General features: G+C 50.8%; 1 protein-coding gene across 1 annotated transcript; it reads right to left on the bottom strand.

Annotated features, from left to right (window-relative positions):
• Window positions 1-40,397: 40,397 nt before the first annotated feature.
• Window positions 40,398-130,843, bottom strand: PRDM2 (PR/SET domain 2; the record flags this gene model as incomplete). The annotated part of the gene is given in 11 exon segments (XM_084244079.1): window positions 40,398-40,518; window positions 62,507-66,878; window positions 70,981-71,091; window positions 90,809-90,935; window positions 95,770-95,922; window positions 105,656-105,759; window positions 107,269-107,386; window positions 117,673-117,726; window positions 117,728-117,756; window positions 123,996-124,059; window positions 130,766-130,843. Coding segments are annotated over 11 exon segments (5,331 nt in total).
• Window positions 130,844-144,179: the final 13,336 nt, after the last annotated feature.

The raw sequence follows: 144,179 nt of genomic DNA, 5'->3' as shown, positions 1-144,179 counted from the left end.
CAGCGATTCTCAGAGAATTGACTCTAGCTGAGGGCGAGCACATTCTCTTGTTCTCTGTGAACTATGCAATTGGATAACCTCACCCAGCTTGGGCCCTCGAAGTTTTGTCCGAGTCCCAAAATGGTGATGGTTGGAGAAATGGTTCCCACACCCCACTTAGAAACTTTTCACTGAGAGATCACGCTTTCGCCTGAACCCTGCCTGCAGGTTGCTGGTCTCATGCCCTGCTCCCCAGAAAACATTTGGAAAATGGTTAGGATGGCAAGCTTGTCTTGGTTGTGGAAGGGGTGAGGAGAGGACATCAATTGATCCAGGGCCTGTTGACCTGACTTGGTGGCCAGGACATAGGTGATACCAGTTGATGTCACTCCAGGTCCCCACCCTCACCTCCCCCCTAGACATACACACTGACACACACCCCTCAGCAGCCCTGCCCTTAGTCCTGCCCCTGCTTCTTCAAGGTCTGGTCCCTGATCCCCGGGCAGGGGTCTTCTATGCCAGCCCCCCTGAATTTAGGGCCTAGACCCCACCTGCCAACCCCCTGGCACAGACCTGGGGTGCCTTCCCAAGGGGCACGGCCAGTTGATGCCTGATACTGGCGAGAGAGACACAGAACACTTGCAGCATCCAATGGAACCCTTGGCCTGGAGGGGGGATGCCCTGTGGTTCTAGAAAGTTCCATTTCATGATGGAGATGACCTCAGTGGGGAATTCCAATTGTAAAGACACCAAGGTTTCAACCACTGAGGCAGAGGCATGACTTCAAGAGAGATGGGAATAAAACCCACCCATGTAGCTACTTCTCCTCTCTGAGTAATGAGGACAGGAGGCCCACCATTAACGACTCCCCACAATACCTGCAGGCCCAGGTGTTTACCACACATGCAGGTAAGTCTGCATTTCCAAAGGGCCACAAGAAACACCCATAATCTCTCGTTCTGCTTGCCCAGCTGCCCCTGCGGATGAAGATTTGTCCCAGGAGAGCGATCCAGGAAGGTGCTCATCTCTCTCCTGTAGGTGGGATAATGATGGCTGCAGAGGAGGAGACTCTGCAGGGATGGCTGGGGACCAGACTGCCCTGTGTGACTTGGGTGATGCTCAATTGGCATGGAGGGCGTCCCCAGGATCCTGCCAGGGGAGCATCTGGTCCAGTCCCTGCAGCAAAGGAATAATGAGGAACCAACTCAAGACCTGTTTCTGGCTACCACAATGGAAGACTCCAGGGGTCAAGTGGGGGCAGAAACCAGGACAAGTTACACGCATACAAAAGCCAGGACACAAAATCAGGAGTGGACCAAGCACACCGAACGTGGGGCAGCAGCGGCCCCGCGGGAGGTGGGCCGTGAGGCTGTGCAGGGTGCTGTGCCTCTGAGGAGCAGCCAACTGCAGGCTGTGTATTGCCCCTCCGGCCCTGAGAGTCTTTGGTATATTTCTCATGCAGAAAAATGCTGCAGAACATTTGGGAATACAATTGGCATTTGATTAAATATTAAATGCAAAGCAGAGCTTTCAAAGTAAGGGGAATCCACTTTGGTGGGCTGAAAAAACACCCCCCACCCTCCACCCCCACCCCCACACACAAAGATCTCTTGAATTTGTAAATGTTATGTCATTTGGAGAGAGCCTCTGCAGATGTGAAGTTAAGGATCTTGACATGAGATTATTTGGGGTTATCCTGCTGTACACTACAAGTGTCTTCGTAAAAGAAACAGGGAAATCACACACAGAGAGCATCGAGGTGGCCGGGGGTGGGGGAAGCAGGGCTTGGGGGGTGCAGCTCTGAATTAGGGGTGCTGGCCGCTGCAGGAGGCTGGGAGAGGGAGGAGCAGAGCCTGCCCTTGACTCAGAGCAAGCGCAGCCCTATTCCTTGACCTCAGTCCAGCAGTGCTGACTTCAGATTTCAGGCCTCCAGAACGGCGAGAGAATACATTCTGATGTTCTAAGCCACCAAGTTTCTGATTCTTTCTTACAGCAGCCACAGGAAAGTAATAGACCCACAAAACAAAATCAGCCAAGAAATACAAGGTTGACGATGAGAGTGACAATACAGAGGCATTTGCTGATCTTGTAGGATGGACGCCAGAGCAGAACTGCCACTTGGGGAAGGTGCAAAGCCTTAGGGTATGCTGTGATTGGGGAGTTAGAACTACAGCACACCTACACACACTCACACACACTCACATGCTCATGAGCCAGCTGCCATAGGGCCTCACCCTCAGGGGAAAGGGAGACTTGGAAGAGGATGACCTAGTCCCCCAAGTCTGCCTTCCAATGGATGTGAGCTCAAATGCATGCCATCCACACCTAACACACAGTCACATCACCTGTGCAGATGAGAGCTCACAGATAAACCCCAGCCACGAACTCAAAATCTAAACTTACAAAATACTTGAAATGATAAACGATCCAGGTGACACCCCGAACTGTCCCCACAAATGCCAGGAATGGATTATAAATCCCTTCATCAGATAAATATGAATTTATTTTTATTTATTTTTAAAAGATTTACCTTTATTTATGTGTGTGTATATATATATATATATTTATATATATATATATATATAGGAACTGGGGTGCAGGCCAGAGGTGTGGAGGGTGAGAGGATCCACCAGAGACAGAGTGGGGAGCAGAACGGCAGATCGACTCAAACACACTGCTGAGGGGAGCAGCGGGGAGACAGGAGGGGTCTGCTGCGCCATGTGGGTCAGCTCCCTGGCCGGGGATCGAACTCAGGCCGCAGCGGCTTCATGGAGCTGAGACTTTAACTCCTGTGCCACCAGGGAGACCCCTGATTTTAAATGATCAAAGAAATTAAAATAAAATCAAGAGAAAGAGAAAGAGAAATAAGATACATTTTTAAAAACACACGTGGAAGACCTGAAAACAACTCAAATAGAACTTCTAAAGGTTAAAAAAAAAAAAGGCATTAAATGAAAAATGGGCTTCCTGAGCGAGGCTAAAGATTGGAAACAGGTAGATAAAAATTAATGAACCAGAATATAGTTTTTATGTCATTATCTGGAATGCAGCAGAGAAACAAAGACGGAATGTTGGATGGAGAAGTCGGAAGCGGGTTGCAGAGGAGGTAAGAGGACAGGCGAGTCCGTGCTCAGAGGGACACGTGGCTACACCGCCTTCACCTGTGTCTAGAGCCTTCACCTGTGCCTAGCTGGACACTCACCTCATCTGAAGCGCTTTCTATTTTCCCTGGGAGAGCTATAGGCCTCGCCTATCTCTGAGGCCAAGTGTCAGATTACCTCAGGCCAGGACTCAGAGGCCCCAGCGCCTGGCACTGGTCTCAGCCACAGCAGACCACGTTGGTTGTTTAAGGGAGTGTGGACAAGTCCAAGGGTTGGGGTCTCAAGCTAAAGTTTTGTTTTTTGTGTTTTTTTTTTTTTTTTTTAATTCCAGCAAAGGCTGGGGGACGGGGGAGCAAAGAGCAGGAAGACCACCAGCCTCAAACCAGTGGTTGCAACTGGGGGCCCACAGGCCGGACCCGGCTGCTGGAGGGTGACCCTTGGACTCTGTAGCCCTTCAGTTAGTAACACGCCTTCCAACACTGGGAGGCAGGGTAGGAGGGTCGGAACTCGAGGTTTCTGCGGGAGAATAAGATCTGGCAACATTGGCAGCCCCCATGAGATGCTGAGAAGTAGCACCTGTTCACCTGCCCGTCTGGCCCCTGGTCCAAACCAAATATTCCCTTTTTCCACTGTCTTTAGGCTTAAGCTAATTCTTCCAGCAGAGACTCCACATTTTGCTCTAGTAGCATTTGAATCTTATTTATTCAGCTGCCCCTGATTAAGATTGACCATCTCAATTGTCATGCAAATGAGGACGTGCTTGAGAATTAATGCAGGTGATTTTAATAATTAGATCCAGCAGAGAGACACAAAGTCGCCCCATCCCGGGCAAGCTGGGTCCAGGTCTTCTTTAAACACCCTTTGGTGATTGGTGGAAATTCTCCTACAACATTTGATTTCTGGCCTTGGGAGTCAAAGAAAGAACAAAAAAGAAGTGGTGTTGTTGTTGTTTTAAATAAAACTGCAATGATTAACCAAGACAAAAAGCAGTAGCTTTGTCCTAGAGAGACAGACATGACCACAGGAATGTTTTAATTCCTGGTGTTACTAAACTTCATCTCAGTAAGCGAGGCAGAGCAGATCACCAATAAGAAATGCTAATGATGACAGTTGTGAACTGAATGTCTGAGTCCTCCCAAAATTCACATGTTGGCATTAAGAAGTCAGGTCTTGGGGAGGTGATTAGGTGGTGAGGGTGGGGCCCTCAGGAATGTGAATTAGTGCCCTTAGAGGAAGAGACGGGAGAGCTGCCCTCTCTCTCTGCTCCCCACATTCTGAGAAGATGGCTATTGGCAGGCCAGGAAGAGGTTTGCAAACCAGCCCTCACCAGTAGCCATGTCTGCTGGGGCCCCGATCTCAGACTTTGCTGCCACCAGAACTGTGAAAACTAAACGTCTCAATGGCATCTGGTCAGAGCAGCCCAAACTGACTGACACAGTTTCTACATCTTATGCCAGATGCCAGAATTAACACTTTACACATATGAACACATTGTCAGGCCCAATGAAGTAGGAGAACTATGATCCTCATTTTACAGACAAGGAAACTGACACAGGCAAGCTAAGGTACTCGCCTGAGGTCACCCGGCAGCTAAGGGCAGAACTACGATGGGAACCGCAGCGGCGGAGCTTGCAAGTCCAGAGTAACAACTACCTGCCCTTCCTGTAATGAGTCATAAGTAATCAGTCCTCTCTGGAGTAAGAGTCAACCAGGCACCAGCCACCGCTTCTGACTGAGGACCCGTAGGGAGGCGGCAGCTGCTCAAGGCCCTGGCTCCTGCACAGGCCGCTCACACCAGTGCCCCAAGGCCCCAGCTTGCCCCTGTTGCTTTTCCAACAATCACCACTGGTAGGAACCTCTCAAAGTCCAGTGGGCATCGCTGACAGTAACTGCATCCCAGTCACTCTCCCAGAGCCCAAGAACACTCAGAAAACTCTGCTTGGAGCTGAGGGAAGGAGACTGAACTAGGGGATGTGGCAGGAGGACCAGGAGTGGCTGATGCCCCCACTTCATCCACCATACCCGACCAGGGACCTTCCCTGTGAGAGCCTGGAGTTAGGGGTGCTCAGCCCAAGGCACTATGGGGACGAATCACTCTCTGGCCGCCCTTGAACTGCGCACTAACTCGGGGGCTAGGAAGAATTGAGAGAGTGGATGTAACACAATTTTACCCCTTAGGAACCACAATTTTCACTTTGCCAGATTCTGCTAATGCCATTTTGTTATGCTCGAAGCTTCTTTTGAGGACACCAGTCAGCCTGTCAAAGAACAGATGATTTGGTTTAGAACAGACATGTCAGCACTTCACTGAGGACCACCGTGTATTGCCAACACCGAGTGGGGGTTGGAGGCCCCAGCAGTGCCTGACCTTAAGGAGCTCAGAATCTGATAAAGAAGCATCGATGAACAGGAATCTCCACACAACATGTTATGGGCAGAATTGCAGAAACACAAGAGCCCCAGGTCACACCCCCTGAAGCCACAAACTACTGGGGAGTCCTGGGGAGACCAGATGCCACATTCACTCAACAAACTTTTGTTTGCTGCATTGATGTTCCACAGGCATTTCTAGAGATGCGTTCCTGGGAAATTTGAAAGAGCCTGGAGGGATGAGTAGGGGTAAGTAAAGGCTTTGGGTCCAGATGGCTGGAATTTGAAGCCTGGCTAGATCATTAATCAGTTAAGGCAAATCATTTCCTTTATGGCCCTCAGTTTTCTCATCTGTAAAATGGGGATGATTTTATTTGCCTTGCAGGCATGTGGCAAGGATGAATAAGAAAAGTGATGGGGCGGGGGGCACTTAGCTTTATGACTACCCCAGGATAAGCCCTCGGGATGCTGATGTCAGTTGCCAGCAATCCCAGGAAATAATTCCTTATCAAGAATATCAAAATATATCACCCCCACGGAAGAGACGGCCCAGCAAGAAACAGGCCCTGGACTGCCACTTGGGAAGCGGAGGGGAAACCTCAAAACCACGTTCCCAGGCCTAGAGATTTTGGAAACAGGGCTCTTCCCTCTTTGCTCATCTTCATCAGTTTAACTTTTGCACCCACGGTCTCAGCTCACACCATAAATCTTAGTTTTCTCCTCTCTTGCTTGTAAATGTGGCCTCCACCACAGACTGTCCATCCAGAAGGCACACAACTTGCTCAAAAGGCAGGAGAGGGCTCTGCTGGCAGCCTTTGAGAGGAGTAAGGAAATAAAGTCAAAAGGTAGACCCTGACATATGAGGCAGACAGACAGACAGACACATGCGGCTCACGAACGCTTGAGGGTGTCCGTGGCCTGGGCTGGGGCTGGTCCACAGCTGGCGGTGCACACAGGAACCCCGTGGGCAGCTTCGGGGCTCAGCCAGGAGCAGCGCCAAGCAGCAGCAGTCCAGGTGCTGAAGTCTTGTCACCTCCTGTCACCTCCTGTCCTCTCCTCTCCTCCTCCCTCCCCCAGAACTGGGCCGGGATTCATGCAGCATCAGCAGGACGGATTGGACAGAACAATATTAGTCATTTTGATCCAGAAAATTAACCCTGCGGAAATGCTTTTGACCCAAAAGAGATGGGCTGGCAAGCACCTGGAAGGAGCCAAGGGCAGCCTCACAAGCCAGAGCCTCACACGAGAGACAAGGTCCCCAGGAGCCAGGGCCTACGAGCTGTGGTCCCCCAACCAACAGATTGTCAGACAAGGGGTGAGTCGAGAACCCTCTGCAGGGACGTAGCCAGGGCCAGGACACAGGGACACTCTGGTGGAACATTTTGAGGCCAAGGAGGAGATGGGCCAAGGGACTTACTCAGTCTCGCTGAGACCAACACACCAGCTTGAGTCTACACTGCCCACGGCCTTGGAGCTCCTTCCAGCAGCCTCAGTAAGATGCCGGAAATAGCCAGAAATCAGAACGATGTGGATATCGTGAGCTTCACAAAAGGCCTACCTGGATGTGTAGCCTTAAGCCCCCACCCAGAGGACTGGAAGACAACATGGCGGCCTCCATTGACCACACGTCCCCAGCCAGGTGAATGTCTCGCCTACCATTTCAGGCTAGAGCAGGGGCCAGAGGAAAGCAGGAGATGTTTGAGTTGGGGTTTGGAAATCAGAGAGAACTAACTTCATAGGACTAACCATTCAGAAGTGGGGTGAAGGGCCCGGGAGGGCTCGGGGGTGGGTAGCAGCATCAAAGCTGACGAAAAGAGCCAAACACAGCTTTCTCCTCCAAGCCCTGGAAAAAGACAAGACTTGTGGCTTAAAACCCTTTGCGGAAGACACAGAATTGCCTGTTTTGAGAACAGCCTTTGGGATGGGACTGGCTGAGGTTTGCGGCCTAACCTGGCCACATCTCACCCTCAATGTTAAATCCAAAAAGTACCCTCTACCTGCAAGGTGGCGGGGAAGCAGCAGCAGACGCAGTCTTGCCCAGCTGCGGACCAGGGCACTGCGGACCAGGGCACACCGCGGGGACTCTATTTACTATGACTTGCAGGGCTACTCTAAATGCTGCCTGAGAAAATAGATGACTGGATCAAGAAGATGTGGTCCATATATACCATGGAATATTACTCAGCATTCAAAAAAGATAAACACATGCAATTTGCTGCAACATGGATGGCGCTGGAAGGGATCATGCTCAGCGAAATAAGCCAAAAAGAAAAAGAAAAATACCGGATGGTCTCACTCATAGCAGGAATCTAGAAAACTTAAATAAGAGACCAGGAAAATGAATAACTATAAGAAAGTGAAAATCAAAATCAACAAAAAACTATGAACCAGAGACACTTTTAGGGGGGCGGGGGCGGGAGGGGAGGGATTGGGGTCAGAATGGGGGGCTGCAATTGTATGGGGAATATAACAATAAAATTTATAAAAAAAAAAAAAAAAAAAAAAAATGCTGCCTGAAGCAGCTCCTCCTGCAGGCGGTGCGGTGGGGGAGGATACGAGAAAACCACAGTGCCATGTCGCATCAAAGGTGCCGGCAAGGAACGGGGAGTCAGAGACAAAGTCTCAGGCTTGAACCCATCCCGTGGTGCGCATGTCAGTCGAGGGTGGGGGGTCAGCATGTTTTTTCTGTGTAGAGCAAGATAGGAGAGAGTTTCAGCCTTGTGGGCCACATGGTCTACTCCTTTGCTGTAGCACCACCAAAGCAGCCACAAACCAATGTACATCCACTAGACGAGACTGTGTAGCAATAAAACTTTATTTACAAAAGCAAGTGGTGAGTCAGAGCTGGCCCCAGCACCATCCTTTGCCAACCCCTGGTCTAAGGCTTTGGGGCTTACCAAATCCACACAGCCAGCGAACAGCTGACTTGAGACCAATGGCCAAGAACTCCATACACTTTCCATGAATCCACACAGCTTTAAAATTCCACAGTGAGAGGGCCTCCCTGGTGGCTCAGGGGTTAAAGTGTCAGTGCTATCAAGCTACCGCCAGCCACCGTGGCATGAGTTCGATCCCAGCCAGGGAGCTGACCCACATGGCGCAGCAGACCCCTCCTGTCTCGCCCGCTGCTCCCCTCAGCAGTGTATCTCAGTAGATGCTCCTGTTCTTCCCCCACTCTGTCTCTGGTGAATCCTCTCACCCACCCCCCCACCTCTGGCCTACACCCCAGTTCTTGTATGCATAAATAAAAAATAAGTTAAAAAAATAAAATCCCATAGTGATAATTAGATCAGAGTTTTCATGGGCCCCACCCATGCCCAACTATGCCCCTACTGCCAGGGGTCCATCCCTAGCCCCTAAATTCAGTGGGCCCTTTTATGCTCATGCGCTCATCTCCTTCCCACTAAGATTCTTTGACTGCTCCATCTCTCAGGAATCAACTTCTAAAACATGACACTTAACAGATATAAAAGATTTACCCAAGTCACCAGCAGGAACCGCACACTTGAGGCCTTGAAGACACCTGCTTGGACATCCTACCAGCATTCACCCTCCTTTTCCCTGCTTCCCAGCTGCATGCACCTGCGCCCGCAGGAGACCCCCCCATGTTTCCTCCGCCTGTGGATCTTGGTCAGCCTTTCTGAAAATTAAGTTTATCTATGTCACTTGGGAGCTGCTATAATGGACATGGCCGTGAGCCCTGAGTGGTTTCTCCTACACCGAAGACTCACTCGCGGGACAGCTCAGCTGCAAATGTCTGTCCCGTGAAGCATCGGTGTTTGCTCTCAATCCCTTCACCCAACAGAGAGAGCTCTTTGGACGGTTAATTATTCCTCTTTGCATTTCTTCGGGGAGAGGCTTGTCCCTTGAGATGACTGCTCATTAGTATTTCGTGTCGCCAAGCTCTCTTGACATAAGGGATTTTCTTTAAGAAGACAGAGGATCCCACGGCCTGATTTAGGCCCAGGAGCATCCAGAGGCGTGAGGAGGAAGCCACAGGGTGCCCAGACAGAGGCGCACCAGAAATCCCACCTGCCTTCCCACGAAGGCTGCAGCGAGCGGACAGGCGAAGGGAAGGTGGTCCAGGAAAGCTCCCGGCCCTGCGCCCGTGGGCAGAGGAGAGAGCCAGGCGCTCGCGGACCCGAGCACCCACAGACACACAGATGGGGGGCGGCAAGATTCCAGAGCAGCCGGAGTCAAGTTGCAGGTGGAAAGCAGGGTGATCGGCACGTCAGTGCTCTAGAACCCAGGCAGCTGCACTGCTTTCTACGAGCGGAGCTGCCTGGGGTGGCCCAGGAGGGGTGCTCTCCCGGCCCCACCTTCCCTGGACACACAACACCTGCTGGCTAGGGGCCAGGCTCTGCTCGAGGACTGTCCACAGATTGATTTAGCTCATCTTTGCAATGGCTCTAGGACCCTGTCTGAGCACTTTATGGACGGATAACTGTTGGCAAAAGGAAAAGGCTCCAGACGGCAAGTTCAAAGCCACGGGGCCACCCCACGAAAGCATCCCTGGCCTCGGCCCCAGACTCCTCCGACAGCGCGCAGTTAACACCTTCCCGCCCCAGCAACCCCTGGAGACGCCTGTGGGGCTTTCCCCAACCACACCAAAGAACTCGGAGGAAGCCAGAAACACGCATCAGCATCAGGCCTCGAGAGCGAAGCCCCCGTGACCGTAGGCACAGGCCGAGGCCCGCGTGTGGGCTCCACCAGTGACCACTGGCGACAGGCCATTTGCCCCCTGCTGGTTTGCTTTGTGACCAAATGCACCCCCAGCAAGGTGGCTGGCAAGGGGAGGCTGCAGCCCACAGCGAGTTTCCCTTCTGTAAAAAACGTGGGGGGCAAAGTCACAGACTAGCGAGGACTCCCCACAGCAAGCCAAGGGCTGGGCCGCCTCTCAGCAGACACTATGCACTATGACCAGCACCTACGTCGCCAGGAGGTGTGGCTTCAGCCTCACTCGTAGCAGCAGAGAGGCCAGCTGGCAGCAAGACAAGTGGCCGGGGGTTTGCACAAGCCCCCCAAAAGATGACCACAGCCACCACATCATCAGAGCCCCCCAGACTCACCTCCCTCATCCTCCAGGGAGCCCCAGAGAGCAAGATGATGACAACCAGCTGGGGAGCCCTCGCTTACAGAGCCCCCTGCCAGAGTCACTCCCGCGGCTCGCCCTCGAAACTTGAAAGTGACTATGCCAAGCCAGCACGTCCCTGGCAGGTCGAAGCTACGGTGCAAATTACATCCAGGGAGAGACAGACGCACAGACACGCTGGAGCTCTGCCGCCAGGGGCCCCGGACAACCGCCTCCCCGCTTCCCGCAGGGCATGCATCCTACCTGCTTCCATAAGTTGGCACTGCTGCCCGAAGACGTGGGAGAAGGTGACCCGGCTCGGGGCCGAGCCAGGGGGCGCCAGCGTGGACTCCATAGCTGCTCGCGGGTCCTGCTGCTGATCTTCAGGGAGCCCCCGCCAAGGACAGCATCCCTGGCCCGAGGCTACTTGTCACTTCCAAGAAAATGTCCCTGCCCCGAAGCTGGTAGCGCCTCTGAAGCTGGTAGCGCCTCTTCCTCGGACGCCCGCTCCTGGGGAATTTTCTCAAGCATCAATCAAGTGAAACATGGAACCTTGTAGGCTCAGCAGAGCTTGCGGCGCGACAGGAGTGAAATACAAAAGGAAAAGCGAAGTTTTATCCCCCCGGAGTTGTCTCCTCTCATCCGGGAGGGGTGGCTGGGACTTGGTCCCCCCACTCTGAGCTCCCTGGGGTTGCCTGGGCAGGGCAGGGCCCTCCGATGTCTCAGCCCCAGTGGCCGGAGAGAGCTGAGGCCGGCAGAGTCCCGGAGCAGCTGCAGGGATCGCGCTGCCCAGCGGCTCCTTCCAGGGACGGTGGCGGGGAGCAGGCTGCCTCTGCTCCCCAGGGAGCTGTTCTCGCCGCGCAGCACTGCCGCCGGTCCAGGTCCTCCTCCTTCCAGAGCCTGAGCGCAGCTGCCCAGGTCCTCACGCCCTGGGCGGGCAGACGCGGACGGGGACAGTGAGGGAGCAGCTCTGGAGCCAGGTGGCTCTGGTGCATCCTTCGCTCCAGACGCGGTGGGAGGGGAATGAGACGCAGTTAAAGAGGCCCTGCCCCGACCTGCTGCAGCTGCTCCCCTAACCCACACAGTCACCCCTTTTCCATGATGCAAGGGGCTGGCTGTTCCTTGGAGACATTCAGGATGCAGAGGGAAGTGCTAGCTCAGCCTGGCAGGCTCCCCCTGCCGTAACCTCTTCGTGCCCACTGCCGGAGAGGGGTGTGCCAGCAGCAAACGCAAAGATCAAAAAGAGGAAAATGCCAGACGTGCCCCAGGGTACCCCAGTGACAGGGTGCGCTACCCCCGGTTCTTGTCTGCACGGAGAGACAGCAGCCCCCTGCCCTACCCCCAAAGGGGCAGTTTTTCTGCAAAGAGGGGACGGAGGAAGAAGCAGCTTTCACATGAGCCCAGCAGCTGTTCCAGTAGCTGCTGCGTCTTTATTTTGCTTCCCCAGCTGCTGATCATTAAGGTGCTAACCTTAGAGACAGAGGCTGTCAAGCCAACATTTTTAGGGGCTTTCTTTGGGGGCTGGGCTGCAACATTGGAGGACACTGGCGACCACCTCTTTGGACAACACCTCATCCACCAGGAGAGTGAGAAGGTGACACCATTAAGGCAGCAGCAGCAACCAAGCCCCCTTGCCTGCTCCCCAGAAGAACCAGATCGAAAACCATTTACTGGTCCACGTTTAGCCCACAGGAGCTAAACCTCCAGCTGATTTGTGGGCCAGAAAAGCTCTTAAACAGAAGCGTGTTCCATGAGAGCTCTTGGCCAGCCCGGTGATATTTGGGGGGCTCCCAGGGACGCTAAGACAAGACAGAGGGGGTCTTGAAGTACTTGCAAAAGGCAAGCAGTCTACTTCACCTTCGCGGTTCAAGGGAACTTACACTATTGAGCCTCCTTATTCTTACACGACTTTCTCTCCAAGTCATGAAGCTGTGGGACATCAGAGACCATTCTCTCGGACATCTGGGGTATGAGTTGATCAAGGATTTAGGCTGGGAAAAGACCAGATCTCTCACTAATTGCACAGACCCCACACAGGGTGGCAACGAATTGGCCCTCAAGGTCTGGGTGGCTATGTAAGTTTTAATAGGTCCTAGCAGTGGACTACTATGCTGCCATTAAGAAGGTCCTAGCTGGGATGGTTGTAGGGAAGGGAGAGATGAATAAGAGAGTTGTTAGGGCAGTGAAAATACTCTGTATGATACTGCAATGATGGATACATGTCATCATTACACATTAACCCCACGCAATGTACACACACCAAGAGTGAACCCAATGAGCTTAGGGTGATAATCACAGGTCAATGTCGGTTCATCAATGGTAACAAATGTATTAAGTTGGTGCAAGCTGTTGATTATAGGGGGAAGTTATGCATGGGGGTGGGACGTATTTGTAGCTTCCTCTTAATTATGCTATGAACCTAAAATACAATTTTTTTTTTCAATCCAAGGTAAACCTTTGTGCATTAATTCACCCTCCGTAAAAGAATCTACTGTTTACTGTCTGCTCCTTAGCCCCAAACAACTAAGTTGCCTCCTGCAAACAGCACACTGATGACGCCACCTAATGGTGAGTCCCCAGTATAGCATCCAAGGCAGGACAGGAGCGGGAAGCGGGGGGGGGGGGGGGGGGGGGGGGGGGAGCATTATTAACAATTCCACCTGGACAAGTGGCAGAACCTGGGAGGTAGGGATCTGTGCAAGACCTTCCCTGGCTACACACCCAGTTGACTTCCTAACTGCTGCCAGGCGCTGCTACAGGGTCTGAGGTGCCCCCCACCCCCAACTAGCACATCTCACGACGCTCTCTCTCCCCAATCTCTGCTGACCACAGCTGTTGGCAAAAACTAGAAAGCATTGCTTTGATTTGCCTTTCCTTAATTATGGGTACTTGAGCCCTCCTTGAAGGGCCTGTTCACCATGAAGATTTCCTCCTGGGGAATTTGTTGGCCACCTTTACCCGATTCCCAGTCCCCTCTCTGTTCTGATTTTCTTGCTGATTTGCATAAGTTCATTGATTTGTCTAGATACCATCCGATGACTCATTTACCCCTGGCTAATAAAGATCACCTTTAAAAATATCTATTTGATGCCCACACTATGCTAACCACAGGTAGATGGGACAGCAATGGGGCGTGAAGGGTGGCAGAGGGGAGACGTGAGGAGATGGTGGGAGAAATGATACATTTCTGTATGTTCATGATAAGCACAACGTGTGTGTGTGTGTGTGTGTGTGTGTGTGTGATTAACCAGCTGGGGGGAGACGCTCCACGCTGTGAATTATGGGCCATGAAAGGGCTGGCATTCCAGTACAGTTGAGAGTGATAAGCTTGAGGGAAACCATTAAGGCAGGGCATGAGGGTGGGGTCTAGGATGAACAGCTGGGTTTGCATTAGTAGCAGGAAGAGATTGGCTTGGGGGAGGGGGCTTTGGCACAAGCACATCATTTGGGCAAGGCTAGTTTACATTTATCCTGTGTTATTCTGAAAAGATTTTAAAATCCACTTGGGGCTCTTTAGATTACAAAGGCTATAAATTTGCTCTACTTCAAATCAATGAGCCTATCTTTACCTTTAAGATCTCCCTGGGTACATTTTCAATCCTATAGACATTGACATACCCCCAAAGAGCTCCCCAGACTCATGCTCCCAGGGGAGTTAAGAGCTCACTCTACACATATCAAGGTCATCACTAGTTAGCACCCAGAGATCCTAAATGGTGCCAAGCATAGGGGCAGAGTGAAGGTGTAATGGCAGGAAGGGACAGTGCAGGATCTCCATGACCCGAGTATACTGGGTAAAGGAGGAGGAGTCCTGGAGCCCTCAGTGGCTTTTCAGGCTTTTATTGGGATTTGCCAGGTACACAGCAGGCAGGGGTGCTGGGGGCCCGGGAGGCTGCCAGGCCTCCCGGGCCCCCAGCAAGTCTTCACTCTATCTGGGCTCTTCCGCCTTCTCTGGTGGTCTCTGCTGCTCTTGTGGTTCTTCTCGTGGTTCTGCTTCTGCTGGCATCCCCGTGACACCGCCCTCATAAGCCCAGTCTTAGCCCAGGTGAATCCACTTATGCATGCCCACACCCTACTCCAGGTGCCCGCCATCAGGCATGCATTCAGGACCGCAGGGATCTGTCATCCATCCTAATGGCGGGAGGGCAGAAAACCTGGTATCATTTTTTACCTTACCCTACAGAAGGGCAATTGGAGAAGTATGAATCTGAGCTCAGAGCAGTGTCTCAGCAAAAGGCCACTAAGTCAAGACCACTGCGCACCTGAGCCATACCAATAGCTCCAGACTTTCTCACGGACTAATAGACACTTACAGACATGCCCACTTCCCAGATCAGGGAATGGGAGCCTGGGGAAATGCAAGTACTTTGCTCAAGATCACACAGCCAAAAAGTTGTACAGCCGTTAGTGGGTAATCTACAAGATGAACGATTCTATTGGTTTCTGCTTTCCAACTGGTTACTCTCTATTTCATTGGAAAGTCGTGCTGTTGGGCCATACCACATACAGGGTTTCATAATGACTCAAACAAAGTTCCCAGAAAGTCATCTGTGTCTTCATTTTTACAAAATTTTTAAACTACTTTAGTAAGATATAATTCACACGTCATAAAACTCACCCATTTAAAGTGCACAACTCAATGGCTTTTAGTGTATGTACAAATATATCATCAACACAGTCAGTATTGGAATATTTTCATAACAAAACTTAAGTATTTAAGCCATAGGCCTACCATTGTCAGTCTAAGCATGTGCTCATCTTTCTGTCTCTATAAATTTCCCTATTCTGGACTTGCAGGAGAATGGAATCATGGAGCATTATACCATCATGTCGTAATGCAGGACATCTGAGTAATCTTAAACGTGGCAAGGGCTACATTAGTAATTGTCTCCAAAGGGCTTACCTCAATTTCTAAACAGACTCATTTTGAAAAGTAAAAATCCCTTCTTTTGCCACAGAAGTCACTGGTCAGTAGATCCAGGCTAGAAAGAGATAATAATTTGATTCTGTCACAAGAGAATCTGGAGATGTCAGCCTAATTCTCTGGAGAAACGCTATCAACGTCATCAATCCTAGGTCTAAAATGATTTTGTCTATTTTTTCATGTATAATTTCCTATATACTTTGTACCACCTAGTCAGAAGTCAGCAGTGTCTTCTTCCTTTCCTTCTGAATAAGGTGATTCAATCCAAAATATGGGAAAAGATACACAGAAAAACATGCCCATGTTGTGGATGGTCACCCAGGGCTTACAGAGAACCCAAGAGAGTTGAGAGGCTGTTGTAAGTCAAGGGGGCAGTGCAGGGGGCCAGAGGACAGCAAGGCACAGCCCCACAGCACAACTCCAGCCGGAGGATACTGGTTAAACAAACAAGTAAAGAGGTAAAGATAGAGAAAATAGTGGGGGTGAGATTTCCCGCTGCTAAACAGGAAAAGCTAGAATGAAATTTATGGTGTTAAAGTAGAATTGAAAGTATTGGCGTGAACTCATGGTTTTTGAGCTGTATACACAGTAATAGAACTTAGTCCAGATGCAGACGTGTGCATGTAGTGAGTCAGTATATTGCTATATCCCCTAGTCTGTCCACTTGGAGGGCCTGGGAGCAGTGACACCCCAACAGCAGTGAGATCTCACAGAAATCAAGAGCCAAACTCTAACTACCATTCTTCCCTAGAAGAAACCAGAACTGCTTAATTCCAGGGCAGAGGCAAGGAAAACACAGGAAAGTCTGATATTGCGTTCAACCAGAAAGTAAGGAAACGCTCAAAGTGGGATGGAGACATTCCCAGAAGCTATAAAAGCCAGTTAAAAGGGGTTTACCAAACCATGCCTAATTTGAGTATTACAAATAGTAATAATGGATTATAACCCATGGAATGGAAATCTACAAGTGTGGATGGATGGATGGCTGGATAAATAAATATAAAAATGCATGGACAAATATACATATTAAGAGCGAAAACACTTTTTTGTAACTAAACCAGGCAAGGCTTTATTAGAGACTCATGCATGAGGGAACAAGTCCCAGAAGGGAGAATTTAGCCTGAGTCCTCCCAAGGAGTTAGCCAGAGATACTCCAGGGGTAGGCCTCTGAGCTGAGGAGGAGGAGACTACAGCAGGGCTTGTTCTGGGCATGAGCAGACGGGTTAATTCCAGTGCCTATGTGGGCTGCTGACCTTCTCTTTCCAGGACATTGCGAGATGATCATTAGGCAGGACCTAACTCTTTGTGTCCAGCATGGCGCGTTGGGGTTAGTGTGGTCATCTAAATTATTTGGCCAGGGTTTGCCAGGCTGTGATTTAATCCAGTAGTTTAAACAGAACCAAAGGCAATTTATCCTACTAGGCTGCAATTTGTTTGACCCAGGCTGTCTCATCCCCTAGTGAAAGATTTTAATCCCTTAATCTTAAGGGAATTTGGGGCTGAAGGGCGCTTCTTCTGTACTGCAGCCCACTAGTTAGGGCTCTTGGCCCCGAGTGCTGGAGCAGCGCGGTCTCTCACAGCCTGTTTCAGAGAACAGTGGCAGTGGCCGCCACCCTGGGGCATGGATGGAGTCACTGGGTCATCACCAACTTGACAGGGAACTGTTGCAACCTGAAGGATGCAAACTTTATCAACACATTAAACACACAGAACTCAAACCCTGGTGTGGAACAACAAGGCCCACACTCCATTGGCCTGAGGCTCAAGCCAGTTCAGATGCTGGCAGGCCAGGCTTTAGAGCCATCTCGACGATAGCTTTGAAGTTGACAAAGTTCTCCATCTTTTAGAAAAAGAATGTTCACTTTTTAATTAATCCAAGTCAAAAGATTAGAAAAGAAACCTTACTTTGAAACATCATGGCCAGACATTCAAAAATTGGGATCCAATTCATTTTACAGGGCAAAGAAAAAAAAATTAAAAATTAAGAGGACTGGAAACCGATATCCACTAAAAAATGTTACTAAAACTTGACTTCTCTCCACCCTCACACTGGCTCTACCAAACAATACAGCAAAACCCTTTTGCATGTAAAGTCTGGTTTTAGTAAACTTGGCCAGTTATTTCTCAGGAACGCAAGAACAAAATAAAACTATCATTTTAATTAAAATCTATTTTGCTGGAAGTTTCACAAGGAAGCTCAGATTGAGCTGTTACTAACCAGCCTCTCGGGGCTGGGAGCAGTGCCAAGGCCTCACTACTTGACTTGGCCCGTTGTACCTGTGTCATTGGGGAAGTCCCTCTCCTGACAGTCCCAAAATGTCCTGGTTTCTCCTGGTCTGCCAAAGGTGACCTTCCTCACCCTTTTCCTGACAGATCTGGAACCTGGAAAGCAAAGTATCAGGCTGTCTTCTTCTTGAAAGCCCCCAGATCTCTGCATTCCTGAAAGCAGTCTGCTCTCAGAATCATTTCCAAAGTCTGCCTTCCAATATTCTACTGCAGAGGAAAAAGTCTTGCTGGAATTATGCAAAAATAAATAAATGAAAGCACTAGCATGAGAATTGTGAACAATAAAAGTTCGCATTTGGGGGAGGGAGAGAGAGAAAAGTAAATATTTCACTTTGCTGTCTTCTGGAAGTAAAAAGCAAAACATTAAAAACTATTTTTTTAAAAAGTTATATCAGTTCTTCTTAGCTTATTAAGTAGCAGCTAGCAAATCTCAGTCTCCTGCTAGCAATTTTCATAGTTCCAGTTTTTCTATAAGCTCCGCTGTTTTCCTCAGTTCCACAACAAACCTGTATTTCCAGAGTATTGTCAGTCCCTTTCCTGTGATTTTTCTGAATACAAAGTTCAGTAACCTCTGCCAATAGCAAAAGACTTTAAAATAACCATAATTAAAACCTAGCTATCACCATAATTAAAACCTAGCTATAAAGCAGTCGGCAAGGATGTTTGTTCAATTTTGTGACATACATGTTTTAGAATAATCAGAATTGACCAATAATATTTACCAGAACGTATTAGTTTTCAGGCAGTTTTACATATTTTAGGGCACGCCCATTCATTTACATACATGCTGAAAAGGTGCAGCAATTTCACCCTATGACCACCTTCCCATGAAGTTTCGATTTACCCAAATTGACCTGATTTGTTTTAACATTTCTTTCCATGAGGAGAACAATTTTATGGCGTGTCTTGGGTATCCTTCCAAGATCTCCCATAATTTTCTTTAATTAATCAGAGATTATAGTATTTTAGAAGTTTGAGATCAGGAAAGTTTCGTCACAGGGTTAAAAAATTGTACGCAGATTTTTATCAAATAAAACTAAACTATCCAGAGTGACGAAAATGTTTAAGGTTCAGCAGCAGTGACAGGATTAGATTTCTCTCAGTTAACCAGGTCTGAGGAGAAAAGGGACCAAGATATTCAGACTATCTATAAACAGTCCTCAATTTGTTATTAAAAGTTGGTAAAAGCAGTTTAAAAGGACTTTTGTCCTTTTAGCAAATGAAAAAAGTAAAATCTGGCTTCCCATAAGTACCCTAATGATCTTACGACAAGTCATGTTATAAGAAATTTCTTTGTCTAAGATATCTCCCTCAGACTTTCAATCTTTTCTTTTGATTTCTCATTTTTATATCATCCCATTCCAAAAATAATCAGTTTCATTTTAACACTAAATCCTCCCCAGGCCCTCAAAATACCCATTCCCAATACATTCCCTTTTTCCCCCAAACTTACCTCCTAGTTTCTAATTTCTAGACTGCACAATGTTGTAATAATTGTTACACCATCATCCCTCCAGATTGCTTGAGATAGATACACACACACACACACACACACCCTGCCACTATTTCTAAAACACCTGCTTTAATCATCTTCTTTTAGGTGACATAGGACATATTTTACTCACAGATATCAAAATTTTAGTTTCTTTGAAACAAAGAGCCAAAAATAAACCAAGAAACCAGTAATTTTAGATAAAATGATCTATATAGTTAATGAAAAGTCCATGATTAAACATAATAAATAATAAAATCTTCACTTTTTAAAAGAAATTTGGGGAAAATTAATTATGGGGTGCAAAGGAAATCATCACGTACACCTCAGTGTTCTATGCTGGCCACTAACCAGACAAGCACTAGACAGATTGACAAAAGCCAGAAAAGACCACAGAAAGGTTTAATATGATACACACGAGATACTGAATATCCACGACTCCACTTACAGTTTGTCGTGGAATTTCATGTAATCATCAGGATAAGGGGTCAGCTGCCTTAGATAGGAGAGGGGGGTGATTGGAAGGTTGCCAGTGGGGTCCTTTGGGACGTCCCATGTTCTTCCAAACCAAGACCATGCTTTTTTGAGGTGTCAGACCTCAAAAAGGCATTTTTTGGAAGGCTGGGTACACACCAAACTTAACTCACCCTAAAGCCCTGGAGGGACTATTACTTTCCCTTCAAAGATGCCTGTAGAAAAGTTGTACAGTTGTCATTTTTTAAATAATTAAACACTGTGTTGGGGGTTCATGCATTAACTTTCTCCAAGAAGGTTTTCTGTTCCCCAACCACTGCTACTAGAAAAAACTTAGCATTTGAGAAGTGAGCTATTGAACAAAAGTGAACCCTACTTTACCTCAGCGATGTCTCTTTCCCCTTGTTCTACTTAAGCTTTTCCCCAAGTACAATATGTCAGTTCCAGAGACATCTTCTTGTCTCGTTTGTAGAGCGGTATCTGGTGTGGACAGCCTTCAAACATCCATGGGTGAGGGCCTCCCTGGTGGCGCAGGGGTTAAAGACAGCACTGTCAAGCTATTGCCAGCCACTGGGGCATGAGTTCGATCCCCAACCAGGATGCTGACCCACATGGCGCCCGCTGCTCCCCTCAGCCGTGTGTTTCAGTCGACCTGCCTGTCCTGCTCCCCACTCTGTCTCTGGTGAATCCTCTCACCCCCCCCCCCTGCCTTGCACCTCTGGCCTGCACCCCAGTTCTTGTATGCATAAATAAATAAATATTTTTTAAAAATCCATGGGTGAAAAGCACAGGCTGGAATTTGGTGGGTTTTTTCCTATGTCTATGTATTTTGTTATCTATGAGGTATTTATTTTATACACATATATTTCATTTCTCTAAGGGGAACCTGCCCTCAAATCTGGACTCCGCATCTCCACAGTCATCATGTCTTTGTTGCCCAGACCAGGCCCTGGAAGGCAAAGGGGCGTGTCATTCATAGTTATTGGCATATCAGGCATAAAAGAGGAACATTCTAGGCAAACTGAGATGCAAGCCTTGGCACAAAGGACTCAGAGAAACCTCAAAATGTGGGGCGAGTCTCCTCTGAGATCAGAACTATGCTGTCAGCCTTGTTATTAAGATGGTAATTGTGTTCTCTGCATTTCTGCACAGCTGCTAATGCTCTTAGCTCTGAAATAGAAACTTGTGCTAAATGCATCTTTTATGAGACTTGTGGCCTTTTGTACCTTCCCTCCCCTTATTTGCTAGGTGCCAAATACCATTTCTGGGAGGGAGACCACATGCTGCACCTACATGGCACCCCCACACAAGTCCTAACTTTGTTCTAACTGCCACTCTCAGGCTCTTCCAAGCCAATATGTGGGTTGAAATTCTGGCCTGGTGAACACCCCAGCTTGCTGTGGGAGCTACGTGGAGTCACAGACTCAGGGGTCTTTCCAGCGTGGGCTTGCCAGAAGCTGAGTTTCCCACACCTGCTGTTCTCCAGGCTGAAATGCCCCTATTGCTCTTCACCGTGTTAACACCTTCTGACCCTCAGCTCTGAATTCTGACATTATTCCGATTGCCCCTGCAGGTGTCTCTGTACACAGCACCTAGACCTCCTTGTACAAGAATCTTGAACCTACGTCTCGAGATTTTTTTTTTAATGTTTATTGAAGCAGCATCGGTTTATCACATTATACGTTTCAGTGTACAGCGTTATCCCTTGACATCTGCATCCCCTACATTTTGATCCCCAGCAAAGGCTCGATTCCACCCACCCTCATATAATTCACCCCTTTAACCTGGATTTTTTTGGTGGTGGTTTTATATTCAGTGGGTCTAAGAGTGGGATCGCCAGGTCATACAGTATTTTCGTTTTTTATTTTTAAGGTAAATCCAAGTTGCTTTCCATAATGGTTGTCCCAGCTCACATTCCCACCAACAGTGTACGAGGGGTCGTGTTTCTCCACATCCTCTCCAGCACTTGTCAGTATTTTTTTAATACGTGCCATATTGTAATTTTGTCTCTTATTAGAAGTGACAATAAACATTTGTTCATATGTCCTTTGGCCTTCTGGATGTCCTCCTTGATGGATACCACCCATTTGATAATTGGGTTATTTGTTTTTTTTATTGTTGAATTGTATGAGGTTTTTACATATCTTGGATACTAATCCCTTATCAGCTGTATATTGTGTAAATACTTCCTCCCATTCAGTAGGGTGTCTATTTAATCGTCTTGTATTTTCTTTCACTGTACAGAAATTTTTTAACTTGAGGTAATTCCAATGTTTGTTTTTGTTTTTAATTCCCTTGCCATGGGGGTTGAGTCACCAAAAATACCTTTATTGTTAAAATGATGGAATCTATCACCAACGCTTTCTTCCACGCACTGTCTCATATGTTTAGGCCCACACATGAGCTTCTCCAACAGCAAGTAAATGCGCTAGTACCATTCCTTAGGACATCTGACTGTGGAGGGGGGAACCCACTGAGATCTCTTTCGGCAACTGGGGTTCATTACAGTTAACCATTCTCCAGTTCGGGGGGCTTGAACAATAAGGAAACTTCTACCACATCACTAGTGCCAAAGAAGGTGTTATGGGTAAAAAAAATGTCTATCAGGAGACATCCGTAGTTGAAGTCCTGACCCTCACCACCCAGAATGGGATATATTTGGTGGGAGGATCTTAACAGAGGTCATCGCACTTCAGAGAGATCGTTAAGGGGAACCCTAATCCAATATAACTGAAGTTCAGATATAAAGAGACATATGGACATAGGCATGGCCCCAGGGAGAAAGTCAGGTGAAGCTGAAGGCAGAGATGGTGGCAGTTCTGCAGGCCCAGGGAGGCCAAGGATTCCAGCACTTAGGTTGGATTCTCCCTCACAGCCCTCAGGAGGAACTAACCCCACTGACACCTTGACCTTGGACTTCTAACCTTCAGAACCATGAGACTTGAGAGAAGAAATTTCTTTTGTTTAAAACACCCATGTTGTACTTTGTTATGATAACCTAGAAAACTAATCCAATAGGGTAACTCCAGAGACAGCTAATCCCATGGCTCCTCAGTATTATCTGGGACTTGAGGCTCTTCCCCTCACTGTTTTGACCCCTCAGTGAGTTAGCTTTGCTTCATGAGCACAGAGTGACTGCCAGAGATTGGCCTCAGAAGGTCCATAACAACCAGGGCTGTTTCCTCTCACAATTACCATTAAGAAAAATAAACCTTTTAAGGAGCACCTGGGAAACTTTCCCTCACGCCTCGTGGGCCAGCAGCCCATGGCTAAGACCACCAGCAACAGGAATGGCGTCCCTCACTCCAGATGTCTCCACAGAGCTGGGTGGAAGGTCCTCTTCCCCTAAAGGAGGTAGAGAAGGGTGGACACGGGGCCAACTTGTCCATTAAGCAGAGTAAACACATGGCCCAGTGCCAACTACACTTCTAAAGGTCCACAAGAATGTTTTATTTCTCACAATAAAGATATATATATACTCAACTATCATATGTATCAATATAATTTTTAAATATTTTTTATAGAAGAAGGATCCCCAAGGGCAAAAGTGCCTCGGACCCACAAAAGTCAAATTGTGGCCATGGTGGCCACCCCTGCCAGCAAGGAGAAGAGTGACAGCTTCTTGGTGGGCAGCCAGTGGAGTTCGCTGTGGCTCACCCCGTACATGGGGAGATGCTGGACATCAGAGATAGCACCTCCTCGTGCATGACGTGGGTTTTTTCCAGGTGGGGCAGGGTCGAGGATGCTCCTAGAGCAGGGGAAGAAGTCTTCTTGGTGTCCAGTAACAGATAGCCCCTGTGGAGGCACCCACGATGCCTTGTGGATTACTTTTCAGTTTCTCATGGCCATGGGTTAGCTCATGTCCTCCCCAAAGTCTCGTGTTGTCCACCTAACCCTGCGGGGCTACTTGAAGACAGGACCTTTAAGGAGGTGCAGGATTGATGAGGTCATAAGAGCAGGGTCCTCATTGGATAGCACCAGTGTCCTTATCTGAAGACACCGAGACACCAGCAAAGGCCCTGTGAGGCCACGGTGAGCAGTGGCCACCCACAGCCAGGAAGAAAGGCCTCCCCAGTGACCAACCAGCCAGCACCTTGATCTTGGACTTCTGGCCTCCAGAACAGTGAGAAGACTAATCACTGCTGCTTTGGCCCCCCAGCCCACCTCCTCCCCTGGCATGTAGCATCCCGCTCTGGCTGCCACAGCACCCCAACACACTCATTAGTCCCTTCCTCCACTCAGCTGGGGGCAACCGGGTTGGAGCATGCGAGGCGCTTGCCCAGGTCTTAGTAGACCCCACTGGAATCCTAACAAAGCTGGGGTGTCCACCTCCCCCACACCAGTGAGGGGTGAAGCCACTGTCCGTCATGGCGACATTTAGCCTTTAGCATCCTGGGCCTCTCCCCATCTGGAGCTGGTGCAACCGCAGATCTTGGTTTTCACTCTGGGTTCACTCCATCTGGATTGTTTAGATTTGTATTGAGGTAACATCAATTTGCAACATTATATATGTTTTAGGGGTTCACTCCTCTATACACAGCATCTATCATCTCAGCAACCCCGCCCCCTCTAGCCCAGACTCAATGCTGCAGTCGGATTTCTAGGGTTTGTTTGTTAGGTTTAACCTTGTCTGTTCTTTGCTTGTTTTTTATAGTCACAAGTGAGTGAAATCATCCGGCTCCCTTTCCTTGGGAGCATCATTCCATCCATGTTGTCACAAATGGCAAGGTTTCATCTTTTTCACAGCTGAATAGTATTCCATCATTACACAGACCACATCTTTACCCACTCATCTGCCACTGGGCACTTAGATTATTTCCATGACTTGGCTGTTACAGTGTTGCCATGATCTCAGGAATACCTCCTTACCAGTTAGGCGTGGCATCATATGGTAGATCTATTTTTTAATGTTTTCCAGAGGGTCTGGACCTGTCTACACTCCCACCGCCAGTGGACCAGCGCCATCCGAACTTGGACTGTAGGGAGCGGGCCCAGTGTTCTTTGAATGGGAAGGAGGCCCGAATCCTCCCCTCTGCTCCTTCCGTGATGAGCAAGGAAGCCTCATAATGAGGGGGGGTGGAGGAAACAAACTCCTCGGCTTAATCAGAGAAATAGCTTGCAGGCCAAGGGCTCATGCATCCACGCACAGTCAACAGAGACGCCGGCTCAGCGTTCAGTCGCCCCATGAACACAGCCCAGACGCAACTGCACGTAAGAAGCAGTGAACAATAATTCCTTCCAGGAGCCCCTGGGTGCGGGTGGATCTTTCCCATGAAGGGAGACGAGCTGATTAATGGAAGATGGTGAGTAAAAGCTGTTCCCCTCTTCCGCGCCCAGGCTAGATCTAAACCCGGGGGTCTGTTCTCCTCTTTCCAAGCTGGAGCCCGTGTCTGGTCAGGATGAAATGTGACAGGAGCAGATTTTCAGAGCAGCTGCTCAGCCATCTCGGCTTCACTCCTGTTCCTAAATAATCGATATGCGTGGCTCCCAGCTGCTATAAACGTCAACCACCCTGTGTGACTAACGCCAGCACGAATCATTCTGGGCAGCTCGTGACCGAGACCTCCCCCACTGAAAACAGAGTGGAAGAATCAAACCTCCCCGGCTGCGTTTTATTTCCTGTCAGCTCTCAATGCAGGAGGCTCAAGGGTTGATTCTATCCCCCAGGCTCCCTCCAAAGGACGGATTCGTGACCTGAGGCTTTGGGTGATGTTTGCTCCATCTCAGGAAGCTCAAGGACTCAGATGGATGGAGAGTGTGGACACGGATCTTAAAAAGCACAAATCTGTTCAAAGCAAAATGACCTGTCACTCCTTAGCACAACCAGGGGGCGCCATGACTCCTGAGATAAGATAATTGCCCCTGCCCCTGGGCCTTTGCACCTGCATATCCCGGGAGATTGCAGCTGCACGTGGTTTCAGATCAGTCGCTTCTTCTCCAGGGAGTCCTCCTTGACCTCTGGGGCAGGTTTGGGCATTTTCCTGTATGCTCCTTTATCTCATGGCACAGAGGGGCCCTGGTTTTACCTGCCCATAGCACTAACCCTTCTTCCAGTAACAGAAACTTGATGTACTTTGGGGGGACCCCTCCACCACTGCACCTGGCCTTGGTGAGCTGTCAGTCCAGAGTCCTGCCCAGCTCTAGTCAGAGAGGATAGAGAACCAAGATCAAGTCAGAGTCTCCTGCCAACATAGCCTGATGTTGGTCAAGGTGGGTGGTAAGAAGCACTTTGTACCAAGGGTGTTGTTCTCCCGCGGAAAGACCATCTGCATCCCCTGCTCAGCCCTGCACTCCCTAAGCCCCATCGAGCAGCATCCCCCTCAGTCTCATGAACCAAGCTTGACTTCCCAGGGCATGACCTTGGCTGAGGTTAGCCACAGTCAGCTTCCACTGCAGCTAATCCCAACCCCCAGATCCCCTAAGGCCCCACCCATCACTCTGCAGTGGCTCCGAGGAACAGTGGCTGTCCCCACCATCACACCACAGCACCTGACACTGGCTTATAGGTACAAACTCTTTGTGCTGGTCCCTGGTCATGCGGCCTGGCTCACCCCACGAAGGGCTGTCAGCCTGACAGCCGCACACACTGAATCAGCGGCTCAGGGACGTGAGCACCTGGAGGCCAACATGACCTGTCCGGCTTCAGGCACGGAGCTCTGACTGTGAACGGCAAGTCTGAATTTGTTCGGTGTAACCCGAGGGCATGGTGCCCGCCTTTCTGTGTTGATGGCATTGAATCCAGCCCCTGGGCAGGCGCTCTAGTGCTCTGCCTGCAAGTTACCTGATGTCAGCCTGGCTTTCAGCATCTTTGGAGGAAAATGACATCATTTCCCCTCCACATTCTTGGCTCTTAAACACCAGGTCAGACTTGTAACATGGTCAGTGGGTGGCGCTTCCCTGTCCTGTCTCAGAGTTTCCAACCTTCTCCTTTTGCCCTGGAGCAGGGCTGTGATCATCCAGGAGAACCTGAGCTTAAACCTGCTGCCCCACCCCCTCCACCTAAGTTATCTGGTCTCATATCTAGTGTGGAAGAGAAATTTTACTCTCCCCTGACCCTCCAAGGCCCTCCAACCTGGGCCCTACAAATCAGACTGACAAAAGACAAATTAACAGAAGAAAATAAAATTTATTATTTAAAAAAAAAAAAGAAAAAGAAAAAAAAAACAAATGAAGTTTCTGAACACATGGGCATGCGTGCACGTGGGGAACAGAGTCATTCTAGGGGGTGCGGAGAACTTGGGGTTTATATCTATGCAGCATCTCAACAAATACATTTGCAAGAGAAAGTGACAAGACAAAGGGAAAGGGATTAGGCTTTTAGGGAGGCAACTGTGGGGAGCTAAATCTGTTGCTTAAGTTGGGGCTGCTCTGTAGAGGCCTTGGGGGCCACCTCTGGACCAAAAGAAACAAGAGTCAGAGCAGAGTCTATTCCTATGTCTGCTGTTCAATTGCCCTCAATCAAAATAATCTTCATATCTAGCTTCCTTGTGGGGCAGGGGTTAAGTCTCAGCATGATCAAGCTATCGCCAGACTCTGCAACATGAGTTCTATCCCCGGCCAGGGAGCTACCCACAGGGCACACCAGACCTCTCCTGTCTCCCCGCTGCTCCCCTCAGCAGTGGATTTCAGTAGATCTGCCTGTTCTGCTCCCCACTCTGTCTCTGGTGAATCTTCTCACCCCCCCCCACACACCTCTGGCCCACACCCCAGTACTTGTATGCATGAACAAAAAATAAATCTTAAAAAAAATAATAATCCTCATGTCAAAGTGGAAAAAAAGGAACTCTTCTACGCTGCAGGTGGGAATGCAAACTGGTCCAGCCACCATGGAGAGCTGTCTGGACGTTCCTCAAATGACTAAAAATGGAGTTACCATATGGCCAAGCAATTCCACTCCTAAGAATCTATCCAAAGAACACAAAAACACTAATTCAGAAGGAAACCCACACTCTGATGTTTATGGCAGCACTTTTTACAACAGGTAAGCTATGGCAACCACCTACATGCCCAAAAACAGATGACTGGATCAAGAAGGTGTGGTCTATACACACAGTGGGAAACTACTCAGCCATCAAAAAAGATAAACGTAGGCCATTTGCAGTAACACGAATGGAGCTGGAAGAGATTATACTCAGTGAAATAAGTCAGAAGGAAAAAGAAAAATATCAGATGGTTTCACTTAGAAGAGAAATAGAGGGAAACCAAATAAGGGATCGGGCGGGGGTGGGAAACAAAACAAAACAAAAGTAGCATGCAACTATAAATTGGAGACATTCAGCAGGGGAGGGAGAGGGATTAAAACAGGGGCAGGAAGAGCACAAGGGACATGGTGATGTTCACGGGTGACCTGGTGGTGGGAGCTACATGTGAGAGGGAAAATCAAATGTTGTACAAAAATACAGTGATGCAATATATATATATTTTTTAAATATATATATTTATTTATATATATTATATATATTTATTTATATATATATATATTTAAAAAATAATAATCCTCATGTCAATGTGGCAATATTTGGGGGCTCCGTGCTCTGACCCCCTTCATTCATACACAGGATTCCAGGCACCCAGCCACCTCTGTCCGGGCATGACCAGTGCACTGAGTCACCAGGACCCATGGCTGCACGGAATGTTCCAGGCTGATGCAGATAAGCGCGGGTATCATTTCACCGATCTGGTTTTGTATCTACCTGCCCGCTTGCTCTTCTCCCTGAACACTGTCCCATCTTCTGCCAGAAATGCCTAGGAAGCCGCTCTTATCTCTGAGAACAAACACTGTTCATCTAGTCCAAGGGTCAGCCAAGTTCTTCTGCAAAGGGGCAGAAGGTAAATGTGTCAGGCTCTGCGGGCCACAGTCTCCATCCCAGCCAGCACCTCTGCCCTGCAGCGAGCCGCAGCCACGGACGGCACCAACCCCGTGGCCGTGGCCCGATGTGACTTTATTTACGGAACTTGAATTTACCATCAATTCCAGGTGTCACAGAGTCCTATTCTTTTTTTTTTTTCCCCCTTAAGAATTCTGAGTTTGTTTTTAATAATTTGTATTTTACATCGTACTTTCTTTTTGTATAAAGCAGTGCTGTCTCCTTTCAGGTATTGTCCCCACAGAATTCCCATCACCAATTCACCTGTGCCAAAGCATTACGCATAAATAGGCAATTCTACAACAAATCCAACAATGCCCAGCACTGAAGAAGGACCCAGGAACCCTCAGTCTGGGCAGTCCCCAGCTTAAGCTCGGCTAAGTACTTAAAGGTTCATCCTAACAGCTTTTATTGGGATATAATTCAATGGCCACACAGCTCACCCATTTAAAGCGTGCAGTTGAATGGTTTTTCACAGAATTATTGCCCATCACACCTATTTAAAAGATCATTTTTAAAAGGCTTAGAATTCAGGAAACAAGTCAATGACTTGATGTTTTGGGCAACGGTGGAGCCCCATGAATCCCGAAAGCCAGGGGTTCTTGTAAACAAGAACACTTCATACCCAGTTTTGGGGGGTTCTGGTCCCCCAGATATCACTAAGTGTCCTTCACTGAGTCAAAGGAGCAGGCAAAGTGGTTTCCTGGTCACGTCCACGTGACATTGCCTCCCTGGCCCGCAGTCACAAACTCCTTAAGGAAAAGGACTCCAGCTTGAATGTGGCCCAGTAGAACGGGCGCCCCATGGACTCATTCCCCATCCGCGCCCAACAGGGCACTTTTGCTCAATGCTGACGCTTTGAAGCAAACAGCTAGCTCCTGGGTCTAGAACCTTCACACCAGGTCTCACTATACTGCAGAAGACATGAGGGGACAAGACCAGATGTGGGATCTAGACTTCAAGATTCTCAGACAGCCGAGCTGGGCCACTAACCAGAGTTCCCAAAGGGGCGACAAGATCCACTCCCCTCCAGTCTAGCCAGACTGAACATTCTGGCTAGAAAAACAAAGACAATTTATTGGAAAGAAATTGGGAGTTTGCATATAAGTGTGGGGAAGCTGGGAATGGAAATCAGTGGCAGGTGGACTTGACTTTTTGCTTGTCTAGAATCTAACTGCCTTTGTTATCCTTGGGCAGTGCCCTCGTGAATAGCATCAGTTGCAATACCTTTAGGTGTGGAAGTCAAAAAGTGGGGATTTTGCCCTTTTTTCCCGCAGCTCCTAGGAGTCAGTAGGAAGGCATCTGACCTAGTCTTGGCAAACCCCCCAAATCAGGCTCTGAATGTGGGGAGGAGTATTAACAAAGCGATAGTTCGGGACAATTCCAGGGCAGCTAAGGAAGGGGTGGGAGTTGCAGGGGGCTAATGACGTAGCAGCCTGCCTCAGCAGCTGCAAATTTGTTCTGGTGAACTGTTTCTAATAAAATATGATTTCCATGGTTCCCATTTCTGCACCCTCAATGGGGAACACCCTTCTTTTTGTTCCACCTCTGGTCTTGCAGCCTCCCATCAATTTCAACTTTCCATATCTTTCCAGTAGATTCCCTGCTCTTCCTTAGGAAGCCACAGGCAATACTGCAGCTTGCAACCAAACTCCTAGGTGCTACAAGAATAGCTCAGACATCTCCAGGGACTTGGAAGCGGGAATTGCAGGCACCATGTCAAAACACAAGCATCCGGTCAGGCGACAGCAGCTGAGACGCGTGACTGCCAACCATTTCTTCTGGGGATTTGTCACTTTCACAGAACTCAAACGCTCAGGCTAGGGAATGGGATGTGTAGACCTTGGGGCCCTCGCTCCCCCCGAGGCTGTGCTAGGATGAGAGGAAGGACACGCCCCCCACTCCTTCCCTCTGCTGTGTCTCAGCCCTGGCAGCAGCACCTCATGGGGTAACATGGGGCCACTTTGGAGCCCCCAGAATGACCCTGGGGAAGGGCAGGGGTCCCTCAACTGCAGGGGCCCTTCCTCCTACCAGTCAGTGACAAAGCAGGCCCATGAGTCTGCTCCCAAGTCAAGGAATCTTCCACATTCGATAGCAAGGCAATAGGGCTTATTATTTTTTTCCAGCTTATGTATCAGGCTAAGATTAGAGCCACAACCCCAAGATGCAGGCAGGTGTCAAGAGCCACTTGAACACTCTCCAGTCCCCAGGGCCCACTTGACATTTGCCGACCTTCCTCTCCAAGGCCTGCCTGTGATGACGAGCCGGGAGCCGCTGCCCAGCTGCCGGGCCGAGGGCCAGGGCTCACCCACAGCGTGCCGTCCTGCCAGTGTCACCCCAGAAGGGCGTTGCTGGCGGCTCAGCCCTCCCTCCGCATGGGGCCACCAGATTTAGCAGCTAAAAAACACAGGACACTCCGTTACGTTTGCATTTCAGATCAACAACAAGACCCTTTTTAGCGTAAGCGGCCCCGTGCGATATTTGGGACTTAGTGACACTTAGAAGATGTCAGTATTTACCTAAAACTCAAGGGTGCGCTCACTGGGCCACGTGACCTCAGCAGCAGCGACCTTGCAAATCAAAGTCCCTGCTTCCCCCATGGCCACCAAGGTGGTCTGTCTGCCCAGAGACCCCCACGCAGAGCAGGCCGGGGGTGAGAGCTGCACAGAACATCCCACCAGCGTGGCAGCTGCAGGCCACGCATTTCACACACCTGTGTTCTAACCCCAGCTCCCAAGGGCTCCCTGAGGCGTCACACCCACCCCATGCCTCAAAATGCACCCCTTGGTGAATCTGAGGACCTACTGGGCGTTGAGTCCTCTAGTTGACGTGGATGGAGAGATGAGTGCTCCCGTGAGGCTGGCACTCTGGAGGCTAGAAATCCACCTAGAAAATCTCAGGTCGTGGATAAAATCACCAGCCCTGGTTGATCGCTGGCCAGGAGGCTATTTTAGACTGAGAGGTCAGAGGGGCTGCTGGGGAGACACAGAAACTGAGAATCACGTGTTACTGGGGGGAAGGTCATCTGACAGGGACAGGGATTCACCTGTGCAAAGGCCCTGTGGCAGAAGAGAGCTTGCACGTCCTAGGCACACAGATAATTGCTGTGACCGGAACAGAGGGAGGGAGAGGGTGGGGGTGCACTGGCAGGCGGACCAAGGACACTGCTGAGGGGAGCAGCAGGCAAGGCAGGCGAGGTCTGCCAGGACATGTGGCAGGTGAGACTGGTCCGGAGGGGCTTCTAGACCAAAATTGGGTTTTCTTTGAAGTGCACAGGAGATCCTTGGGGGGTTTCAGTGACATGATCACCTGATAGGATTCAGAGCTGTGCACTCGACCCAGGGAAACACACAGGCTCCCAGGCTGCCAGGGCCAGGGGGAGACAAGGGAGGTGATCAGGGCGTGGAGTTTCGGGAGACCCTCATTGTTACACTCACACAAGTGCTGACTCTCAGTGGCCCCGGCCCCCCCCCACCTCAGCCGGCCATGGAAGCCAGCTGACCAGAAGTCACATGACCTGGCGAGCCCCTCCCCTGCCTCCCCCCACCAGCAAGCCCGCCCTGCATCTGCTCAGCTGCTGGACTGGGAGGCAGATCAGATGAGGAAAAAGAAACTTACCTTGTGCTCTGGTTCTGCTGGGGTGATGGGACAGGCTGCAGATTCGGGTCCAGGCTGCAGATTCGGGTTCTCGCTGGGCAGCCCCCAGACTGTTAACAAGAGACCCCAGCCCAGGCTGACCCTTTGGGGCACAGGTGTCTTCCAGCTGCGCATGGCAAGGCAGAACTCCTGGGCATTTCAAAGCGTCTAGCACCCTAGCCTTGTGGATGCCCAGCCTCAGGGCCCAGTGCATAAGCGTGCTTTGGGTACCCCGCCCAGACCCCTAATCAGGCAAGTCTCCCTCTGCCAAGCAGCTCAGATACCTGCTCCACCCTCTGCCAGGCCAGGCTCTCCAGACTCCTGACCTTATCAGCATTAACCCTGAGCACCTGCTTCACCTGCGGGCCTGGGGCTTCAGCAGGAACGAGGACCCCCACCTGCTGGCAACTGTCAGCATCACAGCCTCAGGGGAGCTGTGGGTCCCACCAAGGAGGCCAGGGAGATGCACAACCTCCCCAGCAGCCTGATCCCCTGTTTGGTCAGCCTGCAGAGGCTGCGGACAGCTTCACGGTGCGGCACTCAACCCGCTGCACCACCGGGGAGGCCCCACACCCCACCCATGCCCTACAGCCCTGACTTGTCCTGGGAAATAGAGACAGTCCTCATTCCAAATGCTGCTGCCCAGGAGTCTGAGGGGGCCTTCTGATCCCTGTCCCTGGACACAGCAGCCAGGTTTATTGGGACAGTGGGGTTTCTGGAAAGTGTGCATTTCTGGAGCCCGTGCCGCCTCTCCCAGGCAGCGCCTGGTGCTCGGGAACATCACCAGAGGGGCTGGTTACCCAAGCTGCAGGTGCCCGGCCGCCCTGACTTGGTGTCTGTGTAGGCCGGGGATACTTCATGCCTGTGATTGCCAAGGGACAGCTTCCTCCTTAGCGGGCACCAACTGGCGATAACCTGGGCATTAACCTGCAACTTAAAATGCAAGGCTTGTTGCCGATGCAGGTGGTGCAGGCCCACCCCGAGGAGTCTGATGCAATAGGGGGTGGAGGAGGCCAGGAATCTCTCCTTTAATAATCAGCCAGGTGATCCAGAGGCCGGTAATCGCCCCCTCCTGCAAGGAGACTCTAGTAGCTAATTTTTTTTTTTTAAAGATTCACCCATTTAGGGCCTCCCCTGGTGGCGCAGCGGTGGAGCGCTGGGCTTTGAGGCTATCCACAGCCTCTGCAGCGCTGGTTCGTTCCCTGGCCACTGGTGAGGATCCCACAAAAAAAAAAAAAGATTCACCCATTTATACAAGAGCTGGGGTACAGAGGCACGGGAGGTGAGAGAAGTCACCAGAGACAGAGCAGAGCAGGCAGGCAGGCAGACCAAGGACACCTGGTGAAGGGAGCAGCGGGCGAGGCAGGAGAGGTCTGCTGCGCCATGTGGGAATCTCCCTGGCCGGTCGGGAATCGAACCCGCGCTGCAGAGGCTTCACGGTGCGGCACTCAACCCGCTGCGCCACCGGGGAGGCCCCTCTGGTAGCTAATTTATACCCTCACTAGAATAAAGAAGCTGGATGCGGCTAGCACGCCCGGCACAGCCAAGAACCCACACTGAGGTCAGAGAGCAGCCCAAGGTCACCGGGCCGGCAGGGAGCAGAGTGGGCCCCGAGCCATGTCCCTCCCTCAGCCACGCACCTCAGGTGGAGCAGGTGTCCCCAGCTGGTCGCCGCTGGGGGCTGTCCCGGGAACTGACCGCTGTGTCATGCTTCTGCCTGCAGGCAGCCTGGGACTTGGAGGAACCCCGGGGCGGCGGTGGAGGGTAGCCTGAACCCCAGCTGCCAGCCGTGTGACCTTGGACACGCTGCTTAAGGTGTTCTGAGCCTGCTTGTTCGTCTGGGGAATGGCCGTGAGGCCCCCGGGCTGCAGGGCTGTTGAGAGTTGAGGGGGAATGTGCCGGAGGCGCTGGGGCAATGAGGCCTGTGACCACAGGCAGCCCTGGCTTGGTGTCCGAGGCTGGCCCAGGTCCCCGCGGAGGTCCAGCACGGAGACTGGGGGGTGGGCCACCAGCCAGCTGAGTCACGGGGTGGAGAGACAGCAGACTGCCCCGCCCACCTGAGGCATATTAGAAAAATGGGGTGCAATTGGCATGAGGGGCTGATTCAGCAGAAACATCGCCCATGGCGGGGCCCTGTATTTTCAGTTCAGTTGCAAGTTACTTGCAAAATATGAGAAAACAGCGAGAATCTTTCCAAGGCCTGAAGTGGAGATTAGGTGAGGAGATCTGTCAGGGTTTGGGAGCCCTCTGGCGCCCCTTCTCGTGCAGGAAGCCCTGACGCCCAGGCTGGACTGGGGACCCACACGATGCTGGCGAAGTTTCCCAAAATGATCTCCTCCACGGCGTGGCCCGTCCTGCTCCCCCTCCCCCGGCTCTGTGAGAGCCGCCGTGTCCCAGAAGAGCCTGGGCCAGCGCTGATGTCCGGGTACATGAGTTCCCCTCTTTGGGGAAAGGGGGGGTCTTTCGTTTGCTTTCCAGACAAGCTTCCTCCAACGAGTGCTAATCCCACGGGAGGGCGAATCTCTGCGCCCGCCTGGGCCGAGGTGCCCAGTTCACCTCCGCATCTGGGCGTGTCCGGGGCCCCGGGAGAGCCGGGCTGCAGAGCGGGTGGGATCCAGAGCCTGCCCTCCCCTGAGGACCTGAAGGAACCCGCGGGAACAAGGGGGGGGGCTGTGCCCTTTTGCCCCCTCGCCGCCACCTCATCACATCTTCCCCAGCCCTTAGTCTGGGCTGCACTGGGCGGGTCTGGGCTGGATTGGGCTGGATTGGGCAGGACTGGGCGGGTCTGGGAGGGTCTGGGCTGGACTGGGCGGGTCTGGGCTGCACTGGGCGGGTCTGGGCTGGATTGGGCTGGATTGGGCAGGACTGGGTGGGTCTGGGCTGGACTGGGCAGGTCTGGGGAGGTCTGGGCGGGTCTGGGCTGCACTGGGCAGGTCTGGGCTGGATTGGGCAGGACTGGGCAGGTCTGGGAGGGTCTGGGCTGGACTGGGCGGGTCTGGGCTGGATTGGGCTGGATTGGGCAGGTCTGGGAGGGTCTGGGCTGGGCGGGTCTGGGCAGGTCTGGGTGGGTCTGGGCTGGACTGGGCAGGTCTGGGCAGATCTGGGCAGGTCTCTGGGCACTGCCCCTTGGGCCGCCTGGTCCCCAGGCTCAGACTGAATTCCATCCCCGGCCCTGCTGGGCCTCCAGCTAGAGCAGGTAGAACAGGGACCTTCTCAGCCTCCAAATCTCTCCCTTCCCGTATCCATAAGCCTCCCGCCCGCGCACACATAAACACACGCATATAACACCTAAGTGTGCGCGCGTGGGGGGGCACATGTGTATCTCGGCATCTCTTTATCTCTAGCTATAAACCATTGCTTTTGTCTCTCCAGGGAGGTCCAGAAAGAAAACGTTTAGTTTAAGTGAAAAGTCACACGTCGTGCTCCTCCTCCATCTCTCCGCAACACGTGGCTGGCGCGAGGACCACTTCGCACCCTCCTGCCATCTGCCCTCCCAAATTAGGGAAAACTCTGGACTCTGCTGAGTCCCCCGACATACTCCCCATCGGCTTCTCTGCCCCCTCAAGGCCCTGGCCCCTCAGTCCGCCGGGGTGAGCATCCGAGGGCCAGTCCTTGCGAAGGACCGTTGTGCCTTCGCGCCCGCCCGGGGGGCAGCAGACAGTGAGGCGGGCTGGCGAGGACGTGGCAGGATCAGCGTCCTTGCATGCTGCTGCTGGGGGTGCGAGCTCGCGCGGCCCCTTTGGAAAGCAGCCGGCGGTGTCTTGAGACCCTAAATGTAGATTTACCCTCCGGCCCGCCTGTTCTTCCTAGAGAGATCCTCAGGGAGGCCTCCGTCCGCATAAACACGTGCGCAGGAACGTTCTCAGCTGCGTGATTCCCTTCCACGAAGTGGAAACAACCCGAAAGGCCATCAAGTAAACAACTGGTAAATACAGCGGGTCCCGTTCATCCCATGAGCATGGCGAGGGTGACCCCGACACTGCTGGAGCCTGAGGAATGAATGGACTTGCAAACAGGCTGTGGGTTCCGTGGGCAACGCAGTGTCCGGGAGAGGAACCCCACCCGCATGGGGGCGGATGTGTGGGCGTTTGTGGGGCTGGGGCTGTGGGCAGAACGAGAGGGTAGGCGAACGGGTATGGGGTTTCCTCTTGAGGGGATACAAATGTTCTCAAATTGTGGTTGCACAACTTGTGACTACCCTAAAAAACAGTGATTTGCACACGCAAGTGGGTCACTGCAGGGTGGGTGAGTCGGAGCTCACTGTATGGTTTGCCATCCCAGTTAGGGTATCCCCTGCTGCCGTGGAGCCCTCGGGTCCCCCAGGGCACCCCTGCCCAGCCGAGGCAGGCGTCCCTGAAACGGGAGACAGAGAGAAACCAAAAGGATCACTCCCGCTCGCCTTACAACCACGCGCCACTCTTTTATTGTTCGTTTTCTTCACGCGGCAGGTACAGAACTGTCCTCTGCCCGCCCAGCCTGCCCTGGAAGACGCCGCCGAGCGGGACACACGCTCCTTAGAAAACAGCCCCAGCCTGGCGGCCCGTGCACCTGCCGCCGCTCTCCCGTCAGGCCGCGGGGGTGCAGGCCGGCACGTTTGCACATGCAAAAAAAAATGAGCTCCCAGCCCCGGCCCCCCCAGGGCAGCATCCGCTGTGGTCGGAAGGTGAGCTCCCCGGCACGGGGCTCGAGAGCCTCCCTTGCTGCTGGAAGGGGAGCCCCCACGATCTGAGGGGCTGGGGCACAGCTCCTGAGAGTTGGCATTTAGAGGACATCATGGCATCGTCGGGACGAGGAAAGCAGCCACAGGTGTCATGCTGGTGAGGAGGTGGTGGGGTTCGCGTTTATGAAAGAGTCCAGCAGCGGGGTCTGGCCGCGGGGGACACGGGGAGGCTGTGGGGGGGGCCCTGAGCAGCGGGGCTCTGCCCAGGAGAGGATCTCGTGAGCTTTTCTCTGGGGTCTTCGCCAGACCCCACGCTGCCGCCAGCCAACTGCACGGTTCACTCACACCGGTTACAAAACTTTAAAAACGGGGCATTTACAGTCAGGGACGGAAACGCGTGCTTGGAAAAGTGTCTACGTACATATTTACAGCGTTGCAAGATCAACCGTGGTAGCCCTGAAAAAAAGTCCCCCTTCTGCGTGGCCCCTGCTGTGGGGTTTCAGCCTCGCTGCTGAAACAGGAGCTGAGGACCCGCACCCGCGGCCTCATCTGGGGTCTGGCCCCAAGGCGGGGGCCCGAGGCCCGCACTGAGCCGGGTCCAGACTCCTGGCTCAGCGCACCCGTTTCTCCGAGGCGTGGACTGTTCCCCTCAGGCTGGAGCCGCCCCCATCGCCCCCCGCAGGTGCGCTCGGGAGCCTGGAAATCTCCTCTTCCCCGAGCTTTTCAGTCCTCCAAGTTGCCTTCAATCCCCAGCTGTTGCGTGTTTGCTTGTTTCCTTTCTCAGCGTTGCTGACCCCGCTGAGTGAGGCCCACAGAGGCCCCGCAGCCCCTGTCTCCCCCATGCGAGGAGCCCCATCTATAGAGGAGGACCAGGGCTTCCTCCCTGATGCCCAGAGTGCACTAGAATTTCACGTCTGAAGTTGGGAGCCAGCGGCTGGGCCGGCTGAGGCAAAGAATGGGGTTTTCCCCGGGCCGGGGCCCAGGAGGCCGTGCAGCGGGCTCCAGCCTGTCCGCTGCCATTGATTCCCAGAGATGCTGGGGGAGGGCGGGAGGGGGTGCAAGTGTGTGTGTGGGGGGACCTGCCTTCTCCAGAAGGCCTTCGCTACCCCCTTCCCGGGCCAGACCCAAGTCCCGCAAGACGAGGGAGAACGAGGAGCAGGATCAAGGAGCTCTTGGAGAATTGCATAGTAGGAGAGGCCCCGCCGAGAGGAGGCCCAGCCGCAGAGCCAGGTCCCCGGCGGCCGCCAAGTGTCATTCACGGTGTGGCCTCAGCTGCCCTCCCGCCTCCCGGCTCGGCCCCTCTTGGAAGACCGCGGGCTCACACGCCCTCACACACGCGGGCTCACACGCCCTCACACACGCGCGCTCCCTCTTCCTCGCCGCTCGCGCAACTAGGGTGGGTCCAGCTCGCACTCCCTGCAGGGCAGAAGGCCGGTCCCTTTGGCTTCGCTGAGTCCAGGTCACTTCCGGTGCTGCGGAGAAGACAGGAAGGAATGACAGCGGCCGCTCGTTCGGCGCCTGCCGGGGCTGCTGGAGCGCGCGCCGCCTCATTTTTATCCTGGCTTGTTGAAGTCACCCCTACGCGCACACAGCGCGCAGTGGTGGATGGAACCGCGTGGAAGCCCCAGGTGACCGGCCCCCAGGCCAAGAACCAGGCCCGGCCCATGTCCCCCGTTAGGGTCACCACTGACCCTCAGTCCCGCCCCCACTCTGCTGACCTCTATCCCCGCAGGTGGAGGTGGCCCATTTTTTCAACTCAAATTGATAGAATCATCCGGAATCCACCTTCACGTCTGGCTTCCGCTTCACATGCTTGTGAGATTGCCCTCCACCCACCCGCTTGCCACAGGGTTCCCCCCTGGACCATTCCCTGCACCTGCTGCTGTGCCCACGGGGGCGTCCAGTCTGGCACCACCATGAGGATGCTGCCAGGACTGCAGTCAGGCAGGTGTGTCAAAGACACAGACAGTGCATGCGTGTGTGCATGCGTGTTCCACTACGGGGAGGGGCTGCGGTGTGCGTCTGAGCGTGATCCTGGCCCCTGTCCTCTGTGCCCAGCTTTCCCTGAGCGCTCCCAGGCCTGCGTGGGCCCACCCCAGTCAGTGCCACGGAGGCGTTTCCCAAAGTAGTGGCCCGACCCTTAGTTTCATTCCAGCACCCACGCAGCCCCTGTGCTGGCAGGTGGCACGTACCCCCATTTTGAGGCAGAGAAAAGGCGGCTCAGAGAGGACCTGTACAAGGTCAGGCAGATGACAGTCGGCAGCGGGTAGGGGGCTGGGACCAGGTCAAGGCCGTGCCCCACACCAGTGTCCTCTGCTGGGAGGGGCTCGCCCGCACCCTCGTCCCTGGAGCCCATTCGCAGGGCGCGGCCCAGAGCTGGGCAGGCGGTGAGGGGTCAGTAGCATCTGCTACGCAGGGTTGAATCTGGAACGTGGGCCAAGGTCAGGGCTCCCGTTCTCCCAGCCGGGGGGCCTGCTCGCCACGGGCAGCACCACCGCTGGCGACTGTTGCTCCCACCACTGACAAGGTCATTCAGCGGGAACAGCAGAGCCAGCGGGTTGCCGGCGACGTTCCACATACGGGCCGTTCCCGAGTGTGTCTCGGGTCCGTGGGTCACTGAGGGCTTCCCCTCGTGCCCGCACAGGCGTTACTGTGAACCCGTTTTACTGACGACTTGAAATGCAGAGAAGTGGGTGCAGGAGCGGGGCCCGGACAGGCCTCCAGAGAGCGTGGTTTCGCCACGACCCTGTCACTCCCGGCCCGACCTGACGACCGGGCTCGGAAGAGAGCTGTTGCGGGGAGCAGGGTGCCCTTGGTTCAGGGGACCCTGCATGTGTGTGTCCTGCACGCACTAGGGAGTGTGGGGGTGACAGAGTTGGGGGAGCCTGTGATTGGTGGGGGCATACAGACCTCCAGGGCGGGGGCCTGGGCAGAGGCTGGGCCAGAGGGGAGCTTTCTCATGCAGGAGACGGGAAAGGGGAAGCCCCTCACCCACCCCACTCCTGAAGGCCGGGGAGCCTGGCCCCCACGGGCCCCCAGCCCAGGGAGCAGCAAAAGCAGAGCAGCGGGTCCTGCCCCCGAATCGCCCCAAGACCCCGGGCACAGCCCAGGTGCCGGGGGGTGGAAGGGACAGGTGAGGTGGGTGTGGACGGAAGGCTCCACTGGTCACCCCGGAAAGTGGACTGAATGCTCTGGGGTTTGCCTGGGACATCATTAAAGCCCCAAAATGGAGGTGTGGTCGAGGACTGGGGGGCAGGCACTGGGAAACAGCCCCCATCCCCCATCCCATGTTGGTCCCTACTCTGCTCAGACCACCTGGGGACCAGGTCGGCACACCTGACCCCACAGCCCCGCCCCCGTGGGAAGGCCCGTGCCCACGTGACGTGTCGACACGACCCCACCAGAGGTCACGCCCCCCACTTCTCTCCCTCCCAGTCCACCCCAAGACCTCCACACAGGCCCTCAGCACCAAGCCCCCAAGATGGCGCCAGGAGCTGCCCCATCCCCCTCGTACCTGTCAGGGAGCAGGCAAAGCATCTACTCTTTGAAGAGGGGTCCCTGGAACTGGGCTGCCGCTGTGGCCTTGACGCTCCTGCACTGCCTGGTGATGTAGGGGGCGGCTGGCGGGGGGCATCGGGTCGCCAGGCGGAGGCTGTAACTGCAGGGAGAGGAACCACACATCCGTGAGCAGACGGCCCGGGGGACCAGAAGACCCTCCCCAGCACCTCGAGTCCACGCGATGGGAGCTTTAAAGCCGGCCGCCCCCCTCCCTTCCCTCCTGCCACCCTCCCCCCCCCCACTCTGTGACACTGCCCGGAGCAAGGCCGCCCTGAGGAGGGGCCTGCAGCTCCGTCCCTCCCGGGCACAGCTCTCCACCCCAGCCCAGGAGGCTTCTGGTAGCAGCACATCCCGCCTGCGGGGCGGACAGGAGGGAGCCCCTCCAGGCCCTCGACTGCGTCTGGGTCTCACGTGCCAAGCCCTCCATGTTGGGGACTGTAAGGGCAGGACAGGACACGGAGCAGGTTTTCTAGGATCCAGCAGACAGACCGGGTAAAGGAGAAGCTAGATTCCTCAGTGGCTTTTGCAGGTTTTTATTGAGGTTTACCCGGTACACGGCAGGCAGGGGTGCTGGGGGGCCGGGGGGCTGGCAGGCCTCCCAGCCCCCAGCAAGTCTTCACTCTGTCTGGGCTCTCCGGCCTTCTCTGCTTCTCTTTCAGCTTCTACTGCTGCTTTCTCGGCTTCTCTTTCGGCTTCTGCTGGCGTCCCCGTGACGCCGCCCTTAAAAGCCCAGTCTCAGCCCAGGTGAATCCATCTACCTGTGCCCACACCCTGCTCCAGGTGCCGCCACCAGGCATGCACTCAGGACCGCAGGGATCCGTCATCCATCCTGCTGGCGGGAGGGCAGAGAAGCCTGATGCTTTTCCTGACCCTGCAGGGACCTTAGGGGGTGTGAACCCACATTCTGAGACACGACACAGTTTGGCTCTCTTTGCTACGACAGCTGTGACACGGAACCTGCTTTTCAGAAAAGCCTTTCGCAATTTTTTCAAGCCAGGCAGCCCAGACCGTGACGCCCCTGCTCCCGTCGCGCGGCAGCGCACGTCCCTCTCTCGGTCCCGCCCCGCCTTCGCGAAGTCTCCCTCTCTCACCCCTGAATGACGTGTCCCTGCTGCCGGCTCCCACCGCCCCCGCCGGCCTCCCCATCTGTGACACTGAGCGGCTGATGCCTCGGCCCCCCCTCAGGAGCTGCGTGACCCCAGGCTCAGGCCTGTGTCCCCTTCACTGCGGCATCTCCAACTTCGCACGACACAGAGAAGTATTTGTTCAACAGGGATGACCCACAGGTGCCGGCTCCACGGCCGGAGCTGGGCCAGGTGTTTTACCGAAACACTGTCCTACTCTGCATGCGACCTGCCGAGGCAGCTGCTGGGTCACCCCCTCATTTGCAGGTCAGGGAACCGTGGGCCAAAGGCCCAGGGACTTAGCCCTGGTCACAGATCCGCTGAGCAGGTGGAAGGAAGGAAGTGAGCAGGGCTCAGGGGCGGGGGTGGGGTGGGGAGGGTGGGAGGTGAAACCCAGAGGGAGGGCACGTGCCCTCACCCGCTCCAGGTGCTGGCCTGGAGTCAGCTGTGCCCCAGGCAGTGAGAGTGGGCAGCAGCCTCCGAGCCAAGCCGACAGGGTTCACATGCCTGGTTCCCAGCCACGAGCATTAGAGGGGAGGGCGCTACCTGCCTCTGCTGGGTGGGGCTGGGGAACACCCTCCAAGGCAGAGACTGGCCCCCAGGACACAGCCGGTCCAGCACAAACTGTCAGCAGCTGAGAGGCTGACAAGGGCATTCTCATGACACACCCATTAAAATAAATTAGCGAATGTGCAGACAGACAGACGAAGGCAGCCGCTCTCCGCCAAGGCTCCGTCCAAGTCTGATCTCCCCAGGGCTGTGAGATCAGGCCTGTGTTCACTCGTGCCCTGGAAGGCCCCAGGGATGACAAGGCCCACGAGGCGGCTGTTGGGGGGAACCCCACCGTGAGCTCGGCTCCTCCTCCAGCCGACCCAGCTAGGAGGCTCCCCTCGTGCTGCAGGGAGGAAGAGGTGGTCCTTGCACGCCGTAGGTGCCTCAATGCTGTTGCCCCTCTGGGGACATGTCCCCAGTTGACAAGCTACGACTTTGGGAAAGACCAGGTCCAGCATCATCATCCCCAGCTTCTCCCTTGTCAGCCTCATTCTACTATTAAACAAGCAGAGACCCAGTCATCAGAGCCAGCAGCCTTGCCCTCCAGCCCTCTAACCAAAGGCAGGCAGCGGAACCCATCTGGCACCCCCAGGCCCCGTGGTCAGGTGAGTGTGGCAGTATCCGCAAGGTACATGGTCTCTCCCCGGCCCCAGGGGTCCACCTGGGCAGAGCCCCAGAGACAGGTCCCTTCTGCCGCTGGCCTGCAGGCTGCGGCAGGTGGAGGACACCGCCAGGGGACACTTGCACGCTTGTGAGCCCCCAGCACTGCTCGCTGCTGTCTCCCCCTCTACCAGCCTCCCGGGAGGAAGAGCAAGCCTTTTACACCCATTACAGAAGGGGAAACTGAGGCCCAGATAGAGTCAGGTTAGGCTTCCGAGTGTTTTTATGCTGACAAAGCACTTATGTGTAAAATGGATTTTTTTTTTTAAGTCTCCTACATCTCGGTAATAAGACAAATCACTGAAAAAGTTCAGATGGTCGCTTCGCTAAAGATGTATGAAGGGCTCCAGAAGCGCATGAGAAGATGGCCATTAGCCATTGGGCAAATACAATTTAAGCCACATGAAATACGCCTGCCCGTTGGCTAGAGCGGTCACAATGCAAGGACCTGACAACATAAGTGTTGACGAGAACCTGGAGCAACTAGAATTCTCCTGCGCTGTCGGTGGGGACGGGCACCGGGATGGCCGCTTTGGGAAGTAGCTGGGCAGTTGATTGTAAAGTTACATGTTCAGTCACCAAATCGTCTAGATCTTTACCCAAGAGAAATGAAAACCTATGTCTAGACTTCACCACAGCTTGATTCCCACCAGTCTGCCTGGACTGAAGTTTCCCCAGATTCACAGGTCAGAACCCTCATCCCTGCATGCACTTGGCGAGGCCTTTGTAGAGATAATTAGGGTTAAACAAGCTCAAAGGGCAGGGGCCTGACCCAACAGGACTGAGGAAGGGTTGCCAGGGCTGTTTACAGGGACAAGGGGAGTGGGTACCTGAGCCGGGGAGGCTCCAGCGGAACCCATCTGTGGACCCCCGCTCTTGGGATTCCCACCTCCAGAACTACTAGAAGCTTCTAAGTCCCCAGCCTGCAGGGTTACGCAGAGGCGGCCTGAACAAACTCGGACTCTGGTGCCTAAGCGGGGTGCTAAGGGAACGGCGACCCCCAGATGGGGCAGTGGCGCTGCAGCCGGGCGGTGGGTGGAGGCTGGGAGGGTTTTGGGTGCAAACTAGGAAAGCTCCAGATCGCCTTGAAGACAATGTTGTGAGAACATGGATCTTCCAGGTTATCCGGGGCCAACTCGGCAGGAAAGGCCGAACATCTTACTGGGCGCCGCACACGGTTCAGTCCCGGGTTGGGGGTGGTGGTGCGTCTCTGGTGGGGGAGATGCCCCGATGCACTGAGCCACAGGCAAGACATGGAGCTGAAGGCCAGGAGGGGCGGCCACGCCCGGGGAGGAGAGGGCTAGGGCGCGCCTGGAAGGCCCCGAGGCCCCGAGGGGAAGCTCCCGCTCTCAGCACCGTGAGGCTCGGGTGGGGACCCGGCAGGGTAGGTGGGTTGGCCTGGGGTGCCGCAGAGCTAAGGAGCCGCAGGGGATGGAGGCACCCCACTTCGAGCGGGCGGGAGCAGGGGACAAGGGGCGTCACGGGCGTGGTGACTGCCGCTGGGCTTCTCAACTGGGGGCTCCGGGGCCGGGGCCGGGGAGACGACGGAGCGCCGGCAGCACACCCTGCGGAAGGGCCTCTCCGGGCAGGGGCAGGCATGGCGGGGGGGTCCTCTGACGCACGGAAAGGCAACTGAGAGCGAGAAAGATGCTGCTGATTGAGAACCGTGCCTGGCGCCCGCGGCGGTCCAAGGCCAGCGCCCCGCGAAACACAAGGCGGCTTCGCTGGTCGGGCCGAGGACAGGGGGCGCAGGCGTGGCGGCCCAGACAGGCGGCCGGGATGGGACTGCTCCCCACGCCACGACGTTAGGGGGGCCGAGCCCGCCCCTGCCTCCTGGAGCCCCCTCCTTCCTCTCAGCCCCCTCCTATGGGCCGAGTCAGCGGCTGGGAGCCCAGGAGCAGCAGCGACAGAGGGGAGGGACGGGGCGACCGCTTGCAGAGACATGGGAGGCCAGATCTGGGCGCATGAGGTGGGGCCCGAGGGGCTGCCAGGTGGGAGAGGGGCACGCAGGGGAACGTGGGAGCCGAGGCCCCGGGCAGTGAGCGGGATTCCCGGGGACGCCTGGCCCGGGCCCAGGCCCTGCGGGGAGACCTGCCTGGACGTCAGAGAGGTGAGAAGGGGTGAGGGGAGCGGTCTCGTAGGAGGGAGGCGGGAGCCAGGCTGTCCCCGCAGACGGCAGGAGGACAAGGGGTGGGAGACCCGTCGGAGCGGCAGCCATCACCGCGGGGAGCGTGGCCCACCGGGTCCACTCGGAAGCAGTGCTGGGCTCCCGGTGGGGGTACGGGGCAGGCGGCAGGGACTGCAGCCTGGTTTGGCCTCAGAGTAGGATGGAGCCCATTTAAGGAAGACGGGGACCCCGTGGAGAAAGCGGCCTGTGAGACGGGCGCGGGGGGACTGAATCTAGTGTTCCGTGGACGTGCCGGGCCGACGGCCAGGGGTGGCTGAAGCGGGGCGGATGGACCTGGGCTGGGTCCGCACAGGGGTGGAGGGACGGCTCTCCGGGAGGGGCGGGGAGGAAGGGGTCGGGGCTGAGGACCGAGTAGGGGTACAGAGCGGGTGCTGGCGGTGGGAGAAAGCCAGGAGGGGGTGGCAGAGGGAGACGGCATTTCACGGGGCTGCGGGGATGGACAGAGTCAGTGCTGCTGGGGGCAGGGGCCGGGGCCGGCTGCAAGACCAACCGCTGCCCTTGGCGGCCCAGAGGCGGCTGGAAATCCAGGTAACGAGAGCCTGACAAATGCCGCCAGGAAGGGGCGTCCGGAGAGGCGAGGAGAGGCCTGGGGACAGAAGCCCAGAGAAGTCCCCCAAGGAGTTTTGGGGAGAGGGCTTGGGTCGAGGGGCCAGCTCAGGTCACACGGCCTCCCTGCTCCCTAGATGTGCCCAGCTGAGGCCCGGGCGCCCTCGGCCCGCCTCTCCCTGCCCAACAGGAGGGAGCTCCAAGCAGCAAGGCCCGGGCCAGCCAGGCACACAGCGCGCCGGAGCCTCACGCAGCTCTCCACGAGGGCTCGGAGGCCACTCACCCCAAGGCAGGGTCCCGGGTTGTGCCCTCTGCCGGGGGAGGGGCAGCAAGGGCCGGGGGCGGGAGCCAAGGCCAGCCGACCGCAGAGGACGCTGAAAGGCCCCGGCTGGGGCGGCCCACGCCGCTTCCTGGCACCCAACTCCTGCCACTTCCAGGAACGGCTGGCGTCCAAAGTGGGCGCCAGGAGGAGTCAGGAGGGGGAGCAGGGCCCCAGCAGCGGCTGCGGGAGTCCAGAGTCGCAGCCTCAGCCCCGCACTGCCTGGCCTGGGGCCTTGGGAAGCGCCTCCCCCTCGGGCCAGATCAGGCTCACCTGCAAAATGAGGCGGCGGCCATTTGTCCACCCACCCAGCATTCACCGCGCACCTACGATGCACTGGGGCGCCCGCGGGTGTCTCACAGGCGCTCCTTAGACCTTCCCAGCAGCCCCGTGGCGGGGACCGTGATGATCGCATGTTACAGAGGAGAGACGAGGCCTGGGAGGCGACGCCAGCGACACCCGCCTGCTCAGCCCCTCAGAGACCTTTCTTCCGGCGGGGCCTGGGGCTGGTGGGGTGCAGAGGGGGGGTGGGGGTGCCCGCGGCTGACACAGGCAGGCTTGGTGCTGTGGTCCTTTACCCTTCACTCAAGCTCGTGCGATGGGCTGAGCCCTCCTTGTGGCGGGGGGAACCGTGGCACGGAGAGGTCAAGCAACTCCTCTGCGGTCCCAGAGTCCTGAAAAGAAGGGAGGGCGGGAGGAAGCCCGGACTCAGGGGAGCTGCTGGACCTGAGGCGGCTTCTCAGCAGACTCCCTCCCTCCTCAGCCTGCAGCAAGTCCAGGGCCCCGAGCTGGCTCCTGCCTGGCCTCCAGGCGCCCACAGGACCCAGCTGCCCGCCAGGTGCCGAGGGCTTCAGAACCTGTTTGGCTTGAACTGCAAACCCCAGCATGCGGACGAGCTTGAAACACCACCTGGTCCCCTGTGCACTGGCAGGCTGCCACCCCAGCCAGAGCAGCAGCGGGTGGGGAGACCCCCGCCAGGACAGGAGGGGGCGGGACCCCGGAGCCCATGCCGAGCAGTGGGCCCGCGCGACCAGGTCGTCCGCTCAGGGTCTCCCGGCAAACTGTTCTTGGCGAGGAGTCAGGGCAGGGGCTGGTCTCTGCTTATCTGGGGACACTAATGATGGGAGGAAGTGTCCAGTGAAGCCCCAAGGGACCAGGGAAAAGGAACCTTGGGGGGGCAGGTGCCCTTCGAAGCACCCCCCCCCCCCAGCGAGAACACCTGATGCTCCACGATGGCCGCCGCCCACCGCCTTCCCAACATGAGAGCCGTCAGCCTGGAACAGGCCTCCTGGTGCAGCTCAGCCCCACACGGGCTCAGCCCCTCAACGGGCCCGTCCTCCAAGGAAGTGACTTCCCGGTGGTGTCTCACTGCCAAGACCCCACCCAAGCCATGGGGCTCCCCCCATTTTGGGCAATTCTTCACCCCGACTCCGCAGGCATCTCTGTGGGGCTCACTGGCCAGGACCGGCCCAGCTCTGCTCACCCCATGCCGGGGCCTCTCCCTCAGCGCCTGGTCCCCCAAGGCCATCCCCTCCCGTCTCCACCACTGGCCCCCAAGAGTCTGCATCCTCCGAAAGGAAACGTCTAAGAACAGAGGAAAGCCCAGAAGAAAAGACAAACGGGAACAAGCGAGCCCAGAGGGACGAGGCTCAGCAGTGCCCCACGCGGGCAGAGCGGCCCCGGGAGAGCCCAGCTGAGGAGCAGGACCCTCTAAGGACACTCAAGCCGTTACCAGCCCGCCCCGTCTCGTGGAGGTCAGCGATGTGAGAAGATCAGGTCCGCTCCGGGAGAAAGCAAAGAGCTCACCCCTTGTATCGTGTGGCATTATGGGGCTGAGCCTCCGGAAGTCCTGTGTGGCGTCTGCCTGGTTGAGGGGTTTCTGGAACGTGCTGCCTGTCCAAGGGTGCTGAGCAGAAGAGGCAGCTGCCCTGATGCAAAGGCTCAGAGGGCTCCTTTGCTCCCACCGCTGAGGCACTGAGCCAGCTCCGCTCAGGAAGACCCGGCGCGCCTGGCAGGGCATCCCCAGGCACTGCTGGCACCCTGGGGTGAACGCACGCTTGCTCTGCACCCGTGGATGGGGCGTGCCCAGGGGCAGGGGCACCACGGGCCTGAGACACATCCTCAGAGGGAGTGGGGGTGCATGCTAAGGCTCTGCTCATACCCCCTCTGCCCATCCCTGCCCTGCGCCCTGCGCCCCTCACCCTGTACCCCGGCTGGCTTCAAACACGCTATTGGGTGGCGCAGGCTGGGACAGTTCACCTGTTCACAGAAGGGGAGACAGAGGCCGGCAGCAGCTGACCAACTTGGACCCAGGCTGTCTGGCAGCTCCAGGCTCCCCGGGATCCTGGGACCTGCACACGAGGGGCCTTTCCAACAGGCTCTCTCCACTGGGGACACATTTCGGGTCCAGTCTGATATGACTGGGGAGCCCACAGGCACAGGCCGAGGCAGTGGCAGCGGCAGACACGGAACAAAGGCCCTCCTCGGGGTCCTCGTGCGTCACCAGCTTCCCCAAACCACGGACGGCGGGACTGGCCCCCCAGATGCCACGTGCATCACCATCATCTGCATAAGCTGGTTTTGGGGGCTCACTGCCTGCAGCGCTGGGCCCGATGTTTGACACAGAATCAGGACTGTGATCTTCAGGCTACACTTTACCCATGAGGCACTTAGGCTCAGCTAGGTCAGCAGCGTGCCCAAAACACACACAGCTGGCAAGAGCCAAAGCCGGGACTAGAGCCTGCGCTCCCTCCCTCCTGCGCCCGGGCATGCGAAGCAGCGGGCGTGTCCCAGCAGGAACCCCGAGTCTTCCCTGCGCTGACAGGCCGGGTCAGCTCCCAGAGGAGGACGGCTTCCCCCTGGTAACTAGTTACCGCAGGGCCGGGAGCACAGTGGAGAGCCAGGAGGGCACAAGCGCCCCGCGGAGGGCGGCTCTGGTCCGTGCGGCGCCTCGGGGGAGCCCTCTGAACACACGGAGATCGCTGAATCTAACCTCTGCATGGAAATTTCCTAACAGCAAATTTCCTAACCTGTGGCCTGCGTTGGACTGTTTTCCTCTTGGGAGGCAGGGGGCATCCGCCGGGCCTGGCGCATGGAGAGTGTGGGTCTGCTGGCCCTCGCTCTAAGCCAGGCCAGGTCTCCAGTTACTGCAGCAGTTGGCGGAGCGTGGCAGTAACCCCATCAGAGCCGGGGTCCGCCCCGCTGGGCACAGGCTCCAGAGAGGGGCGAGCCAGCACTTGCATGACACAAAGACATGACCACATACTGACGGGCATCAAGGAGGGAAAATAAAGGTTAGCAGAGCCCAGCACCAGGGTCCTGCCAGCGGCAGCACCCGGGTGTGCACGCGTATGCGTGTGAGAGCAGGTGCACATGCGCAGTTTGCAAACACCCAGTGGAACAGGGCCCGTGTCAGCATTGGGGTCCCTTTGCTTCAGTGCAGGGGGGCAGGGCCGCAGGCAAGCCTTCACCCCCAGGACCAGGAGACAAAGGGTTTCCAGAAGAGGTCATTTCTGTCCCTGAAGGCCACTCCCTGGGGACAGAGACAGGCACTGTCACTACCTCCCCCACCCCAAAGCTTTGCTGCCCTCGTGGTGTGCCGGAGTTTCAATAAGGTGTGACACAAGAGGGTTTGGGGCGTTTGCAAAATGGCGCAAGGCTGGGGTAAGAACTCGTGGGCGCTTTCCCTGGGGCCTTTTCCTGAACTGCGTGTTACAGATCTGCTTACACGGCCACTTTTGCTTTTTACAAGCAGCAGATCCGAGAGCTGGAGAGCCGCTGGGATGGGCCGTGGAATTCGGAGGGGGTCACGCCTGGCCTGCTGCAGAAAGGGATTTTCAAATGGAAAGGGGCCCCCCCCCCCGGAGAGGGGCAGAAAGTCAGGATGGTGATGGCTGAGCTGTCCCCCTGGCTGTCATTCCTGTCGGCTGGACGGGCCCCTTAAACGTTTCATGATGGCGAAGAGAAAAGCTCCGCGCTGTGGAGCGGGGTGCGCCCTGGTTGGGGCCGGAGCGGGGCCCTCAGCACGCGAAGGTCGCTCCAGCAGCTGTCACATCTGTCCACGGCCTGGGCCCAGACACACTGACCTGCCGGGCGCTGAGTCCTGCCAGGCCTCCTCCCTCGCGCGTGGCCAAAACCTCTGCGGAGAAGCCTGTGCTGGCGGCCACGCTCGCCGGGGCGTCCTTGCGTCACCCCGCAGGACCCGGTGCCCCCGGGAGGCGGAGCTGAAACATGCCATAAGTGTATCGGAGAGGCTGCTGACCAGCAAAGGAAAACAATCTAAAAGGACAACAGACACAGATTCGAGGATGAGCCAGGGAGACTCCGTCACCCGAAGCAAACGGACGCCCGAGCCAGGCCTCCTCAGGAAGGTGCTCAGAGGACGGGTCCAAGCTCCTGGGATCCTCGTCAGACCTCCCAGGGGGGTTTTGAGGGCACAGGCGGGAAACGCTGAGCTGGCACTGACAGGAGCAGGATGAGCTATCCGGGGTCTCCGCTCTGACCCCACATTCATGGCTGTGTCTGACTTTCATAAGCATTCAGACCCATCGCGGGGTCCCCCCACCAGCCACACCCACCCCAGCGGACCTGTGGGCACCGGGGAGGCGGCCGGCGCGGAGGCCCAGGGAGAGGCCGTCGTTCTCACCGGGCTCCTTCCCGAAACTCCTTCCCGGAGCTGCAGGAGGAGCAAGGTGAGAGGAACGGGCGCCGCCGCCGGCCCCTGACTGGCTCTGTGGGGCTTTCTGGAGACGCGCGCGTGGCCACAGCCCGAGCGAGAGCCAGCGCGGCCTCCCGCGGGCGCCCAGGTGTCTGCCACGAGCAGGCGGGCCCGGCTCTTCCTGGCGGGGCCGGTCCTGGCCAGCGCTGGGCGGCAAGTGGACTCTCCGGTCACAGGCCCCGGGCCCCAGGCGGAATTGGGCCACCCGCCTAGGCCGAGAGAGGGACCGCGCCCACTTTGCCCCCAACTTCCATTTCCCCCTCCCGGGCCAGGCATGTAACTCGGGTGTCAGGGGCTGGAAAGCAAAGCAGCAGCCACGGGGCGGCTCACACGCCACATGCCCGGGAGGATGGGCCGGGCCGGGCCGGGGCGGGGCTCACCTGTCCAGCAAGGTCATCCCAGCACAGCCAGGAGCCCAGACAGCTTTTGAGTCTCAAACTGGACCAGGAACCCCCACATTCTGGTATCGTGCTCTTTGCCCACAGGGAGCCCCGCGGGTGTTTGCTGCCAGCACCGCCCCCCTTCGCCTACTCCTGTGGCTGGCAGGGGCCACTGAGCTTCCCAGAGAGGGGAGAGCAGCAGAAGCAGGGGTGCAGGGAGCCGGGGCTGGACAGCAGCCTCGGCAGAGGTGAGGAGAGGGCTGGGCGCGGCAGCCTGCACCACCTCTCAGAGCGCAGTAACCCATGGCTACTTGGCACCTTCCCGGGAAGCCAAGCTCACGTCCAGGTAGGGCTTGTCAGCAGGGATGACGCAGCACAATCAGGCCCCGGGCACCAAGCACGGGGCACTGGGGAGCCTCCCCCTCCCGCACCCGGGCACCCCCCAGTCTCCCCCGAGCATACAAGCACCCACTGTGGCCCCAAGCAGCACCTGGGCACAGATGGGAACCGGCATGCCACCTGTGGCTTGGCGAGGCTTCTATAAAAACAGAAAAGGAACTCACAAGCAGGGAGCGAGGCTGAACTCTCGGGCTCACATGTGCACGGGCTCGTTCCCTCACGAGGCCAGGGCCTGGCGGGCAGAGGCGGTGCGGGGGGCCTCCCCAGGCCTGGCTGAAGCCCGTCTGGTCTCCGAAGAGTGGGAGACCAGGACGAGCAGGACACGAGTCCACCTCCGGCGCACGCCCCTCCTTCAGGGAGCTGGCGCTGCTCGTCCACTGGCGGGCAGCTGCTTCCCAGCAAGCACCGTCCCCGCCTCTTAGAGCGGCCCAGGAGGACACAGGACCAGGGGCTCCTGCGCTGACGACGCCTGCATGAGAGGCAGAGGACGGAGCTCCCGGGAAGCTTCCCAGCTCGCCTCACTAGCTGCGGCCTGGGCTGTTTAGCTTCTATGGGCCTCAGTTTACCTACCCATCTACAAAATGGGGGGGATAAACTTTTACTTTATGGGGTTGCTTAAATGATGAAATGGGGTAACATGGAAAGCTTGGAAGGTATGTTTTTTTTTTTAAGATGTATCTCTGCATAGAAGAGCTGGGGTACAGGCCAGAGGTGCGGGGGATGAGAGGACTCACCAGAGACAGAGCGGGGAGCAGAACACGCAGATCTACTGAAATACGCCAGTGGTGATTCTTACGTAACTGCTTGATTGTTTCAGCGAATCCGAGTTCCTCAGTTCCGTGTTCACGGCTCCACGGAGCTGATGAACCTGTTTTCTTCTGAACCTTTCAAAAATTGGTACTTGGCTTTGAAGTTCCAAACCGTCTCTTTTCTTACCTTGATTTGGAAAGTGACCTGCTGCTCCACAGCCTGTTCTCTTTCAAAGGGTGCAGCTCAGACCTGGCTGAGCCCTGACCCCCCGCATCGCAAAGGTCCCGGGGTGGGGGCCGCTAACAGAAGGAATTCTGGGCCCTGCGAGCATCCCTCCGAGCCGGGGATGAGGTGGTGCTGGACCCCAGCCCCCAACACCCGGGCCCTGGCCAGGGCTGCCTGTGGCACGTCAGCTCCGAGCACCGGGCGCTGCCTGGAACTGGGCCCTGAGCAGCTTCAGGGCGGGGCTCAGCAGAAGCAGTGATGGCGGGAACTGACATTTCCCAGGTGCCTCGGTGGACCCACAGGCTTACCCGTGGTCCCCATGTCACCCTCCGCTGTGGCGACACTGGTCATGATTGCCATCGTACGGAAAGGAACACTGACACTGGGGCTCAGAGAGGTGAAGGAACCTGCCCAGGTCGCCAGCACGAGAAAGGGGCAGGATGCGAATATTTTATCTGTTCAACGGTATTTACTGAGCAGCTACTACGTGCCAGGCAGTCATTCCAGATGCTGGACCTGTGGCCATGAACAAAATCAAGCTCCTGCCCCAGGAGGACACTCATTCTAGGAGGGGAGACATCCAGTAAACAGACGTAACGCAGACAAACAGAGCAGGGAGGGCGGCCTCGCAGGCGGGTGGAGAGCACGAGGCACCAGGGCCGGGAGCCAGCGTCCTCACCCACAGCGACCTGCCGGGAGGCCACAGCACGCCCCCTGACCGGGTCTGTGCCACCGCCCCGCACACCCTCGTGCACACGAGCCCGAGCCTTCACTCTGGCTCTGGTGTGAGCGCAGCAAGCCGCCTGGAGCTGCAGGGGGACGCCTGGGCCTGCTGGGGCAGCCCCCACACTCGACGGAGCCCGCGCCCCAAGGCCCCGCTCACCTGCTCTGCCCAGCTCGGGGCAGGGGGTGGGGGGCATCCTGAAAGCATTTAGCAACTCAAGTTCTACCCTCACGAGAGGTAGAAGCCACGCTCTCCAGGTAACAGAAAGGGCTGCCTGTCCACGCCCACGAGGGTCTTTTTCCCTTTCAGTCTTTGCAAAAGCGTGAGCAGCGCCTTCAGCAGACTTGCCCGAAGGCGCCTCAGTCACCGTCATCCGGGCTGTGCCCCGCCAAGGGGGCCACAGAACCCAGCCTTGCCCTCCCTGGGTCTTCTCCTGGGCACCGGGGAACACCAGCGCCGGCACCGCCGCGGCCGCGTGCACTGGCGCCGCGCAGCCACCTACACCCGGGGGGCCGGGGCCAGGCCGCAGCGCCCGCCCTCCACACACGGGCCCGGGCGTCGAGGCCGACGCTTAGCCCCGCCAGGCTTCTGACCTCTGCTACCAAGCCCCTCTGGGCAGGGACGTCAGTGTGAAACCCCAGCTCTCGTGAGGTGGAGGCTTCGACTGAATTTGAGGCTCTGGATGAGACAGAGAGGTCCGGGGCCCCCACTTAAGAGCTGTGCGACTAATGCAGGTGATGTCTCCTTCCTCAGACCGGGTGACTTATCCACAAAGAACAGCACCTCCCTCAGGTGGCGGGAGAGCGTCAGGTGAACGAAGCCCTGGCAGGCCCCAGGCAGGTAAGGTCAGGACCCCAGCCCCCAGCTCCCTCCTCCCAGCCTGCCTTGGGGGGTGGCTGCCACCCCCCAGGACAGAGCCCGGCAGCTCGAGGCCTCCGTGGTCCAGGCTGACCATTACAGACGATTTCTGAATGGCTGGCGGAAAACTGAATCCCTGCGGGAGAGTGTGCCCGCCTCACTAGTCCAGCCACAGCCTGGAGACAGACGCCGTCTGCAAGGGCTCCTGCCGGGCCGGGCTGGCAGGGATTGCGCGTGATTGTAAAAAGCAAGTGGAGAGAGGACGTTACTGCGAGGAAAACTGAATCCACGTGAGTTTTAAATAAATGTCACCCCAACCGAGAATATGACACTGTATGTTTGGAGATGATTAAAGACGAAAACAAATGCATTTATTTTATACTGAAATTCTATTTCTGAAGTCAAAAAGCGCTGAATCTGCACCCCGAGGCCTAAACCCCCTTTGGATGTGAACTTACCTGTGCAATAAATTCCAGGTCTTTTTTTTTTAAAAGGCATTTGCATTTAAAATTTCCATCTAAGTACAATTCGAGATGATCTCGTAGGCTCCTGTCTAAACACTGCAGTGGGAATCATCTCAAGTACATCTTCAGAACACAAACCTGGACCAGAAAATCCACCTGGGGCTGTGACCCAAGTGCCTCCCCATGTCTCCCCTTCACTGCGCACCTCAATAACCGATCAAATGATGTCCAAAAGATGGACTCTGGCTGGCCCTCCCTCAGCAGGACGTGGGCTCGGCCACTTTTCCCGTCAGACGCCTGTGCCCTCTGCAACATCACCTGAATTTCTATCACTTTCTGAGGCAGTGGGACAGCAACCAGGCAGGCACAAACCCTGGGACCCCAAGAGTCTAGCCAGTCTAGTTAGTAGCATCTCCCCAAGTCCCCTTTTATGACTCAACAGAATGTAATGTTTGCAACTGCAAGTCATTTAATGCAGTTGTGATGCTTTCCCCAGCTCTGATTCTTAATCCAGAGTAAATAAAACCTACACACACACCCCCCACCCCCTACCCCCACCCCCAGGTTCTAATCCTAGACTTGAGGAATTCAGTAAGGCACCAAGGGAGGCCTTTGTCTTGCACATAAAGCACTGTTGGGGGGGCGAGGCCAGGTCAACTTTCATGTTGGGCTAATGCCCCAGGTCAAGGCATGCAAGGCACACAGGACACACCAAAGCCCCCAGCCCCTCCTTTAAAATGGTTCTTTTCCATCCACCTTCACCATCAGAAGAGGCAAAAATGAGCTTGATTCCCCTGAAGCAGGATTTTGTTGAGAAACCAGAGGGACCTACAGTCTCCCCGACCCCGGGGCCTGGCTAGGCGGAACACAGCCCCTTTGACCTGGGATGAGTCTTCGAAAGGACCACTCCTCCCTAAGCAGCCGCTTGCTGTGCCAGAAGAGTCCTTAGAGAAGGAGTAAGGCCTGTGTCCTGCACGGGGAGGAAAGGAGGTTTTTATAAAAGGACCAGTAGGCTGGAGCCGCCTGGAGGGAATCAGAGCCCCACCATGACGTGGGGGTGGGGGGGGCGGGGTTTGCCCTGTGCAACACCCCCCAGGGTGTCTCCCCACTTGCAAATGATCCAGAGGCTCAACCTGAAGGTCATTCAGCACAAACCCAGCCTACAGGAAGCCCCCAGATTCACCTTACATTTTATCACATGGCTTTCCCGAGGGACAAGGGCTGAGACGGGGGTGAGAAGGGCACCAGGGTTCTCGGGCCCCAGAAATTTTATGGTTAATATGGCTCTCACGCCGGGTAGACACTCCCCTGGGAAAAGGTCAAAGCACCAGGAGGGAGGGGCTAACAGGGGTTCTGGCCTCCGGCAATAAAGGGTGAACAGGAGAAACTGCCAGGCCAGCTGTTCCTTTGTCCTCTGGGCCACTCACCTCTTCTCTCCATAAACCACAGGGTCCCCGTGCTCCTCAGCACCCAGCCTTTGGGAAGAGGGAGAAGGTAACCGCCAACCTGCAGGGCGCCTGAGGCCTGAGTGAGCACAGGCAAGCGCTAAAGTATTAAGAGCCACCCACAACCGCGATTCTCTCTGCCACATAAATTCAGATAATCTTGGGAGTGCCCCAGACCCCACCCGCAGAGCCCACTGAAAGGTTGGCGGTGGGTGGAGCTGGTAGTGTGGCCCTCAGGGCTGAAAAACCGCTTGGCCAGGACCCGGGGTGGGGCTCTCACGGGGGCCATCTGCGCCCAGCACACGCCTCACAGACAGGTGACCCCCACTCTCCCGCCTTACCCCCCTCTCTCAGGACGGCTGGCCCGTCCACACGCCCCCAGCTCACCACACCCTCGGTAGCGAGCGCTTCACCAGAATGCTCCTGAGCGCAGCGCCCGGAGGCAGCCAGGTTTGGCACCAGGGCGCAAGAGGCCCCAGCCACAGGTGGCTGGCCCTCCCCAAATGGGAGGAATGGCAGACTATTCTGTGACCGTCATCTTCGGGGGACTTTACACGTGGGCATTGCAATTACCCACTCACTTTGGGCTTTAAATTGGCCTTTAAATTTTTATGACTACAAGTTCCTCTATTCAAAGTGAGATTGATATAAAATCTCACATTAATAAAATATCAAATGTATTAAATAAGCTATAATTTTAGAAGTCACTTTAGCCCAAGTTTTGAAGTCTGCAGTCATTCAGATATTCACTCACATATGATGCATCTTCCTGACAACCCGGACTTGGCAGAGCTGTGACAGGTCTTCAACAGGAAGGAGCTAGGTGTACAGCTGGGGTTCGGCCTTGCTGCAACTTGCAACCCCACTGAAGGTCAGTCTAGAGAGGAGTCAGTCATCAGCCAGTGAGATGCAGCTAGAGGGGAGCAGGGGCCTAAGACCAGCTCATTTGCTTAACAAATGTTAAATGTTTGGTTCCACAGAGTACAAGGGACTGAAGAGGGCACGTCCTTCCTGGGGACGCGGTCATGCAAACAGGACAGACGTGTGACCAGCTGCGGTGAGAGCCAGAGGCCACCTTCTAAGAGGAAAAAGACCCTCCAACCCGTTCCCCACTTTGGGCTGACTGGGAACTAAGATCCAGAAAGTAAAATAACTCGCCCAAGACGAAGTCACCAGAGAAGGTGCTGGTTAGATGCCTGTTCCCTGAAAGCAAGGAGGAGTTGGGGGTGGGGTAGGGTGGGGGGTGAGGCTGGGTGGAGGCACCAAGGGGTAGATGGAGGGATGGAGGGGCACAGGGAGGGGTAACGGAGCGGGGTGGGGGGGCGGTTTGAGGCGTGGGGGAAAAGGCAGGCCGATGGGCCAGCACCGAAACCCACTTCTTCCCAAGCCTCCTCAGCGCGGCACTGCATGTAAAACCACCAGCTAAAAGCTACTTTGCGGCTCCACCAACCCCTCGCCGCTTCCGCCCTGGGTTTTTCTAACACGAGTGAGGAGTGTGAGGCGCGGGCCTTCGGCCGCACCGCCCGCCCGAGGACAAGGGCTACCGTGTCAGTCCCAATGAAGATGCTTATAGTCAACCGGTTTTTTCCACTTAAAAAGAAACCACCAGCAGCAAGTTCATATAAACTGAATGCAAATGTTGCCATTTCTTTCATTCTTCAAGGATCTCTCTAAGGACAAAGTCCCCAAACCAGAACAGGTGGGCAGCCAGCCTGGAGAGGCGGAGACCCCACCCGGGAAGCTTTACTTCGTGCTTTCCGAAGCACGCTCCCCCCGGGAGCTCCTGGGCCCCTGTGCTCCAGGGGGTACCAGCAGTTTGAAACAGTTGACACCAAGCAGTCCCGGGAAGAGGTGGCCCAGGCAGAGGCAGGAGGAAGAGGTGGCCCAGGCAGAGGCAGGGAGGGCGGGGGAGCTCTCTGCTCGCATGCTGTACAAAATGCAGTCCTTCCACAAGGCTTTATAAAGTGTTTTTATTGGTTACAATGATATAAAACGTATCATTTGAATTTCCCCTAGTTATTAAGTGCTTGCTAATAAAAGCATCAAAAAAATTTTGTATACATCTGACAAGCTCCAATGATTTATTTCATGCTGGAAGGGTAAGGCAGCAGACAGCACTCCCGGCTACCCATCACGAACCTCTCTCTCGCCCTCTCTCAAGGCTACGCTGGTTAAAATCAACGCACAACCCCTTTTGTGTGTCAAATTGTAAATTTTAATGTTTTCATTAGAATAGTCTTTTATATCACTCTCCAACAGGAAACAATAAAATAACTAACAGCAAACTTCAATACAAGCACACGCTCCCGATTAACAACTCAAACAAAAAAATGTAAGATGTGAATCACATACAATACAATTGAAGCGTCCAAAACAATTTAAATAATTTTAAATATTTTATTTTTAAACTGCTACAAATGCTTTATACAATATTCCAACATAAAGTCCCCATAACAGAAATGTAACAAAATGGGAATGATAGTGAAAAGGTTAAAGTGGCACAAATTCACCAAACAAGTCTTCAGCTACACATTGTAAGAGGTAGATTACTTTTAAAGTTGAGAACAAAAAAAAAAAAAAAAAAAAACCAACAAAAACAAGAAACAAACAAACAAACAAAAAAAAAAACAAACCATGAATAAACCTAGTTATTTTCCACCAACTCAGTCATTAATTCGGGGGAAGGCATGTAATGCATGGAGAAACGACACTTCTACATTCAGGAAGAGGTCAATTTGTCGCTTTTTCATCTCTGTGACACTGATGTGTGAACCCTGGGATGTGAATCCATCTATACTTACGTGTAGACACATCTCTACAGGTCTGTGATGCATCCGGGGCACTGGCGGATTGCTACATAGTCTCAATAATACGGGAGTTATAAATTAGTGCCAGATAATGACCTGAGAGGACAATGTCCATTTGGCTATTTAACGTGACACTGGAGGCAGCCTTAAAAAAACAAAGGGCCATATCCAACCTGGTTTCCTCTCCATTATGCTGGCAATCTGCTTGTGATAAAAAACAAAAACAGGCTAAGAGAGAAGCTACATGCCTCTCTCTCTCTGTCTACAATTAATTTAAAAGAAAGGCATCAAGAGCTGGTGTGTGACCAAGACATTTTTAAAACGAGTGCATCAAAATTTGTCATCCCTGAAATCTACAACAAACTACGGATAAAACAGAACTTGCTTTGCAAGGTTAAGTTCAAATCATTCCTCTCTCTGCCATTGCCAAAAACAAAGGCCACACTCGGGTCTGAGTTACCGGTGCCGTGACGACCAGCCAGTGCCCTCCTCTTTGGAGCTCGGTCCCGGGAGCCCAGCACGTGTGGCAGGCACCGGCGGGGAGCAGGTGCCTGGCTCTAACCGGGGCGAGCGGCTGTGTAAGGGTTTTGAGTCAGCTTCGACTGGTCCTGCAAGCTTGGCAGACTGCGTGTCCTTTGCCGTAGTGCTTATCCTAAGTTGCGCATGCAAGATCTGTGTTTAGTCAATTAAGGGCTGTTTTGTTTGGGGGCTTTTCTACAGGAAGTTCCTAGAAAATAAGAAAACTGAAGATAAATGACAACATAACACAACTGTACATGAACTGACCATGTGAAAGAAAAGGTGAGTCGACCAGAAGACGAACGTCACTGAGACAGCAACGGAATGACCGTGAGGCCCGTAGAACGCGGCCCCACTCCCGAGCCTGGGGCGCGCCACCCCTGGCGCTAACGGGGCGGAGGAGGAGCCAGGGCAACTAGCATCACTGTTTTTAAAATCAATTCATGGAAACGGGAAAACTCAGTCTGGAAACGCACGCTGCGTCTTCATCTTTAAGTGTCACTGACCGGCTGCGGTGGGACTGCAGCAGTGAAAAGAAAAAAAAAGAAAACCCCAAAGGAAGAGGCCCAACCCCAAAGCATGTGAAAGGAGGCACTGCAGGATGTGGAAACACCTTGGAGCTTACAAGCCAGAGAGGATAAAAGGGAGTGGAGAGCGGTCCTGTCCTCCCGCCCCGGGGGGTGAGCGCTCAGCCCCAGACCTCAGCTCAGCCCCAGACCTCAGCTCAGCCCCGCGGGCCACAAACAGGCTCCACCGTCCTGGGCCCTGGAGCAGAGCAGCACAGCCCGGGCTGGGGCTGGGAGCCAGGCCAGGTGGCTCTGGTTCCTCAGCCCTCAGAAAGGCGCTGGAGGGCCCACGCTTTCCGCTCCGCCTGGGCACCGGAGTGCGTGCTCCAGGAAATGCCTGACCAGCAAATTCTGAGCCCCGGGCGCCCCAGGGGAAACTGACGTCACCCACACAGCTGGCTGCAAGCATGTACTAGAGAAGTGTGGCGTCCTCACTGGCACCCAAATGTGTCTGGCATTCCATGTCTGAGTGTCGAGGACAAGCTCCTCATCACAGCGCGGCAGAGAGACACAGCAAAGGCGCTGCCTGGCCCGAGAATCCGCCACAAGACACGTGAGGTGACACACCGAGAGCGAGCGCATCTGCAGACTCCGCCAGAAGTCGCCCCTGGGTGAAACTGACAAGCAGCAGACAGCAAGGGCGCAGGGAGGAGAGCCCCCGCTCCCCACACGCTCCGTGGGCAGACACTGCGTGGTTTCCCTGGCTGAGGTCAGGCCTCCTGGCTTCACACCCGATTCATTACAAGGGGCTAAGAAAACCACAACGAACTCTGAAGAAATGCCTACTCTCGGGTCTAGAAACAAAATATCATGCTCCGTTTATACAAATATCGAAAGCCAAATGATATTTGGCTTTCGATGTAGATATACACACACTCCACAAGATCAGGGTCACTTGTAGGTGACCGACCCTACGTGATGCACACCTCCCTCGGGGGCGTTCCCGCCACCTCTGCCAGCCCAACACCACCAAGGCCTGCTTGCCTGATTCTTCTGTTTCCTTTGATGCCAAATTTCATTCCAGCAAAGCAACACTCTACTCACCATCACACAAAGCCAAATAATTAAAATTAACCAAAACAAAGACGAGAGAACGATTTTATTAGGCACACTGGTCCTTTGCGTCGTCAAAAAGCACTGGATGAGATGAGGAAGAGGCTAACGGACTTCGTAAACGTGTGGCCGCTGGGAGCTTCTCTCTCACAGAAGTACTTAATTTTTGATACCAACTTTACCCTCAAACTGTCTAAATGGGACCCAGACCCAAATAAGTGAGTCTCTCAGAGACTATCGGAGACGAGAGCGGACACACAAAGTCCATTCTAAAGCGTCAACCGCAGGCAGGAGTTCATGATGCGGGGAGGGGTGGGCAGAAGGCATTTAACGGCCCGTGGGCCAGTGATTCTGTAATTGAGAAGCAACTGGAAATGCCCTCCAATCTAGATTGTCCAGCCACTGTGGGCACGGACAGGCACACGGGTGCCCACTACAGGCCGCAGCCCTGACAGCTGACACCAGCTGCTACTTCTCACGGGGAGAACAGGCTTCCAGAAGCTACCTATGTAGATGCATGGCCCAGACCAGCCCCTGACAAGAGCTACAGCAACTCACTGAAGACATTTACAAATTATTCCCACAGCAGACCATTCCAGCCAGCCTTGGCTCATGATTTTTCTCTTCATTGCTCTCCGGCCCCAACTGGAGGCACCAGTACCAAGTGCTACCTTGTCCCTGTCAAGGCTAACGGTCCTCCCGGGCACGCGGACTCTGACACGCTCTTCTTCAAACACCAAAGGATTCCAGACACAGAAAGTTATTGCCAAGAGAGCCTCAGATCAGGCCGCTCCCTACGAGCAGCCCAGATCATAAATTACCTTGCAGGAATTCTAGCTGACGACTAATTCCATAGGTGAGACCAGTGGGCATCACCGAGGAAGTAGCAGGACTCCCGGGGGCGCACAGCAACTCCAACCACAGAAGCGACCTAGGAAGTCTGAGGAGTCGATGGAGGAATTTCACTACTACCCAAGGGCTGCCATCTGTCACCAAGAACAGCTCCTCCTCTAGGGAGCGCACCGACTCCAGCAGTAACAGCACCCCACACCTAAGGCGAATTCTTCTATCACTGCTGGGGAATCAAAGGCACTGGCGGGAGAGGCCGACTCGCCCTGGCCACAGCGGCCCGGCCTCCCGGGGCTCCGAGCCCTCCCTCCCGCTCCTCTGCCCCAGAAGCTGGCTGGTCCCCCTACCGCCGAGACTGGAGGGACAGGGGTAAGGCATCTGAAAGGGAATATGGCGTTTGGTTTGGTTTCAGCCAGTGAGGCGAGTGTGACAAGGAAAGCAGGCGCAATCGCGGTATGCTCAGTCACTTCTAAACTGTGCTGAGGTCACAGCGCTCAAGCAGGAGTGCAGTATGGTCTTAATGAACTCAGGGATGGTCTTAGCGGAAGAAATGATCTGTGAGCTGGAAATGACACAAGTGCCATGAGGATGAAGGAAGTCTGAGTGAATTTCATCTTTTCCTAAGTGGGTACTTTTGAGAGCTCGTCCATGGTTTCAAATTCAAGTCACACCTGGCCCTATGCAAAGAAACGGTGCCCCTTGGCGAGTCCTGGGTCTGAGACAGAAGCTGAGCGTTCATCTTTACGGCAGCCAAAGCCCGGCCCCTTCCTCAGGCCTACACCTCAAGCAACCTCCTGCCACGGCTCAGGCCGGTTACACAGGGAAAAGGGGGGAAAGCCAAGTGAAGCGGACGGCCTCCTGCCTCCACCTTCTCCCCGCTCCTCTCGTCCCCCGCCCCCGGCTCTTGAGCTCCGAACTCCTGGGCCCTGGAGGCAGCGCTTACCTGAAGTCCTTCAGCTCCTGCCTGCCACTGCTGTCTTCCCGCCTGCTCTCGCTCGGGTCGGCAGCGGCTGCCAGCTGCAGGCTGCGGGTGACGGGCCCCCCACTCCGCTCTCTAGATTTTACATTGAACCGGTCTGTTCTTTTCTTGTTGGCCAAGGCAGACTTGCTCTGTAAGACGGCTTTGCTCTTCTGCACCCTCACGTGCAGGCTCCGGGACGTCTTGCTCGAGAGCTGAGCGGAATGGTTCTTGGCCACAGCTTTGGGTTTCTTCCCCTCGACGTGCGTTATTTTGGCCATTCTGATGGGGCTCGAGTTCCTTAAGGAGGAGCTTGGTTTTTTGGCCTTTACCGAAGCGGCAAATTTAACATTCTGCTTGGACCTGAAGGCCGAGGTGGGCAGGGGGGCAGGTGCAGGCCCGGAGCTGCGGGCGCGAGTCTTGCCCAGAGGGGCCTGCGTGCTCTGCATTTTAATCTCCGCGTCCGCGGTCCGGCGGCGGCTGCTGCTGCTGTTTTTGTCACTGCTTGCAGGTGACGCATGTCCGCCTTTCTTGGACGAATGAGACACTTTTTTTTTGGAAGGAGAAAGGGGCTTCTTGGGGCAGCTGAAGGCGGCGTGCTTGTTCAGACTGCCGATGTAGGTGAACTCTCTGCTGCAGTAGGGGCAGACGTGCGAGGACGCCGAGGCCGCGGCCTTGAAATCGGCCTTCTGCCTGGCAGATTTGTTCTTCTGAAGGATCGCCTTCTGGACAAGCTGATTTTTTTTCTTCAACGCGTTTAGTTTGAGCTTGTTCGACGACATCTTGCTGAGCTCCACGCTGAAGTTCAGTCGCTTGGGCTGCCCCATGCGGCGGAAGGCGTTTTTCCCAGCGGTCTCCAAGACCACCACCCCGTTCCTGGGCTGCACGGTCTGCTTCAGCGGCACCGGGTTCTTCTTGGGGGTGTACCGCTTCTTGTCGCTGGCCGACGCGCAAGCCAGGATGTGCTTGTGCAGCTCAGGCATGTTGTCCACGCCCTTCCCACACTTGGTGCAGCGAATGGCAGTGGTGAAGGTCTGGGGAATATTGTGGGTGGTGAAATTTGTGGCCGTCACGCCGATACCCATGGGGTTTCGGTGGTGGTACTGAAATGGAGGTGGTTTAAAGCTCGGGTAATGCTGATTGAGGCCCAGCCGAACATCTGGATCTTTCGTCTTCACTCCAGAGGCCATGATTTTTATGGTGGTGTACAGCTCTTCAGAGGAGTCGTTTAACTCCTCCTCTTCCTTCGAAGTTTCCAGAGGCTCTCCGGGCAGGCTCTGCACATGCTCCGCATGGGCCTTGCTGGGGTCAGTGAAGTTCTGGGGCCGCAGGGTGCCACTTTCAAACTCATGGTGTGTGCATACCTTATCCGGGTGCAGATCTCGCTGGTGCTGCTGCAAATTGCACAGAAAAGCAAATTCTTTTTTACAAACTGAACACACAAAGATATTCCCAACTCCATGAAGTAAAAAGCGATGTTCGGATAAAGCAGTCTTAGCCTTAAAAAGCTGCACACAAAATTCACATTTGAAGGGCCATTCCTCAGCATGAACAGATAAATGTTTGGTGAGATCTTTAATGGAAAGAAAAGGTGATTCACAGACATTGCAGACAAAGTTCTTGTTGAATGTCTCCGGGCCGATGTCCTGCTCGACGACAGACTGGCCTTCTTCCCTGGGCTTCGGGCCCTCACCCTCTAAGTCCTCCTGCTTGAAAGCGATCACGGGGAGAGAAGCTTCCAGATTGTCCCCAGAGGACACCACAGAGGACACTGCGGAGAGAGGAGGGGGCGACGGGGAGGAGGAGGAGGAGGAGAAGGCGGAGGACGAGGAGGAGGAAGAGAGCGTGGGGGGCCCGGGGGACCCGGCGGAGGCGAGGGGCTCCACAGAAGGAATGGGGGACGGGGAGGGGGACACCGTGGGCGACAGGATCGGCAGTGGGGACTGCGCAGCGGCGTTGGAGAGGGGGGAGGGGCAGGGGCGGGGGGAGGTGCGGGGAGAGGGGGCCGGGAGAGGCACAGTAGGGAGGAGAGGAGGGGGGGGCGTGGCGACAGTCAACACGGGAGGGCAAGGCGGGGGCGAGGGGGGCTTCGTGGGGGTCAAGAGAGGAGGCAGCTGCCCGGAGGAGAGGGAAGATGTCTGGAGGGCGGGGGAGGACGGGGCAGCATCTGGCGGGGACTCGGCTGCAGCGGAGGCAGGTAAACTGGCGTCGGGCCCACGCTCAGGACCCGGCTGGGGGTCTGGGGATTTACAAGGACTCGGGCTGCTGGGCACATCTGGAGAATTTTCTGCAGGTAAATCGATGCCGTTGTACTCATTGAGAAGAACCTTCTGCAGCATGCAGGTGGTCGGTTTCTTTTTCTTGACGCCACTGCAGGCCGGCGGCATCACGTGGTTTTCCTTGACTTCCTTCCCTTCAGAGTCGCCACAAGGCTTTTTATGCACACTGAGATCCAGCACAGACTCCCAGTGGACCGGAGTCTTGCCTGCCCCCTCAGCCTTCTGCTTCACCCCGCTGGATAGGTCCAGGGGCTGCTGGTTGCACACATTGCTAAAAGGAGGACCACCCGCCCACTCCTTAGAGACTTTATAGTCATCAAAGCAGGGTGGACTCACAGTTTCTCTCGAGTCTTCTCTCCCAGACAAACTCCACGCTGGCGAGCTGCTATGACTTTCTAATTTGGGTTTTTTGGAGCTCAGCACTGCATCGGTCCACACTGTTTTTCCATCGCTTTGCTTTCCAAAGTCTCGCAGGGCAGGGCTGTGCTGTGGCGAGCTGGGGGGAGAGCTGGTCCGCCGTTTGAACCTACTGGAGGTGACGGGCAGCATGGAGGCGGGTGCTGACACACACACCGGGCCCAACTTGGGCACCTCTGTTGCAGAGATGCCCGCGGGAGGAGGCAGCTTGTCCTGGGTCTGCAGAAGTTGTTTGAGCTTCGATGACAAATGCACACCTTTCTCTTTGTGGGCAGACACCGCCTCCATGGTGGACAGGGTCAGAGGCAGGCTTAAGGAACACGAGGGCGCCCCTGTGGGCTCTGACTCTGCTTCAGCTTTGATTTGGGGTAACGCAGGAGGACTGGCAGTTCTCCGCTTCTTGGACTCAGGGTTTGTGCTGCCGGAAGGTTCTTTCGGAGGGTCATCTGCTGCAGGGACCTGAGGGGTCTTCAGATTCTGCGTTATCGCCACTGTGACTGGAGCAAGCAAGCAGTTGATGCCGTACAGGTCTGCTGAGCCGGACTCCATCTCAATCACGTCACAGTTACTAGTGCTGCTGCTGGTCTGAATTTTACCATCGATGTAGTAATTGAGGTTCTCGGAGATATTGCTAGAAATGTCCATGATGTACACGTCGTCGGCCTCCCCCTCCTCCTCCGGCTCCGTGCTGGGGACGTAGACGCTCTGGGCGGGCTGGGCCTGCTCCGCGGGGGGCTGCGGCTCTTCCAGGCCTCCTTTCCGCCGGACGCCCTTGGGGATCAGGTGGCGCTCGTGAACACGCCGCTGGTGCCGCCTCATGTTAGTATGAGTCCCAAACACCTTTTTGCAGTATTTGCACGGATGAAGCTCTTTCACGTCTCCATTCTCTTCCACAACAGAAGAATTTACTGTTTCTTGGGCAGCTTTCTCGGAATTCAAGATCAGACAGTCTTGCCCAAGACCGGGAGGGTTCGAGTCGGCCCTGGGGGCGGCGCTGTCGCCTGACACCTGGCCGTCCGCTGGGTCCTCCGGGGACGGCAGCGCCAGGCTGGGCTTCCGTTTCAGTCCCGCCTCGTGGCGGCGCTCGTGCCTGCGCCTGTTGATCTGCGTGCCGAAGGCCTTCCCGCAGTACTTGCACTTGAAGGCGTGGTTGACGGAGGACATGTGGATGTGCATGTGGCGCTCCAGCCCCTGCTTGGTGGTGAACTTCCTCTCGCAGTGCTGACACGGGAACATGAACGCCTCAAAGACGTCGCCATTGGCCTCTTCTTTCGTTGTGGGGGTGGTGGCAACCGGTGCTACGTCTGCGGAGTCTTCTAGAGTTTCTTCTGAAGTATCTTTTGGTTCTTCTAGTAAATCCTCCAGCTGCTCGTCGCACCGAATCTCGGGCTCCCTCTCGGAGCCGTCCCGCGGCAGCTCAGGGTCCTCCTCCCCCTCCTCCTCCAAGTCCTCGTCGTCCTCCTCGTCGTCCTCGTCCTCCTCCTCCAAGTCATTGGTCTCACAGCCTGTGGCCTCGCGCGTCTCACCTGGCTCCGTCTGAGGCTCGCAGGCGGGAGGAGAGATCACCGGTTCCGGAAGCGCATCCCGACTGACCGCCGCCTGCGGGGGAGCTGTCTGCTCGGTGGCGGCCACTGCAGGCTTCTCGTCCTCTTCTTTAGGACCTGGAAGCACAGGAAGCAGAGGCACGGCGGTGAGGCGGACACCAGCCACTGAGAGGCCGCGGCTGGTCTCTAAGGGACTTCTCCTACCAGCTACAATGTGTGAGGAGAGCAGGGGCAACAGTAACTCCACCTTCTCCCTTATAGAGTATGGGATAGGCATCCACCTCAGTCACTCAACAAATACAGGGCAGCAGCTACGTCGCAGGCGCCACGCTGACAGTGAGGATACACAGCACAAAGCCAGCCACACACTGCCCCCCTTTCCGGTGTGGAGCGGCACGCGTATGTAAGTATGTACTGTGCACAGAGGACGGGGCCTGGGACTGCGCTGGAACAGCTGACACTGAAGCTCGGGAAACTGGCTGTGAATTGCAGTATCAAGTGACTCCAACTGCAGCGAGAACACGGCTAAGTGCTCAGCCAAGTCAGAGTCAGGCAAGTCTGCTCTGAACAGAATGACTCCCTCCTTCCTGAAACTAAATATTTAGAAGCTAGAACACCTTCCAGAATCAGGTAATCAGAATTCTCTCAAGTAAAATCTGAAGTCACTTCTGAGTTTCTACACCCACCCAAGGTAAGCCCAGCCACGCTAAGCCGAGGTAGCCAGTGGCCATGTGGTCAGGGAAGCGTCACTGGTGACACTGGAGCAGAGACCTAAAGATAAGTCATGCAAATACCTAGGGTGGGAGCCATCCTGGAGGAGGGAACGGCAGGTGCACGAGCTGTGAGTAAAAACATGTGTTCGGGAGCTGAGAAGCCTGGGGGGATGCTGGGGTCACAGGGGGAGGGAGGAAGGAGATAGGAATGAGATCAGAAAGCCAGAGGCCAACTCTCATAGGACCTAAGGCGTTGGCCTTTGCTCTGAGTGAAACACGGAACTATTGGAAAATTCTAACACAGAAACTGGGTATGACCTACTTGCAGTCAAGAGAATCACAGCTGCTGTGAGGAAGACAGAAAACACTAAGTGGACAAGGTGGAGGCTGTGAGGCAAGAGAGGGGCACCCTGTGCCCTCCAAAAGGGCACAGTAGAGACGAAGGTGGTGTGGGGGAGGTGGGGAGCCTGGGCACTTTCAGAGATGAAGCTGACAGGACCCGCGTGCTGACGGGTTGTGGTCAGGGAGGCTCAGAGCAACTGCGGTGATCCTGCTGACTGAACTGCGGGGGACTGAGGGAAAGAGGGCCCAGCAGTGGGTGCTACAGGGGAGCTAAGGGTTTTCTCTGGATGTGCTGAGGTTTGAGGTATTCGCGACCGATAGCAAAGCAAAGACTCGAGTTCCAAGAAGGGCACGAGTCCTCAGACGAGAAGTGGCATTTACAGCCCGGGACCAGAGAAACTCGCCTCAAGAGCGGATGCAGACAGAAGGCGGGAGGACTGCAGACCACGCCGGTGCTCAGAGGCCAGTGAGGCCTCTGCAGAGCCCTGAGAGTGGCCACCCCAGCTTCCTAAGCAAGGACAACTTCAGCGGACACGCTTGGAAGATGGGCCCAGAACTGAACGTCCTAATACCAAGGGGGCCGATGACAGTCTGAGTGAACAGTGAGGACGAGGGCCTGAGCGCACCTAAGAGAACAGGAGGGGAGACAGGGAAACCATAAGCCACTCAAGTTTTACTATGAAGGAAAGCAGAGGAATGGGGTTGTGGCTGGAGGGAAGCACAGAGACGGCAGGGGCTCCAAGGCAAGAGCTGGCACAGGCCAGTCACCACTGTCTCCGGCGAACCAGGTCTTTTCCCTGCAGACTCCTGAAGACAGAGGAGAAGCTCTGCAGCAAAGGCAGAGCTGCTGACCTCTCCTGTCCCAACCCCCACCTCACTCCCATCCCACCGAACAAAGAGTGCTGTCAAGTTCCTTAGCCTTGTGCAAGTTCCTTGGTCTCACTGCAACACATGCAAGCAAAAAAATTATTGGTTCTTCTGTGGAAGCACAGAGGGGGCACATCTAATAGCACACAGTTCATCAGGGATGGCTTCACAGAGAAAGGACTGAGCAGGCTGAATCTGAAGGCCAGGACAGAAAGTGGAAAGGCAAACAGGGAGGAATCAAAATATGCAGCACATTCTAAACTAGTCCAGGCTCACCTGGGCAGTGTGGGGATCCACTAAGGCCTTGTCAAGCAGGAGAGAGCTATTTGGGGGAGCTGGCTGCAGTGTGGATGAAGGGGTTGGGAGGAAGACATGACAAGAGGCGAAGACCAATGTGGATGCAGAGTATTGGGAGGGAGAGGCTGGCTGCCCACAGAGATGGAAATGAAAAGCAGCAGTCGGGTCCGGGAGAAGCCGCCAGACGAAGGAGACAGCAGAGGTCTGTTAACAGGCCTGGTGACTGGGCACCAGGAGGCGGAGGAGGAGTTACAAAGGCCACCTGGCCCAAGCTCCGCAAAGGCAAGGTATCACCGCAGGCTCAAGGGCCGTGGCAGAGCCTGCTTGCTGTCTCTGAGGAAGTTGCTTTACTTTTACTCATCGCCCACATTTATCAGCAACGAAGTTTCCGTCTAGATAGAAACCAGTCTCCTTTCCCCCTAGATAAATTTCATAAATTCCAAGGCTACACTACAGACTGGGAAACCAGTTATTTGGGGGTGGTGACATCCTTCAAACTAGGAGTCAACTCTCTTTCCAAATACATCTTCAACAAAGACCCAGCACATTACTTTAAAAAAAAAAAAAAAAAAGTCAAGAGAACAGAAAATGAAAATAGCATCACTATGGATCTTAAATTTCTTTACAGATTTCATTTTTAGCAAACATCTGTGGCTTCTTTTAATGGGGGGAGGGGGGAGAGGAAAGAGTATCTTTTCCTGTGACTGGTAAACAGTTCCAGACGTCAAACTGTCCAAACAGGAACCAAAACATACCACTCTACTGAATGAGCGAACTAGAAAGACCCACATGCATGCGTGTCCCCCACTTGGTGAGTTCTACATAAAGGAAGGTTTGGGGGACACCAGGAAGACGCTGGAGGGTCTGCCCAGTACATGCAGACGCCTGCGGAGGACGACAGCACCACCTGTCTTGAATCACCAAGAGGACAGGGAGCTGCTGGACCCATTTCTTTTTTTAATTCTGCCACGACAGGTAGGAGGTTCTTGAGTGTATCTGTTGTTGATGGTGAAACATGTCTTACTTAGCAAATCTGCTGTCAGCAGACAGGACTTAGTTTTATAAGGTTCTTGGCTTCATAAAATGCCCATGTATCTGCAGTGCCTCGTGAACGCTATCACCACAAGCAGTGCTGAGAGAACTGGTTTTAAAGACACAAAATATTTTGTTGGGTTTTCGCCCTTACAAATGTTTCTTAAGAGTCACAAGCCTGTATTTTGAAACTTGCCTATCTGGGTCACTATGGACACCTCTTGAGCAAGCTTGGGTCTCTGAGTAAATGTGCCACAGAACACATCAGGACACAGGCCCCTCATGTCTAACAGCGACTCTCAATATGGCGCTCAGCTGCAGTGGGCACACAATCCATGTCTCTCTGGGACTTCTCGCATCAGGAGGGGCCCAGCAAATGAATCCTCAGAAAAGACTGTAAAGAAAACTGTGGGGGCGGGGGAAGGGAGGTGCAGGGCAAGATAAAATAGGAATTTAAATTATAAAATCAAATACTTTTCATTCTGATATATAAAATCAAAGCTACTTGATATTTCTAAGTAAATTTTTAACCGAAGTGCAAACATACATGAAGTGCACACTTTTCTAAAAGGTATATGAATTCTAAGAATTTAGAAAGATAAAATGTTCATAAGTAATGCTCAAAAAGCAAATATCCCCCCACAGATCACGAGCGGACTAGTACCTGCACCCCAGAGGCCTCCTCATAGCCTGTCAATCTGACTTTGATGATTCTGAACTTTATAAATTATTTATAAATATGATCATATAGTATGCTTCATTTTAGTTTAACCAGACAGTAACTTCATTTTTAACAAAGAAGAAATATTAACTTTCTCTGAAAGTGAGGAGGGCTGGGGCAGCCAGCAGAGCTCATTTAGGCAGCCTCCGCGCCCACCTGGCCGACGACTCCCGCGACGCCCCCAGGAGGCACAGGGTCCAAGCTAGTGGTGACGCTGGAGTCACACAGGCCCCACCTCCCAGCTCACCTTCCGCAGAATCTCTCATATTTGCAGAGGTGGAATCGGGCTCACTTGTCTTCAGCTGTGAATCTTCCGTTTTGTTTCCTTTGCTTTTATTTTCCTGGGATTTTTTCTTCCCTGAAACATAATGGGGAGATATGTATGTGTGTGTGTATATATATATATATATATATTTTTATTTATTTGTATTTATCTACCCATTCATTCACTTGACTATCACCCTGAATTCCTGAAGGAGAGAATTACTAACCCAATCAAAGCAAACTGCATTTCTAGACAATTATCACTGTAGATTCCTGAAGGGAGGGGTGATGAATATGGAGACTCTTAAGTGACGTCAGAGAAAAAAGGAACCCATAAAAGCCCGTATTTTTGAGACTCCTGGGCATTAGGTCCCCGCACAGCTGTATTAACCATCGAAAGTACTGACATTCTGTTCTAGAAAAGTTAACAATATTGATGTCAAAGGAAAATGAGGTAATGAGTTTCAATACCACACCAACAAAAAAGGAACTGGTAGAAGTCTGCTCCTTTGTAAGAAGCACATTAGAGGAAAACCTAACAGTAAAGCCCTGGGCCTTTTAGTCACGACAGGATTATCTGTAATTGTTAACATGAAACAACAGGAGCAGAGATTCCGCCGCACTGAGAGGCGCACACGTGCGCAGTGGCTCAACTAGCAAATGCAGAGTAATTATGAATAATTCACGATCAGCCAGCTCGGCGCTCAGGGCCTGAGGGACTCGGCTCCGGGTCCAGCACGAGTCAATATTCCATTAACAACTTGGAAGGTGGAACTCAGGAAACACGAACTGCATTCCAAGCGATACTGGGCTCAGAAGATAAGATTAAAATGCAACACATTCTGACAAGCTGGAGCCCTGAACTAGCCCCCACGACCCCCCCCCCCCCCCCCCCCCCCCGGGACGAGCAGTCCCGCTGGGGAGCACCAGGGCCGCAGGGCTCGGAAGCTCCGTATCTCTGGGATGTCACCAAACCTGCAACCCTTCTTTCCCATTGCTCAGAAGCTGGACTTATTCTTGCTACTTTCTGCTTCCCAGTTCTCAGATTAAGGCCAGCTCCCACTCTTCCTTCTGCGCCGCGGGCCCTACCAGCCCGGGAGCTCCTGGAACTCTCCCTTCCCTTTGGAAAACGAGTCGTCTCAAAACAAAGTTTGTTCCTTAATAACCAGTCATTTAATCCGTTGGTCTTAAAAAGCAAATTCCCAAAATACCATTTTAAATCTCTAATTCCTCAGTCTTAAAAAAAAAAAAAAGAGCACCAACGTACGCGTTTGCTCAAATAAATTCCCGACATGTCTGCCGGAAGAAAGGCAGCTAACATGGAACTAACATGGAACTCAGGACACAAGCACGCGCACTTCTCTGGAGCCATGCTGTGGTGGGAACAGATGCCAGGAGTCTGCAGGGATGCAGCCCTGATGCCCTGTGAGGTGACTGGGGGTAGGGACACCTGCATCCTGGTCAGGGGGCTACCGGTGCACCCCACTGCAGGCTGCAACAGGCAGCCGGGACCTCCGGAGCACCACGCAGAAGGAGTGAGCTCCTTCTGCTGAGGGGCTGCCCAATGCAACAGAGGATGATGAGTAGCTCTCCTGACACACTCCCCACCACCCCCATGCACCCCCACCCCGGCTGTGACAGACAGAAGTCTCCAGAAGTCGCCACTGGGCTAAACCTACATAATAAGCGTCACCTGGGTGCTGCAGTTTAGACATTTCTTAAAAATTTGAAAGTATTCAAATAACATTAATCAACCAATTTTAAAAACTAAGGAACAGGGCAATTCACCTTTGTTGTAAACACTGACAGTTTATGATAAAAATGAGTGTACTGCAGATCTAATCACACCACTCGTTCAGGGAACTGAGGGTTATCTGACAGAAGAACCAATTTTCTCAGATTTTAGCTGGAGCCATCTAACCCTCGAGTTACTTCCAGGAAGACCGCAGACTAGAGGGGGAAAGGCTATTTTTCAAGGTCAGACAAATTCAGAGGGGCTCACGAGCCCAAGCAGAATGGAGTTAGAGCCAGGCTGTTCTAACCTGACTCCCGCTCGGAGTGCCTGGCTCGCAGGGTCAGACACCGCCACAGCAGGTGCTACAACCTGCTACATATCCCTCAAATCAGTAAATCTTTCCCCAGATACTTATTATCTTGTTCCACAGGTAATCAAATTAGAACAAAATAAAAACCACAATAGTCTGTCAGTGGCTTTTACAAAGTGGGGTGGGGTGCCTGGGCGGGGGTGAGGGCAGCACCCCCACGAGCCTGGTAAGCACCTGCGTGCACTTGCCTGAAGGCCCCACCTAGGGCCACTGTCAGCTGCACTCCGTGTGGGCTAAACAAGATAGACAGGAATGAAACACGGGCAGGCACAGTAACAATGTGATGGTGTGACACACCACACATACAAGATGAAGAAAATGGGGTGAAACAGAAGGAAACAGCACTTCTTTTCCACACGGCAGGGTCTTAGCTGCTGCTGGGTGACCAAAGCAGGACATTCACTCAGGTCCGGCCAAGCCTGCGCCCTCAGCAACCATGGCCGCAGCACCGGGTGCCATCCTGCTGAAGCACCCAAAGGCCGATCCTTCCCACACCACAAAGACACCCAAAGATGAGGTGCCACCTGCCGGAGGCCCACAGCTCAATCAGTTCACAGGAAAACCCTAAGATGACCAGGCTATCCACGCTCTTCCTACAGCAGTTATTTAAGACCAGTAATGGCCTAAGAATATTTTATTCTTCACCAAGCACTTTCCAGCCATCATTTCATTTGGTTTCATGGACAAATGGGGAAAATAAAGCAGTATAAAGGCTTGCACTGCATTTGTAGCAAAAGAACAACAAACTGGAATGTATTTTGTTTTCCATTTCAATTTTATCTTATGTCAGAAGAAAGTTATTGCTCAAAAGCACAGAACTCCATCTGAGCAAGTTAATAAATTTGCTTCGCCATTAAATAACATCAATAAAACTTGATTTTCCAACAAAACAGAGAAACCCGACAGCCATGACGACTACTTAAAGACAGTGTGGAGCACTTTTCCACTGCTGCGTGGAATTTAAGTTGCAAAACCAAAATTGCCTAAAGCATCACATGAATAATTTAACCTGGGTCTGGACTATGTTCTGCTATTCTAGTAAACTGGACAAACACAAGAATATTCTAGAGAATAATCTTTCACTTTAAAACGTTCAGGCATTGGAGGAAACGCAAAATTCTAGCAGGCTTCTTCATGTAACATAAAAATTCATCACCACCAAGGCCTGTGCTTTTGGTAGTTGAAATGAATTAAATCTGGAACCACAGCACACCTCCTGCCTCTGAAGCACGATGTCCCAGTGCCAGGTGGCAGCGGCGGCAGGGCAGGCCTAAGATGCATTCCCAAGCGGGGGGTGGGGGTGGGCGCATCCATGAGAGGCCCCACCACGCCAGGAAGGGCCGCCCCAGCACCCGTGCCCACAGGAGCTGTGCCTGCACCTCCACCTGCTCCCACACAGGAGCCCCAGGGCACCCTCCCCTCTCTCACAGCACCACCTGCCACCTCTGACCTCACAACCATCACGAACCCTTTCGGACATTATTTACCCCAAGTATCCCCTTCACACCTGATGGTCTGGTAGAGTCCATGTTCCCACAACCACTCGCCAGCCTCAGGACAGCCCCTAGCCTCCCTCTGAGGGCTGCTCCTCCCCCAGTCTCCTCCTCTCCTGCCACCAGTACGGGGTCCCCCACTGGAAACCCGAAGCGTGAAGCCCAGCTCTCCTCCAGGTAGAAGAGTCTTAGGCAAAGCGCTGGACGAGGCTGAGGGCCCTGGACCCCGGGGAGTGGGGCTGCGCAGCTGCGCTAACCGGTCAGAGGAGCGTGGGTCTGGAGAAGGAGCCTTGAGGTGGCATCCGTCTGCCTTCCACTTCACAAACACCGTCTTGCACATCCTCTCGTGCTAAAACCCCCACTTTCTCGGCTAAAACTCACCAACCTGTACCCCGTCTAATCTGCTTCCCAAGCCCGGGGCTCAGCAACCTGTCAGTCAGCAACTCGCCTGAGTTCTCATTCCACCCCCAAAAGACAGCAGGGACACGGCACCGGCACTCCAGGCAGGACTGGGAAGTTGGGCATAAGCACACGGGCACCATACAGACTCCCGGTTCCTGGAAGGTGGGGCTGAGATCCCAGAAAGCAGGCCGCCCGGCACCGGCGACACACTGAACGCCTGGGTTCAGAGGGAAGTCAGGGCTCCTGGGTGGGTGTGAACAGGGCGGGAAAGAAGAGGCCAGAAGCACATGCACACAATTCAGCCTTACACAAGCGACAAATGGCCCATTTCAAATCCCTGATGAGGCTTAAACGCCTGGCCACCCTGAAATCCTCCAGGGTCACTCACAGGACAGGACCCGGGACCTGGGGCAGCCATCCCCGCGAGTGCTGTGCCTGACACTGGCCAGAGAAATGCCTCGCCAGGTCAGCGGCATCACACACAGGGGCATCCACGGGACCATCAGGAGTGTCACAAGTGGCCACACCAGGTTAGCGGATGCACAGACCAGCGAAACCGGCCACCCGAGTCGTGACGACCGCAGCATGCCACCTATACGTCTCCTAGCATTCCTCTTACGCTTAAAATAGCTCTGAAATTGGCTGATAGTAAAAAATGCTGCTAAGTTCCTTGGACATAATTTCAAGTCTTTTCTATAGTGAAACTCACCAAAAACTGTAATCTTGGAAGCAAGTTATAAAAATAAAACCTTTCTGGCTTTAAGTTGTTCACGGCATTAAATCAGGACTCAAGGCACTGCTTCCAAAAGAAACAATGGAAAAGTCCTGGACTTTTCAGAGCTGCAGATCACACTACAAATTCCTGGAATATTAGCATCCTGCCAGGGGGTACCCAGCCTTCGTTACTCTGGAGGGTCCCTGATCCCCAACTCTTCCCAATGTCAGGCTAATGCAAGAACAACAAAGATCACATCTGAAGGGCGCTTTTCATTTTTCCATGAAAGGCTCTTAGTGGCTTTAACTGGATAACTCCGGATACTGAAATGGGTTGGTTCCCTAAATACACCAGCAAATTCAAATTCAGAAGGCATTACATCTTCCACTCCTTGGAATTATACTCAAAAAGTCTTGTGCCACGACCAAAACGATTTGAGAGACAAAGTAAATACCTCTGAGTCTTCCACAAGCTGCCACCCTGTTCTGTTTCATAATTTTAACTTGCAGGATCCTTCTCAGGGATCAGGCTGCTGAAACAGCCTTTATTTTACAGGGGAAAAAAAAAAATGTATCTAGAATCTGAAAACCTTACCTATAAAAAGTGAGCTGGCAACTCCAAAGAACTTAATTCAAGTAAAGGTGTCAAGTCTCCTGTGGCCAAACAAACCAGGCTGGGAGCAGGGAGGGAGGTGGTGAGGTGCCAGCGCCTGGCAACTCCTAAAACAGAGGGGACAGTCACACCCCTGAGAATTGGTTATTCTCAGCTAAATGGAAAAGTCTTTTTCTTTCTTTCAAACCCATGATAGATTTTACAGTCCTACATTCTGATGAATTAACTACAAAATTTAGTTTAAAACTATTTTCAGGAAGTAAAACAAAACCTGGATATAAACCTGAGACAAGAAGCAATGGCAACGCTTAACACTCATTCCTTACATTTGTTTACAGAAAAACTCAGAGGAACAACTCAGTATCAAAATATCACTGATCAATAAAATCAGGCCACAGGATGTCCACAGACATAAACTGACAGGCTCGACATCGAGACACTGGCAGATGGTTCCAGTGGGATTTATTGATGAGGGTATGATACATATTTCCTGTCTGTCTGTTCTGATTTTCCTAGGTGAACATGTGGCTACATTATACAAAAAAATAAGTGGATGGTTTTTAAAGAAATACCTACAAAAATAAAATTAATGAGACAACTGAAAATGTCTATTGGATGAGATCAGTATATGCAATTTTTTAACAGTCAAACTTGGAAGACTTCAGCTTTCTACTTTTTCTGCACAGCAAAATGACTGCAGTGTCTCTCTGCTCTCCATCTCCTACCTGGAGAAGCCAGGGTAAGTGTCCAGAAGAGAAGAGCACTTTCCCCAGAAACACCGCATCCGCCATGGGCAGAGCAAAGGAGACTTAAAAGGGACTGAACTACTCCTGAGATGCCACCCAGCAGCTCGGCCGCTGAGGCGGTCCAGGCACCCCGGGGCTCTCCCGCTCCATCACGGGCACATGGTGTGGCACTTCAGACACAAGCAACTAGCTGCCCCTTCTGAACAGTCACACACCTAGTATTCTTATTCTCGTCTCATCGCACTTGATTATTATTCCCATCATTACTCAAATAAAAAAATTCTAATTTATAGAATCATGTTGACTACCCCCATGCATAAGCTGAGGGCCAACGTTTTGTCAGGAACCATGAAAATCATGAGACTATCATGCACTAGTTTTTATTTGCAGCTCCTAAAAATGCTAAAATTAGGCAACAAGTTTATGAGTACGCCATTTTTTGGTAGAGGTTTAGGAAACTCAAGTATAAAGATGAGAATTTACAGAGTCTAAAATATCCAATCACTTGGCTCTATTGTAAAATGAGGCACTTTTTAAAAAAAAAAAAAAAAGATTTATTCATTTATGCATGCAAGCACTGGGGCACAGGCCAAAGGTGTGGGGGTGAGAGAATTCATCAGAGAGAGCGGGGAGCAGAACTGGCAGATCGAATGAAATCCACTGCTGAGGGGAGCAGCGGGGAGACAGGAGAGGTCTGCTGCGCCATGTGGGTTTCTCCCTGGCTGGGGATTGAACCCGTGCTGCAGAGGCTGCGGATTGCTTCATAGTGCGGTGTTTAACCCCTTGCACCACCAGGGAGGTCCCACATAGGCACTTTTATTCCAGTACAGTAAAATTTTTAAGACTCTTCATCACCACAGCTAAACAATGTCATCTCCTTCTGCCCAAGGCCTGTCTTCCGGTACCTTTCACACCAGATGTGCCGCCAACTCACCTGTCTCCTGCTCCCAAAGCAAAGAGCGTGTGTCTGCAGCTCATGCATGCCCACGCACGCACGGATCCACCCTCGCTCATAAACCCCACGCTGCCCAGCTGTCCTTCAGATACAAGAAGCATGAAAGGGAAATGGCTATTTTAGAAATCACAAATGACATTTAAATTCAATTCCGTATTTTTCTGTTATAGAGCCCTTCACCTCAAAACAGAATTCTAGCCTATTCGACAATGTACCTCATCCTCAGAGCACAGCTGCGATCACACTGCTGTTCAAATCCTGCCCACGCCACTTCTGGCTGGGTTACAATTGTGTATCTTTACGTAATTCACAAAACTTGCGGAACCGTGATGAAGGAGAAGTATTGTGACCATCTTGTGCGTGTGTGTGTGTGTGGGGGGGGGTACCCATTACCTGCAAGGCGCTCTGGAAGCGCTGCATGGAACACACACGTATTACGACAAAGGTGTCTGCCCGCCAGAAGCGACGAGGGCAGCGCCAAGCCTAGCTGCGGAAAGCCAGCCCCTGTGCAGAGAGGCCCTACTGGTGTCAACAAGAAGCGGAGTTTCAGGGGGAAAGATGTTCCAGGGAACCTGTGTTTTGCTAAGAATAAAAAGCGAGGAGGAGGGCAGGGCAAGGAGGCAGGGCAAGGGGCAAGTGTGTTGCCAACAGCCCTGTCCAGCCAGGAGGTTCGGGGGATCAGGAGCCTCCTCGGGCGCTTTGGGTTTTTCTCAGACACCAACGCGGAGACGCCGGCCTTTCAGAAACACTCAATTTCTCAGTGCTGGGCTCCAGGGACCACCCCTCACGGCCCCGGGGTTGAGACTACGACACGTCTATCTTTTGCCAGTAAAGGGGTAAAATAAAGCCTCAGGGAAGAAAGAGGAAGGGCTCGCACAGGACCGAGGCTTCAGACACAGCCTCCTCCGCCAGACTCAGGCTGCAAGAAAGGGTCTCTCAATCCAGTGACTCATTTCTGCTCCCAAAGGGTGACCTGAACCCTCCCCCCTGCAAGGTCACCCATTTTTCCCAGAAAGGGCTGACCCCCGACTCAAGCATGACACTGAACTGGGTTCTGCTCTCCCTCCCCCGTGCTGGGGAGATGATCTCAATAAAGCAGGTCCTCGAGGGACGGTTAGTCCCTGAAAGACAGAACATCACAAAACCGAAATTCACAAAACCAAGCCTATCTCACACAACCCTGGGCCACGACGTGATTAGTGACAATTATCGTGGCTCAGGGCAGGGAGCACCAACTGTGATGCAGACTGGTGACAAGGCCCTGGGAGCGTCCTCGGGAGGAGAAATGGAGCCTGGCTCACAGTGAATGGAATCAATGTGAGGATCAGCCTCAGAGGATTCTCCTTAAACGAATTACAGAAACCCCATCCCTATCAGTCTGAACTGCTGGCACGTGTTCCTTCCTATGAGGACATTGGTATATGACCGCCAGTGTTTCGCTCATCTGTTCTCTCCACCTCTTCACGCCCTCCCACCCAGACAGCAACATGGAAATGTCCAGGTCGAAGAGGACAGAGTTTAACCAAGGAAAGAATTCTGTTGGTCACCAAGATCCCCATCAACATATACTAATGCTCTAACACTAGAAGTGTTGACTATAAAAAATACATAATCTTCAAGTCCGCCACTCACTGATGTTTACTGCTTCTTACCAATTCGTTCTCTGTTCAGCTTCTAAAATGAAAACACATGGCTTCACGTCAGCGGGTCTTCATCTTCCAGAAAGGAGACCGGAGAACCCTTGGGGAACCAGCTAATACTTCAGGACCTTCTCCCCAGATGGTCACACCCTGACATAAACGTGACCCCTGGGAACCCGAGGACCCCCGCCGGCACACACCAAGCTGGAGCCGGCGCCAGTGCGCACCGACCGGACTCAGCGCTGTGGGCAGCATGGGGAAGGCCGGCTGCATCAACTTCACTGGTGGCTCCTCTTAAGAAAATGGCCATCTCAACACTTGTTCTTTCCTGATTTTACATGCAGAAAACTGCACAATGCCGGGTTTCCTAATCTGCCACATACAGCACTGAAATGGCTCCCACAGTTACTTCCAAGGTTGTCTGATCACTTCATAGCCAAGAAACTATATCCAGTATCTTCCAAGTCTTCTCTGCATAAAATCTGGTACCAACAGTTCCGCAGAGTCATGAGTAGTGCGGACCACAAAGAGGTTACGACAAAAGAACAAAAATGAAAGAGCAACTAGTCATTTGGGCAGCAAAACAGCAGCAAAAGGGGTTCACTTCTGCCGGGGTCCAGAGGCCCGCTAAACCCCAACACTGCAAGCACAGGCGTCCATCTGAGTTCAGGGAACTAGTGACACGAGACAGCTGTGGAGACAGCCATGGCAGCACAGAGTCCCATGTGACTCTCCCAAGTCATACTGTTACCAACTGTGGGAGCTGGGGGGTTGAATCCGGTAACTCCACAAACAAGCCCGTATGACTGTTTCCCCAACTCGACTCCACCCAGCTGCCACGCACATTTCGAGCTCGTTTTAAATAAGCAAGTTCTCCATCTGCAAAGTACCAATCAAGTTGTATTTACAACAGAAGCCAACAGTGAAGCCTGAACATTATGTTTAGTGGACTTCGACACTGAAACGGGGTGGGGGTGGGGGTCGGGGCAACAATCATTCACCATGAGATCAGCTTCCCAGGTCCACATACTTGTTAACAATTGCGCGTGAGTTTAGAGGGCCCTGTCACTCTAAGACCGATGGTCAGAAGCTATTATGAGAGCATCATTTTCTCTCAACGCAGCATGTTCTACACGCTGCTGCACCACGACCATACCTTGGCAGACACCAGCAATTCACTTTATTCCCAGTCTGAATTCCTGAACTTGTCATTTTGAGGGAATCAAAATTGCAAATAGGGCTTTATCAAGCTTAGCACTCAACTGTGAATCTTGGCATCAAGCACTCTTGTGATCACACCTAGAAAGGAGAAGCTACTTCCTGGGATAACACATTTGGCAGCTAATAAAATGCCTAAAAACAAGCAGATTTGGAACTTGACACCCCTTGTTCAAAAACCCACGACTGACCACTCACTCTTTGTTGCGGGTATCGGTAATTCTCAGTTCTGGTGTGAAATCCACCAAAAATGACAGTCCCTGTGTAAACAGACAAGACGGCCCATCCACGTAGAGCTCAAAACTGCACAAACCAGCACCACGCTGCCTGCAGCAGAAAGCAGCGGAGCCAAAAAGGAGGCTTGGTGTCCTGAGGCGGCCGTGCGCCTGCCGGGGGCATGAGGCAGGCTGTGGGGGTCACACGCCTCACAGGGACTCCCAGGGCCTACCAGGAGCCAGCAGTCACACCCCAGTCCACAGAAACAGGTTCTCAAAATCTTATATTGTAAATTCAAAATTAAAGCCAACACCAAACCAGAAAGGCTTATTTCACACTTCAAAACTGAAAGAATGTAAACTGAACTGAAGAAGTCAAACAGGAGGTAGTCAGGAAGGACAGAGATACTGCATCTAAGGGTTTCCAGTGTTGAAATTTAAAAACAGAGAAAGAAATTGCACTGCCGTCCATTCTAAACTGTACTGCCGCTTCCAACAATGCATATAATTTGGTTTTCAGGCTGTAAACACGGGTGAACAAACCAGTTTGCCTTCATTTTTGCGGCATGTGGTGTCTCAGGAAACCTACAAAAGACAGCACCAAAAGGCAGGATTTATAAGTACAAGAAGGAAAGATTATCACTGAAGCTTTACTAGAAATGGGAGGAAGGGGGGCAAAGCTTGAGTCAAAGTGGTATTTATCACTTTCCTTTTTAACCAAAGCAAAGATAATCCTCCACAACTACACAGCTAATTCACCATTGGGTTTTGGACATCCAGACCACGATTCAACGAATAAAACCCTGCCTCGTGCCCACGGGCAGGCACACGGCCGCCTCAGGACCCCAAGCCTCATCTTGGGCTCTGCTGCAGGCACCGTGGTGCTGGTTCATGCAGTTTTGACCTACGCATGGACAATCTCCTCGTCTATTTACACAGGCAGTGTAATTTTTGTAGGACTTAACACCACTGACATTAACCAAAAAGTAAAAGTGAAACTTTTGCCAGTTTCAAATTAGCAAGGATTAAAGATGTCATAATCCTCTTTTAGAAACTGGTATTTTTATATACCACACACACGCTATCATTTCATCATTAGAATAACTCTTACCTCTGAAATTAAATATTCTTTTCATATTAAAAAATATTAACATTTAAAATAAACTTACAACTATCACCAGCTTACTGCTAAAGTTCCATCAAAATATTTAAATTTCAGGGGCCTCTCTGATGGCACAGGGGTTAAAGACACAGCGCTTATCAAGCTATCGCCAGCCACTGCAGCACGAGTTCGATCCCCAGCCAGGGAGCTACCCACAGGGCGCAGCAGACCTCTCCTGTCTCCCTGCTGCTCCCCTCAGCAGTGTATTTCAGTAGATCTGCCTGTTCTGCTCCCCACTCTGTTTCTGGTGAATCCTCTCACTCCCTCCCCATCTCTAGTCTACATCCCAGCTCTTGTGTGCATAAATCTTTAAAAAAAATTTAAATTTCAGGATTAAGAAAAAAAAATAGCTATGATAAATGCTTCAGAAGGTTGAGTTTCCCAGCCTCTTACCCACAGACCCACCAGGACTTTCTCAACTTATACCCAAATTTTAACCTTTTAAATAAAATTCCCACCTAATTTTTAGAGAAAAAGGAAGAGCAGAAAAGATAACGCTTCAGAAATAGCGGGAGGACAGGAGCTGGGGAGGGAAAGCAGATTACTAACTGCAGTTTGGCTGTGTGTGTGTGTGGAGGGGGTGTGTGCGCAGTGTGGTGTGGTATGGTGAGTGTGTGTCACTCTTGTGGGTTGCAAGGGAGTGAGGTGCTGAAGATTTACTAAGTCTTTAAGGAACAATTAAATAAAAGCACTCTCAAAGTTTCATGTACAAAAGGCCATTTACATTTCATTATAAATTCAAGAAGTTTTAATACTTCCGCACACACACATACTCTAAAGACACAATTGTGGGATAAATACAATTAGGAAATCAGCCCCTGTCTCTCATTAGGATTAGGAAGACTCAAGAGAGCAGAGAGACAGGTCAGGTGACTCCTTTTTTGCCCGTTTCCTTTCAACCTTTCCCTCCAGAATGACTCAGGCCACAGAACAGGAAGAGCTTTTATCTGCAAACAAAACCTCTATAGAATGTTCTGCTCCAAATGGTTGAAATAAAAGCCTTTCCCTAAAGAAAAATGTCAAAAATTAAGAGTCCCCCCATAAAGATATTGACAAAAAAAAAAAAAAATCCAACCAAATTTCTATCTTCTGTTGGTATCCCAGCACAACACAGTGAAAGAAACAAACAAGCATGACTTAACTCAATTATATTCACTCATCAGAATCACACTTGCAGTTTCTGGATTTTTAGGGTGCATGCTAACGAAAACATACTGCGATCCCTAACATCTCAGCTGAAAATCTTTCAAAGCTGTATTTTCCTCAGCACACAATATGCTGCTGCTCTCAGTGAAAGAACAGGGGCGCAGAGGAGCAAGGGGTCGGTGTCAGCACCGGCTTCTTGAAATTCCCAGGAAGGCAAATGGGCACACCGAGCCCCCAGCTCCTGCCGGGGGCGCTGCAGGAGGAGGCAGGTCAAAGCGATGTCTCACTTCGAGCTCGTGGTTTCTTGACTGATTTCAACAATAACATAAAACTAAGAGATGAAAGTCTTGAAAAGTCCAAACCGACAAACATGTCATTAAAAAAACAACACTTAACCGACAACAGTTTGCAAGGGATAAAAATAAAATGTGTTTTTAGAAAGTGTATTTGGGATGCTCAGAGGAATACAATAAATCTCTTCCATCCATAACCCCCAAAGCAAGACCAAGGGAAGCTGCAGCTTGAGCGTGACTCAGTTTCCCAACACTGAGTACCTGGCCTCATCACACTGCTCTCGTCCTTCAGGATCAAAGCGTGTGCCTCTATGTGGGTGGCAATTCTAAGGTGAATAATGAGAACTCACCTTGGCTAATTAACACAAACAATAAAATACTGTCCTACTTTGGAAACATGAATAAAAACCAGATTTAGGCAAGGTGGAGTCGAGTGATGTGTAGGTGGGTAAACTTGGGCAAACCTTGTTTCCCCATGGAGCACCCCTTCCTCGTCTGCAAAGGGGGATGACAATGATTAACCCAGAAGTCTGACTCTGCAGACACCTGGGAGGAGACACAGCAGGGATCTAGTGTGGAGCCACCACCGTCAGCATCCGACGTGGACACACTGCGTGTGCTAGGAGGCACAGACCAGAGGCCAACCGCGAGATCAAGTCACCCAGGACACACACAATGAATGAATTCAACCGAGAACTCTTGACATGTCTGGCGCTGAGTGGTAAAAACAAAAACTGTTTCTTCCAAGTATCTATCTTTTTCACTTTGAGAAACAGTCTTGTTTTCCAGTAACTCTTGCTTCTCTATCATTCAGCTTCCCCTAAATCAAACAAATTAACTTCCCTCAACTATGTCAACCAAATTATTGACATTAATAAATTCAGATTTTATTCCCCCCACCTCCTCCTGACCCCTAACAAAGGCAAATTGGAGAGTTGTCCTTGCAGCACGCACAGCAGGAGCAGATCAGCCGGATGCCAACCCAGCACATGAGGTCGTCGGAAAGGGCACAGCTCAGTTCTCCACACAATCTGGACCTAAAAGAAACTCCTCAACTCTTAGCCCCCAGAGTCTCGTTTCAGGGGCATTTATCCGAGTCCTCAGTTCTTTAGAGACAAGTAAAAAATTATGCTCTCCTCTTAATTCTCCTATGAGCATAGCACACACACGTAACAACCCCCCGTAAGTAAACCAGAATGTTTAACTGCCAAAAAAAATATTGTTGGTTTAAAAAACAATAATTAATCCATACTTTAGGGGGAAAGCCTCGTATTCAACCTATGGAAAGCACATAAATTGTTTTTTTGCTTTTGAGTTACAACTGCATTTTTTAAAAATCAGATAAACTATTTTGAATGCATTAGGCGAGCACACTTACGTATGGTCAGAGGGGTGGGAAGTACCCAGCGATGTGCAGACTGAGCAGTACTCATACACTCAATTATGGTATGTCAAATGGTTTTTTATCAAGGCCTACAAAAGTATGCTTGCAAATTCACCATGAGAAGTTGAAAAATTTATAAAATGCTTTGAAAATGTTTAGTTTATCCACATCATTTCCCTCTGAACAAGCTTATACGTAAGTACAAATCAAAGGCATGAAAACAAAAATATTGACCAAATTACTTACCTAAATTTAGAGCAACTCAGTAGCATCAGCAGAATTTTAAAAAATTCTAAAAGAGGGCCTCCCCTAGTGGCGCAGCAGTTGAGCGCTGGGCTGCGAAGCCTCTCGCAGCCTCTGAGCTCCGGTTCGATCCCTGGCCACGGGGTGAGGGTCCCACATGGCGCGCAGACCTCTCCTGCCGCCCGCTGCTCCCCTCAGCAGTGTTTCGTCAGTCTGCCTGTTCTGCTCCCCGCTCTGGCTCTGGTGAATTCTCTCACCCTCCCGCGCTTCTGACTGTACCAGTGCTTGTATAAATAAATAAATAAATCTTAAAAAAAAAATCTAAAAGATTCCAAAAAATTAGAGTCAAAAAAAAAATCTAGAAGAATCAAAAAAATTCTGATTCTCGCTATTAAAAAATATTAAACTGTCTGAACTTTTCAAAACAGACCAGGGCAACAGGAGCTGCAACAGCCCGACAGGCCACTACCACCAGGGGCAGCGCCCGCCCTCAGCAAAGGCAGCACTGGCTCGAGGGGAGCTAGAGCTACAGGAGGGGCGAGGACACTTCCCCGGGTTCCAGGTGACAAGCTAGTAAGCCCATGGCGTTTAAAGCTGGGGCCACATTCCCAGAGGTACGTCTCCACCCCAAGCACCCTACATCCTGCTCCAGCCTTGCAAACAACCACACCTCAGTGTCTGTCAGTAAGTGGGCACAGGACCTGGTCTGCCCACTGGGCACCCAGAACCTCAGGGCCCATCGGCCATCAGTCTCAGGCACCACGGGCAGGCCTCTGTCAGGACATCAATCCCCCAACAATGCCACCGTGTCCTCTGCTTTTATCCTCTGATCATACATAATTTTAAATGGAACAAGGGCTGCCTCTGCCGCCGGCCTATGGAAGTGGACACACAGCAGCCCAGTCTATTAGGTAGAGGAACAGGCCTGGGTTCAAGTTCTGGCACCTCACTAGGTCACTCTTCTTTCCTGGAGAGGGTGGAGTGCCGGCTCTGCTGGCGCTCACTACTCTCTTCTGGCTGCAGCACCGCCCTCCTCTGCCAGGCAGAGCCTCTAGCAGCTTGTTTTCTACCTGCTGTCCAGCAGTGCCCTGTGATGGAGATTTTCTCCACCCTACACACTGCTCTCTCTTTCCTCCCCATCGTGAAGCAGCATCACTGCCTCACCCGAAGGGCTTCTACTGACCCGGCTCCCTCCTCCCCTGTGCCTGACCAGGCATCACACCCATAGAGGCCCCAGCGAAGCTGAATGCACTGAGCTGCAATAACATGGACCCTTTCCTGGACCCTAAACTCTGAAGTTTTACTCTTCTCTTCAATCTTCCCTACCAACTGGCCACTAGCTTCCAAAGCCTGACAGAAACACAGCCACTAAGTCCATCTGCAGAAGTTTCAAGGTGGCCCCCACTATGCACCATCCCAGCAATGAATTTCCCAACTGGCTACTGGCTGGGTCCCTCTTCCTGGAGCGCTCACCCCTAAGGCTTGTCACGGGGTAGTTCTGTGGCGTTGAAGTCACAGCCTCCGAAAAGCCATCTCTTGGCTCCCCAGCTTCGGTCACCCTGTGCCTCACCCGCCCTCACACGCTGCCAACACTACAGGACTTATCCGTTCCCTGCTGGCTGTGGCCCCCACACGCTAATTCCCAAGGGCAGGAACCTCTGTCATTTTGTTTTCTGCTGCAACTAGAAGAGCAAACGCTTTTAAGTAATGGGAGGGGGACCAGTCACCCGCTCCCACGTCTCTGACCTGCTCACAGTCCCAGTGCCTCCTGCACACTCCGCATGTCCTCCCTGTTCCTCCTGCATTCTGAAAAGTGCCCATCCTGCACCCTTTCTAAACAGACTCCCTGCCATGCCAGCACCCCCCCCCCAACCCCGTTCCCTTTTCCTTCCCTCAAGGTCAACAGTCTCCTGGCACTGCCATTAGTTTAGCGCTTTTTAAAAAAAACCTGCCTCTGTGGATCTCTTACCTGCCTCAATTGACTTAAGTTTCTACAGGCGTCAGTTATTCATCACCTTTGGAGAAGAATTTCAAACATGTACAGCCTCAAAATACCTGTGTGTTGTTCAGTTACCAAGGCCTTTTATTTGAACAATTTTGATTGTAAAAAACAGACAAAAGATTTCTTTAAGTTGATTACATTTTACCAGTTCTGTACTGAATAAAGGCCGCCTGGATAAATACCATGTGCTAGCTGCTACCCGGCGGACTCTCCATGCTCTTTATGAAGGAGGATGTGCAGCTTAATTCCTTGAGGAACACGCTCTTCAGAGTGTTTCATCACAGGTTTTGCTGTTAACTTTCTTTCTTCTTTACTGTCCAGCTGTAAAACTACCAGCTTCTATAAATAACGCTGCTTCCTATGCTCTGCCGTGCTCCTGAGGGCACCTGTGAGGGGGCAGCACCAGCAGGGTCGTACTATTAAACCCACTTTTAAAGCCAGGGAAACTGGACCTCAAAAAGCGACAAGGTCTACCCAGTCACACACCTGGTAAAAACCCCTGGGCCCTACATTTTTCAAGTCGTCCACTAAGCCCATTTGTGGAAGGCACTGCTGTTCCTTTAAGATAAAAAAACTTTCAATCTCTCCTTCCTTGCAGTAACTAACACAGGACAGAGAGGGAGAAGATAGTAAATATTGCTAAGTGGGATTTTTTTTATTTTATGTCATAGATGATAATCTTCCTGTGGTTCAAATTAAAAATAACCTGACACACCCAACACTAGAAACGTTCCCTTTCCCTCTACCTGAAAAGTTTACTCTGTCCCAGCCAAGGACAAACTGCTCATGTCCAATCTCATTACAGGGGCTGCTCAGACATGTAGGAAGTTAAGCTGAATCACAAAGCAGAGAATCCAGAATTTTAGCTGTAAAGGTCTAATGTACGTACAACTTTGGCCCCTGGCAAAACTGCATGCTCCCTGGGCAGAGACAATATGAACTGTGTTCTCCAAGCACTGCGTACTTTTCCTCTTTACAGGTCTGTGTGTGTCTTTGTTGGCCAACAACAGGCCTATTTCATGCCAAGCATCTGGGAGCACATCGGTCACTTACAGATTTAACGTTCGTCTCCCACAACTATAGGCGCCAGGAGAAGTCACTACCAGGTCTTGCTCATCATCGTGCTGGACAACCTGGCAGGGTGGGTGGCATGTAGCAGGGGCTTAACAAACACACTTAAATGAATGAAAAAATGAATGAGAGAGAGATGAGGCCACAGTGTAGTAAAGGAATCGGAGCGCTTCACTGCCCAGAACACACCTCCTGGTCCACTGGTGAGCTGATGAATTCTGAAGGGTGCCACCTGCAATGCACAACTGTAAGCACAGCAGCTGTCACGCTAAGGCAACAGGGCCCAGAACGATGAAGAATTCCACCCTTTGTTTCCTCTGCCTGCCCTCCTAACTGAAGGGAAGTTAGGTCCACTGTCAACTTACGGGTCAGCTGCATGTCTTCCGACATCTGGCTTTCAAAAATGCTAAATGAACACTGCGGCTGAGTGAAATTTACGTCCATTTACTCTGACATCACTGCCTAGAAAGATATTTAAATAACTGAAGTCACACATAAGACCTAAATAGAACCTAAAAAGACCTAAATAGACCTAATATAAAAAGTTCTCTATTTCAGATCTTCGCAAGCTATAAATTAGCTTTTGGAGTGTTTCTTTTAAAAGCCAAAAAGGTTTGTCTCATTATATAAACACTCCAAACTTTGGGTCATAAAGAGCAAACAGGTGGGCCTCCCTGGTGGCGCAAGGGGTTAAGCACCACACTATGAAGCAATCCGCAGCCTCTGCAACACTAGTTCGATTCCTGACCTGCCAGAGAGCAACCCACATGGCACAGCAGACCTCTCCTGACTCACCCGCCGCTCCCCTCAGCAGGGCATTTCAGTGGATCCACCTGTTCTGCTCCCCACTCTGTTGCTGGTGAATTTTCTCACCCCCCACACCTCTGGCCTGTACCCCAGTTCTTGTATGCATAAATAAATCTTTAAAAAAATAAAATAAAACAAGAGCAAACAGGACTCTTTACCAATAAGCTGATCAAAACTGAATGTAAGTTCCAAGAGTGAGTTTCATGCCAGTATTTTAATTGAAGCCTATGATTCAGCGGGTTATGTGCTGCTCAGAGTAGTTAGAAAAATAACAGGATAAGGAGAAATATGAACTACTTCACTCAAAATAAAACCCAGCAACCTAGGCAAGTATAAAAATGAAAATGTGTAAGTTCATATATCACCAATAAAACATAAGGTTAAGTTTCTTCCTCCATACCCAACTAACTTAACAGAAAAAAAATAAATAAAAAACAAAAAGCAGACTGTACCGAAATTTTCTAAATATGCACACCAAAGCATGCTGAACTGAGAAAAAGTCTTAAAGTTGCTATTAGGCTACGAACATATACTTAAACAGACGAGTTAGTTGGGCTGAGTGGCAGAGGAAAGACTTCCCCTCTCTCCTTTAGCCCCTGCAAATCACAACTTACCTGGGAAGGTCGGTGCCATCAGTTATAAACAAAATGAGTACTTAATAAAGGAACAAGTTGAACTATGTGAAGAACTGGCAAATACGCATTATCCACAAAATCCCAATACTTCTAAAGAACTATTCTTTCTAGAGCCTGATCAAATGACTCAGTCTCAAAGCATTAACCACCTACAGTTGGGCCAAAATCAGGTCCAAAACAATGTGGATTTAGTAAACGGCCCATAGAGTGACCCCTGGAGTTAGTCGTATTTGTATCAGGCCACAAAATACAAAGAACACCTACTGGGAAAAGAACAGACTTCTTGATTATAAGTACTATTTTTATATTTTTCCAAAATCAAGTTCATGTTATGATCTTCCTTCTAGCGTGACTTCCACCGCGCACTTCGCGATGTTCTGACAACAGCCCGAGCTCAGGGGCTCGCGCGGCCGAGGGAGGCGGCGCGCGGGCAGGTCTCTCCCCGGCCGGGCTCCGCGGGGTCGGGCTTCCCCCGCTGCCGCGGTGCGGAGCCGCCGGCCGGGGCTCCCGCCCGGCCCCGCGGAAGGCCCCCCTCCCGCGGCGCGGCCGGGCTTCACCTTTTGTGTGAAAACACCCCAAACTTACGCCCGGCGGCGCGGACGCGGCAGCGCGGCGCGTCTCCAACTTGGCCGCGCCGGGGCCGACCCGGCCGGTGCCGCGCGGGGCCTCCGCCCGCGGGTGTCGCAACCGGGCGGGCCGGGGGGGCGGGGCGGGGGGCGGCCGGGCCGGGGCGGGCCGGGGCGGGGCGGGCGGGGGCTGCGGGCCGGCCCCGTCCGCCCGCGGCGCCGCAGCCCGGACAGCGCGGGCCCCGGCGGCGGCGTTGGGCCGCGGAGCCGCCGGCGCCGCCGTGATTCAGCAGCGGCCGGGCGGGCGCGGCCGCCGAGTCCGGAAAAGGTCACGCGCCGCGGGCGCCGCCCGGCCCGGCCCGGCCCCGGCGAGGCGGCGGGGGGCCGCGGCGGGCGCCTACCTTTGCGGGCCCTCGGGGAGCCGCGCTTGCCGCGGGCGCTGGCTCGCTCTTCCTCGATCGCCGCGGCTATCTCGGGGTTGTCTTCCCCATTGTACCAGACCAGGAGCTCCTCGCCCGGCGCGATTGGCTGCGGGAGAGAAGAGACAGGCGCCGGGCCAATCAGAGCGGCGCTTGTTGGCGGGCGGGGCGGCGCGGCGGCAGGACGGGCTCGCGGGCGGCGCGCGCGGGGCCCCCTGCCGGCGGGAGGACCGCACGCCCGCGCCCGCCCGCCCGCCCGCCCGCGGCCCGCGCCGGGGACAGCGGGACTCGGGTCCATCTTGCCGGGAGGTCTCAGCCGGGGACAGGCTGAGAGGGTTTCATCAAAAGTAAAGCGGAGTGAGGGGCGGCAGGCCCGGGAAGGGCCGCGCCGAGAGCCCACGCCCGCCGCCCGCGGCCGGGGGCGCGGCGGGCACGTGGGAAGGAGCGCGACCCCCGGCGCCCCCCGCGACCACGGCCACCGCCCCCCGCGACCACGCCCCCCCCCCGGTCCTCGCCCCCACCCGCCCTGCCACGGGGACGTCAGGTGCCTGGATCACCTTCAGGGTTGCAAAGGCCAGGAAGGACGGCCTGGGGGTGCTGCCTGCTGCCGCCAAGCCCCGTCCGCAGCAGCCGCGGAGCAGCGCCAGGCCGCTGACCGCCCGGAACAGGGTCCTGAAGCGGAACCCCACTGGACAGAGGTGGAGGAAAAGGCCATGGGGTTCTCCTGTTCCTGTTCCTGGACTATCAAAACCAGTGACATTCCCAGCGGGTTCTACTAAAGTCACTAAAACCCAGTGACTAAAAATCCACGCGTCCACACTGATAGACACGAATGTGGGAGTGAATGGACAACCACCAAGTAAACAAGTAAGGAGGAAAGCTCCTCCTGAAGGAGGTCTAGCCCATGAGAAAGAAATCAGGAAATTAGAAAGTCACCGGGAGGCAATCAACATGGCAATAATTGATGATGGCATGAATCATGGATGGAGGCAAACAAGTAGGTGAAGGCCTGAGGAGTGAGACTATGTCAAAACATCTGTGCAGAGTCTCAAAACATCTCTGCACAAAACATCAATTACAAAGGGAAAAAACACAGAGAGAGACTGACATCACCGGCTTGCGCGGAAAAGAACAAAGCTTCACTTCTGGAGACTTCTGTCCAAAATATAAAACACGATTTCATCGTGATGGCGCACAAGCGAAGCCCCAACTGGGATGTTCTACAAACCACTGATCGGTTCTTCTCCAGACTAAAAGGTTATAGAAGACAAACACCGAGGTACCATTCAAACTAAGGCAGTGAATGCAAAGTTTTTGACTGGAACAAAAACAGGAGTGAGGTGTGTGGGCCGCCTAACAACCAGGTCCGCTCCTGGATCCCGCCACAGCCAAGCTCACAGAGCAGGATGCCCTCCTCTGGTGTTTTCTGGGGTAGAGGGTCCCAGCTAAGAAATCCATTTGGAAACATAGCAGTTTAGCCCTCAAAAGAATTATGTTTCCATCTCTACAGAACTCTTGTATAAAGAGTCCAAATTTCATAATATTCTAAATTCTTTATTTTTAAAAATTTATTCATGCATAAAAGAACTGGGTTGTAGTCCAGAGGTGGGAGGGAGGGGAGGCAGTGAGAGGACTCACCAGAAACAGAGTGGGGAGCACAGGGCAGGCGGATCTACTGAAATACACTGCTGAGGGGAGCAGCAGGCAAGACAGGAGAGGTCTGCTGCCGCCAGGTGGGTCAGCTCCCTGGCTGGGGATCAAACTTGAGCTGCAGTGGCTGGTGATAGCTTGATAGTGCTGAGACTTAACCCCTGTGCCACCAGGGAGGCCTCAAAATATTCTAAATTCTTTTAAAATAAAACAAGCCGAATAACTATAAGAAAGAAAATAATCAAAATCAACAAACAACTATGAACCAGAGATACTCTATGGAGGGTGGGGGGTGGGGGCGGGGAAAGGAGGGCTTGCGGTCAAAATAAGGGGGTTGTAATTGTATGGGGAATATAAAAATAAAATTTAAATTAAAAAAAGAAAAAGAAAAAAAAGCCACTGTTTCCTTTGCTCCCCTATCCCAAGGATGGCTAAAAGATGCAGTTTTCTTAACTCTGACCAAAGTATAATTCCCCTTCTCAAATCAATGATATCTAAACCGAAAATCTTAAATCAACTATAAGCTGTTCGTGAGTTAAAATGATTACAGACATTTGTTGGCATTCTGATAAATCAGTGTTTCTATTGAAAGAATAGGCTTTTTAAAAAGCCAAATACTAGTTCCAAACATAGTTTATTTCTCTAATTTTTATGTCTCCTATTTATAATGTGTTGATATATAAAATCTGAAATGTTCAGGGTGTGCTGAAGTATATAAAATCTTAAATAAAACTAAAGTAGAAAAGGAATGAAGAAGATTTTATTCCTGATCTAGTGCCAACCCACGCATCACAGCCAAAACAGTGCTGGCAACACCTGCAGGACAGGCTGGACCCTCCAGATTCAAGGCGACCATGCCCATGTCCACTCATTGCATCCCCCTCAGAGCTGAGAGCGCCAGCACCCAACTCTTCATAGGAGGGTACTCTTGGCATTGTAAAACAAAAATTATAAAAATATGCCAGAATCTGTTTTTCCTCCAATCTAATATGAAATTCCTTAATGATTAACGAGCTGGGGAACAGCTAGATGAAGAGCCTGACTTGTTTAGCTACTGAACAACCATCACAATTGCTAGTGACTAAAATTATTAGAGAGTTGTGTACTTTCCAAATTCATGAAGTCAGCTACATATATAATAGACCTTTATGAAGAGGCAATAAAGTATTTTTTAAATCTGTCTGCTTCTGTGCTCTACTGTTTTTGCTTCTGCACTGCTTAGTACGTTTAAGATTTTATAAGTCAAACTTCAGAACACACACACGGAGGAAATATAAACTCACATTTTAAAGATTAAAGCTAAAGTACAAACACCTTACTTTTTATATAAATGTCTTAATATTTTAAAAGCAATAAAAGCAAAAATAAAAAGCAATGGAAAGACATCTTCTAAGTTTTCCTTTAGGTTTTGACAGACTTAGATAACCAAGCATACTCTCTTCTCTTAATAGCAGTAAATATAAACTTTAGATTTTTACCAGTCCAATTATGAGAACAAGGTCACTAAGAAATACTAGGTCAGAGTTAGAGAAATACTCAGAATGACACAAACACCAACCACTTGTTTACCTACAATCCACTTCCCAGCACCATCTTTAAAAAGTCACAGTTCAGACCTCAGCCCCAACTCTCAGATTAATGGGTGCAGCGACAGCTAAAGCACATACTCTTCCCCGTGGCCACTAAGTCAGAATGTAATTATCTGTACGTAGCAAACCAGGTAGCTGAGGCACAGAAAGGTGAGTTGGCTGAGGGCTGCAGGGCCAGCCAGGATTAACCCAGGCAGTCTGGCCTCAATGGTCACGCTCCCAAGCCCTGTTCTCTCTTGCTGCTCCATGTTCCCAGGACCTGCTGCCAGAGAGGAACACGGCCGAACCTCAAGTCTGATGAAGGACCTGCAATGTGTCCTGATGCCCCGCTGGACTTGCTCCCCCATGGAAACCTCATTTCCTCTATCCAGAGTCTCACCTTCATCCTCTTGCTACTATTTTACCTCCGCCAGGATTCCACACCTCACTGAATCAACCATATGTACTCACTTTAAATCAATTTGAAAAACAATGAATTCCTGAATCCAATTTTGAATCCAATTTCGCGCTCCTGTGTATAGCAATCCCTACCAGTCAATCATGCCACTGCAATCCAACAGAAAGAAAACAGGCAAGAAGGTGGCAGGCGAATGAAATTTCCTCCAAGACTGGGAGCAAGGACGTGGGTACAGCTGAGATCAAGGGCAGGCCAAGAGGCTTCAGATGCCAAGAAAACAGCGAAGGGAAGTCAAACTCTCTCTTCTGATCTCAGAGGGGGTCGTGATCCCCCACGCGCCAGGCCCAGCCCCGCAGAGCTGACCGCCGTTGCGAAGGCGTGCTCATGGCGTTTGCAACTACACGAAGATCCTTCACTGCCCCCCATCTGTATCTTTAATGGACTTGAATAAAGAGAAATTTGCATGAAGCAATCTAAGCAGCAAATATATCTACTCCCAAGAGGGACAACCATCTCCTTTAGAGCCTCAAGACTTGCCTGCAGGAACACTGCCATGCATGATGTGTGCAGATTTGCCGCCAAGAGAACAGGAAAACTGGGGCGGCAGCCGCTCTCCTCACTTCCTAATGCAACTCCCCAGCGTGCCCGCTGACTTCCCTGCCAACTCTAAAGAGTGACTTTCCTCTCCTGTTCATCTCAACAATGATGTTGAGATGTCTCCAAACACAAATCCTACAGAAGGAAGAAACATATTTTGTTTCATTTCCATTCTGAATCAAATTTAGGGACCAGAAATGCTAATCTGAAGCTACATACACCGAGACTAAGATTGTGTCTTCGGTTAACACAACCGCCGAGGCTGCTGGGAGCTTCCTGCCCGTCAGGCAGTTAGTTGCCCACGCACTGTCTCTCAGGGGTGGTGGTGGGGGCTGCACACTTAACTCCTCAGCAGCTGTGAAGTGCAGTACGTGACTACTTGCCACCACCCTCCCGCTCCCACGCCTTACACACGAGGGTGGCAGCATGTATTTAAAACACAGCCTTTCTGGGCCTCCCCTGGTGGCTCAGCGGTTGAGCGCTGGGCTGCAAGGCTGCCCACAGCCTCTGCAGTGCCGGTTCGCTCCCCATCTGCTGGCGAGGGTCCCACAAAAAAACCCAAAAAAACGGCCTTTCAAGGCATTGACAAAGCTCTCAAGTAGCACCCTCTCAAGGTCTGCAAAGGCGTTACTGTCAGTCGCCACTTAGCATGGCAGCGGTGCAGAGTACCTCACACAACAGCAGGTGAGGTCTAACCTTTCAATTCTTACCTTTAAAGTTTTATAGTAAATGGCCCGGTTGATTTCCAGCGGAAATAAGTTCTGCTCTTCGCCGGAGCAAGCCCAGTTCACATAGCGCAGCCAGTTCCCCTTGTCGGGGTCGGTGGCATCAATGCACATCCATCCCAAGTTTGGGTAGTAGACCTTCGAGGAGGGAGGAAACAGCTCTGTTAAAATGGGAGTCTTTAAAATGCCTCCATTTCCAACTTTAAGCCATTCTTTTTCCTTACATATAAAGCATTTCAATGAAACAAAATAAGTGACAGAGAAAAGAAAAATACAAAATGAAACAACTGAGATCCAGAAGTGTGTGATCCTCATTAGCTACTGTCCTATTTGGGCTTGCTGGAGAACTTCTTTCTCCTAACCTTGAAGACATACAGTTATGATTCTTAATGCTCTCAAAATGCTCTGTAAATATGGTGACAGAGAGAAATGACAACTCTATTCTCTGAAGGGTAAGTCAGCGGGAGACAGGTGGCAGCAGTGTCCCCACAGCACCAAGCCTGCTGAGCTTTCTGGCTTGTTATGCAGGTCAAGTGCAGGGCCAGTGCTGCCGAGCCACACAGTCCAGCAGGTCCCTTTACTTTAAAGTTGACAGGAACACCAATGCCTTGAAAGGCCCTACATGAGCCTCCACATGGGTGACAGAGGATACGATGATTCTGCAAACTCTGCTGACCCTCAAAACATCTGCCAGGGCAAGTGTCAGGACCAAGGTGCCATGGAACACAGCTGGGAAGTGCCAGTGTCTCTTTAATTCTCCAAGAAGGAAAAAAACAAAACCTGACCCCTCCCTCTTCAGGAGTCACAGCAAATCTCCTGCCAGAAGCTTCCCCTGACCACCCACTCTCAGACACTCCCTCCTCCAGACACTTATTCCTCATCTTTTTTTTTTTTAAAGATTTATTTATTTATTTATACAAGCACTGGGTACAGTCAGAAGCGCGGGAGGGTGAGCAAATTCACCAGAGCCAGAGCGGGGAGCAGAGCAGGCAGAAAGACCAAAGCACACTGCTGAGGGAGCAGCGGGCGGCAGGAGAGGTCCGCGCGCCATGTGGGACCCTCCTCTGGTGACTGGGGGGCAGCTGGGGATCGAACCAGCACTTCAGAGGCCACGGGCAGCTTCGCAACCCAGCGCTCAACCGCTGTGCCACCGGGGAGGCCAGGCCCTATTCCTCATCATTTTAAAGAAAATCTATTTAGTGATGATTTTGAACTTTATCTCTGTAAATACATGCAACCATACACACACACACATACACACACACACGTTTTATTTCCCCAAAACTAGACTGTAAAACACTTGATTAGATGCTGAAACAGGAATGCAGAATCAATTGGTGACAGGTCTGCCGAAGAAACAACACAGGAAAGAATCTGGATGCTTCTATTTCTCCCCTTCACACACTCAGCCACACCTCCCCCCAACCCCCTCCCTTGCTCTGCCTCACTGCAGCTTTCCTTCCAGAACACAGCTCTGCACCGCCTGGGCAGACCAGGGCCTTGCAGCCTGTGACAGCCAGCAGGCAGGGCACCTGCCTGGGCACCGACAACTCTCTTCCAGCTCAGAGCTGGGGATCACTTCCCAGATTATTTCACTTGACGCTCTGCAACAGATTCACTCTCACCTCTCTTTTAAACATGGAAACTGAAACTCACCTACTCAGTTTGTGTCAAGATGGGCCTAGACGCAGGCCTCCTGCCCCTGACCATCCCAGTTGACACCACAAATCCTTCTTCTTTCAACAACAACCAAGTGCCTTGCAACAACACCCCTGATTTAGCTTGTGATGACCTCCCCTCACCAGAGTATTAGTAGCTCCGTCTTTCCCATGAGGAAAAGATATTTTAGCCTTTTCAGACTCTGCAGTGCCACCAGCACCTGGCCCGTGCCTGGCACAAAGTCTCTCAACAAATAACTTGAAATGACGGAAAGATGTCCTCAGATATGAATGTGTGAACGCCATCTCTTAGCCAGCACCTCCCATGTGACAGCTACCGTGCTACAAGGTGCTTCACAATTCCTTTAGTTAATCATCTGCAGTGCCAGGAAGGACATTGTCACAATCCTCTAAGTAACCCTAGTGAGTTTATTCAAAAATTGGTTGTTTAGCTGGAACACCTATCTGCACCCCTCCGGAGAGATCATCCAGGTGCATAACTCCTTTTCAATCTTACTGTCACACTCAACCTCAGCTCACATGCACATACACACAGACACACACACCCTCCCCCTTAAAACGTTTTCAAGTGGTATAGTAAGACAAGACAGCATCACAATGCAAAATTTAAACTATATGCACCAACATATATAAGCTGCTTTACTTTAAAATGTCGTATGTAGATTGATAATTTGTGGGCACTGCCAGCATGATAAAATAAGAAAAAGAAGAGATGGTGGTGTAACATTGTCAGTCCACACTGATTGTTTTTCACCAACTTAGGGAACAACCAAGAAGTCCTGTCTTTGATTCAGTGCAGTGGACAGCAGTCCCACTCACTCCCCACCAGTGCAGGGACAACTTCCGGTATCAAGAGGACTTTGGAGACCAAATTGAGATGGTGCCAGAAAATCCCTACCAGAAAGCAGCTGGAGAGCGGCACTGAGGGCCCAGCACCCTCCTCAGAAGGACAAGAGTGGTGAAGCAGGAATCTCCCAGTTCCCAGGTCAGCACTGACCTTCCAGCTAGCAAGGTCCTCCACTGGTGAGAACTCTCTCATTATACATAAGCTCATTTTGTTGAGCGCAGCGGTGTGAGGCTCTCTGCAGCCTCTGCAGTGCTGGTTCGATTCCCGGCCTGCCTGGGAGCAACCCACATGGCACGGCAGACCTCTCCTGTCTGGCCCACTGCTCCCCTCAACAGTATTTTCAGTCCGTCTGCCTGTTCTGCTCCCCACTCTGTCTCTGGTGAATTCTCTCACCTTCCTGCGCCTCTGGCCTGTACCCCAGTTCTTATATAAATAAAATAAATCTTTTAAAAAAAGGGGGACTAAGGCATCTGCTAGGTCATACTAATGATGTGCAATGAGAAAACACTTGGTTTTAGAGGACATTTCCTTTTTTAAAAATGTGCAAACAAGTAACTCACAAAGGATTATACACATGCCCTAAGCCTGTGGAAAAGTTAAACTTACCTTATTATCAAAAATAACTTCAAATCAAAAAAAATTCAAGCCAGTGAAAATGTCTGTTTTTAAGAAAAAAGCAGAACGACATTCCCCAAACAATGCTGATCACAGAATCAACTTTCTGATTGCATGATCATTTGGAGGATGGAATTTAACAGAACCTACGATGTTAATGCACTGTCCTGGCTTCAAGGTCATAACTGGGCACCAGCACGGGAGCTGTGTGCAAAGATACTCACAACACCATGGTTAGTGCAGACTTTGTCTTTGGTTACACAACACAAACTATTACGATTAGCTCAGGATTTTAATCCAAGCATACAGCAGAATACTAACAGACATTAAAAAGGATTACTGAGCAATGATTCATTGGCTTATGTGGAAACTTCTATTTTCTGTTAGCTATTTCCAAACTCCCTAAGATTTTTTCTGACAAAACACACATTATTTCTATTACCAGAAAACAAAGATAACCAGAAGCTGTCGAAATGTATGTCAGTATAAGAAACAGTCACAATACACTGATGACTGAATAAAGCCATTGAGAGAGAGTATTAACTACATGACACTACTTTGTCTTAAATATGAATACACACAGAAAAATCTGAATACACACAGAAAAATACATAAAAATGATAGTAATGGTTTTCTTGGAAAAGCAGGATCATCCATAGTTTTTATTTTCTTTCTTCCACTTATCTGAATTTTCTACCACTTTTCCACTCTACTAATCTCCACTAATCTCTAAGTAAAGAAGGGATGTGGGGGCCTCCCCAGTGGTGCAGCGGTTGAGCGCTGGGTTGCGAAGCTGCCCGTAGCCTCTGCAGCACCAGTTCGATCCCCGGCTGCTCCCCGGCCACCGGAGAAGGGTCCCACATGGCGCGCAGACCTCTCCTGCCGCCCGCTGCTCCCCTCAGCAGTGTACTTCAGTCCTTCTGCCTGTTCTGCTCCCCGCTCTGGCTCTGGTGAATTCTCTCACCCTCCCGCGCTTCTGACTGTACCCAGTGCTTGTATGTATGTATGTATGTATAAATCAATCAATCAATCAATAAATCTTTTAAAAAAAAAAAAAAAAGAAGGGATGTGGGAGGGGAGAACAAGTCTTTTGAATGAAAACCTCAGTCTGAAAGACGGTAGCCCAGGTCTGCTGAATGCTAAGCTGAACACTCCCTTCTTCCTCTCTCACCCCCATCATCATCACCACCACCCACATACTTCTTTTTCTGAGGTATGCAGGCCTTTCATTTTGGAGAGTTTAACCTTCTAATTAGGCACTGGGATGAAAATGTGGTTTCATACAGTTCCTATCTCAGCTGGTCAAACCCTGGTTTCTAGTCAGAATGAACCTCGGTGACTGACACACAGAAACTAATCTTCAAAAGGAGACAAAATTTTGCACTACAAATTACTAGACCACAAGAGCGCTGTAACACCATTAGGCCAGGGGAATGTACAGACGCTGGAGAGCCAACTAGTGCCCCTTCATTCAGTCAAAAGACAAAGCAAAGGCAGGAAAACTCCCACCCTAGCTCAAACTCAGCAAATGACACATATCTAGTTCCAAATCTTTTTAATGACCAAGAAATATTCTGCTGACTGGACCCCAACGAGAAATATTTCCATGCAATCAGTATTCTTTCTGGATCCAATCTATAAAACGGTCCCCTTTAACAATGCAAGGGCACCTCCTATGTACTACCCGGAAACAATTTTACAAGTTAACTTTCAAACAGAAATTCCCTATTTGGAGAGAAGGGAGAGAAGCCCCTCTATCCCAAGCACTGGGCTAGATGCTTTAAGTGTTATTTTAATTTACTGATACAAGAACCCTATGAAATATTAGTAAGCCCTGCTGATAAGTGAGGACCCGTGGGGGAAGGTTGGTAACTTCACGAGAATACTGAAGTCACTAAAAGTCAGAGCCAAGCGTCAAACCCAGCCCCACATTGACTCCTCCATTGGAATAAAAGATACGCAGACAGGGAATGGCGGGGGAGGCGAGGGCATGCTGACTTCTGTTCTGGTAAGAGGGTTCCCAGTTTACCCCGCTTTCCCTCTTTCCACACCCCTCCTCCAGTCCCTGGCCTTCCCGAGGTTATCCTTCTACCCCTACACTGAACAGACCGGGATTAACTTTTCGTCAAACAGCAAGCAGTCTTCGTACCACCCAATTTTCTTTCAATTGAATGCAGTCATTATGAATCATCAGAAAGTAATCTAAATTCAAAAGTCAAGAACACATTCCAATTTAAAAACACAATTTTACATCGACATGACACATAATGGCTTGCAAAGAACAAACCAAACTGTTCAACATGGCACACCCCAGGCTCTGGGGGTGAAAGTTTTAACATATTTGCTTATCAGTTATTTATTATACTAGATATGCATTAATTCAGATGTGTAAATTTTAAAAACACTCAAATAATGCAAATGTAGCAGTGACGGAGTCAACTGTCTGCCCACCCTCTCTACGCGCACTCGCTGGGTGACCCCAGACACCCTTTTGGGGAATTAGCACAGGTAAATGAAGACACTGTGTCAGCTCCTGCGCTGAAATAGGCCTTGAATCACTCAAACCAGGCCCCAAAGTGAGAGTCTATAGTAATAAAGCCATTTTCATTGCCTGGTCTCTCCATCTGAATGTAACTTGGGGTTCTAACACACTAAAGATGGGGCCCACGCTCCACTGCAGTGGCCCTGCTACTTTGTCATATCGTCTGAGGCTCCTTTCATGTTTTTCTCTGGGAATCCAGTTTGTTAAATTTCCAAGCTAGAATTATGATCTATACAGCATTCCCCACTTTCCCTGTCTGTTCCTGGAAGACAGACAATATCTAATTATATTTCCACTTGTTAAGTAGAACAAAGAAGTAAAGGGGTGACAGGAGGGCCCTCATTGAGTTTTCAGAAATCAATTCCAGGTTCTCCCCCATATAACATTCTAAATTTTGTTTCAAAATATAGACCGTATTTCGCTAACAATAGAGGAGGAAAAAAAAAAAAAAAACCCTAAGCAAAAATGAAGATTGATAATCTTTTAAAAACTGCTCAGCTACCAAAAAAAAAGGGTTTTGCCCTCGACCTGATCATTCACTTTTCTTTGATGTTCAGGTTCAACTAATATTTCCCAGCCAGTTATCTATATCAAATGATTTCACATACATCATCTCATTTATTGTCAGTCAAATCTATAAGACTTGTTACTCTCATTTAAAAGTGAGAAGGTAGAAAAAAAGGATAACCTCGTCTTGTTAGAAAAACATTTCAATGAAAACACTCAACAGAAGTTCTGTCCTCCAAGTGATAAAGAATTTGATCAGCACTGCTGCCTAGCAAGTCTACCCCCTCTCGGTACTTTGAGCTTAGAACACCAGGCAGGCCACCCAGCACTTGCACTGTCAAGGGGAGGATTCAGGGCATTTCTAGAATCCCAGAAATCCCTGTGAGGAATTTCCAGGGGTCCACACAGTACACGAACGTCCCGACGCCAACTTCAGTGCTCCAGAGTCGGGGGCGGTGCTGAGCCCGTGGGAAAGGCTCACCAATTGCAGTGCAGTGAGTGAATAAATAAACTCCAAAGAGAATTCTCTTGGCATCAGAACACATTCCCAATCTAAGTACAAGTTAAGCTGTTAGGAAGATTGCTTAACTCTCTACACCAAAGATTAAAATGTACATAACTTTTCTGACTTAACAATTATATACTTCTAGGAGTTATCTTAAGATGATAATCAGACAAGTCAGCAAATATGTATATACAGTGAGCTTTGTCCTCTGAAGAACTGTATAATCACGAAAAGATTAGAAGTATTTAAATGTCTATCTAGTTGAATAAATGGGGAAGAATACCATGGGTTCAAGGGAGCTTAAGAATGATGTAGGTAAGTATTTGACACAGGTACGTCCACAAGCCCAAAGAAAACAGCAGGTCACAAAACTGCACACAATGTTTGTATCTGGGGATTTGCGTGTGTACGAGGCCCAAGAAAAAGAGAGGCAGAGAAGCAGCGTTAGATGTTCACATATGATTTTTACTTTCTTGTAAGTAATTTACCATCTCATTTATATTATTTTGTAATCAGCATTTCTTACTTTTATAATTAAAAAAAGACTTACTAGAACAGGCAACACCAGTAGTGACCCCAACATGAACTATAGACTTCAAGTGACAATGATGTCGATGCCGGTTCAGGGACTGACAGATGCTGACAGAAGGGGAAGCTGCAGGTGTCAAGGGGCAGAGGGCCTGCCGACTGCGCTGCCCTTTCTGTTCAGTCTTGCTGTGAACCTAAAACTGCTCTAAACAATTGTCTGTTTTTTTAAAGACTAATTAAAACCATTCCTATACAAACATTTCAAAAGTTCTGTCCATGAGAAGCATCAGAGCACCTTAGAAGTAACGCTGAGAGGTTTTTAGCAAAGGTGGCTTTAGAATACTGTGGACAGCGGGCATGAGCGGGGCAGTCAAGGAAAGCACACCACGGAGTCCAAGTTCCAGCAGCCACCCCGCCAGAAACTGATCAAAGCACACGCTCCTCTGCTGAGAACCTGACTGTTTAGTGCATTCACCCCGAGGATACTCTACTGGCTCGCTCCTGTTATTTCTGATTTAATAGCATGTTTTCTGTGAAAGCTTAGAGGACTTAAGACTGTATTAGATAATCAAGGGCTCTCGAAAAGCAATTTAACACTTTGTCTTAGCTGAGCTTTCAAATGGCATTCTAGCTGGGGCAAAGACTGGACTGCGAAAAGATAAGCTGGTCTTCAGGGGCTTTAACAAATGGCAAGATTTTAATGATAAGCAGTTTGTGTTACATTAATAAGAGGTATTTTGAGGCTAAGACCATGATTGGAATAGACTAAGAGGGAAACAGTAAATTTAATCTGGATTTTTAGTTTTTCCTTCATAAGTACATTATAACATATGCTTGCTCTATTTCACCATTTATGCCCACAAATAAAAGATGCATCTCTTATATTAGGAACTCTGAATGACATCCCGATTTTAACTGCAGGAAGGACAAGCCAGCCTTCACGAGAAGTCAATCTTTAAACCAAACTCAGGAGAACTGGCGCTGTCCTCAGGACGCACAAGCCCAGGCAGCGTGCAAGTGCCGGAAGTTCGCAGAGGGAGGTCGGTCGTACTACAGGAGCCGCACCCCTGACGCGTCCCGGCTCCCGCTTACCAAGCTGCTGTGGATTCACACTGTGCAGGAACTGCAGTGCAGATGAAGCTGCATTTACAAAAGGCACCATTAATGATTTACACAATGTGCCCGTCCGCCTGACGGCGCTGGGTGAAAGAAGTGCCATAAACTTGGTGTTCATGGAGGCACTTCCTGGTTCTCTGACATTACCCTCACTAGGACTGGGGCTATCTTGGGAGAGCATATTTGCTAGTTTCCCTTGGGAAACACCTAAAATTAAAAACGCAGTTTATTTTGGAGCATAATTTTGTGGTCAAGACATTTTTAATCACGCAGGCATTATCTCGAGTTAATTACTATCATTTTTTGGCTGGGCAGTTTTCCTCCCAATACAGCACTCTTTTACCTCAAAAGTGGTGGAACAGCATAGAGTGTAATTATTCTTGTGGCAAGTCCGCCTTTCCTAAGGCCCCTTGGGTTAAGTGTCACCAGGTTAATTGTAAGAAAGAAAATCAAAGTGACTAGGACCCGGAATTTTCAAGTTAAGAAACACTGTTTATAGGACTGAGAAAAACAGCAACATACTTGGAACCTTCACACGCCGCAGCACTCTTGATGGAAAGTGTCCCAGTGCTTACGAGGCATATTTTACTTTTTGGCTTTCGTGTCTTTGTGTGTGAAAAACAGATGTGATTCAATGTAGGCCAACCAAGGGGAACGCTCTTCCTCACCACCCCGCACCCCACAGCAACAAGCTTTGCCAGGCACCGCACCGACCTCAGCTGGGCTCAACATAAACACGGCTCCGCAGGAAACAGCAGCACATTTGAGCTTCACCGCTCTGGTGATGAGGCTGTTTTTTATTCTCCCCACTTTTAAACGGAAGGTTTCAGGGCCCGGGGCATAAGTGGTGTCCTGCCCAGTCTCCAGCTCCCAGCGGGATCTGAACCATGACGAGCCCATGAGAACCCTGTCGGGAGGGAGGCCTGGGCTCCCTGCTGGATTGACACCCCTCTGACACGTGGGCCCCACCGGGAGGAGCAGATCCCCTACGCTCTTGAACAGGTTACTTCTGAAAGCAGCGAGCCAACGCACTGCTCTGTCTGCCAGGGTGTTGTGAGAACACAAAACGAATAGCATAAAAACCTTTCAAGAAGGTCAAGGAACCACGTACACATGCAGGCACTCAGTACATCCAACTCAGAATATTCCAGCAGCAGAGATTACTTCCTGAAACACAGAGAAGACCCTAACAGGGTTTTATCTGCAGTCTACTTGGAGTGCCCTCTGCGTTGTCCACCCAGACCCGTAAGTGGCAGGCCTCACACAGGAAATCAAATCCTGGCTGCAATGCAAAACACACTAAATACGGCGACACGAAAAGTGGACGTGACACTTGTTGAGGAAGCCAAGCAGTTTCAAAACACAAATGTAAACTGCAGTCTGCATCCAAGGAAACACATTTTCTCTTTAATAAAAAAATTCTTGATTTTAAAGAACATTGTAAGATGACTTTTAATTTTAAAACGTCAAAAAGGATGACATCTTTAAAGAAAACACCTAACTGATAAACCAATACTGGAATTCTTTCTTACCTCCCACATGTACACATTATTCTTCACCTGAGATCGCTTTTTCTTATCACCAACAAATGGCCCAAACTTTTTGCCTTTTAAAATTGGTTTAGTGGCCCAGACACCTAGAAAATAAAAACCAATACTTTTATGATGTATACTGGCTATTTTAAAGACTGACAACATTAAAAGCAATTCAACTCCACAAGAGAGTTAAAAGGCCAGACTGCCTAAAAGCAAGATAATGCTAAGTCAACTGAGCTCAAGTGAAATTAAGTTAAATCAAATCTTCAAAATTTTATTTTTCTTGTTTACATTCTTCTGTACTTTCCAGGAAACAATGTTATCTATTTGTATGTTTTAAATGTTGACATGTAAAACTAGCCAGATGAAGCCACAAAAATTCTTGAAGAATAACACAATAAACAAAGAGAAAAAAATATCAGGATGTACTGAAACCACCAATAACGTGGAACTCCTTTTTCTACTTTTCCAATTTGAAGTTGTCGCCCATGAACACGAGCTGCCTTCGCAAAAGCACTAAAGTTTTATGAGTAAATGTCTTGAAGTTTGGCCAAAGTGTACAGGCCTTTCCTTTCTCATTGAGTTTCCTACAAACTTAGCTACTGGATCAACTCACTTTTCAGAGTTTCAAACAGCCAAGATTTATGCTGCTCTGTGGTTTTCTCAGAGGAGGCCCCGTGAGGAAAATGCCAGGAGGCAGCCACGCAGTCAGGGGCCAGCACCCAACATGACGCCCACTGACACCACTTGGGACAGGTTTCCTCATCTCTTGGCCTCAGTTTCCTCACAAACAGAGGGGCGGGGGCAGAGGGGGGATAGGCCGGTCCTATCCAGGGAGGAAGCTCAAGCAATTTTCTGTAAGTCTGCTAAGAATCCCACCTGATACCACAGCTCAGAAGCAATTTGTTGAGCTGTAAAACCAACCACTTTGATGTATGATATAAATGCTCAAATTACTTCATGCCTCATTTTTCAATTAAAATTAGGAAACACATTTATTAAAACTGATTCATACATATGTACACATAAACTGTAATATCAGAAGCACATCTTCAAAAATAGGAAGTAATCCAAGACTGTGTCATTTACTCCCTGAGCCTCTGTGCAGAAATCAGAATACCAACACCGAAGCCGGGCTGCTGCGCCCTGAGAGAGCCCGGCGCCCCATCTGGAACCACGTGGCCACATCTCCCGCTCAGCCCCTACCTAGGTCCAAAAAGTGTCAGAGTTTGAGACACAAGACAAGTAAGAATGAAGGCACTCACAGTGGGTGAAAGGGGCAAAACAGAAAACAATTACACATAAATAAATATAGTAGCATAATCACACCTTAAGGCCCAGTGAAATCAGAGAGGCGAGAGACGCCATCACAGATGCAGGCAGGGGTGCTCAGAGTCATGGAGGGAGGGAGCGGGGTGCGTTGCTGTTTCAGTCCTGGTTTCATTTTATCATCTAAGTCCACCCTGGAGTCTTGACTGGAAAATGCATAAACACCACATCTTCCAAGTCCAAGAGTCCATCTGGCTTTTAGGGAGCCCGGCCCACCTCAAGTGCCCCCAGAGGCAGCCTGCTCTCCCTTCCCCACCTCCCTCCGCGATCCCTGTACTCACCAATCCGAGTCTTGTCAACAGCAGATGGGAAAAGCCTCACTTCCTCCGGAAGTCCTCGAAGCACATGTTCAGGCACCTCGGCCAGAGTCTCGGGGGCTGCCACAGGCTCGGGGGCGTTCTGCAAGTGAAGACACAGGAGAGCTATTGCATGAGGAAGAATACCCAGTTAACGTTATTTTTGTTTTCTGGTCCAATAAGCAAATATGCAAAAATATAACTGAAACCTGAAACTGGCAAGCCAGGCCCCGCTGATGATGTCAAGCGTTTCAGAAGTTGCTTTGATGTTTGTTTGTCAGTCTCTAAAAGAAACCACTACTTTCTTCAAGCATGTCTGTGTTAATCTATTTTGTTCCAGCCACCTGTAGCCATTTTCAATATATGTAAATCTCTGGCACCATATTGCTTTAAACTCCCTGGGAATCTGGCAGCAAGATACAATGTAAATTTGCTTTTAAGTCAAAGGCTACCAAATAACACTTACAACATTTTAAAAGTAAGGGTCAGTACTCCTACTTAAATTCTTGGGGCGCATAATATAAAGGCGATGCCGGCCAGCTGGACCCCGCCCCACATAAGCCTTCACCCCTCCACTGACAGCATCCGCTGGGCAGGGGCTTGAATTCTAACCAAGGACACTGCCGCTTCTCTTGGGGCCTCCATGGAAGTGCCACCTTCCCAGGAAGCAGGAATTTACCACTGCGGCCCAGCCCAGTCTCTACAATGTCACAAAGTCACTAACAGAGATTTTTACACAATGACTAATCAAGATGTATGTCTAGGTTCATGATCATCTTCAGAAGCGAGATTCTATCAGACATGAATGTAAGGTAAAAGGAGGAGGAGATTGGAGTCCGCAAGTAGAACATGATTGTTATTTTAAAAATAACTTTCACGGGGCCGCACCTGTGGACTTCCCGGCCCTTAGAAGCTCTCTGTGTGTCATTCCTCCCTAGTTTCTAATGTTTCTGTTAAATGTTCAGTAACTGGTTCTACTAAATGTTTCTCTTCAATAAATTCATTGAATGTTAAAAAAAAATAAAATAAAATAACTTTCAAATCAAAGCAAAACCAATTGCGTCTTAACTGGTCCCACCTAGCCCCGCAGTATGAGGAGCATGTCATGGCAGCATGAAGAATGATGGGCCTGGTAGTACGAGACTGTGTTTTATTTCACTGCAGCAGGAAACATGTCCTAAGGACTTTCAAAGAAACCAACATTAGCATAAAGCAAGCCCCAAGCTGAAAAGATTAATTTTCCCACAACAACAAAGCTCTTCGTTTTTAAGAACATTCTGTGCCAAGAAAAGAATATCATTCCAAATTTGCGTGCTACCCATATTTCAGTTTTCCTTTTTTATGTCAACAGGCTGGCTTTAAGAGGAAGAAATGCCATAGCAATAAGGAAGTCAGTATGAAGGTCCACCTCGGGTCACTTCGAGTTGGAATAGCAAAAGCAGGCAGCCAGAGACAGGGCGTCCTGCCTGGCACAGGGTACTCAGAAGCACAGCTGCCTCCATCCTCTCTGATGGCGCCTCAGTCCCGACAATCTCACCAGGCTCGAGCTTCCCTAGCACGGGACTATTAAAACCACCCAGGAGAAAGCCTCATGGTATCTTCAGTTAGCTGAAGTACAAATACAAATCAGCACACAAATTTGTCATTTCTAAATATGGTATCTTGGGCCTCCCTGGTGGCCTAAGGGTTGAGTCTCAACACTATCACCACTGCAGCATGAGTTCGATCCCCGGCCAGGGAGCTGTCCCACATGGCGCAGCAGACCTCTCCTGGCTCACTGCTGCTCCCACCAGCAGTGGATTTCAGTAGAAACAGCTGTTTTACTCCCCGCTCTGTCTCTGGTGAATCCTTTCACCACCATCACCCTGCACCTCTGGCCTACAGTTCTTCCATGAAAAAATAAATCTTTAAAAAAGTAAATAAAGAAAATAAATATGGTATCCTCATTTAAAAAAATTTAATCTGTAAGCTGGATTTTTGGAAACATGAATGCATTTTTTTCAAGGCAGAGTACGGTAGTTGGTACCCTAAGCCACTGGTAAAGTAAGCAGTAGTAACAAGCACTAGCCAAGGTTGAGTGCTAGCAGCACAGGGAGTTTTCTCCTCTATTCTCAGAGGCTACCCTAAGGCAAAGATTGAAAAGGATCTGGCACCACGGTAACCTGCCCAGGAGCATTGAGGAAGGGAGTCAGCTAGCCAGCCCTGCCAATGGAAGGCGCTATTAGTGCAACACTAGGAAGAAGTGAGTGTGTACACAGAACTCCCTCGACAGGCACGACAGAGCTTATTCCAAACAGCAGGGTGGGGACTGTCAGCACCTGCTCCCAGGTCCCCCCTCGAGCCCCCTTCTCCCCCGCCCCAACACACACACACATACACACACACACACACACGCACACACACACGGAATCTGAGGCTTCGGGAAGTTGTCTAGGTTGTCGTGGCCAAGGCTGGAATCTCCATTTGAAACCAGAGGTCCCACCTAATGTGGTATTTTTGATAAGATTCTGCTCTTTGAGGCCTGAGCCTAATGTAAAACATGGCGCCTATATTTGATAACGCTCAATTATATCACTGATATCACTGAAATTTGCTGAGAGCAGAACTTAAATGCTCTTCACACAAACACACCAAGACATGTACATGAGGTGGTGGGCAGCAATTAACCAGATGGAGAGAAACCTTTACCATATGTGTATATATATATATACTCCACACTTTAAATACCTTACAATTTTATCTGTCAGTTATACCTCAAAAAAGCAGAAGAAAAAAAAAAGATCCTGCAGGAATGTAACCTGAGCAGCTCTGCCCTATGGCCTCTGCGTTTCCAGGAACCTGTCAGCAGGAGCTGCACCCAAGGCAGGACCCGACATACGCACGGGAAACGTAGAACCTGAGCAAAAGCTGGAGAGACCACGCGTGCTAACACGTCAGAAACACCTGTGAGTATAAAGGCCCTGGGCAGAGCTGCCACAGCGGGGAGAAACAAGGAAAATTCCCACACATTAATTTACCGGCTTCCTGAGAAGCCACTATTGTGGCTCCTTACCCAGCATCAGAAAGCCTTTTTTGTTTATTTTAGGATCTTTCACACCACAGGGGGCTCAGCTGAAGCCCCAGGAAGTCGTCGGATTCAGACACAGGCAGCTGGGACCTTCCCTTGACCTCTTGGGCTGCTGGAAACTGCCCAGAACATTTTAGAAGCTCAGTGGTTGGAGAAGCGGAAGAGGGCGGCTCGCGGGAGGTGTGCCAGACAGAAGCCCCTCCCTCCTCCTCCTCTGCTGCGCAGCTCTGGTCACAATGGAAAACAACTGTCAGCATCCTTCTGTGTTCAGCAGCCCCCAGAGGGCAACGCAGACAGAATGAAATGCTTAATCCCACCTAAACACTAGAAGGAGTAAGTGATTCCTGTGAGCTAACTTACATCTTTTTTTCAAACAGGAACAGAAAGATAACAGGGTCACCTGTCAGAAAGTACTTTCTACCTGTGTGCCTGAATTTCTTGAATCTGAGGCTGGTATTCTTCGGGGTCAACATAAGAAGACTGTTTTAGAAAATGGGAAAGCTCTCCATGCCTGGCCACCAATTCAGAAGTAAACCTGTGGAACCAAAGAACTTTTAAAAGAAAGTTTCTCTAACACCCATAAACGGAGCTTGCATTTATATGGATCCTGATGTCGCTTCTCGGACGTCTGGCTCTGATCAAGTGCACATGGAGCCTGACAGAACCAGACGCCACACCCCTCCACAGGGGTCACCTTGGTTCCTGTGCTAGAGAATCGCCACGTTCCCCACATGGGTTCGGTCTGAAAGAAACTGCAACATCTCCTCAACTTATTATAATATTTCTGAGTCACTACTGTGGGCCAGGCAACATTTTCAGCATCTCATCTGCCTTCACAACACGTCCCTCCAGTGAGGAAGACAGACAAAACCAAAAATCACAATGCCAGGTAGTTCTTCACTGCTGTGCTGAAGAAAAATCAAGCACAAGAGGGCGTGCAGTGTAGAGATGGGGCAGAACACTCTGACAGAGGAGGGGGCACAGGACAAAGCGGCTGGGAAGGCCAGTCTTGAGTTAGGGATAAGCCTGGTGGGCTCAGAGAACACTCAGGCCAGAGACCGAAGTGCCCGAGCAGAGCAGCTGAGATAAGAGCAGCTGCTGCTAGGCGGGGAGGGGTGCGCTGGGGTAAGGCCTTTGAGAACTGCGTCTCCCTTCACTGGTCTGCGCAGACGTGGAGTAAAAAGGTGACCACCTGGACGCCAGACCCAAGCTCCAGACAGGAAGCTGGTTTCTCCTCCCAGCGGCCAACAGTCTCCTCTGCCCGCCCCTGCACACCCCTGCCCCATTATTCCAGAATATTCTACCACAGATCACTGTGATGAACACCAAACAAATGACAAGGACTTGCAGGCTTTCCTATTACACAGGAAACAAAAATCTTTACTGCACTGCTTAACAAAGCATAATCTCCAAAAAGCCTTCAATAAACTGAGAAGGAACAGAAAATATCCAGTTTAAGTTCATTTAATAAATGGCTCAGGTATTAACTATTAATCAGTCATTAATACAATGCCTCCAACCTCCTACCTGGAATTCAAAGAAAGCCAGCGTTCCCTCCCATCCCCAGTCGATGGCCACAGCCTCTCTCTCCTTTATTCAGTCCATCATTCAGTCATCAACAAACTCCTCTCAGTGCCTGGCCCTGGCCGGGGGCTGACACTGAGTGAGCTGAAAACAAAGGTCAATGACACTGATCCAGGACCCTCCTCAAGAGACTTGCTGGCTAGAAGAACTGGTCCTTCTGGTTTCCTAAGACAAGCACCTCAGAGACCTGTGAGTCTCCAGTTCTGAACTTGCAGAGGGTCTTCAGATCCTTCTACTGCTCCCCCCTAAAACCACCCCCATCCCCTCAGGATGACCGTCCCCTGCAGGATGGGGTAAGGAGCTTGGGGAGTAAAAATATTTACTCCTTCCCTGTGGGGCAAGGTCTGTGCTAAGCACTTCCCTGAACTGTCTCCCCGAGCCCTCACTGAGGGGCCAAAGCGGGGCCAGGCTTCTCTCCACACTGTGCCAGCTCTTTCCATACATAGCCTCCTCTAGTCTCTAGCCCTACTGCAGTTGTAGGGACTTTCATGATCCCCAATTCACAGATGAAAGCGAAGCTCGCCCAGTCACAGCTAGTAAGTAGCAGCTCCGATTCATACCCAGAGAGTCAGACTTCAGGGTCTGGAAGCCCAATCGCCCCACCTCAGCGTTGCCCTGCCAGGAATCTTCCCAGGCTGCGCGGCAGCGAAGGAGTGGAGCCAGGAGGAAGTCCAGACATCAGACTCGAGTCTACATGTCTACTGCTAAACCCTAGGCTCGCACTGTGGTCTCGGGACACCTGTGACGTCTGTTTTGGGGGCTTCACAAGGTCGGATTTTTTTTTTTTAAAGATTTATTTTTTATTTATACAAGAGCAGGGATACAGGCCAGATGCGCCGGAGGGTGAGAGGATCCACCGGAGACAGAGTGGGGAACAGAACAGGCAGACTGACGAAATACACTGCTGAGGGGAGCAGTGGGCAAGACAGGAGAGGTCTGCTCGCCCTGTGGGTTGCTCCGAGGCCAGTGGGGATTGAACTGGCACTGCAGAGGCTGCGGACAGCTCCACAGCGCTGCGCTCAACCCCCTGCGTCACCAGGGAGGCCCAATGTCAGATTATTTCTATAGTAAGAGGTAAACTGCCCTTTTCACTCTCAAACATGTAGAGGGGACTTTATAGAGATTGCTACTTTATATAGAATTCAAATTGAGATTTAAGTGCCACCATTATTCAACATATTAATTTCCTAAACTACACATTCATTAATTAAGGCTTAAATCATAACAAATAGGAATCACCTTACTGGGAGTCTTTCTTTTTAAAGTCTGAGAATAAATTTGTACTTATATTTTCTATTAAAAAACTCTGTACTATGTTGTAGTATAGAACTTTATAATAATATGTTAAATCAACAAAATGGTTTCAATTTTTCACACCATATATATTTTTAGGATGGAAGAGGGGAGATTACTAAAACAAAGGGGAGAAAGTCATCCCAGGATTTCACCACATCTTTAAAAATATAAGTAGAGCAGATTTATCTAGATGATCAGATGGTCTCCCCAAAAAATCTTCCATAAAGTGAGTAAACTACCGACACACAGGGCAACGGGGGTGGATCTCAAAGACAGGATGGAAAGCAAAAGCAGACAGTCATGAGCACCGCGCACGTGGCGGTCCAGCACAGGAAACCCATCCGCAGGGCCAGGGCCGGCCTCTCTGCAGCCGGGGCTAGGAGAGGACTGGCTGCAGACAGCCGGAAGGGACTGTTCGGGGTGAAGGGAACACTCCACATCCTGAGAGTGGAGGATGGCCCACTTGTAATGGTTAATTTTGCTGCACATGATTTATGCCTCAAATTTGACTTTCGTGCATAACATAAATCCTATGTTCTCCTCGTTAAAGTATGTTAAAGGAAACCATAATGTTCCTAGAAAACAAAGCACCAATGTCACACCAAAAAAATAAATTTTTCCCACCAACTCAAACATTCTCTGTCCTAAACCTTCCAATGCTCTCCCGTCTCCCCGGCAAGGAGAGACAACCACCTCTGCTCCTGACAACCACCACAGAGCGGACAAGAGCCTCTGACAGCACTGGCTGCTCCAGCACGCAGTCCCTCTGGGCCGCACCGCTCCCTTGTGAGTACCTAGTTTCTTAAACACCAATTTGATTGACATTCCAAGTAGAGAATGAGGGGGAGGGGTTGGGGGTGGGGGCTGGAGGATGGAAAAGATTAGATTCAATATTGCTTAATATCAAGAACTCCACAGTATATTCACACTACAATACATATTAATGTCAGACTAATAAAAATCGCCAGAGTAACTGGAGATTATCTAAAATTCTATGAGCAACTCTTCTTTATTTAGACTTGCAAAGACTCTCAGCTACTATTCTGGGGGCAAACACTGGGGAGAAAACTCAGACAAGCTTCGGTTTACTAAAACAGCATTAAATCACATTTGGATAGTAAATGACTATGACGGCAAGACAACAGACAGATGGGGACACAGAAATCCTATGTACCGCCCCTGGAACACAACCAACCATTCTGAAACACACACAAAAAAGTATCCTCTTTCAAAAGCTGCCAGGTTCATTAAGTTGTCTGACAAATGGAACTGTCCTCCAAGAAGGTGCTAACCTTAATAACAAACAGCGCCACACTCCACCCCCTTCCAATCCAGTCTCCATGGCACCGAAAGAGTGACAGTCTGAAAAATGGAAATCAGATGATGTTACTTTTAGTGGTCTGTTTCCCACTGCACTTAGGATAAAATACAAGCTTTTTCCTGTGGCCCTAAGGCCTTATAAACCTGGCACTCATCTCTCACGCTGACTTCATCCTGTCCCAGAGTCCCTGATGCTGGCCAAGCTCATGTCCTGATCTGCTCTCTGTTTCGTGAACCAGCAAGCTCATCCCACCTCAGGGCCTTTGCACTCACTGTTCACTCTGCCTAGAATTTTCTGCCCCAGATCCTCACATATCTGGTTCTTGGTTCTTAATTGAGTCTCCGGGCTATACTGCATCTCTTCAGAACAGCCTTCTCTGAGCATGTCTCCCAGGGCCCTCTGCCCGTGTGCCCGTGGACACACCCTCTCACGCTACCTTGTCTGTCTTCACGGCACACACTTCACTATCTCAAGTCACCTTGTTTGTCTTCCTGCTTTTTTGCCTTCTCTTTGGGAGCACGGACGCTGCAGAGCAGAGTCCTGGCTGGCCCAGTTCACTGCAGAGCCCACCCACGCTGGGACACAGGCTACGCAGGATGACGAGGGACTGAACATGCAGAGCAGTTAAAGAGATGCAACCAGGCGGGCTTACCGCAACTCCTGCGGGTCTGCAGCATCAAGCGATTCAATGCTTCTTTATTATATAAAACAGTAGAGTTTTTTAAATGCTAGTAACAATTTAAATTATGCCAAGATCCTTTTAAAAAACCTAAGAATGACTCAATAAATTAGTGATTGAGGCACTTGTTTTAAATCATTAGGACTGAAGCGCAGACAATGCTCCAGGACAACTACACCTCAGTGAAAGGGGGACAGTGACCAGGGCTGTGGTCACCGTGACAGCTCTCCCCGCCCAGTCCTCCAACAGCACTGCAGGGCTGCTCTGCTCTGAGCTCGAGTCTTATGTGAGATGTGGCCGTAGGACCAACTGGTCAATAAACATTGAGTAGAAGTGGTAAGAGATGGGACGGTCTCCATCATCCTTGGTTCCTGAGCAACAATGAGAGCTGACCCGCACTGGCTGTGCAGCAGGAACACAGGCTGTGCTGCATGTGAGGGCCCTGGGGCCCTGGAGTCGCCTGCCTGTCAGCATGGCATGACCCAGCGAGTCTCGACCGAGGAAGCAACGCCACACAGTGACCAGGGGCCTGGCTGTGGACACTGAGGGGGGAGGGAGGGTGACTCAGAGCCCATCGCTCACTCTCAAGTGACCCCAGGTAGCCCAAGGCCTCTTTGGGCCTCAAGGTCTCATCCATAAAATGAGGCTGCGGCACCTACACGTGACAGAGCGGCTAAAAGACAGAGGTGTGACAGAAGGCCCCCAACACCCCACAAGTGGCTGGCGTACTGAGCGAACAGGTGGCGGAGGACATGGCTCTCCACACCAGTGCCAAAAGCCCTAGGAGACTCACTCACAGACCCCGCTCGCAGGGATGCTCTATAAAGTAAAGCAAGGCACACTACTCAGTGAAACTCATTTATAAAGTTCTGCCTAGATAATCCAGGACAAGAGTTGAATGCTGGGTGGGTGTGGTGTGTCAGCGAGGTAAGTAAAGGCTCCTAAGGTTTGAAAATGGGGTGAAGGGAGGAAGTCGTGGCCCTCCTGGGCCTGCCTACCAGGCCTGGGCTCGGTGGGAAGGGACGGGCTCATGGGCAAAGCGAGCGGGCTCTAAACAGAGAAGGTGAGCAATACCAAGGAAGGGGTCAGTGCTGAGTGAAAAGCAAAGCAGAAGACAAAGGACAAAGAGCATGTGGGCCTGGGGTCTCGGGCAGCCCAGGGTTGGGCCAGAAGATGGCCTGGAGCCACCTGAACACGCCAGCAGGTGGAGCAGTTCAGAACAGCGTCAAGCCAGTGCTCAAAGCACCAGAAGGCTTTGGATTCCTTTCTTCTAAAGCACTCACTTCTCAACAGTGGGGTGTGCTCACACCTTGGCTCCCGCAGGCCCTAAAAACTTCACCTGTACGACACAGACGAGTGAATGATTCTGAGCTACCGCTGTCGTCGAGACCACACCTGCCATAAGCCACAGATCTGACAGCTGAAATTCATCATAACAGGATGATCAGTCCCCAGGGAGAATAATTTAGTACCAAAATCGCCATCAAGACTCAAATTAAAAGTCAGTCTAATTCTGGGCCTCCCCAGTGGCGCAGCAGTTGAGTGCTGGCTTGCGAAGCTGCCCGCAGCTTCTGCAGTGCTGGTTCGATCCCCGGCCACCAGGTGAGGGTCCCACATGGCGCGCAGACCTCTCCTGCCGCCCGCTGCTCCCCACAGCAGTGAACTTTATCAGTCTGCCTGCTCTGCTCTGACTCTGGTGAATTCTCTCACCCTCCCGTGCTTCTGACTGTACCCGGTGCTTGTATAAATAAAGTATAAATAAATAAATAAATCTTAAAAAAAAAAGTCAATCTGATTCAATTGAAAGCTTTTTTAATATCCGAATTTTTGCATAGCTTTTCATTTATTGTTCATTTTCACTGATGGAAAACGAGAGGAATAACTACTAGGGGAAAACACAAAATGTCCCGAAACAATTCTTAGGTTTTTTTTCTTTTTTTTTTTTTTTTAAAGATTCATTTATTTATACAAGAACCGGGGTACAAGCCAGATGCGCGGGAGGGTAAGAAGATTCACCAGAGACAGAGCGGGGAACAAAACAGGCAGACTGACGAAATGCACTGCTAAGGGGAGCAGCGGGCGAGACAGGAGAGGTCTGCCACGGCATGTGGGACCCTCGCCGGCTGGCCAGGATCAAACCGGCGCTGCAGAGGCTGCGGACAGCTTCACAGCGCGGCGCTCAACCGCCTGTGCCACCAGGGGAGGCCCGATTCCTAGTTTTTAAAACCTACTAAGTTGATCATTAAAAAAACACTCATAGATTCTGTGCCATGACATAATAAACAGATCTAATTATCAAATAATTAATATTCTTCAAATAATGAAAATGTAACTAAAGGTACTAAAATCCTGACTTATAAAATGTGGACACTTTTTATAATCCAAGTAAGCTTCATTACTACCAGACCATTAAAATTACATCCAAGTCCGAAACATGGTAGCCATTAGGAGCCAAGGAGGACCCCCTTCCACTGATACTTGGCACCTGGCATCAAAGGGCCGTCCTCTGCAGGTCTGATAGCAAAACTTGTCAAAAGCAACATGAACTTGTTAAAGAGCCAAAAAGAGAAATGGTTACTGCTCCACTCTCGTGAGTGCCAGGTGGGCTTTCTTTAGCCACAGGTTCATCTGGCGTAAGTGGACTACCGAAGCAAAGTGTCCAACTGGCCCATAAATATAATAAACATAAAATATGACTATCCCACTATGGTGTAAGAATTAAGGCATTATTAAGCATTAGGGTCAAGTTGTAATCACCTGAAAGAAATGACTGCTAAACTGTGATGCAATGAAAGCAAGGTCAATATTTAGATTCCACTTTGGAAATAAATGTTCAAGAACATTCTAGGCCCGAACCAAGACTGCTCTGAAACAGTTCCCTGCAGTAGAAACCCAAGCTCCTCCGGGTGACCAGATTCACAGTAAGAATCACCTTAAAAGAGGAAAATGAAATGGATGGCATCTATGTGCACGACTGTGAAGGGCAAAGACTGTGGAAATCCGCTCTGTTCTCTTTGCCCTCCCCCATCACACCATTTCAACAATAATTTGCGTTCAAAAGCATGTCAATAAATCTGCAAATTTTAAAGTAATAGAAACCACGTGCCCCATGTGCTCACCAGATTCTGTTTTTATGAGGTTTGGGCCCCTGCATTAAAATAAACCTTATTTTTGATAAAGTAATGAAAAGAAATCAAAAGAATCCATTTGAAAAATTTCACATCTCTCAATCCAACATGGGACTGGAGTTATTAAACCTGGTCACCTAATGAAGCTGGGCTTATGATCTTAAGTTCGAAGCATCTGTAAATGATAAAAAGGTGCTCGAAGTTTCAGTGGCTGAGGAGTAGAAAACGTTTTCAAGATTGATAGTTTTAAGCTAAGCACTTAAAATTACAGACTTGAGATTTTTAAGTCATATCCTTCATATTTTAAAAAAAAATGTGTTTATGAAGATTTCAAAGAGAGTATTTCTGATACCCATATATTTCTCTAACTGCAAGAGAAATGATATTAAGACCAGAAATCCTACTTCAAAGTATAGTGGGTCCAGCATAATTGGTTCTGTTTACCAGAACACCCTTGTGGCTGTATAAAGAGCCAGAGCAGAATTTTAATCTCCAGGTAATCTCACGCTCCTTTAAAAAGGAACACAGCTTACATTTCAATTACTGTCCTCTTGTTTTTATTCTATGAACGGGTTTTTCAAGAAAATGCTAGTTTCTCAATTGATCAGGAAAACTTCAAAAAATAGCTTTCAATCTTCCCTATTAAATCAGTGGGTAGTTACAAAATAACATCCAAAATAAAAAGCTTACTAAGTTAAAAAAAGGAACACGATATATAGCGTGGCAGAAGAAAGTCTGAACGCCGGTCTCCAGAAAGGAGTCCTCTCCCCAGGGCGCCACAGAAACACCCCCAACGCCAGACAACACCCCTTCTGCTCCACCAACGCACCAAGACACACTGTGAAAGCAGTGAAATAATCAATGGAAGTATTAAGAAACAGAAAGGAAAATCTGGGAGAAATGAATGTGTGTGTTTCTAGCTTTTCAAAATTAAGAACTGGTCTGACATCTAAGTAATGTATTTGTATAAATTCTTATTTTTAAACTCACCTGATTCATTTTCAATTCCTGTTGTGTTCTGAAAAGATACACACAACAAAGAAACTTCTTTGATTACATGAGCCCTAAAAAGAAAAACAGACAATTGTAATATGTACCTGCCTACAAATTGACAGTGATTTAAAACCACATACAGAACTGCAGAGTTTGCTCAAAGGGCCATTCATAAAGCAACGCCGTGCCCGGTCAGCTGCCATCTACGCTGAGAGGTTACCTCGCAGATTTATTATTCACCATAAAATAGATTTCTATTAATCCTTACTGGGGTTTCACTGTGTGCTACAATAGTAAGCAGACATGTTAGAATGACATCAAATTTGTGCTTTGAAATTGTGTCATTCCTAAGAAATAAATCAGCTTTGTAAACAGAAACACAAAGCATTGTTAACTTATTCTGCAATGGAAAAGTCCTTTTATTTATATCAATAACACTGTGTTAAATGCAAATGCAGTCAAGACCCCTTAACAGTATTTTTTTTTTCAAGTCCCTGAAGACGGATTTACTAACATTTCCACGGGGAGTTGTCTTTGAGCAACAGAACAAGAACCTCACCTTAAAATGCAAATATTTTAATAAAAGTTATTTGGGGAGAAATATAATTATTCCTTTAAAATGTTGGCTGAATATATTCATAGCATAGTAAAACAATGAGAAGACAAATCATTTCTTATAAATGCACGTGACATACTTGCTTCTAAATAACAGTCTGAAGATGAGCCTTTCTGCAATGCACGTCGTGGGATTCACATCAAGTCATCGGAAAATCAGGCCACTGTAGGTGCTGATACTGGAACTGTCTGATACTGGAACACATCTGCTGGTACTGGAACTGTCCCCGGCATGTACACACACACCAGTAAGCATAATTCTATTTCTTCGTGAACTTGCTTATACTTCACTTTCCTTTCTAAGACTGGACTAATGTTATAACTGCATGTTCTGTTAATAAACCAAGGAACTAATTTAATGGCATTCTTCACACTAAAGTATGCTGCCTGTCCATTATTATAAAGAACAGTGCTTTGCTGTTTTCATCTCCCCTCCCCACTCACTGTTCCTTAGTTGGCAGTTTTCGTGGTTTTTGGTTTTTGTTTTTTTTCCTTGAGCTATTCAACCACACTCACCTGGCCATCTTAAAGAATCAAACGCACTTTATTAAAGTTAGGGCCTGGTCATCCAAATGGATTGTCAGTCAAAACTGGCATAGGGAGTAAGCATTCCCTAACTTGCAACTTGTCAGAGAGCTCAGTGCCAGCAAACCAGCATCAACTCAACGAATACAGTTCAGGTAACCCGAGGCTAACTCCTAACTTCACGCATTTACATCTTAACCTGGAGCGGCTTTCAGGTATGCATGCAACATATCTTTTCTCAGGGGCACCTTTCACGCAGCCTCATTGACCCTCTTCCACGAGACTGGAGATGGCTGTGAAGTTACAAATACTCAGTGTTCCTGCAAAAAAGTGAGACTAAAGGGAGGCCACTGCACTTGGGCTGGCCGACTCCTCCCAGTGCACACTGTCCCCTCCATCAAGGCCACCTGGCAAAGCCCTGTGCAACCAATGCCAGGGTGCCTCCCACAATTTCTGACAACCAAAATTAACCTCTGCACATCTCCAACACCCTCCCAGGCGAGAACCTCTGAACTGTAATAATGACATGACTAGCTGCAATATGGTCATATATTTTATAGTAACTAAAAGTTGTTTTTGGAGTAACTTCCTTAAGATTTCTCCAGCACTATGTGCCACCCCACCCCCCACCTTGTGAAGCCCCCAACAATCCTCCATGAGCAATCATATTCTGTGTCGACAGCCCTGTTTGTACACACACACTCAACTAAGAGAAATCTCAAAGCCAAAGTTTCATCAAATGAGAACCTGAGCTATCAAGCCTATCAGTACAAGGGCAGAGAGGAATCTTTCTGCATTTATTACTGAAACGCAACAATTGTAATAAAAAAAAATTTTTAAAGGTTTATTTATCCATGCATACAAGAACTGGGATACAGGCCACAGGTATGGGGGGGGGGGTGAAAGGATTCACCAGAGACAGAATGGGGAACAGAACAGGCAGACAGACTGAAATACACTGCTGAGAGGGGCAGTGGGCGAGTCAGGAGAGGTCTGCTGTGCCATGTGGGTAGCTCCCTGGCCGGGGATTGAACTCGTGCTACAGAGGCTGCAGACAGCCTTGTAGGCTGCATCTTAACCCCTTGCGCCACCAGGGAAGCCCTGTCAAAAAAAATTTTAATGCTAAACTATTAAATGCCTGATTTTCCGCGATAAATACTGAAAATCTTAAAATCCCTAGGAATACTCTGAGGCCAACATATGTCTTCATCTCTCTGTTGGATCCCAACGCCTGACCAAATCTCCTCTTGGATGTCTACAAGACCCTTGAACACACCAACACACACCTCAAACACACCCCCCCACAGGTAACATACATTATTGGGATATATAGATTCAGAGCGTGCAAATCTCTATCACTAATTAGGCGGCCAAGTAGCACACACTCTTAGAAAAGCATGATCTAGATTTTACATATCCAAGGACTTAATAACTTTTCTAGCAATTGCTTCCAAATTCTAGGACAAATCATCCTCACAAATGTTTAACTTAGTAATAGTATAAAGACAATTTGATTACGCAAGGATCAGTCTTAATAGAGCACCAATAAAATAATTAGGGTCTTTATTTGAAGACTGTTTCTTAGAAGTGTCAGGACAACCTCAATAACTGCTAAGCTGCTGTCATGGGAGGTGGAAGGCCAGAGACCAGAAAACTGACACATCTGCGGGCACCCCAGCCCTGGCTCAGAACAGCCCCGAAGCCCCAGTCACAGCTCTGCCACCAATCCCCTGACATGACAGATTAAAGACAGACATGAACTCACGAGCGCGACACACAGAACACTGGCAACCTGCCGTGCCTTTGCAGACTTGTAAAATCTACAAAATTATGGGAACGGCAAAGCGAAAGCAAGAACAGAGCAAATGAAATATGCTGAAATGAAAAATCAAATCTGATGCATGTGTTCCAGAATAAGGAGGTGGTGTGTGTGTAAAGAGAAAACAGATGAAGATTTGGTAAACTGCTGACTCTCAGGGTGTGAACCCTTTCTACTTGAATGATTTGTTCGTGTCTCGCACTCCAGGATGATTTCTGCCAAGGCAAAAAGACAATAGTACAAGTGTGTCACACGCAGGAATTTCCTACCAGAAGAGTATAGGAAAAGATACAAAGAACGAAACGTTCACAGAGAATCATGTTACCTCTCCCGCTTTAATAAGCCAGTTCCCTCATGAGACCCAGAATACCACAGACCAACAGCCCAGGGTCTGAGCCCTGCATACAAGAACTGGGGTACAGGCCACAGGTAAGGGTGGGGGTGGTGAGAGGATTCACCAGAGACAGAACGGGGAACAGAACAGGCAGACTGATGAAACACGCTGCTGAGGGGAGCAGCGTCAGGACATAGACCTAAATAAGGAAGCAGAGTCCATGGAGCTTGCTGCAGAGGGGAGCACTGGATACTGACAAGTCTCCATGTAACACGGTGGGAAAACAGAGGGTGGGGCTGTTCTGCCAGGCTCAGAGCATGGAGCTCCACGGAGAAAGTGGAGCTGATTAGTTTTTGTTTGAAATATGTAAGTTAAACAACACCATGAAAGAATGTTAAGTAAGAGACCTGTGGATCTGCTAGGAAGGTACTAGAAACCCATATTTAGATTATGGCTCTGGGAGGCGGGATGGGGGTCCTTCTCAGACTACCACTTCTTTACTTGGCGGGGCTAGGGGGCAAGAAATGAAAGGGAAATTTTTCAAAAATTACTGCTCCAAGCACCCATTAATAGAGCTAGCTTAGCAATAGCTGATCACTTAGCTGGCTGATGTTATACACAACTATTAATGTGTGCTCACCTTTTTTCTTTTGATTAAACTGGCACATCTCTGTCATTACATTGCACGGAGCATGTAATTTATTACATCACAGACTTCAGGTTTTGTTTCAGGTTTATACCACAATTCCCTCTAACCCCCTAATTAAAAATACCTGGTTTCTCTGAAGAAGCTGAAGCGTTCGTTACCCTACCTCACACCGTAACAGGAGGCCACCATCCCCCCCGCCACAGTACTGGAAACAAAAGAATCACTGCCAGTGTTCCTGAGTGAGGTAACGCCATCCTACAAAATAGCCCTGACCTATAAAGTCCCCCTTTCCCCATTTGCAAGATTAATTACCAAAAACTGCAAAGGTCAAAATCCCCAAGAAAAGGAGGGACTGTGCTTTCCAGCCATTCCCTGCTCGCTGCGGAGTGCTAGGCCTCAGACTCAGGGTGATTATCACAACCCCCACCTCTGCCAGAAGAGCAGCTGACCACACATCCTACAAAAGACCATTTAGATCAAAGACGGTCTTCTAAAACAATTCTTTTCTGACCTCTTCCCTTTAGATGCGTAAAAGGAAAACAAAGTTGGTTCTTTCATAAGGCTTGAAGGCCAGGCTTCCAGCTCACACAATCACTACAGCAAAACGCCACCCAATGGCCACGGTTCCCAAGACAAGACCAATTCCCAGTTGGCCCCTCAGAGTCACTGTTTCTCCGCTGCCATTGCCAATGAAGATGTTACCTTCGGGATTAAACCTTTCAAACTGAGAGATCTTCAGGAATCCTATAAAATACCTTTGAATTTCCTGGAAAAGGGACGAAAGCTCCGGCACGCAGCCAAGGGCCTGGCACTCAAGCCACCGCGCTTCCCACGCGGTTCTCCAAGCACCAACACAGCACCTGCGGCGTGGGCTGCTCAGGACTCTCTTTGGTTTTTTCCTACACCATAAAAAGTCAAGCAAAACCCACCTTCCACCACCGACACACAAATGACAGATTGTAAATGCACCTAAAGCAGAAATAAATTACACCAGATCGAGTGACAACTTACACTCTGGTGCACTAAGATGTGGGCGCGCATGATCACTACGAGATTGTACAGGTTTGTGATTGCTCCCTTTGCGGTTTGGTACAAGCAACTCTTCTATTTTAAAGAAACTTCTGAGGTTTGGGGTCTATCTAAAAACATAGCTCCCTCCAGTCTCCAGAGCATTTCAAAAGAATAGCCACGCCCAGTGTGTGCAGAGCATGTTTCTTCAAAAACTGCTTGTAGCTCATCTCAAGGAAACCAGAAAAGCCCCCCACGTGAGATGGGGAGGATGAAGGCAGTCTCCAGATGCCGAGGGCTGTGCCTCGAAGGGACAGCGAGTTCCTGGAGGGCTCTGAGGTACGGGCTCAACGGCAACCTGACAGCGTGGGAAGGGCTCCCAGATCCTGTGAGAGAAGTTCTTTTCCCACCCGGTCTGCCCCGCATCAACCCAGAAAGTCCTAAGGTCTTTAGCAAAGGACAAAAGAGGAATTACTTAAAGGCTGAGTCTGTGGACACACACAGGCAGGGGCAGGACAAGAGGCTGGCTTCCCAGCTGCCCACTGGGTAGGCAGCTGCGGCGACCCGGGATGTTGGCAAGACAGAGACGCCCACTGAGGAGCACCACAAACAAAAGCAATGTCTAACGGTTTCGGAGGGCCGGGGTGAGGAGAGGGTAACAAAAAGGCTGGGCCAGCCAAGCCCGTCACGGAGAGGAGCTACACGCTAAGGGTCGGAAGCACAAGGGCCGAAACAAAACCACAACCTGCGCCATGGAGGGAGGAGGAGCAGAACGTGTTTCCCATCAGAAAGGGAGGTGGAAAGAGCTGGTGGAGATGAGTCCAAAACGCGGAGTGTGGATGACTGGAGGGGCAAGTATTTTAAAGACAGAGCAGCCAGGAGGAGGGCTGGTATTTAAGATGGGGAGAGGCCCCTTTTAGGAGGCGTCTCCCTCAATGGAGAGGCTGCAGCAGGGCTGGCCGTCCAGGCAGGGGCGGGAGAGTAGAAATAAGTCTGCAGGCCCAGGGGGTGACTCAGGACAGAAGAAATCACCAAGGGAAAAATATGTGGAAGGAAGTGAAGATGAAGGATGTGACGTTGGAACAAGAAGGAGCTAGGAAAGAGGCCACCCCCTCCACCCCCAACCCCCCCACCCCCGCCATGGCCAGGCCGGGGAGAAGTCTACAGAAACAGAAACAACTTGGAAGGGCTTCCCAGGACAAGAACTGTGGCACGTTATCCTCACAACCTGCTGCCTTAGGAGAAATAGCCAGAAAAATGCTATGAGTGTTTTTGAAAAACCTAGTTCCACAAGCTGTGTGCTATTCTTCATCGATTCATCTTCACGTCCCCGCTGGAAGAAAGACATCGCTATGGTCCCCGCTTCGTCAACAGGCAGAGCAGAGGAGATAACTGATCCACGCTCCCCGGGCTGCAGTCTATTCCTGGCAGGGGGCTCGCTCCTTTCTAGGGGTGGCAGGATACAGTAGTTATCTCCCAAACGGGTGTGCTGACAAGTGGTAACAGCGTTTCACAATTAGCAAAATCTCCATTTACCCCCAGAGCCCTCCTTTTCAAAACACCTTCCTGGTTATATTGTAAAACCAGGTCTTTTAGAATTAAGGCAAAGTTCCTAAAATAAGCCTCACAGAGTGAGAAACATTTAGGATGTCACATTCATGTGGATACACCAAATTAATTGATAATGTCTTACAAAAGGTACAAGACACATCAGCAAGTATTTAAGGGTTTGGTGAATCTCAGAATGCTTTTGAAATTTTGATGGCATGTTATACATTTGAAAATGCCAAAGAATGTTCCCAGGGCTTCCCTGTTGTCTTAGTGGAACTACCTGCGTAGGTCTCACTAGTTTCTAGACACGCTGCCCACCACAATTAAACTCACAGTTGCACTCGGCACTACAGATTTTGGGCAAGCTTTGCCAAGAAGTAACTTCGCTCTTTCACAGCAAAGACTATCACATGATTTATGGCAGGAGCTACAAAATATTCTTTTCACCAAAATGGCTGACGAATACCTAAGAATTCAGCAAAATCTCATTTACTGCATGTTCCAAAGGACTCATAAATGAAAACACAGTATAGGTAGGACACGAACCAAGATACCAAGAATAAATACTACAGCGTACTAAGCAAAATATTATAAGCGTATTTCACTCCAAATGAACGAGATTTACTAGCTACAATAACTCCAAGGCTGCTGCAGGGAGGTGGGGGTAGACAATGAACACATCCTCCATAGGAAAATATTTCAACGACACACACCTTCATTCCAGTGAAATTACATCAATGTGGTCTAACAGCATCTCTCTTTATGTTTTACTTATCAGTTAAGCTGTAGCTAAAGATTACTTACGCCACAATAAAAATTCAATCTCCACTATCTTTACTTTTAAAGGTTACAAATAAAGACGTGCTAATCTGTACTTTTTTTTTTGCCCCGGGGAAGTTGCATTGATGATGCCTGTGTGCCAAGAAGATCAATAATTAGCAATTTTTAAACATAAGCTGCTGTTAGTGAAGCATTTCAAAAGTAAACTTATTTCCTCAGGCAAACTCACCACTTCCGGTGCATAACCACGGGAAGGGTGGTTTAAAAAAAAAAAAAAAAAGACTTTTGCAAAATGAGTCTGGCTTCTGCCTTGATCTTCAAGCACTGACTTGAAGTCTCATCTTCTTGGAGAAACGACGGTTGTTCTGTGCTGCTCTGTGGGATGGAGCAGAAGCTTAAGTTCCTCACCAAGCACTGACTTGGCAAATGTATTTAAATTTCATAATAATTCAATCCACAAACCGGGAATGCCTATCTGGTCATGAAAACTCCCAGTCTCCAGGGTACCTTGCAAGGCTTTAGCTCAGCCACAGGAGGACCACCAGCGCAATCTGCGGAAAGTGCCGATCCTAAAGTCACTGCCAGGCCAGTGAGTCCACGACCCACCTTCCAAGTGGACTTCACACAAAGTATGTGGCCTGCTCTCACACTTCCTTGGCTAAAGAGACTCCATAAGCTGCTTCAGTGATGCCAACACTGGTCAGAGGAGCCTTCCTTTAGAGCAGTGGTGGAGAACTGAGCAATTCTGCGCCCCCTCTGCACCCCACATCTTCTAGCAATGTGCTGGGGAGTCTTCATCAGCCAAGGATGCTGCTAAATACCCTGCAAGGGCAGGACAGCCTCCATGACAAAGAATCGAGAGAGCCAGCGCACGCCCTCAGATCACGGATCAAATGGCGGGCAGGGGACCGCATTGGACAAGCGACGGTGGTCTCAGTGGTGAGGACGGCGGGTACGTCCCCATCATCTGGAAACCCCGTATCTACACATCACCATGCGAGCCTGACAATTTCCCTTTCTGAACACCTACTCCCTCTCCCTCCCCACTACAGTGTTTTCTGGAGCAGCCCATAGTTGGTTGGGTTTTGCTTTTGGGTTTTTTTTTTTTTTTTTCCCTGCGTGGGTATTAAAAATAGCATGAAAAGCAAGTTGGAAGACATGAAAATAGTAAATAACCTAAGGTGCTTTCCATCCCGGAAAGTCTATGATTTAACAGGACTTAAAAGGTTTGTAAATCAGATCTGGAACTTGAAAAGAAGTCGTGGGCAGCTTAAAGAAACAGTCCCATGAATAAATAAACATCGAAAGTTAAATAATCATCAAAAGAATACGGGTAAAGATCTATCTACGAACTGCCCAGAACCTGCTGAGGGGCAGGGAGTGAAAGGCAGCTGGAGTGTTGCTTCTTCTAACTGCGCTGGCCAGCAAAATGTGTAGAGACTAAAAAAATTAACATTTTCACACAGCTTAAGAGATTACAGAGTATTAACATACACATCAGAAAAAAGTCCTCAACAAATCTTAATGACAAGCAAATCTCAAGCAAGAGAAACCTTCCCGGTCAATATGGAATTGATAAATAAATTATGGCCCAAGCAGACATTACATAGCCATCCCCCATACACGCTCAAAATGTCAGAAGGGAAGACAGATTATAAACCACATGTACAAGCGCAATCCTGTGTGAAACATAAACACATAGAAGTGAATAAATATGTATAAATAAATACACACAAACACAGCGAGAGACAGGAAGGAGAAGTCCACCAAGTGTGTGCGCAGTTATCTGAGGAGAGGGAGGCTTAGGGCTCATTTCTGTTCTTTCTTTGTGATTTTTCTCTATTTTACAACACGGAGAACCTCTTGCTACGCTTCCTACTTACACAAGAAATACATTATTACAAAGTGTTTCGGGAACTGTGCACAAGATGAAAAACAAATCTGCACACGCCGACTTTTCTGTTCATCACCTTCAGACCCCACAAAAGCAAACCTTTCTTGGGCGCTGCTGAAATGTGCCTGTCACTTCTGCAAGGGCCTTAAGTATATCAGCTTACTGAAATCAACCCAAAAAAGATACTTGGGATAAAGACAGCCTGCGACACCAGCAGCTGTGGACCTGTGTTCACTCCACCAGGAGTTTCCATCTCGGTCGTCACAGCTTGAAATGAGGGGCGGTTTCATAAAACAAAATCATCTCTGCGGGTCCTCTCCGGGCTCCACCGAGACGCCACGTGCAAAAGAATGCGGTCAAATAAGTGTTTGCGAGGAAGCATCTAGAGAATGATGGGGCAGCTGCATGCCATCTCAAAAACAAAACCCTACTAAAAAAAGAACATGTAATTATGTGTCTCTGTTCCTCCGCCTTAATATTTGTACAGCAATGTCACAACACGTTGAGAAAAGGGCCTCGTTTCCCCAATACTTGGACACAACTGGCGAAACGGATGTGAAGTCTCGAGCAGAATCACTGAAGGGCTCAGCTTGCTAAACGCTGCGGCTGCTTTCAACAATAAACCTGTAGTGAACAAAAACTAAGCAACACTGGGGTCGCGTCTGGGTAGGACCTTGTCAGTGTCTGATGAAAGGGACTCGAAGGACCCACCCCAGGGGACCCCCGAAGGGCGCTGCTGCACCTCGCAGAAAAATAAACCCCAATAGAGCCCCGAATGTCCTCTGCGGGGGAGTGACCGCTGCTGGGTGCAGGGAACTGGGGCTGCCCGGGGACCAGGCAGGATGGGCTCGGGGGGCCCCACAGCAGGCGGCCAGTCGGGGGGTCACTGGGTCACGCGTGGGGTGCACGGGGAGCTGGAAAAGCGCTGACCTGTTGGGCTACTCCACATGTCCCGCGCCACCATCACTGCGAGGTTCGTGGGCATCTTTAGTGGCAAAATTAGTCCCACCTAAGCGCACGGCTGCTGGGAAGGACAACGCGGGGCGCGCGGAGGATGAGGGCCCCGGGGCGCCCAGGTCTGGACACACAGAAACTACTTGGGAGACACAAAGACGCAAGACACAGGACAAATGCAGAAGCCAGGGTGCGAGGCACGCACATCCCCCCAACACAAAAGCGGAACCACTGGAGACCCGGCCGGCCCCGCGCGCCCCGGCTGCCCCCGCGGGGTCCCGGCCGGACTCCCCGCCGCGCCCCCCGACCCCTCGCCGGGCGCGCGGCCAACCAACGGCGACAAAGCGGACCCCGCAACTTCACCGCCGGGGCCTCCGGCCGGGCCGGGGTGCTCGGCGCGGGCAGGGAGGGACCCCGGCCGGCCCTGGCCGCCGCCGCGTCCCGGGGCCCCCGCCGGCCCGGGGCGCCCGCACCTCTGAGGGGCGCGTCCGCCCGCCCGCCCCGGCCCCGGCCCCGGCCCCGCCGCCTCGCTCCCCGCGGGCCGGACGGGGTCCCCGCGCCGCTCCCGCCGCCGCCCGCCCCCGCCGCCTCGTACCTGCGCCCGCCGCACCCCGCGCCTCAGAGCGCCCAGAGCCGCCGCCCGCGCCGCCGCCGCCGCTCCGCCCGCCCCGGCGCCCGCGGCCGCGCCGCCGCCATCTTGGCCCCGGTCGGAAGTGACGTCGGGCGGCGCCGGCCGCGGCCTCCCCGGCCCGCGCCCGCCGCGCCGCGCCCTGGGCCGCGACCCCCGGCCGCGCGCCCCCTCCGGCCCCCTCCGGCCCCCGCCGCCCCGGCCTGGCCCGGCCCGGCCCGGCCGCGCGCCCCGGAGCCACGCACCCCCACCTATCCCTGGCCGCGCGGGCCAGGCCAGCCCCCCACCGCGCACCCCCCCCCCGGCGCGCCCCCCTTCACCCCCCGGCTGCAAAGGCCCGGGCCGGGGGTCGCAGGAGCCCCGAGTGGCTGCCGATGCCCGCCGGACCACATTGGTCCCCGTCGGCGGCCCCTTAGAGGCAACCCCCGCGGCCCGCAGCGTCCAGTCTGAGCGGCCAGGAGTTGGGGTGCTGCGCGATTACGAGGGACCCCAGGAACCCACAGCTGAGAGGCGGGGAGAGAAGGAAAACGGGTTCTCACTAAATGGCCCTCAAAGGACTCAGCGTAGACATCCCCACCTCCACCCCTTGCTTGTCTCAGGGCCAGTTTAACTTCCTAAAGGATCAAATTCCAAAAGGGCAGATGCCACAGGGTTCACTTGCTCGTTCACAACCAGCCGCTGTGCCCGGCTGCCCTCGTGCTGCTGCGGCGCCGGCTGCCGCTCCCGCGTGGACATTGGCCTTGTCCAGCGGAGCTTATTTACAAATGAAGCAAATCCGACGGCCTGGGTGACAACGAATGAAGGGTTTCATGGAAATGGCCTGGGCTGAACTGGAATTGTCTATCTGACATCAAGGGGAGATGTCTAGCCGGCAGTTAGAAAGGCGTCAAGTTAGGGCAGGAGGTGCAGAATGGGGATGAGATCGAAAATAAGGAGTTGTCACACTGGGTGGTACTGACAGCCATGAGCACTTCAAGATAAATGCATGGCCTGAGCATGAAGTCAGTAGAAATCTAAATGTCACAGGAACATTAGCCCTCAATGGAAAGAAGCCACCCTAAAAAAAAAAGCAAAAAAAAACAGACACTAAATTAGATGTGGTTGTGCCTGAGAAACTTATAAAGGAGGACACAGTCCATTTATGTAAGTAGGAGTGAATGTTAAGAAAACATGTCAAGTCGATAAACAGTGACAGGGTCGGCACGAAGGCTAAGAACAACAACAACCAAAAAAATCAAACCTCAGAGCTTGCACTTTTCCTCTGCCACTCAGGGGAAAGAGACCTAGGATGCAGGTCAGAGTGGCCTTTAGACCTTTCCATTCTTTACCTAGTCCATGCCTCCAAATATAATCCATGCATCAAAATCATCGGGATTCTCTGCAAAAACAAAGGGAGATGCCATCATTGAAAACACTAACATATAAGTCAAGATTTTAGAAGAAAAGCTATATACCGGCAGGCATTCAGCAGAATTGCGAAGGAAAATAAAGGACCATTAAGTCTGAAGTGACACGGTGAACCAGAATTTATCCCAGATAGCACAATGCAAGACAGGGTTGACAGAGTAGTCTGTGGTTGTCCTCCTGACATTGATCTATTAGAAAGAATTAACCTATAGAAATGTGCTCAGACTTCTTGAGGCCAGAAGTCCAAAATGAGTATTACTGGGCCAAAATCAGGGCATGAGCAGGGCCATGCACCATCTGGAGGCACTAGGGAGAATTGGTCCTCACCTCTTCCAGTTCCTGGTGGCTGCCAGCATTCCTGGGTTTATGGGCCCATCACTCCAGTCTTCAAAGCCAACATCTGCAAATCTCTCTCTGCTCTATTTTTTACATCACCTCCTCCTGCCTCTGTCTCCCTCTCATAAGGGAGATATTTGATTACATTTAGGAGCCACCCAGATAATTCAGGATAATCTCCCCATCTCAAGATCCTTCATTTCATCACATATGGCAAGACCCTTTTCATATGGGGATTGGGACATGAAGCTATCTTTGGGGACCGTTATTTGAACTGCCACACTGGGTACACACTCAGCACCTCTAAATCCTCCCTAATCAGCCATTGTATTTTTTTCATCTGTGAACTTTTCTTGAGCATGTTTGTATTTTTCAAACTGTGCCACTTTTAAGGAATAATTTTGTGTGTATGGATATATATTATCACGTTAATACAAAAAAGATATGAACTATCAAGAATACGATGTCATTTCTTGACTTTTTATTATCTGATGTGCTAATGACTATTCTTTTGCCTCTTTGAAAAAGTGAATAAATCACTAAAGGAGGAGAGAAGGAATTGAGATATTTTTGTCAAATCTTGTAGGCCATTTCTCCATCAGGGATTGAAGTATAAAATGCACCTCTTTCTCTAAATCTACAATATGGGGCCTCCCTGGTGGTGCAGGGGTTAAAGATCATCATCACTCTATCGCCAGTCACTGCAACACAAGTTCAGTTCCCCAGCCAGTCAGGGAGCTGACCCACATGGCAAGGCAGACCTCTCCTGTCTTGCCCACTGCTCCCCTCAGCAGTGTATTTCAATAGATCTGCCTGTTCTGCTCCCCACTCTTTCTCTGGTGAATCCTCTCACCCCCCACACCTCTTGCCTACACCCCAGCTCTTATATGCATAAATAAATCCATCTTTAATAATAAGAATAATGCTATTAATAAATCTACAATACGAAGGAAACACCACTCTACACAAAAACCTCTAATACAGGTCCTGGCCATTGTTGTGCCTTGGCATGCAGTCCTGTGACCGAGGACATGACCAGCATTCACCACATCCCAATCCCAGAGTAGTGTCTGACATACAGTAAACACTAGAGAGATTTTTGAGAAAGACCTCTTCTCCTTGGCTCTTCTGATCCAGCTGGATTAGAGCGAATATGTGCAAACCAAAGACACTGTGCACTTGATAGACGTGTGTGGTCATGAACCAGAGCTCCTCAGCACAGCAGAGAGGAGACCCACAGCATTGCTCCAAACAAGATGAAAGATTATACAACCAAGAGTAAAGACTTGACAATGCATTGTCAAAGGGAATGTAAGTGGACTTAAAATGCCCTGAATGGTAATAGTTCTTCTCCACCAACTTTGAAGTATTTTTCATGGACTATCAGGCCCATGGGCGAAGAGCAGATTGAGTATGTTCTAGCAAATGCATCCAAGAAGTGCCCTTTTGTTCAAGTGACACATCACTTACCTTTTTTAAAAACAGTCCCCTTTCCTCATAGCTGCAAATCATTCGCAAAGAGACCCAGAAATGCTTCTCATTTCTTCACCCTCCTCACCCCTCTGCCACAATGTTGACCCAAGCAAGGAATGACATTTGAGCAAGCACGCCAGCATCAAAGATTAGAAGCCTGGATTCTGGGTTCTGATTACGGATGAACAAGCAAAGTTCAAAAATAGCAACTCCTGGGGCTAAAGATCTATCTTGCTGCATCAAGGACACTTTGGGCTGCAAAATTTCAGTGCCCAAACTTCTGCAGCCTCAAAATGCATGGATGAATCTTAGCAGGGGTGAGGTTTCCCGTAAGGAGAAGGAGATAATCTTCCTTGAGTGTCGTTTGCACTGACATTTTGTCTTACCTGCTCCGGTAATCTTCACGGTAGCAACAACCAGAGCAGCAGCTGTTATACAGATGGAGAAGCTGACACATGGTTGCTGAGGACACAGCTTGTCAGCTCCATGGACAGGATTCAAGGACTCATCCCGGGTCAAAGTCCACCACTGTCCACTGGCCACACCGCTTCCTAGTCATGAGGTGCTGATGCCTGGCAGTTGAGGCACTAGAGAGAATACAACGGGCCAAAGACACCACCTTTACCCTCCAAGACCCTGTATCTCGAGGGCAGACTGGGCTTGCTCAGAGGCACAGCAGAGCAGAGTGCAAACCAGCCTCCCATTCTTACGCTCCCTGTGAGTTCCTTGAGGGTCTGTGCCCCGTGTCTTTGGTATTGTATTTTTCAGTATTACTTTTTTATTTTTAAATGATTTATTTTTGCATAGAAGAATTGGGGTGTAGGCCAGGGGTAGAGGGGGTAAGAGGATTCACCAGAGACAGAGTGGGGAGAACAGTTGGATCTACTGAAATACACTGCTGAGGGGAGAAGCAGGGAGACAGGAGAGGTCTGCTGTGCCATGTGTGCTCCCTGCCCAGGGTTTGAACTCAGTGCACGGTGGTGACAGCACTGAGACTTAACCCCTTGGCCACCAGGGAGGCCCATAATATTACTTTTAAAAAGAAGACAATAGACTGCAAGATGTTAACTAATCGATTCAAATCCATGAGCCTCACAATAAATAAATTCCATCCTATAAGAAAACTCACAGCACTGTTTCTATAGTTTTCCTTCACGTTTCTTCTGCCACATTTTTAGAACCAAACATTAAGACATCGGTTAAAGGGTTCAGTGTTTCCCACACAGACGTCCCTCCGCAGCAGCATTCACCCCTGTTTCAGAAGCTCCAATGGAACAGCCTCAAAGACCAGTGTGGTTTGTTCTAGAGAACACAAAGTGAGGCTTATTGAAGAGTTCATCTTTCTCCAAGGCAGAATTAATTCACCACCTAGTGCACCACCCGGAGTGCATGCATAAAACATGGAGGTTGGCAACAAAGACAGAAAGTGAAAATATTTTTCAGCAGGCAAAATGGCAAGCAGCTTGAGAAGGGACAGAAGATAAATCAGTACAGGAAGAGACAGCACGGAGGCGGCACAGCCCCGACTTGCATTTTTTTCCCCCAGGCTCCTGCGTGTCCCTTTACAGTGGTGTCCAGGCACAGGTCAACCCCTCAAGCTACCCAGATGCCCTCACTCGTCCAACCCAGGTATGGGTCACAGGAGCTCATGATTCTCACCGCTGCCTCTTGTCCTGGTAACGCTTTCCTTTTTACTGTTTTTTCACCTTACCTTTTGTCTAGAATTCACTCAGCTCCTCTTCCCTCCTCCACCCACATTTGCCTCTGCTCAAAAGCCAGTTTTCAGTGAGACTCTCCCCGAGCAGCTGTCTGCGAGTCCTCGGACTGCCTTAGCAAAGCAGTTTCAGAAGCTTAAAGTCTGACATTGGGGCTGGTGCAGTTGGTTCTTTCTGGGGGATGCAAGAGCCTTCCAGAGTCCAGTAGCTGCGTTGGCGTCTTGGCTTATAGACACCTTGTTCCACATCAGTCTCCGTCTTCACACGCCATCTTCCCCGCCGGCTGTCTTCCCGTGTCTCTATCTCCACACGGCCTTCCTGTCCCGGTCCTTGGATCTAAGGCCTGCTCCTGTCCATCCTCATCTTAATTACCTCTGCAGAGACAGTATTTCTAAATAAGGTCACATTTGAGGCTCTGGGTGGAACTTGGGGGTTCACTATTCAAACCCAGCACAGGAGAACAGCCCACACTGCTCTTCTCTTCAAGAATCACCATGTAAACCCCCTCAGCACCAGCCATAAGCTCTGCCCCACTGTGGTTTAACTACTGCAGAGGCACGTCCAAAGCCCCAAACATGGTTAAGCCCTACAGAGTTCTACAAGCCTCCCTCACCCCTGTACTCTAGACACAAGTCTTCCTTAATGGAAACTGTTGGTTGATAAAGACCTACGCACTGTTTTGTCATTTAAATACAATCTGTGAAGCACATCTTGGTAAGGACTCCAGGCCTGCATTTTGAATTCACTTTTGTTCCCTTTAAATCTGTCTGTACATCCCTCTACTCCCTTCCCACCACCCCCACTTTAAACTCTGCTGTTATCACCAGCATCTTTGGCTAACAACAGACAGAATACTGTTCCAAAGTTTCACAAACCAGGTCAAAAGGCGTGGATTCCTCTGTCACACGGGTCCTCATAGTACCCACCTAAGGAACCCACATATGGCCCAGCCAAGAGAGCACCTGGTGGAGACCCCTGACTTAGTATCACAGCTGCACTGTATTCTGTTCATATAATACAATGTGTATGTGTTTGTGCATTATATACTCTATTGAATCATATGGCTAAAGTTACTGGACAGCAAACAATTATTTTAGCAGATAATAACCTAATCTTTTATGTAAGACTGTAAACATAACATGAAATTGACCATTTCCTCTGACCCATCCCTGAGGAAGCTGTTCAGTTGGGGTAACTACAGTCCCTTTATTGTGAAACTATTACCTCTGCAACTCTTTTCATCTTGCAAAACTGAAACTGTACCATTACAATGTAACTCCACATTCTCCCCGCTGTCAGCCCTGTAAATCACCCCTCTGCTTTCTGTCTCTTTGAATTTGACTACTTGACGTGCCTCCTATTGTATTATACAGGTATCACATAGTATTCTGTTTCATTTAGCATAATGTCCCTATGGTCATCCATGTCAGAATATTCTTCCTTTCTAAGGCTGCATATTATTCCATTGTACAAATGCACCACATTTAGATTATCCATTCATCAGTCAATAGCTGCTTGGGTATAAATAATATGGCCATAAACGTGGGGGTGCAACTACATCTTCAAGATCCTGCCTTCAATTTTCTGGGGTATCTATTCAGCAATGAGATTTCTGGGTTATATATTCATTCTGTTTAATTTTTTGATTGCCCCATTTTACACTTCTTACCAATAGTATATAGTCTACAACCTTGCCAACACTTACTATGTTCTGTTTCCGTGACCTAGCCATCCTAACGGGTGTGAGTTGGTTTCCCATTGCGGTTTTGTTTGCAGTTCCCTAATGACTGGTGATGTGGAACATCTTCTCAAGCACTTCTTGGCCATTTAAACATTTTCTTTGGAGAAATGTCTCTATCACCCTGTTTTGTTGTAGAGTAGTAGGGCTTGAAATATATATTTATATAACAATTCTGGGTCTAAATTCTTATCAGATATATGATCTGCAAGTTTATTTTCCTATTCCCTGGATTGCCTTTTCATCTACTGACTGTGCTCTTGAGGCACAGAAGTTTTTAATTTTTATGTAGCTTTTCATTTTGTCCAACTTTTACATTTGTTGCCTATACTTTTAGTGTAATAGCCAAGAAATTGTTGCCAAATCCAATGCCATGAGCCTTTCCTCCATGTTTTCTTCTAAAAGTTTTATAATTTTAGCTTCTATGTTTTGGTCTTTGGTCCATTTTGACTTAATTTTTGCCTATGGTGTAAAGATTCAGCTTCCTTCTTTGGCATGTGGATTTTAGTTTTCTCAACAGTGTTGAAAAGAATGTCTTTCCCCCACTGAATGGTCTTGACACTCTTGTTGAACATCATATACCATATATGTGAGGCTTATTACCAGGTTTATACATGGCTTTTAAATATGTTTAGCTTGTGTATTTCTTCAAATAGCTATCAGTGAAAACTTTTTGGCATTTTTTGTTTGTGTGTTTTTAAGGATCTATAGCTAGAATTTTGAAATGTTTTATAGCCAAGATTTTGTGCCCCTAAGAATGTTTGCCCTGAATCAACTCTGATCAGTAACATCTGGTTAAGGGACAAAAGAATGAATTGTTCAAGGGTTGAATACATTGATCCCGTAGGGATGAGGAAGCATCATCTGTCTTCTCCCCAGTTCTTTTTCTTTCTTTTTTTTTGCGTAGACCTGGGGTGTAGGCCAGAGGTGCAGGGGTGAGAAGATTCACCAGAGACAGAGTGGGGAGCAGAACAGGCAGATCTACTGAAATACACTGCTGAGGGGAGCAGCGGGCGAGACAGGAGAGGTCTGCCGCGCCATGTGGGCAGCTCCCTGGCTGGCTGGGAATCAAACCTGTGCTTCAGAGGCTACTGACAGCTTCACAGCGCTGTGCTCAAACTGCTGAGCCACTGGGGAGGCCTGATGTACCAGTTATTTCTGATCATGAATGGTGTTCATGCCAAGTGGCTCCATGATAAGCTCAGGACCATGGGTAGAGCCAGAGCAACATGCCTAAAAGTGGACTGAAACCCCCCAACAATGAGAAAACTGAAGCTTCTCTTCCTTATACTGTGGTTACCTGAGCTAAAAACACATCCGTAAATTCAACCTCACTTTGGATTGGGGACAGACCTTGCCTCTTTCTAGCAATGTCTCAAGATACAAGGCACAAAGATGGTAATATGGAACATGAATATTAATAATACTCTTGTTATGTATTCTACTCTGAGAGCAAATGTCAAAAAAGAAAAAAAAATTACCAGCAAGACTGAGGCCTCATTAACATCCTCTGGGGCCAGTCGGGATTGTATGTACTTTCAGAGAGCATGAGGAAGTTGCATGCCCTGGGCAATATTTTTTCAAACTTTCTCTTCTGATATGATTAAAATGAGCGATAGGCATTCCTCAGAATTTTGGCTTTCCTTGGAAGCCTGTTTTTCTAATTAGAAGACAGTGAGTCTAACCCTCTCCCCAATGTGGCATGTAGCTGAGATGAAAGCAGACACAGGTGGCGTCACAAATCACAATAGCCTCACCACTTTTTATATATAGTTGACTGCAATGAAATACTATGATAGTTACAGCGAACATGTGTCTGAACAGGGGAGGAACTAAGTTTTAAGTACGATTATACATGGCTTTTAAATGCAAAATTGGGTCTCTTTCCTTTTTTTTTTTCATTTATATATATTTTATATCATTGTTCCTTTTTAGACAATGTCACCCCCCCAACCCCAAGGGCCCTAATTTCTTTTGAAAATATTTATTTCAGATTTAGAAAGCTATTTTAGTGCTTTGTTTTTAGGAATGTGTAGGTAAGAATTTTTTAAAAGAATTTATATGACCTTGGGCCTCCCTGGTGGCACAAGGGGTTAAGCACAGCACTATGAAGCTGTCCGCAGCCTCTGCAGCACGAGTTCGATACCCCCAGCCTGCCAGGGAGCTTGCCACATGACGCAGCAGACCTCTCCTGACTTGCCTGCTGCTCCCCCCAGCAGTGTATTTCAGTCAGTCCGCCTGTCTGTTCCCTACTCTGTCTCTGGTGAATCCTCTCACCCACCCCCCGCACCTCTGGCCTATACCCCAGTTCTTGAATGCATAAATAAATAAATCTTTAAAAAATATAGAATTTATATGATCTTAAACTTGTTTCTTGAGACTTCTATAGGAACAGAACCTTATGTGTGTTCTTTTTATCTATCTGTCTGTCTCTCTCTATCATTTATCTGACTACAGTGTGGGCTAGCAGGCTAGAAATCCAGGACAGTCTACAGTCCAGATAAAATCTGAAGTCTGGCTGCTGATTAATTCCCTTTTGTTCACAGAGACCAGTCTTCTTGTTCCCTTCAGGTCTTCAACTGATTGTACTCCACATTATGGAGTGCAACCTGCTTTACACAAAGTTCGCTGATTTAAGTGTTAACCTCATCCCAACATACCCTCCAAGTCAGGATGTACAATTAACCATCACAAAGATATAGCAGCACTATAAAATGGCATCTAGTCATTCCTAATAATAATGGAAAAGTGGCATTGGCACTTGAGTACTTTGTAGTAATGACAATGTAGCTAACAGTACATTCAGAGAGGATTCTTTTTTACTGTCAGGGACTACTGTATCGGAGGCTGTGCTTGCAGGTAAATTTGGTTTTTCACAGATCTACAATATTTCTCCTTCAAGAGTAGTACTAAGTACGTGCTGCTGAATCTTTTGCATTTTGTTTACACTTGCTCTTTTCCAGTGCATGACAATTTCTGAGGGATGATTATTCTATGAAGAGGGGGAAAAATGTATTAAAACAAAGAAGAGACAAGCTTGATCGTGTTTATAGATCTTTCAGTATTTTCATGTCTTTGGCTGCAGATTACTGAATGGCATTCAGACAAGTCTTGACGTGAGAGGTCTGGGAGAATTTCTCTGACTGCTTCAGCACTATCTTACATCATCCATTATTTATTTCTAATATCAACATCTGTAAAGAACATTATCAACCAAGAGAAAGAAATTTATTTCCACTGAAGTTCTTCCAAATTCCTAAAGGAAAGGAAGTTTTATTCTGGCATGCAGGTGTGGACACGCACACACACAACCTTTCTTAGGAAAAATATTCTGTGAGTCACATCAAAAAATAAAACTACAGATAATAACATCCACTGTGAAAACTATTTCTCCCCAAAATAACCCTTTTTTCTCGAGACTTCTAGAGAAACAGAACCTGATATGCTTGCTGATGTATTTCTCTTTCTCCATGTTTTTCACCTGCCATTACCTCCGCTGTTCATGTTTACATTAATTGAGCCAGAGTGATGGCAGAACTGCTGTCTGGTCGCTGAGATGACTAAGTGTCAAGGTGAAGTTCATTAGTCCAGATCCATTCACTGGCTCAGCACAGATTTACTGAAGCTCAGACAAAGTTCAGGATGTGCAGCATGTGCAGGACAGATTTGGACCCTACCTTTGTGGGGTGAGGATCTGCGATATCCCCACTAAGGCACAGTCTATCCCACCTGAACACCAGGGCCTCGCATCACCTGAGCTCACCTTTCAGCCCCATCTACCTGGCTTCTACTTCTCTCATCACTTGTCCCTGTTTTTTCCTAACTCAGCCCCTGGGAAGCCCTGCTCCCACAGGCCCCATATTCACCCCCCATATTCACCTCCTGACTCTGTGAACCATACCCTGGTCCTTCCTCCTACTCAGGTAGGGAGAAACCCCTCCCGTCTCTGAAATCCCTAGACTACCCAGAACCCCTGGATCCTCTTTTAGAACCTTCTGCCTTGTAATTCTCACTGTTTGCATCCACATCTTATTTTCCTCCTAGACTACCAGTTCTACATAGACGTATTGGTCTTGGAGGCCTTCACACGCTTGGTGAAAAGAATTAACTAGACTTACTGGTCACTGTCCCTGGTGGATGGGCAAATCTTGGGTGCTGGTTCAGTGCTGCCATCGTGAAGCTGGTCACAAACCAGATCAGTGCTCCTTTGAAAAGGGCCTGAAAAAGAAAAGATTACAGGACTTAGAAAGGAACAGAGAACACGTGTAATATATTCTGAGCATATTTGTATGCATGAGTGATTTGTGACGGGGCAAAGCCAGATTATATATCAATATTTACATGAAAAGAGCAAAAGGACCATCCAACCTAATGAGAATTTTAAACCTCTTCTCACTGTCGCTCTCATTTACACTTGAAAGGAACTGTCAATCAGGAATTTTTTTTCTTTTACTGGAGAGATGATTCTCTCGGAAGGCCATGCTTTGCTTTTTTAAGTTACAACATGCTCCCTAACTTGAAAGTGCTCGTCTTCTTGAAGTCATGTGGGCTTCGCTGCTGAAGCCTTGAATTTGAGGTGTATTACCCTGGGTAAAAATATGCCATGAGGAAAGGATTATTTGCAATTCAGAAATGTCGGCCTCATTCACTTGGTGATGGCCAAGTGCGCTGGGACCAATATAGTCATCTAATGTATAGTTTTAAAAACCGTAATTGTTTTGGTTAAAGTCAAGGGAAGGCAAGTCCTTTTCCTGACAGCTCAGCAGGTCTCCCAAGCTGTGATTGTCTAAATAGAGGAGGCTGACCAAAAATAAAATCAAGCCTGTGTCATAGTGAAACCGATTGCTGAGGTTTTTCACTCAAAACGAAAGAGGAAAGAAGCGAACCCCAGGACTCCTGAACAGATCTGTAAGCTGCAGAGGGATCTAAATCAAAGGGAGCTGAGAGATTTCTCTTAAGAGAAGCCCCTGACCCAGCCCCCTTCCCTTTCTGGGACATCACACGTCTTCAGCAGCAACTCCTAGCTTAAGACTTTTGACAACTTATTAGTGCAATTGCCAGGCTCTTTCTTTGCTTTAACCACCACCAGGGGCTACCTCCCCCCGCAGCTACTGTCCCATTTCAGTTCTGAATTTACTTTGGGTTGGATTCAAGGGTAACTTTTGGCAGGTGATAGTCACAGGTGACTTGGCAGAGAGGCACATACAGTCCCTCTTGGCGCTTTTGGGTGGGTGGGGAGCGTTCCATGAAGGACTCCTGGGTATTTCTCCCGCTGAATGATTTGAACTCTGCAAATCACATTTACTTTGCTCCCTGAGCTCCCACAGGTGCAGGCAGGATAGTCCCAGCTGCCAGGCCATGTTGGGGGGTGGGGGGGACAGGAGGGGGCTGTAACACAGGCTGGCTGGGGATCCCCCTCTGCCATCACTGGGGGTCCTGCATCCCCAACCCCCACCCACCCTGCCTCCTGCCACCCACCCGGCCTCCTGTGGTCAGTGTCCCACTGTGAAGTGATGCCACAAACTGTTCCAGGATGGGCGTCCACCAGGTTCTTGAAGCACAGTCCCCATCACCTTCCCTGCCCCCACCCCACCCTAGTCCCAAGGGAACAGCTTGTAACTCTCCCAGGTCACAGCTCTTTAAAATAATCTGGTAATGTGGCACAGGGGGAAAGTGGTGGTCTCTGAAGTTTAATGAGGTTTCAAGTACAGGCTTCTTACCGGCAGCTCCCACTTGGCAAGATGGAGGTCCTGAACTTGGTGGGGCTCAGACGAGGGTCTGGCTTTGTTTAAGATTTATTTATGCATACAAGAACTGGGGTACAGGCCAGAGGTGTGGGGGGAGGACCCACCAGAGACAGATCAGGAAACAGAAAAGACAGACTGACGAAATACAGTGCTGAGGGGAGCAGCGGGGAGACAGGAGAGGTCTGCTGTGCCATGTGGGTAGCTCCCTGGTTGGGGATCGAACTCATGCTGCAGAGGCTACGGATAGCTTCATAGGTTGTGTCTTAACTCCTTGTACCACTATGGTTTTTGTTTTTGTTTTGTTTTTTTTTAGTTCAGCCTTCTTTTTTAGGGCCAGAGTTGTTTGCCCCTAAATTATTGACCATCAGTGTTGCAGGCGGTCACTGACCTCTCTCCGGCTTGGCCCGCCCAGACCAGGACTGGCCAGGAGGGCCTCACCGCAGCGCGACTAGGTGAGAGAACATGCCCCCTGGTGGCCCGACAGAGCGCTGTCGTTCATCTGTTTCTCTCATTTGAGTTTTGTTTTTTAAGATGCAAAATCACTTCCTGACCTAGATGCTGGATGCTGGTTAGGAGAGTGTTGAGGTGGCAGGAGATGAGCTATAGAGGTTGCCTTCAAGGATGTAGGGCCACCCACCTTTCCCGTTTGCCCTGGACTAAGAATTGCTTGCCACCTGGGCTTTAAGTGCTAACATTCAACAAGTCCTTGACAAACCATGACAAGCTGGTTTTTGAGGTCTGTTCCATGCATGTTGCTGCATAGAGGCTAGGCCTCTACTGGGACAAGACACAGGGCTGGCTGTTAAAATGGGCACAAGGATTGAAAGCAGTCTGGATTTCCTGAAAGGGCAGGTGCAGGCAGGGTGCCATGTCAGAGGCACAGCTGGACATGGGGCATCAGGGAAGTTATGAATATAAGAAGAAAGGTCCTTTGGCTGCAGCTTAACAGCGATGGCCTGGACAGGTAGTATGGTCTCACCTCCTTCCTCCAGACTGGCCTGCCGCACAACATCCTCTGTAGGCTTCTGAACTGTTGGATCACTTTTCTATTAGGTAAGACAGCCTCTGTCTTCCTGGTTACATTCCACAGCCAAAGTGGGAAACTCAAGTTGTCCTTTGCATCCTTCCGTGCTTGATCAACTTCAACATTATAAACAAATCACAACGGAAGATCCCCTTAAGTAATCACTAGAAGCTAAGAGAATAATTATGGTTTAATCATGCAGCACAGAACAGAAAGGAATAGAGGCACCACGGGCAACGGAAATTGGAAGGAAAATTCAGGAGGTAGAACACCGTCACCTGGGCTGGAAATGGGCCAGGACCACACAGGTAACTCACCACTCAGCTGCAGGTGTTCTAATGAAGGAAGTGAGCGACCTTCCAACCTTTTAATCACTTTTTAAATTTACCCAAGTGCACTCGCCTTGGTCCTCAGAGGTGGGCCTTTGCAAAGACTTGCCCAGATTGGTCCTGCCCAGTTGCGGATCAAAGTGGATCAGATTAAATAGTAAAAGGGCCAGCTGCTTACCCCCAGACTTCCAAGTCTCCTTTGTTTGGTGAGGCTGCAAACAGAAATCACCCAAGTTATTATTCTAGAACAGAGGTCTCCAACTAGAGTGATTTCGCTCCTCTCCAAGGGAGACATTTGACAA

This window comes from Talpa europaea (assembly GCF_964194135.1).
Source record: "Talpa europaea genome assembly, chromosome: 9".
In the NCBI taxonomy this organism is placed as follows: domain Eukaryota; kingdom Metazoa; phylum Chordata; class Mammalia; order Eulipotyphla; family Talpidae; genus Talpa; species Talpa europaea.
The sequence above is the reverse complement of the archived record's forward strand: the minus strand, read 5'-3'. Positions and strand labels throughout refer to the sequence as shown.